The following is a 128,382-nucleotide window of genomic DNA, read 5'->3' on the forward strand; positions in this document are numbered from 1 at the left end:
GTACCGCAAAAAAAGAATTGTTTTTCTTTATTTTTTTATTGAAGTATAGTTGATTTACAATGTTGTTTCAGGTGTACAGTAAAGTGATTCAGTTTATATATATATATATATATATATAAAATCAGTTATATATATAATCTGAAAAAGAATATAATATGTAATATTTATATTTTAATAATATATATTATATATGTTCTTTTCCAGATTCTTTTCCATTATAGGTTATTATAAGATATTGAGTATAGTTCCCTGTGCCATACAGTAGGTCCTTGTTGTTTACCTATTTTATATATAGTAGTATGTATATGTTAATCCCAACCTCCTAATTTAGCACCCCCTACTATCCCCTTTGGTAACCATACGTTTGCTTTCTGTCTGATGAGTCTATTTCTGTTTTGTAAATAAGTTCATTTGTATCATTTTTTTAGATTCCACAAATAAGTGATGTCATACGATATTCCTATTTCTTTTTTTTATCTTTTTTTTTTTTATCTTTTTAATTTCGTTTTTTTTTTTTTTTTCTTTTTTGTTTGGCTGCATCAGGTCTTAGTTGCAGCATGTGGGATCTTTTCCTTGTGGCATGTGGGCTCTTTGTTGCAGTGTGTGGGCTTCTCTCTAGTTGTGGCATGCAGGTTTTCTCTCTCTAGTTGTGGCACATGGGCCTAGTTGCCCTGCAGCATGTGGGATCTTAGTTCCCTGACCAGGGATCAAACCAGTGTCCTCTGAATTGCAAGGAGGATTCTTTACCACTGGACCACCAGGGAAGTCCCCATGATATTCCTATTTCTTAATGTACACATTTATTATTATGAGCTTTCCTCTTAGAATTGCTTTTGCTGTATCCCATAAGTTTGGATATGTTGTATTTCCATTTTTATTTTTCTCAAGAAACTTTTTAATTTCTTTAAATTTTTTCTTTGATCCTTTGGTTGTTCAGGTGGGTATTGTTTAAATTCTAAGAATTCATGAGCTTTCCAATTTTCCTCCTGTTATTAATTTCTAGTTTCATATCATTGTGGTCAGAGAAGATATGTATATGGTATGCTCTCGAGCTTTCTAAGACTTCTTTTGTGGTCTAACATTTGGTCTATCCTAGATAGTGTTCCATATGTGCTTAAGAAGAATGTGTATTTCGCTGGTTGTCAGATTGAATGTTCTATATATGTTAGGTTCATTTGGTCTGTAGTGTTGTTCAAATCCACTGTTTCTTTATTGATTCTCTTTTTGGATGATATATCTATTGTTGAGAGTGGGGTATTAAAGTTTCCAGCTATTCTATTGCTGTTTATTTCTCCTTTTAGCTCTGTTAGTTTTTGCTTTATGTATTTAGGTGCTCAATATAGTTGATCACCTAAATATAATTATTTAAAAATTTTTGTCTGGTAAAACTGAAACCTGTGTTTTTGTAGGGTTGGTTTCTAGAGATTTATTTTGTTACTTTGAATAGGCCATGTTTCCTTTTTTCTTTGTATGACTTGAGATCTTTTGTTGAAAATTGGGCACAGGAGGAATGAGCCACCTCTCCAAGTCTTTGCAGACAGGCTCTGAGCAAAGGAAGAATTTCACTAGTTCAACTGGCCTGAAGATTTAATTCTTTTCAGACCTTTTCAGGGCTTGTGTCTTCCCTGAGCCTGTGTGTGTGTTTTCCCCTAACTCCCCAGTATACATGCCTGCTCTTAAATCTGTTAATTTCCCTGAGTTTTACCCCTGCTTTTTCTCAGGTCTTCAAAGCTTTATTGTATTCTTCAGCCTATAGTATCTTGCCCCCAGGGACCCATGGGTCTGCAGTCCCCTGTAGTTTTTATGTGTTATTTTGCCTGTCACTGCTCTCAGCAGCCTCCAACCTGATAATCAAAATTATGCCACTGTTCCTGTCTGAGATTCAAGTCAGGAGAAACAGAAACTAGTTCCTCAGGGTTTTTCAGATAAGCCAAAATGTTGCAAGCAACTTCTACTCTTTCCCTTCTGTCCTGAGGAGAGGACCAGGGATTTGGCAGCTTTCTCCTGACTGCCTTACTCTGCACTATTCCACATCAGGGATGGGGAGGGGTAAATGTGAGCAGAATATGCCACAAAATTTCCTATCATTTTGTGTGATTTTTTTGTGTGCCTTTTTTTAAATTGTTATTCACTTGGTTGCTGCATAACTTCGATTTCTAGAGCTCACCAAAATTATTCTAGTCAGTCCGTTGTTTGCTTGATGTTTCCATGGGGGAATGAGGGCCTGGAGCTTCCTGGTCCACCATCTTGCTTGTGTCACTATAACATTAATTTTAATAAGTGTACTTTTCATCACTTTTATATTCTAAAGGTCTTGTAATTTGTATTGATTTGTATTTTTCTCTTTGATGCAAGTGTAAAGAGAGTGTTTAAGTAATTTTTAAGTAGAAGAGCCTATTTATAATCTAGTTTTCGTATTAATTTTTAGTTTTTTCTTTTTAACTGGGGTATAGTTGTTTTACAATATTGTGTTAATTTCTAACAAACAACGAAGTGAAGTAGAGTTCCCTGTGCTATACAGCAGGTTCTCATTAGTTATCTATTTTATACCTATTATATTAGTGTATATATTGTTAATCCCAATGTCCCAATTCATTCCTCCCCCACTTCCCCCCTTGGTGTCCATACATTTGTTCTCTATGTCTGTGTCTCTATTTCTGCCTTACAAACACGTTCATCTGTACCATTTTTCTAGATTCCATATATATGCATGAATATATGATATTTTTCTCTTTCTGCCTTACTTCACTCTGTATGACAGTCTCTAGGTCCATCCACATCTCTACAAATGACCCAGTTTCATTCCTTTTTATGGCTGAGTAATATTCCATTGTATATATGTACTACATCTTCTGTATCCATTTGTCTGTCGATGGGCATTTAGGTTGCTTCCATGATCTGGCTATTGTAAATAGATGCAATGAACATTGGGGTGCATTTGTCTTTTTGAATTATGGTTTTCTCTGGGTATATGCACAGTAGTGGGATTGCTGGGTTTAATTTTTAGTTTTATCAAGACTGTGCTTTCTACATTTTTAGGTCATAAAATATTCTATGGCCTAACATACTCAATTTTTGCATATTTCATGTGAACTTGTAAAGGTTTATATACGGTTTTCTGGGTACAAAATCCATGTATAAAAATTATATCTATCTAATTAATAATATTGAAGGTCTTCTACATCCTTTTTTTTGCCCCTTAATGTAGTGAAGGAAGGAGCCTTTAAGTACAGAGAAGCAAAGATAACAACACTCAGAATCCTAATGATGTTAATCTCAAGGCCATTCCCATTTCATTACTGCTGTATTTTTTTTTGGCAATTTTATCCTCTTTAGTGCCCAGGCAATTTCAAGCTGGATTTTCTGTCACTTGGAGAAAGAGACTTAAGTATGATGATATCACTAATATTTTCTCTGGCATTAGTATTTGCCAGTTTATGTTTTTCTCTCATACCGATTCTTCAGTTATTTGTTATTTCCTTTTGAATTAAATTTAATTTTGTAAATCATCTGAAATTCCTTGTTAAGGGCAGCAAATATAAACCTGTACATAATATCAAGTAACTTCAAATAGAGTACTTTTCCACCTCTGCTGCAGCTGTCATAATGTTAGTCTGTGACGTAAAGATTACTTGGTTTCTGTATTCTCTGTTTCAAAAAGCAAAGATGACTTTGACACTTTAAATATTTATCTTTAAAATGGTTAGAATAAGCAATTTTCAATGCAGTATTTCTCAGTTATCTGGAAAATCCACTTACATGGAAATGTACAGTTGATCCTTGAACATGCAGGAATGAGAGGCACTGACCTTCCTCAGAATTGAACTTTACAGTTGGCACTCTGTATCTGATATTCTGCATCTATGGAATCAACCAGCTGTTCATTGTGTAGTACTGTAGTAAGTATTTATTGAAGAAAACCCACATATAAGTGGATCTGCACAGTTCTAATCCATGTTATTCAAGGTCAACTCTCTATGCCCTAATATGGGAAACAGATTCATTATCAATATAGTAAATAGTATATTAAAAACTGAATACAGGGCTTCCCTGGTGGCGCAGTGGTTGGGAGTCCGCCTGCTGATGCAGGGGACGCGGGTTCGTGCCCCAGTCCGGGAAGATCCCACATGCCGCGGAGCGGCTGGGCCCGTGAGCCATGGCCGCTGAGCCTGCGCGTCCGGAGCCTGTGCTCCGCAACGGGAGAGGCCACAACAGTGAGAGGCCCGCATACCGCAAAAAAAAAAAAAAAAAAAAAAAAAACTGAATACAATTGAAAAACAACCAAGAATGCCTTTATTAAGGCATTAGTGACATAAAGTAAATAGCAAATATTCAAACTATACAATTCAAAAAGTTTTGAAATATGTATAAACCTGTGAAATCACCACCTAAGTCAAGATAATGAACATATCCATCACCCCTAGAAGTTTCCTTGTATCACTTTATAATTCCTCCACACTGTTCCTTTCCTTACCTTACACCCTAATACAAATGAAATGTGGATGCGCTTTTGGTTATTATGCATTAATTTTAGCTTTTAAGAATCTCTATAAGTATAATTATTCATTAAATGCTCTCTTTTAGTTGGACTTTATTCAGCCTACGAATACACTCTGAAATTATTTTGAGATTTATCCGTGTTGCATCAATAACTCATTCCTTTTTATTGGGGACTAATATTCCATTGTATGGATATGCCATAATTTATCCATTCTCATACTGATGAACATTTGGACTGTTTCCAATGTGGCTACAAATAAAGCTTCTATGAACAGTTATTTACAAGTCTTTGTATGGACATATGCTTTATTTTTATTTATTTATTTATTTTTTGGTAAACACCTAGGAAAAGAATGGACTATTTAATGTATTTAGTCTGTTTAGTGTATTTAATTTTAGCCATTCTAATTGTTGTATAGTAATATTGTGGATTTAATTTGCATTTTTAAATGACTATTGATGTTGAATATTTATTCATGTACTTATTGGATATTCATATATCTTTCTTTAGTGAGGCATTTGTTCAAAGCTTTACCTTCCTAAAATTTGAGTGGTTTCTTATTATTTTCTTGCAAGAGCTGTTTGTATATTCTGAATACAAGTCCTGTATCAGATATGTGATTTGCAGATTTTTTCCTCCCTAGTTGTAGCTTGTTTATTCATTTTCTGATCAGTGTCTTTGAAGCGTGAGTTTTTAATTTGGATGAAGTTCTATTTATCAATTTATTCCTTTATGGATTGTGCTTTTGGTATTATATGTAGGGCATTTTTTTCTAACCCCAAACTACAAGGTTTCCTGCCAGAAGTCTTATAGTTTTATGAAATATTTTGAGTTAACTTTTGTATATGGTGTAAAATATGAAAAGTTCAGTTTTTTTACTTAAGGACATCCAAATTTTCCAGAACAATTTGTCAAAGACAATTCTTTCTTCACTGAATTGACTTTCCATTTTGGTAAAAAATCAGTTCTGTGTATATATGTGGTCTTTATTACTATATCTTTATAAAACTTGAAATTGGGTAGTGTTCATTGTCCAAATGTGTTTTTCATTTTGGTACGTTCCTTTGGCTATTCTAGGTCCTTGGTATTTCAGTGTAAATTTATATCTCAACCTAATAAAGGCCATTTATGACAAACTTTAATATTTTGGATATTAACCCCTTGTCAGTTGCATCATTTGCAAATATTTTCTCCCAGGCTATAGGTTGTCTTTTTGTTTTATTGATGGTTTCCTTTGCTGTGCAAAAGCTTTTAAATTTAATTAGATCCCCTTATTTTTGCTTTTGTTTCCTTTGCCTTATGACTCAGATTAAAAAAATATTGCTACAATTTATGTCAGAGTGTTTTGCCTATGTTCTCTTTTAGGGGTTTTATGGTTTCAGGTCTCACATTTAGGTCATTAATTCATTTTGAGTTTATTTTTGCATATGGTGTAAAAAATATTCTAATTTCATTCTTTTACATATAGCTATCCAGTTTCCCCAGCATCATTCATTGAAGAGAATGTATATTCTTGCCTCCTTTGTCATAGATTAATTGACCATATAAATGTGGGTTTATTTCTGGGCTCTCTGTTCTGTTTCATTGATCTATATGTCTCTCTTTGTGCCAGTACCATACTGTTTGCTTGTTTCATAAATTTATTTATCCATTTATTTATTTTGGGCTGCATTGGGTCTTCATTGCTGAGAGTGGGCTTTCTCTAGCTGCAGCGAGCAGGGGCTACTCTTTGTTGTGATGAACAGGCTTTTCATTGCAGTGGCTTCTCTTGTTGTGGAGCATGGGCTTCAGTAGTTGTGGCTCACAGGCTCTAGAGCAGAGGCTCAGTAGTTGTGGTGCATGGGCTTAGTTGCTCTGCAGCATGTGGGATCCTCCTGGACCAGGACTCAAACCCGTGTTCCCTGCATTGGCAGGTGGATTCTTAACCACTGCACCACCAGGGAAGTCTAGTACCATACTGTTTTGATGACTGTAGCTTTGTAGCTTAGTCTGAAGTCAGGGAGCATGATACATCCAACTTTGGTTTTTTTGTTTTTTTTTTCCCCCCTCAAGATTGCTTTGGCAATTCAGGGTTTTCTGTGGTTCCATGTAAATTTTAGGATTATCTGTTCTAGCTCTGAGGAAAATGTCATGGATATTTTGGTAGGGATTTCATTAAACCTGTAAATTGCTTTGGGTAGTATTACCATTTTAACAATACTATATCTGCCAATTCATGAACACAGTTTATATTTTCATTTCTTTGTATCATCTTCAATTTCCTTCATCATTGTTTTATACATTTCAGAGTATAGCTCTTTCACCTCCTTGGTAAAGTTTATTCCTAAGTATTTGATTCTTGATGGGATTTTAAGTGGGATTTTTTTTTTAACATTCTGTTTCTGATAGTTCATTATTAGTGTATAGAAAAGCAACAAATTTCTGTATATTCATCTTGTATCCTAAAACTTTACTGAATTCATTTATTAGTTACTGAATTCTAATAGTTTTCAGAAAGATACTATTGGGTTTTCTCTATATAGTATCATGTCATTGGCAAATAGTGACAGTTTAAATTTTTCTCTTCCAATTTGGATGCCTTTTCTGTTCCTTGTATGATTGTTATGCCTAGGACTTCCAATACTATGCTAAATATGAATGGTGAGAGTAGGCATCCTTGTCTTGTTCCTTATATTAGAGGAAAAGCTTTCAGGCTTTCACCATTGAGTATGATGTTAGCTGTGGTTTTGTTATAAGTGGCCTATGATATTCCTGATCTGATGAGAGTTTTCATTGTGAATGATGTTGAATTTTGTCAAATGCTTTTTCTGCATCTATTGAGATGACCATATGGTTTTTATCCTTCTTTTGTTAATGTGGTGTACCGTCTTGATTGATTTGTGGATATTGAACATCTTTGCATCCCTGGAATAAATCTCATTTGATCATGGTGTATGACACTTTTTATATATTGTTGAATTCAGTTTGCTAATATTCTACTGAGGACTTTTGCATCTATTTATCATATATTGGCCTGTAATTTTGTTTTTTTGGTTGCATCTTTGTCTGGGTTTGGTATCAGGGTAATGGTGGCCTCATAGAATGAGTTTGAGAGTGTTCTCTCCTCTTCAATTTTTTGGAATACTTTGCGAAGGATAGATATCAGCTTTTCTTTCTGTGTTTGGTAGAATTCCACTGTGAACCCATCTGGTCCTGGACTTTCCTTTGCTGGGAGTTTTTAACTTACAAATTCAAGTTCACTACTGCTGATTGCTCTGTTCAGATTGTCTGTTTCTTCCTGATTCAGTCTTAGAAGATTGTATGTCCCTAGAAACATCCATTTCTTCTACATTACCCATTTTGTTGGTATATAACTATTGGTAGTAGTCTCTTATGATTTTTTGTATCTCTGTGATTGCACTTGTAGTTTCTCCTCTTCCATTTCTTATTTTGTTTATTTCGGTCCCCTTTTTTTCTTGATGAGCCTGGCTAAAGTTTTATCAATTTTCTTTATCTTTAAAAAAAAACAGCTTTTTGTCTGATATTTTCTTTTTTCTTTCTTTTTTGGGGGAGGGGGTTCTATTTTATTTATTTCCTCTCTGATCTTTATTATTTCCTTCCTTCTTCTGACTTTGGGCTTTGTATGTTCTTCCTTTTCTAATTCCTTTAGAGGGTGGGTTATGTTGTTTATTTGATATTTTTCTCATTTCTTGAGGTAGGCCTGTATCACTATACTTTTCTCTTAGAACAGCTTTTGCTGCATCCCATAGATTTTGGAAAGTTGTGTTATTGTTTTCATTTTTCTTGAGGTATTTTCCAATCTCCTCATCAATTTCTTCACTGACCCATTTTTAGTAGCATATTGTTTGGTTTGCATGTGTTTGAGTTTTTCCAATTTTTCTTCCTTGTGTTTCCCCCTGCTTTCTTCTTTACCATTTTCCAACCACCCTTGTGGGCAGAAAAAGTGCTTGATATAATTTATATCCTCTTAAATGTAATGAGACATGTTTTGTGGTCTAGCATGTGATCTATCCTGGAGAACATTCCATGTGCACTTGAAAAGAATGTGTATTCTGCTGTTTTAGGTTGTAATGTTCAATGGACATCTGTTAAGTCCAACTGGTCTATTGTGTCATTTAGGACCTCTGTTGCCTTACTGATTATCTGTGTGGATGACCTGTCCTTTAACATCCCACTGACATCAAAGTCCCCTACTATTATTGTATTACTGTCAGTTTCTTCCTTTGTGTCTGTTAATATTTGCTTTGTATATTTAGGTGCTGCTATATAAGTTGCATATATATTAACAAGTTTTATATCCTCCTCTTGTACTGATCTCTTTATCATTATATAATGTCCTTCTTTGTCTTTTTTTATAGACTATTTTAAAGTCTATTTTGTCTGGTGTGAATTTGCCACACCAACTTTCTTGTCATTTTTATTTTCATGAAATATCTTTCTCTTGGCTCTCACTTTCATTCTGTGTGTGTCTTTAGCTCTGAAGTGAGTTTCTTATAAGCACCATATGGATGCATCTTGGGTTTTTTTCAAATCCAATCAGCCTCTTATGTCTTTTGATTGTAGCATTTAGTCTATTAACATTTAAAGTGATTATTGATAGGTATGTACTTATTGCAATTTTGTTACTTGTTTTCTGGTTGTTTTTGTAGTTCTTCTCTCATTTTCTTCTTTCAGTTTCTTCCCTTCTGGTTTGATTATTTTCTTTAGTTGTGTGTTTATGTTTCTTTCTGTCTAGTTTTTGTGTGCCTTTGCATGTTTTTGATTTGTGGTTACCATGGGGTTCATATATGTTGACCTATATCTACTTGTTTTAAACGGGTAATCATTTAAGTTCAAACACATTTTAAAAGATCTGCATTTTTTACTCCCCTCCCCTACATTTTCTGTTTTTGATGTATTATACTTCATGTTTATCCCTTAACTGTTTATTGTAGTTATAGTTGATTGTACAGTTTTTTACCTTTTAATATTTATACTAGCTTATTTAAGTGGTTGATCCACAACCTTTACTATTTATTTACCTTTACTAGTGGGATTTTTCTTTTCCTATAAATTTTTACTTCTTATTGTAACCCTTTTTTTCCCCCCACTTAGAGAAGATCCTTCAACATTCCTTTTAGGGTCAGTTTAGTATTGGTGAACTGTTTTTGCTTATCCAAGTTCTTCATGTCTCCTTCAAGTCTGAAGGAGAATCTTGCTGGGTAGAGTATCCTAGGTTGTAGGTTTTTCCCTTTCAGCACTTTAAATATATCATGTCACTCCATTCTGGCCTACAAAGTTTCAGAAAAATCAGCTAATAAACTTATGGGGGTTCCCTTGTATGTGATTCTGTTTTTCTCTTGCTCCCTTTAGATTTCTCTCTTTATCTTTTACTTTGCCATTTTAATTATGATATATTTTGGTGTGGGTCTTTCGGGGTTTATCTTTTTTGGGACACTGTCTGCTTCCTGCACCTGAATATCTGCTTCCTTCTTCAGGTTTGGGAGGTCTTCAGACATAATTTCATCAAATACGTTTTTGACCCCTTTCTTTCTTCTCTTTTTGGGACCCCTATAATACAAATGTTAGTATGCTCAATGTTTTTCCACAGGTCCCTTAAACTGTTCTAATTTTTTAAAAAATTTATATGCTCTTTGCTCTTCTGATTGAATGATTTCCAGTATTCTATTATCTTCCAGATTACTTATATGTTCTTCTGTATCATCTAGTGTGGTTTTCATTTCAGTTATTGTATTCTTCAGCTCTGATTGGTTCTCTTTAAAATTTTCTAGCTCCTTGTTAAAATTCTATGTTCATCTATTATTTTCCCTAGTTAGCATTCTTATTGCTAATGCTTTGAACTGTGTATCTGGTAAATTATTTATCTGTTTCATTAGTTGTTTATTTCAGAGGTTTTTTTTCTTTCTTTCTTTTTTTGAGTAGTGTATTTATCATAATAATGTAATTTTTTCCCTAAATGAAAACATGTTCATTATAAAAATGCAAAAACATACACGTATATAAAGGAGAATAGTGACATTTGCTCTTTTTGTATTCCTTTTCCATAATACCCCTTTCCTCATCCAGAGATAAACACTGTTAATGATTTTGTATACCACATCCTTCCCAAACCATTTCTATGCATTTACCAAAATATGTGTTTGTGTGCCTTTATATTTATATATATTAGACATATATACACATGTATATGGTTTATACATTATAGTATCATATTGCTCTGTAAGCTGATTTCCCTTTAAATATATCATAGATATATATTAATGGCCAATTGCCTTCTCATGATGTTTTACCAGTTTACATTACCTCCAAGAGGTGTGCTTTGTTTTTAAAATTTTTATTTTACATTGGAGTATAGTTGATTAACAATGTTGTGTTAGTTTCAGGTGTACAGCTAAGTGATTTAGTTATACATATACATATATGTATTCTTTTTAAGATTCTTTTCCAAAATAGGTTATTACAGAGTATTGAGTACAGTCCCCTGTTCTATACAGTAGGTCCTTCTTGATTATCTATTTTATATATAGTAGTATGTATATGTTAATCCAAAACTCCTAATTTATACCCCTGCCTCACATTTCTGCTTTGGCAATAATAAGTTTGTTTTTGAAGTGTGTGAGTCTGTTGATCTTTTGTAAATAACTTCATTTGTATCGTTTTTTTAGATTCCACATATAAGTGATATCATACAGTATTTGTCTTTCTCTTTCTGACTTACTTTACTTAGTATGATAATCTCTAGTTTCATCCATGTTGTTGCAAATAGCATTATTTCATTCTTTTCTATGGCTGAGTAATATTCTATTGTATATATGTACCACGTCTTCTTTATCCATTCCTCTGTCGATGGACATTTAGGTTGATTCCATGTCTTGGCTGTTGTAAATAGTGCTGCAATAAACATTAGGGTGCATGTATATTTTCAAAGTATGGTTTTCTCTGGATATATGCTCAGGAGTGGGATTGCTGGATCATATGGTAGCTCTATTTTTATTTTTTTAAGGAATCTCCATACTGTTCTCTCTAATGGCTGCACCAATTTACATTCCCACCAACAGTGTAGGAGGGTTCCCTTTTCTCCATACCCTCTCCAGAATTTATTGTTTGTAGACGTTTTGATGTTGTCCATTCTGACCAGTGTGCGGTCATACCTCAGTGTAGTTCTGATTTACATTTCTCTAATAGCTATGTTAAGCATCTTTTCATGTGCTTCTTGACCATCTGTGTGTTTTCTTTGGAGAAATGTCTATTTATATCTTCTGCCCCTTTTTTGATTGGCTTTTTTTCATATAGAGCTGCATGAACTGTTAGTATATTTCATAGATTAATCCCTTGTCACCTCATTTGTCGGTCGCATCATTTACAAATATTTTCTCTCATTCTGTGGGTTTTTTGTTTTGTTTTGGTTTCTTTTTGTTTTATTTATGGCTTCTTTTGCTGTACAAAACCTTTTAAGTTTAGTTAGGTCCCATTTGTTTATTTTTGGTTTTATTTTCATTACTCTAGGAGGTGGATCCAAAAAGATATTGCTGCGATTTATGTCAAAGAGTGTTCTGCCTGTGTTTTCCTCTAAGAGTTTTATAGTATCTGGTCTTACATTTAGGTCTTTAATCCTTTTTGAGTTTATTTTTGTGTATGGTATTAGAGAATGTTGTAATTTCAGTCTTTTACATGTAGCTGTCCAGTTTTCCCAGCACCACTTACTGAAGAGACTGTCTTTTCTCCATTGTATGTTCTTGCCTCTTTTGCTGTAGATTAATTGAGCATAGGCGTGTGGGTTTATTTCTGGGCTTTCTATCCTGTTCCACTGATCTATAAGTCTGTCTTTGTGCCAATATCATACTGTTTTGCTTACTGTAGCTTTGTAATATAGTCTGAAGTGAGGTAGCCTGATTCCTTCAGTTCCATTTTTCTTACTAAAGATTGTTTTGGCTATTTGGCATCTTTTGTGTTTCCATACAAATTTTAAGATTTTTGTTCTAGATCTGCAAAAAAGATAATTGCCATTGGTAATTTGATAGAGATTGCATTTAATCTGTAGATTGCCTTGAGTGATACAGTCATTTTGACAATATTGATTATTGCATTCCAAGAATATGGTATATCTTTCCATCTGTTTGTGCCATCTTTGATTTCTTTCATCAGCATCTTACAGTTTTCAGAGTACAGGTCTTTTGCCTCCTTAGGTAGGTATTTTATTCTTTTTGATGTGATAGTAAATGGGGCTGTTTCTTGAATTTCTCTTTCTGATGTTTCATTGTTAATGTATAGAAATGCAACAGATTTCTGTGTATTAATTTTATATCCTGCAACTTTACCAAATTCATTAATGAGCTCTAGTAGTTTTCTGGTAGCATCTTTAGGATTTTCTATGTATAGTATCATGTCATCTGCAAACAGTGACAGTTTTACTTCTTTTCCAATTTCGACTTGTTTTATTTCTTTTTCTTCTTGGACTGCTATGGCTAGGACTTCCAGAACTATGTTGAATAAAAGTGGTGAGAATGGACATACTTATCTTGTTCCTGATCTTAGAGGAGATGCTTTCAGCTTTTCACCATTGAGTATGATGTTAGCTCTGGGTTTATCATATATTGCCTTTATCATGTTGAGGTATGTTCCCTCTATGCCCATTTTCTGGAGAGTTTTTATCATAAATGGATGTTGAATTTTGTCAAAAGCTTTCTCTGCATCTATTGAGATGATAATATGGGGTTTTTTCTTTTTGTTTAATTGAAATGTAGTTGATTTACAATGTTGTGTTAATTTCTGCTGTACAGCAAAGTGACTTCATTATATATATTATATATATATATATACATACATACATACATATACATACACACACATTCTTTTTCATATTCTTTTCCATTATAGTTTACCACAGGAGATTGGATATAATTCCCTCTGTGAGACAGTGGGACCTTGTTTTTTATCCATTCTAAATATGCCAGTTTGCATCTGCTAATCCCCAAATCCCAATCCATCCTTATCCCACTCTCCTCCCCCTTGGCAACCACCAGTCCATTCTCTTAGTCTGTCATTCTGTTTCTGTTTAACAGATAGGTTCATTTTGGTCATATTTTAGATTCCACATATAATTGATACCATATGGTACTTGTCTTTCTCTTTCTGACTTACTTTACATAGTATGATAATCTCTAGGTTCATCCATGTTGCTGCAAATGGCATTATTTCATTCTTTATGGCTGAGTAATATTCTATTGTATATATGTACCACATCTTCTTTATCCATTCATCTGTCGATGGACATTTAGGTTGTTTCCATGTCTTGGCTATTATGAATAGTGCTTTTGTGAACATAGGGGTGCATGTATCTTTTCAAAGTGTGGTTTTCTCCAGATATATGCCTAGGAGTGGGATTGCTGGATCATATGACAGCTCTATTTTTAGTTTTCTGAGGAACCTTCATACTGTTTTCCATAGTGGCTGCACCAATTTACATTCCCACCAACAGTGTAGGAGGGTTCCCTTTTCTCCATACCCTCTCCAGAATTTATTGTTTGTCAAGGTTTTAATGATGGCCATCTGACTAGTGTGAGATGATACCTCATTGTAGTTCTGATTTGCTTTTCTCTAATAATTAGCTATGTTAAGCATCTTTTCATGTGCTTCTTGGCCATCTGTGTGTTTTCTTTGGAGAAATGTCTATTTAGATCTGCCTCTTTTTTGATTGGGTTGTTTTTTTTTACATAGAGCTGCATGAGCTGTTTGTATATTTTGGAGATTAATCCTTTGTCAGTCACATCATTTAAAAATATTTTCTTTTATTCTGTGGGTTGTCTTTTCATTTTGTTTATGGTTTCCTTCCCTGCACAAAAGCTTGTAAGTCTGATTATATCCCATTTGTTTATTTTTGTTTTTATTTCTTTTACCTTGGGAGACTGACCTAAGAAAACATTGGTACGATTTATGTCAGAGAATGTTTTGCCCATGTTCTCGTCTAGGATTTTTATGGTGTTATGTCTTATATTTAAGTTTTTAAGCCATTTTGAGTTTATTTCTGTGTATGGTAAGAAGGTGTGTTCTAACTTCATTGAGTTACATGTGGCTATCCAACTTTCCCAGCGCCACTTGCTGAAAATACTGTCTTTTTTCCCATTGTATATTCTTGCCTCTTTTGCCAAAGGTTAATTTACTGTAGATGTGTGGGTTTATTTCTGGGCTCTCTATTCTGTTCTGTTGCTCCATATGTCTGTTTTTGTGCCAGTACCATGCTGCTTTGATTACTGTAGCTTTGTAGTATTGTCTGAAGTTTGGGATGGTTATGCTCCTGGTTTGTTCTTTTTCTTCAGGATTGATTTGGTAATTCTGGGTCTTTTATGGTTCCACATGAATTATACGATAATTTGGTCTAGTTCTATGAAAAATGTCATGGGTAATTTGATAGGGATCACGTTAAATCTGTAGATTGCTTTGGGTAGTATGGCCATTTTAACAATATTAATTCTTCCAATCCAAGAGCATGGGGTATCTTTCCATTTCTTTGAATCATCTTCAATTTTCTTTATTAATGTTTTATAGTTCTCAACATATGTCTTTCACCTCCTTGGTGAGGTTTATTCCTATTTATTTTATTTTTGGGGTTGTGATTTTAAAAGTTATTATTTTTTTTAGCATTCCCTTTCTGATGTTTCATTGTTGGTGTAAAGAAATGTAACTAATTTCTGTATGTTAATATTGTATCCTGCTACCTTGCTGAATTTGTTTATCAGTTCTAGTACTTTTTGTGTGAAGTCTTTAGGGTTTTCTATACATAGTATCATATCATCTGCATATAATAACAGTTTTACCTCTTTCCTTCCAATTTGGATATGTTTTATTTCTTTTTCTTGTGTCATTGCTGTGGCCAGGAATTCTAATACTATGTTGAATAGAAGAGATGAGAGTGAGCATTCTTGTCTTGTTCCAGATTTTAGCAGGAAGGCTTTCAATGTTTCACCATTGAGTATTATATTGGCTGTGGGTTTGTCATAAATAGCTTTTACTATTTTGAGATATGTTCCCTCTATACCGACTTTGATAAGAGTTTTTATCATGATTGGATGTTGAATTTAGTCAAATGCTTTTTTTGCATCTATTGAGATGATCATGTGTTTTTTGTCTTTTCTTTTTTTGATGTGGTGTATCATGTTGATTGATTTGTGTATGTTGAACCATCCTTGTGAACTTAGGAAGAATTCCACTTGGTTGTGGTGTATGATCTTTTTTATGGGTTGTTGGATACGGTTTGCTAATATTTTGTTGAGAACTTCTGCATCTATGTTCATCAAAGATATTGGCCTGCAATTTTCTTTTTTGGTGGTGTCTTTGTCTGGTTTTCGTATCAGGGAGATGGTGGCTTCATAGAATGTCTTTGGGAGTGTTCCCTCCTCTTCAGTTTTTTGGACGAGTTTGAGAAGGATTGGTATGACTTCTTCCTTGTATGTTTGGCAGCATTTGCCTGTGAAGCCATCTGGTCCTGGACTTTTGTTTGTAGGGATTTTTTAAATTACAGATTCTATTTCACTTCTAGTGATCAGTCTGTTCAAATTATCTAATTCCTTTGTCATTCAATTTTGGTGCACTGTATGTTTCTAGAAACTTGTCCTTTTTTATAGATTGTTGAATTTGTTTTAATATAATTGTTCATAGTATTCCCTTAAGGTTTTTTATATTTCTGCAGTATGTGTTGTTATGTCTCCTTTTCCATTTCTCATTTTGTTTATTTGGGTTCTCTCTCTTTTTTCTTCTTGGGGAGCCAAGCCAGAGATTTGTCAATCTTGTTTATCCTTTCAAAGAGTCAGATCTTGGTTTTATTGAATTTTTCTATTTTTTTAAATTTCTATTTTATTTATTTCCTCTCTGATCTTTATTATTTCCTTCCTTCTGCTGACTTTAGGTTTTGTTTCTTCTTCTTTTGCTAATTCTTTTAAGTGGTAGGTTAGGTTGTTTATTTGAGATTTTTCTTATATTTTTGAAGACGGCCTGTATTATTATGAACTTCCCTCTAAGAACTGCTTTTCTGTATCCCACAGATTTTGTGTGTTCATTGTCATTTGTCTCTGAGTATTTTTAAATTTCCTCTTTGATTTCATCATTGACCCATTGGTTTTTTAGTAGCATGTTTTTTAGTCTCTGTGTAATTGTTTTTCCTCATTTCTTTTTCTGTCATTAATTTCTAGTTTCATGCTGTTGTGGTCGGAAAAGATGCTTGAGATAATTTCTATACTCTTAAATTTGCTGAGCATTGTTTTGTGCCCTAGTATGTGTTCAATCCTAGAGAATGTTCTACGTGTACCAAAAAGAATGTGTATTCTGGTTTTTTTGGATGTAATTTCCTAAAAATCTCAATTAAATCTAACTGTTCTAGTGTATCATTTAGTATCTCTGTTGCCTTATTGATTCTCTGTCTGGAAGATCTGTCTATTGATGTGAGTAGGGTGTTAAATTCTCCTAGTATTATTATATTCCTATCAATTTCTCCCTTTTTGTCTGTTAAAAATATGAAATGCTTTATGAATTTCCATTTCATCCTTGCACAGGGGCCATGCTAATGTTCTCTGTATCATTCTAATTTTAGCATATATGCTGCCAAAGTGAGCATGAACATATGGTTTTATTTTTCAATTTGTAAACATGGAGTATCACACTGATTTGCAGTTACTGAAAAATCCTTGCATCCCTTCGATAAATTCCACTTTACATGGTGCATAATCCTTTTAATGCACTGTTGGATTCGGTTTGCAAGTATTTTGTTGAGGACTTCTACGTCTATGTTCATCAGTGATATTGGTCTTTAATTCTCTTTTTTTTTTTTTTTTTTTTTTGCAGTATCTTTGTCTGGTACTGGTATCAGAATGATGGCCTCATAGAATGAGTTAAGGAGTGTTTCTTCCTCTGCAGTTTTTTGATACAGTTTCAGAAGGATCAGTGTTAACTCTTCTCTAAATGTTTGATAGAATTCGCCTGTGAAGCCATCTGGTCCTGTACTTTTGTTCATTGGGAGTTTCAATTTCAGTACTTGTGATTGGTCTGTTTATACTTTCTATTTCTTCCTGGTTCAGATTTGGGAGATTGTACCTTTCTAGAAATTTTTCCATTTCTTCTAGATTGTCCATTTTATTGGCATATAGTTTCTTGTAGTGGTGTCTTATAATCTTTTGTAATTCTATGGTGTTAGTTGTAACTTCTCCTTTTTCATTTCTAACTTTATTGATTTGAGCCCTCTCTCTTTTTATCTTGATGAGTCTGGCTCAAGGTTTATCTATTTTGCTTATTTTTTCAAAGAACCAGCCTTTAGTTTCATTGATGTTTTCTATTGTTTTCTTCATCTCTATTTCTTTTATTTCTGCTCTGATTTTTATTATTTCTTTCTTTCAGCTAACTCTAGGTTTTATTTGTTCTTTCTCTAGTTGCTTAGGTATAAGGTTGGGTTGCTTATTTTTGATTTTTCTTATTTCCTGAGGTAAGATTGTATTGCTATAAAGTTCCCTCTTAGAACTGCTTTTGCCACATTTCATATGTTTTGGATCATCCTGTTTTCGTTTTCATTTGTCTCTAGGTATTTTTTATTTCCTGTTTGATTTGTTCAGTGATCCAGTGGTTGTTTAGTAATATATTGTTTAGCCTCCACATATTTGTGTTCACAATTGTTTTCTTGTAGTTGATTTCTAATCTCATAGTGTTGTGGTCAGGCAAGGTGCTAGATATGATTTCAATTTTCTTAAATTTACTGAGGCTTGCTTTGTGGCCCAGCATGTGATCTATCCTGGAGAATGTTCTATGTGCACTTGAGAAGGTGTATTGTGCTGCTTTTGGATGGAATGCGCTATAAATATCAATTAAGTCCATCTGGTCTAATGTGTCATTTAAGGCCTGTGTTTCCTTATTGATTTTCTGTCTGGATGATCTGTCCCTTGATGTAAATGGGGTATTAAAGCCCCTCACTATTATTGTGTTACTGTCAATTTCTCCTTTTATGGCTGTTAGCATTTGCCTTATATATTGAGGTGCTCCTATGTTGGGTGCATATATATTTACAATTGCTATATCTTCTTCTTGGATGGATTGCTTGATCATTATGTAGTGTCCTTCTTTGTCTCTTGTAAGTCTTTTTTTTTAAGGTCTATTTTGTCTGATATTAGTATTGCTACTCCAGCTTTCTTTTGATTTTCATTTGCATGAAATACCTTTTTCCATTCCCTCACTTTCATTCTGTATGTGTCCCTAGATCTGAAGTGTGTCTCTTTTAGACAGCACATATATGGGTGTTGTTTTTGTATGCATTCAGCCAGTCTATGTTTTAATCTGTTTACATTTCAGGTAATTATTGATATGTATGTTCTTATTGCCATTTTATTCATTGTTTTGGACTTGTTTTCGTAGGTCTTTTTTCTTCCCTTCCTCTTTTGTTCTATTGTGATTTGATGACTATCTTAAGTGTTGTGTTTGTATTGCATTTTCTTTTTTGTGTGTACATCTATTGTATACTTTTGGTTTGTGGTTACCATGAGTTTTTGATGTAGCAGTCTATATATATACACAACTGTTTTAAGTTGCTGGTCTCTTAATTTCAAATGCACATCCAATATCCTGCATTTGTACTCTCCTCTTCTCACAATTGCTGGTTTTGATATCATATTTGTGTGTGGATGATCTACTACATTTACGTTTGCCTTTACTGGTGAGCCTTCCCATTTGTAATTTTCTTGTTTCTAGTTGTGACCTTTCCTTTCCTTCTAGAGAAGTTCCTTTAGCATTTGTTACAAAGCTGGTCTAGTGGTGCTGAATTCTCTTAGCTTTTGCTTGTCTGTAAAGCTTTTGATATCTTTGTCAAATCTGAATGAGAGCCTTGATGGGTAGAGTATTCTTGGCTGTAGGCTTTTCCCTTTTATCACTTGAAATATATCATGCCACTCCCTTCTGACCCACAGAGTTTCTGCTGAGAAATCAGCTGATTACTTTATGGGAATTTCCTTGTATGTTGTTTGTTGCTTTTCCCTTGTTGCTTTAATATTGTCTCTTTGTCTTTAATTTTTGTCAATTTGATTAATATGTTCCTCAGTGTGTTCCTCCTTGGGTTTATCCTGCCTGGGACTCTCTGTGCTTCCTGAACTTGGGTGACTGTTTCCTTTCCGATGTTAGGGAAGTTTTCAGCTATTATCTCTTCACGTATTTTCTCAGGCCTTTTCTCTCTCTCTTCGCCTTCTGGGACCCCTATAATGTGAATGTTGGTGAATTTGATGTTGTCCCAGTTGTCTCTTAAAGTGTCCTAATTTCTTTTCATTCTTTTTTCTTTATTCTGTTCCACGGTAATGCTTTCCACAATTCTTTCTTCCAGCTCACTTATCTGTTCTTCTGCCTCATTTATTTTCCTATTGATTCCTTCTGGTGTATTTTTCATTTCAGTTATTGTATTGTTCAACTCTGTTTGTTTTTTATATCATCTAGCTCTTTGTTAAGCATTTCTTATGTCTTCTTGGTCTGTGCCTCCATTCTTTTTCTGAGATCTTGGATCATCTTTACTATCATTTCTCTGAATTATTTTTTTAGGTAGATTGCCTATCTCTGTTTCACTTGTTCTTCTGGGGTTTTATCTTGTTCCTTCATCTGGAACATATTCCTCTGCCATCTCATTTCGTCTAACTTTCTGTGTTTGCAGTCCCACAGGCTGCAGGAATTTAGTTGCTGCTGCTTCTGGTGTCTGCCCCCATCTTGTTGTTGCTTCTTCTTTGTCTTTGGAAGTAGAATATCATTTTCAGTAGGTTCGAGTCTCTTTTGTTGATGGTTGTTCAGGAGTTAGTTGTGATTTGGGTGTTTTCATGAGAGCAGGTGAGCTCAGGTCCTTCTACTCTGCCTTCTTGTCCTCAGACTCTACAAAGCTTTTGTTTTCCTTTGTGCTCTGTCTAGTTTCACTTGTTTATAATGTGTTGTGGGCAGAGGCCTTTTACCTGGTGATTCAGGTAGAGATCCTGGTGAGAAATGGATGCACTGACATGTCAGCTCAGGATGTGTGCAGAGGTTTTTTTCTTATTCTTGCATTTGAAACAAATTCCTGTCTTTTCATTTTCCATAAGTTTCTCTATTTCTATGAAATTAGATGTAAGAGTTACCCATCCTGGTCTTGAAGGGATGTCCTTATGTGGGTGTGTCCATCTACAGTCTGTGTGTGTCTAGTGGCTTTTGATGGGAGAACATGGGTCATGTCTTCCCCCAGGGTATGCTGACAGCTATCACTGAGGTGGGCCACAGAGATGGCAGAGCTAGAGCCAGAGCCAGGTGTGAGCTGGGGCTTCTCCTATGTTCAGTGCCTGACACCACTGTATTGAGGGTGGCTTCAGGTCTCAAGGTGCTAAAGAAGAGGCCCTGAGGTTTGGATCCAAGCTGGTTCTGTTCTAAGTGTATGCTCCTCACTCCGCCCAGCATTAATACCTTAGCTCCAGATGGAAGCAGAGTTGGAGCAAGAGGGGCCAGATCAGGCACCCAGTGCAGGCCAGGGCCTGTACTGGAGTGGTCCCATATAGCATCCAGAGTTCCAGACCACTCCTGATCTGCTGCCTCCAAGAGTGCCAGGAAGGGCCACTCCAAACCCATTCAGATGTAGTGCCAGGTATAAGCCAGCTCCGTCCTCCACAACTGCACATTCCCCCTGGCAGCAGCAACCTTCATCCTAGTGGGATGCTGCCCCACAGAGCAAGAGGGGCCAGAGTGGGCACTGAGTGTGGGCCAGGGTGCATGGTGGGGTGTCATGGGAAACTGGCCAGGGTCCCAGGCAGTCTCAAACTGCTTACTCAGCCTTGTTTGGGGAACAAGGAAGCATGTGCTTGCACTTCACAAGTGCAGTCCAAGTTTCTCACAGCCCCCCTACTAGTCTTACTGGTCCTCAAACAAGCCAAGGGGACTCATCTTCCTGGTATTGGACTCAAGGTCTGGCACGTCCCATATGTGGTTTGAACCACTCACTTCCCAGGAAGTATCTCCAGGCCTGTGTAATACCCCCCTTCTGTGTCCCCTCCCAGGGGTGCAGGTCCTGAGATGATCACTTCTCTTTCCTTCCTACCTGACTTTGTGTGGCTCTTTCTTTATAGCCTTGGTTTCTTTATCGCCTTTATAGTCTTTCTGCCAGTCTACAGTTTGTTTTCAGTGAGAATTGCTCCACATGTATATATATATATATATATATTTTTTTTGATGTGTTCATGGAGGGGAGACAAGCTTAGCGTCCTCCTACTCCACCATCTTGATCTCTCTAGTCATTATTTCTTTACATAAGCTTTCTGCCCCCTTTCTCTCTTTTGGTACTCTCATAGTACATATATTGTTTCACTTAATGGTATCCCATAATTCACATAGGATTTCTTCACTGTTTTTCATTTTTTCTTTATTCTCCTCTGACTGGATAATAACAAATGACCTGTTCTCAAGTTCACAGATTCTTTCTTCTGTATCATTAAAGCCTGCTGTTGATGTTCTTCTTGCATTTTTTTTTCATTCCATTATAATCTTGAGCTCCAGAATATGTTTTTTTTTGGGTTTTGTTTTGTTTTGTTTTGTTTTTATGATTTCTCTCTCTCTCTCTCCGTTGAGCTTCTCATTTGGTTTATGTATTGTTTTCCTAATTTGTCTATTTGTATTCTCTTATAGCTCACTAGTCTTCCTTAAACCAATTATCTTGAATTCTCTGTCAATTCATAGTTTTTATTTCTTTGGAGTTGATTACTGGAAAATTATTGTGTTTCTTTGGTTGTGTCATGCTTCCTTGATTTTTCACCTTTATTGTAGGCTTGTGTTGATGTCTGCATTTGATGGAACAGTAACCTCTTCCAGAATTTATGGACAGGTTTTGGTGGGAAAAGATCATCAGCATGTGGTACAAGGGCAGTGGCTGAGTGGGGTGTGGTAGTTCTGGCTCCAGGTAAGTCCTGGTGCTGCTGCTCCCTGCAGCTCCATCAGCTGAGGTCACTGTTCACAAAGATTGCTGGGGTCTTCATTGGCCAGGGCCGTGACTGTCTGAAGCAGTGGTGGGGTCTGATGGGGTCTTTGGCGGTAAAGTCTTCTAGGGAACTCCTGATCTTTCTTCTCCTGCTGGGGTTGTCATGGCAAAGGGTATCCCTTTTGGATCCATGTCCAGCTCATGAGAGCCGTCGTGGTAGAGTTGGCATTGGTGTCTGATGCATAGGCACCATGGAACAGCTATGAAGTTGGGCTCTGGAGTGGATGTCCACAGAGCAACAGCGGCTCCAGGGATTGGGGCACTGGCTGCCCACAGTGGTGGTTGCTCTGGTATCTGAGATGTTGGTGCAAGCTGAGCAGCCAAGGAGCTGGGAGCTGGAGAGTGGGTGCATTTGTAGAGACAGTAACTCCAGAATCTGGGGCACTGCCTAGCCCTCAGTGGTGTTGACTCCAGTGCCCAAGATGTGGGTACACACAGAACAGGCACACAAAGAGCACATGCACAGTCAGGGTCTGAAGTTTTGGGACATGCAGAACAGCTGTGGCTCTGGGGTCTGGGGTAAGTATGGGGCTTGGTGGGAGGGGTGGCATCCTTGGTTCCAGGACACCAGACTCTTTCTTGGGGGGGTTGTAGTATCTCCTCTCTGAGGGGTCCATGATGGCAATGGTTGTTGCTTACCTCAGTGAAATCTGCTTGTATTCTCTGTGGAGCAGGCCATTGGGATTCATATGCACAAACACAATGGAGTAGTCCATACTGTCATGGGGGCTGTTGAGCTCCTCAGTGGCAAAGTCTGTTGGGATTCTCCACAGAGCATGCCATGGGGAATGTGGTGGCCTTTGCCATGTGGCTGACACCGATAGCCTTCACCTTTTTTATTTTTTGGTTCCTAGCTGTCTCTGGACACCTCAGCTATGCTGATCTCCTCGGAGATCTTTGTCGTGCAGTTATTCTCGTTTGGTTCCACTGTGTTGCTATAGGCTCTTAATTGGACTCTTGAGTCCTCCCAGGGCTGTTTTCATTCATGAATAGCTGCATACTTGTTATATTTTCTTGAGGAATGAAGGCTGGTATCTCCTACTCCATTATCTGGTTCTTTTCTGCCTTATTTCACTGGCTATGAACCTTTCATACAGTCTTGAACAGAGATAATGAGAGCAGATACTGTTTTGTTCTTGAGCTTTTGGGAAAGCACTCACTCTTTTACTATTAAGTATGTTAGCTATAGGCTCCTGTAGATGTCCTTTATCAGATTGAAGAAGTTCCCTTATATTCTTAGTTTGCTGGGAGTGTTTATCCGGAATGGATGTTGGATTTTGACAAATGCTTTTTCTCACTTGACTGCTATTGTCACTCGTACCCAGAATTGGCTATGACACATTCTATGGAAATGCTTTGGACGCTATGGATTTTAAGGCCATCTTAGATTCCAGCTGAGTTTGCCTACATACACATCCCGCTTTGCTAGCTAAGCTTTGGGAGCACAGGCTTATAAACATACTGGTTTGTTGTTGTTTTTCTCATTCTCCCCCTATACCTACCTCTGAAGTTTTAGTGTGACTAGCAACTACCCTGATGTAGCTTATGACATAAATTGTTCCTCTGGTTCAAACAAGTTTGATGCTACTTTTAATATCAAATTTAGTATCCAAATACTCTTACAAAATCTGAGAAAAACTCTTGATATAAAATAACATGCATGAGCAAAGCTTCTACTAATAAAGCTGTGATTGGAAACTTTGTTGCTTACTCTACTTTATAGTAACAGAATCTATCAGAAACAGAACAGTGAGTGTAGATAAAGGATGAGGAGAAGGAAAATGCAGAAATGCTATTTTGGTCATTCTTTGCTGTTGATTACATGAAGGGATTGGAGGTGTACTGTCACCTGTAGTTTTTCCTGATAACCATGAAGGGTATAATCTCTTCCCAAGATTACATACTAGGAAGAACAATAGTAATACTTTATATTATAACTACAGTTGACCCTTGAACAACATGGGTTTGAACTGTATGGGTCCACTTATACAAATATATACTATAGAACTATGTGATCTGTGGTTGAATCTTCAGATGCTGAACCGCAGGCAGGAGGGTCGTCCTAAAGTTACAAGTGGATTTTTGACTGCCAGGGTTGGCACTGCTAACACATGCATTGTTCAATAATCAACTGTATGTAGAACTGTATACTACATAAAGCACTTACATATAGTGTGTATGTGTATATATATATTATATATAATAAATGTATATAAATCTATAATTTGATCTCTGTGGAACAGGCAGATTATTCTCTTTCACTTGGTAGAACAGCATGCCACTAGCAATTGCTAACTATGTACACACACTGAAGGAAGCATTGAAATGAATACTGCACATGTGCTCCAAATTTTAAGCTTAGATTCATGCCAGAATATACTAGATTGACAATTACTTCTCATGTGTACGTATACTGCTAGATTCATAGACATATTCAGATAGATCTGGACAGTGACACTAAGGTTCAAGTGATAATATAAGGGGTAAAGAGTAATCGAACCAGTGAACCCACCTGACAATTTTATAGACCTTAGGAAGAAAAAGAAAAGGTATACCACAGGAAAATTGAGGTGTGAGCTCTTCTTTCCACTCTTTCTTTCCCCCGTTTTTCTTTCTCCTTCTTTCTTTCTTCCTTTTCGTTTTTGGGGGGTTTATAAAGAATCTTTTACAGACAAATTTTGGGTGTCATTTGTTCCCAGTAAACACTTACACATTCATAGGGAGATAAGAGAGAAAGAAGTGTGGATTGATAACAGGGAGAGAGGTGGTAGGCCAAATGTGGGCTGGCTATTACAGTTTTTATTGGTGAAAAAAAAGTCTGTGGGCTAAATCACTTCTGAAGACTATAAAACTTTCCTATTTGGTACCTTTATTCTCTTTGTGCAAATTTTACAAATTTCAGTTGGTTACCTAAATAAACTTCTGCCAGAAACCTTCAAGAGAATACCATTAATCTCATCTGCCAACAATGAAGCTAAATCAGGAATTGAAAGTTCCTTCCTTGAGGCAACAACCGGGCGCTACACCAGTCTGCTATACTATCTCATCCAATCTAAACAGGATGACTCAAGATATGTGCTGAATATTAATATCTCAAGTTCTTGATTTGACATCCCATTTTCAGGGCATCTTGGCACACAATCTGAACTGAATTCAAGTAATGCAATAACAGCCTTGCTTGAAATTCAGAATTTCTCTCAAGAAAACAGATGGAAATTTTAGTAACCAAATCTTTCTCAATTTTTCAGATTACAGAAAGAAGTCATAGAAATGAAATGAGTTCTTTAATGCTTTTCACCTTGCTCCATCTATTCATTAATATGAGAATTTGCTTAAAAAATGAGCAAATCTAGGCATAGACTCTCTCACTATTGGGTTGGCATTCACTAAAATTTACAATAATGTCAAAGTAGGATTTTGCAATAATATTTCATTTGCCCTGGCCAAGTTCTAATCTAAAATATTGAGGAAAATTCAGCACTCATCCAATGAATCTGCATGCTTTTGACTAGTTAACATGTTAATCAAGAAAAGGGTTGTGCTGTCCAACTATTAGATAAGCTATTTGGAAAAGAAAAAATATTTGTCTGTGAATTTGTGGATGAAATGTTTCCAAGAAGAAATTATAAATGGACCCTATTTTAGTTCTCTCCTATTATGAATGACAGGTTTAACATTCTTAGAAACCCTATGAATATAATGACTACATCTTTAAAAGCCTCTAGGGATTATCGTACATTAACGTATCAGAGTCAGTAAATTATTTATCTATAAATTAATCTTTCTAAACAGATTTCCACCCCCCCTTCAATTTGAAAGCTAAACTTCTGAGTCTCTATTTCAGCAACTTTATATCTGAAGAGCCTACATCTGTAAAAACATTTCTAAAGAAAACATGAAGACAACCCCCAGAGAAGCAAATAAAATGAGATTTAAGTATATAGCAGCCCTTCTACTGTTACATTCCTAACAATAGTGGGTTCTAATTTGATGCCAAATAGAGGTTATATAACAAAATCAGTGAGCACTCTAGTGCTTTTGGTTTCAGTGAAAAATTTAGGTGCTTAAACATTTCCGTCTGTACTTCCACATTTACACCAAGATGGAGGAGTTATGTCTTTGTCTGCCAAGTCACAGAAGCCGAGGGCCCATCGGATAGGAAGATACATAGATTGTGTTCTAAGGCAGGTGGCAGAAGAAGTGCATGCTGGAAAGTCTGGGTTCTGAGGCCTTTGTCCCAGTTGCCAAAACACAAATATCAAAGACGGATTTGAATTTTCAAGTCATACCATGTTAAAAATTATCCACCCAGACTTTATTCAGCACTCCCACACAAACCATTTCGTCAATTAATAAGACCACCAACCAACAATAAGACTACCTCACAGTAGCAACAAACTACCAGACTACCAAACTAACAGACTACCTCAATCGAAAAGATATTAAGCCTAATTTAGGGAACTAGTAATCCACTGTGAAAAATTCTCACTCAAATTTATGTCCATGTTCTGGACTACCTGCTAAATTAAATAACCAGTACTGTTTTATGTTGATTTTGTCATTATTCTTTTTTAAAAGGATAATAAGACCTTAATTTTATAATACATGAAGGCATTACAATTCCAAGTTTCAAGGATGCTCCAATTTTACCTTTAGAGGTTGGGATGAAAAAGTAGCCATTAATTTTCACTAATTTCAGAATTTACCAACAAAGGCACTACAAACGTATAATGAAGTATCTGATCCACTCCTACAATCAAGGAATGAAAGGATAGTATCTTTAAAAATGGCTTGCCAGGAGGCTCATGTGCAAAAACCCTTTTAGTATTTAAACACTGGGTAGGCAGATCTGAAGCAAACTTTTTTTTAAATTGTAGTAAAATGTATATAACACAAAATTTAACAATTTTAAGCATACAATTCAGTGGCGTTACATATATCCACAATGCAACCATTTCCACTATCATCATCCTCAACAGAAACTCTGTACCTATTCAGCAGTAACTCCCCAATTCCTGCACCCCCTCTCCCAGGTAACCTCTATTGTACCTTCTGTCGCAATGCAATTGAAGCATACTTTTAAAAAGCCAAACAGGGCTTCCCTGGTGGCGCAGTGGTTGAGAGTCCGCCTGCCGATGCAGGGTACACGGGTTCGTGCCCCGGTGTGGGAAGATCCCACATGCCGTGGAGAGGCTAGGCCCGTGAGCCATGGCCGCTGAGCCTGCGCGTCCGGAGCCTGTGCTCCGCAACCGGAGAGGCCGCAACAGTGAGAGGCCCGTATACCGCAAAAACAAAAATAAATAAATAAAAGCCAAACAATCCAACAAACAAATCCCTCAGTTTCAACAGAGCCGGGTCAGTGAGGCCAGGAAAGCGCATTCTCCCAGTGCCTCAGTCATTAATTTTTATGTCTATTTTGACTGGCAGACCATACACTATTTTTTCTTCATGAATGCAGCAACTATTGAGTACCTACCTGGGGAAGCCACTATTTTAGTCCTGGCAAATGGCAGAAAGTAAGACAGACCTAACCTCTGTCCTCATGGACCTTCTATTCTAGTTAACCATGCTTCTCCTTATCCCCACTCTAGAAATCACGTGGGAAAGTGTGCAATTTTGACAGGATACCAGTGGCACGACACATGCCCTGTATCGATAATCCATTTCCAGCGTAAGAGGACTGCTCAGAGGTGTTACGGCAGAACATTATCTACCGTTCTCTATTTTAGGTCACTGCTTTACTAGGTAATGGATAAGAACAGCTAAGCTATACTAACTGATTGAAAAATGTTATACCCTTATTTGGGCCTTCTGCATCTGTTTCATTTAATTTAACATCTGATAAAATGCTATATACCATAGAAGCTGGGCATACAAAAATACTTAAGGTTTCCAATTTTAGGATCAAATCTGGAATTTCATTTATATGAAATGTCCAGAATAGGCAAATCCACAGAGACAGAAAGTAGCTAAGTGGCTGTCAAGGGCTGGGGAGAGGGGTAAAGGGGGAATGATTGCTAATGAGTGTGGTGCTTCTTTAGGGGATGGTGAAAACGTTTCAGTATTAGATAGCAATGATGGCTGCACAACCGTGTGAATATACTAAAAATCACGGAAGTGCATACTTTAAAATGGTGAATCCTATGGTATGTGAATTATATCAATAAAAAAGTCAAGTCAGGTATTCAGTCAAGCCAGACACAATGGTAGTGAGAGGCCAAATTTTCAAGGTCCATCCATAGCTACCAGGGGACCCTTTTTATAGACTGTAAGAACCAGGTCAGTCAGTCCATTCTGAGGTGGCTGAGGACAAGCAACATGTACTGGGGCAATCTGAGGACTCAGATTCGGGCTGGGACGTATCTGGACAGAGCAGTAAGTGGATGAGAAAGTCATCTGATCAGACTTGCCTGTTGTAATCTTAAATTGTTCATGCAGTGCCTTAAATCATACTCAAAACTTCCACACCTGCTGGAAGCAACAGGATCCCAAGTCTATATAGAAATCACTGGGATATACCTGTAAAGGAACTCTTGCAATTTATACAGACACGGCACCACACATACCGGGAAGACGTAGTAATATACCTTCCGCGCAGTGTGTGCTAGCCTTACACGTGGAACTAGGCTTTCTCCGTGAAAAGGAATCACAAACATTTTAAAGGTAAACTTTGTTTCACATGAAAATACCTGATGAAAGGTCTGCTGTTACATATAGTACTGAGGAAACTTCTTATTCACTCACCTACTCACTTGGTCATTCACTCATCTCTCTACTATGGTCATAACTCAACTCCCAGGCACCGATGATAATTTAGTAAGAGCAATCAGTATAAATACAGTAAATGCCACTTACAAATGAAATGTCTGTTGCTACAGGACCACAAAAAGGTGTTAAAATTTCAGACTCTCCCAATCAATTTTAGAACATATAAAATTATCTATCTGCAATGTAAGCACTTAAAAACCAAAAATACAAAGTAACTTGATACAGGAAGTGCCAAGCACTTGCCCAATCCGTTTAACAAAAAAGTAACAGACTGCTCAGAAACTCAAAGATGCATACAAGTGTCATTTTTATTTGATGAAATACATAGCCAAAAGATTAGAGAAGGCAAACCGCACATCCATTTTAGAAACGTCCTTTTTGTTTCTTTAAATCTGAGGCCCCCTCTAGTGTTTGAAAAGTCACATGCAGCACACAGTGCAATTGAAGGCACAGTCACAATATTTCCCCAAGACCTTCCCAAATAAAAAGAATACTTCTGTTCCATTCATGTGGCACAAAAATCAATGAGAGAAAATATATAGCCATAATTAATACTTCACATTCTTGCTATAATTCACATATTCATTATTCTCTCAGTAATTTCTCTATTTACTCTTGGGTTGTTTTCAGATTAATACTTGTTAACAAGGGGGGAGGAAAAAAACATATAAAGCATGTAGGGACTTTAATTTCCCAAACAAGAAATACACCACCTTGAAAACAACAGAAAATTTAGTGTCACCAAATAGCCTATTCTGTTTTTGTGGAAGTTATCAGTAAATATTTCTTAAAGTATATACTTAAAATTTATTATATTTGGAAGTAAGAAATTTTAAACTACATATATTTCAAAGCTCACCTAATCTGTGAATTTGCTAATCAAACCTTTTCAGTACCCTGTAAAAGGAAGTGGAAAGTGTTGCTTTGAGGGCAAATGTTGGCTCTGAAGAATACGATGTAAAGGAATTCTTAAAAATTTATACTGACATGGCACTACATAAATCCAATGGCTTAATCTCATGTTCTTTTGTAAAAGACTGATTAAATTCAGGGGGAGTCAAAAATAGTAGGTTTTCACTCTACTTTCTTAGCTAAAGCGTTTATGCATCTGTTTCCATGTTTTATTACAGAGGGTTTACATTAACAACTAGTATTACTATTACTGCAAAATGAATTCTCTATTTTTAACAAAAGAAAACAATGCAATCTTGAGCAGGAGACTGACAGAGAAAACTTACTAAGCTATTACTTCATATTCTTAAAAGTTAAGAGTATACTAAAAAATTGAAAATTCAATAGCTGTTGAAACAAGTTTAATCTGTATTAACTTTACTTAAATAAATGACTAATTTGTCACTCAATAGATCACAAATGGCTTCTCTGCACTGATCCTGCTTTCTGTTTTCGAACGTGTCACCTGCAAATGTTACAAGTTAAAAAAGACAGCTCATCTAAAATGAATTAAATAAAACTAGTTGCATTTACAAGTGGTCTCAACTTTTAAGATACCTCTATTCAAATGAACAGGACAGCATTTTTAAAGTGCAACATGTACTCTTTTGGCTCAACATAAAAAATTATGTAACTGGAAATTACTACAGTCATTTCTCTGAGAACAAATTTAGTGAAAAGCTGTTTTGAAAGTTAGCCATGAAATTATAAATTATGAGAAACACTGAAAAGTCATTAAAAATGAGAATATAAAACGCAATTACAAATAAACCAGAGTGGGAGAGGTAGCATAAAGTAAATAAAATCGAATAAATACTATACAATAACATACAAAATTTTGCTTATAAAAAACTGAAAATTGCATTGTAAAACATCCATTTTCCCTTCTTTTGAGGGCTTTACTATTAAATTAAAATTTAGACCTGGAGTCTCTGTGAAGATTTTCCAAATGTTATTAATTACTGGCATTGTTTTTTGCCAAAATCTCCCCGATCTGTCGGTCAAGTTCACTTATTATTCGATCCTCATGATTATACACACCCGTCCTCATCAAAGTATCCCTTTCTTCTATGAGGCGAGTCAAATAATCATCCAAACCTTCTTCCAATGCACTGCCATGTGGGCCATCCATTTTTCCACTCGCAATCTCTCTGGAATCCTGGTACTGTTTTTGTTCTTGTTGCCTTAACCTGAGAAGTCAAGAACGCATGCCACTCTAGCAAGCAACAAACACTCTTGGTTTTCGGTTAACAACACCACTTAAAAACAAAATGATTTAGTGGTAAAATACATTTTTTAGTAATATTTTCAGGAAGAAAACAAAAACCACTTGGTTGGGCAGAGTTAGGGCACTTATAAAAGACAGTTTTAAAAACAATACTTGTTTTTCTAATTATATAATACATGAAAACTGTAGAAATTTGGGGAATGTGTAGAAAAGAAAATCATCACAATCTTATTAACCAGAGATAACCAATCTGAGTAATAATTTTCTGTATTCTCAATTTAAAAATGCATGTATTTTAAACACAGTATTGCTAACTTTTTAGAAAACTATATAGGCAATTCTGTACATTATATGTATCACTTATTACTATAATGAATATCTTCCTATATCATTATTATTGATCTTTAGGTTGTTATTAAACTTTTGTTATGTTTTTTGAACATAAAATTTTCTTCTAAATTCACCCCACAAATATTTACTCTTACTAATAAACAGTGCTAGGTTTGGGGGATACTGCAGTTGAATCAAGAAGAAAAGTTCCCGTTATTATGGAGCTTATATTACTAAGTATTCATAGAAAGTGATATTCTATAGATGTGAATGCCTGGTTCAAAGGGCATGTACATTTTAAGAGACTGTATGGATAGCTTCAAGTTATATGCATGATGATCTTATCTAAGAGATGAAGAAAGGGGAGCAGGTGCCAGCCTGGGATTTGGGTCTTTACAATGGAATATCATCAATCACTTTACCTTGAAAATGGGAAGTATACTTGGCATTACTATCACTTAGTAAGTATACTAAGTTTGGACACAGAGTAGGTTTTAATTTAATTTGGAATCTACAACTAAGACATAACTTTATACTCTACGTAACTGGCTACGAAAATATTTAATTTGCAACTACTTCTAACCTTTGTCTTTATAAATAAGATAAAAAAGCAATTGAGTCTAAGGCCCTGCTTCTAGATGGTCTTCATGGTAAGTAAGCCAATGAGAACCAAATCCACTTCTCAAATTACACATGGCGTTTGGGGGGAGAGGGAGGAAGAGCCTGGGAGGAGAGTGTCCTGCCCCGACAGACAAGGAGCACTGGGAGTGTACAGTCTTGTTTGTTCATATACCTCTCTGAAACCTGAACTGACTCCTAAGATCCCTCACAAAAGAACAAGAAACTGAGGTATACAGTCCAAAAAGGACACCAAATACCTCTCTCTGTTCTAAGAAAAAAACCCTAAATAGTGAGGGCCCTGTGCTTTGAGACTGGGGTGGAAATCAAGTGATTAATGGGACACTAGTAAAACTGAGCAACACATGGGGATGAGTAAGAGAAGATATCTGAATAGCTGTTTCCCCTACTCTAACTCTTACAACAGCTCTCTTGGAGGAAGAGGTCCTCTTGGGAGATTAATGACACACAGTGCCAGACTATGTACCAGGAAGTTCAACCATTTCCCTGTTCATTTGTTTATGCATGAAGGACAAATGAAATTTTTACGCAACTGAGAGATTATCCCTATCAAGTCTTTACTAAAATGCAATCAACATTCATGATCACAACAGGATTTTAGAACCCGTGGCTGAAGAAGTCCATAAAGTTATCAAAGGAAACTTTACTTCCCTGACAAACACTATGTATGGACTCCACTCACCCAGCTTCGTGTCACTAGGAACTTACTGCTTTTAGAATTGCTGTTAGAAAGTTCCTTCTTATATTGAACTCAGTATGCGCCTTTATACTCTCCAATAACTGGCTATGATTCTGTTCAAGAGGAAATCCTACTGAATTATTTTTAACATGGTAGCCCTCCAGATATCTGAAGAGAACTTTCTAATACTTTGCCCAAGACTTCTCTACAAATTAATATCCTTCACTCTCCTAACCACTTTTTGGTCACATTCCTTTGGCAGCTCTCTAGGTAGCTGATTTCCCTTAAAGTCTGTTGCACACTGGTAAGAACAACCCAGAGGTGGTTTTACCACAGTGTGTATTGAACACTCCTTCTATGAATGTCCCTAACTGCACTGGCTCTTTGGCAGCCAAGTCACATTGTTAGTAGTAGTCACTTAAACCCTCCTAGGCTTCCTCACATCAACTGTTTTATTATGTCTTGCCCATCACTTGAGAGATTTTTCTTATAATTTATAGAGAACTCTGCTTTTGTTTCTAATGTATTTAATCTTGTTGGTTTCAGTTCTCCCTAAATCTTAACTGATTAAGACATTAATAATAAGTTTTAATTTTATATGACTTATCGGCAAATAGCTATCTTTGTTTAAACCACCAAAACAGTGCTCAGCAAACAGTAGGTGCTTAATATGTATTTGCTAAACTAAAACAAATTGCTATATATAATAGCAAAATTTTGCAAGGCAAAGGACATGTTAAAATTAATTTGTAATATCTTCCAAACCTATGACATAGTAGATACCAAATAAATATTTGCTGAACAAAAAGAGAATAATAGTGTGAATTGAGCCCTGTAGCATGCATTATAGACCTTGACCTTTTCCAACTGATATTTATACATTAATATTCTAAATGCAGTGGTGTAATTCAGCTCCAAACCCACCTAATATAGTGACTGAATTTTCCCCATTTATATAGGGATATATCATGGGATATTCTGTCAAATGTATGTCCTATGTACACATTGTGCCCTCCCAAAATTCATATGTTTAAAGCCCCAGCCCAAAATGTTATGGTATTTGGAGATGGAACCTTTGGGAGATGATTAGGTTTAGATGAGATCATGAGCAGGGGTGTCATGATGAGATTTATGCACTTATTAGAAGAGACACAGTAGAGCTTGTGAGGACACAGAGGTAAGGCAGCTGTCTAACAAGTCAGGAAGAGAGTCCTCACCAGAAACTAACCATGCTGGCACTTTGATCTTGAACTTTTAGCCTCCAGGACTGTGAGAAAATAAATTTCTGTTGTTTAAGTCACCCAATCTATGGTATTTTGTTATGCCAGCCTGAGCTAAGACAGTATGCTTCGCTGCAACAAAAATACTAGTCTCTTGCTAAACTAAGTTAGAAAGTCTTCCTGTACACTCCCCTTAAAAAGACAGTAATTTGTTCTAATACTGCTTCCTAATGATTACTTTTCTAACATCAAATACTTGAAATTGTAACTAAGATGAACATGACACTATAGAGAAGCCCACTGTTGCAGAGTAGTTAAAAATATAACCTCTGGAATCAGATATGAACTCTGGCTCCCCGATTTACTAGCTGTGTGACCTTGGAAAGGGTACTTAAATCTCTTTAATCCTTGGTTTCTTCATCTCGAAATGGGGATAATATCTTCCTCAAAAAGTTGCTTTGAGGATTAAAAAAAGTGGAGATAGGCATATAAGGCATTTAAAATAGCTGCTGACACACATGGCAATAATTAAGAGCTATATTCTGTATTACTTACATTAAGAATATAACAATATTTGAAATTTATTTTACTTTATGTAATTAAAAATTCAGTATAATCAATTACCTTGAAATAGCAGCAATAATCCTAAAATAGTCACACAGGAATAAAATTTAAAGTACTAATGCTATGAGTGGAAACAAAAAAGCTAAATACGGCTACGTTCATGGCAAAAAAATGTTAATAATAATGGTCTTTGGCAAAGATTTTCTATTGTATAATTCAGCTACATTTTATATATGATGTACCTTATTCTTGAAAGACCTGATGTTGTACTTTCCCTAGACCAATGACTAAATAAAAAGTTGTCCTATTTGAACTTTAGTTTTTGTATGAAAAAAAGTAATTTCTTAGTTATTATACCTGTTCAGTTCATTTCTTATATCCAACAATTCTTGTCTCTCGGTGTTTACTGTATCTTTTTCCTCAGCAGCCAAGTAACGTAGTCTCATCTGTTCCAACTCTTCTTGCTGTTTTTTAAGACGAGCCATTTGACTTTCTTGCTCCCGCTTGAAAGAAACAAGGCAGATCTCTAATGTTAGGAATAAATATATTTTTGACTTTGACTTATGATTATAATCCTCCTTGACAGCACCCATGATAGAGCCACACACTGCAGATTCTATTATCTAGAAAGCCCAGGTTCTCTTTACAAACTTTTCTGTGATCTCCCTTCTTGTTATAAGCCATAACCACTCACGGCCCAATCAGTGATTGAGGTTAGCTAAATATCGTAAGATCTAATAGTAGTTAGAGGCAAGAAAGAGTCTGCTATCAACACAATGAGTTGCCACAGGACCAATGGTAAGAGAAGTATTTAAGAAATGGTTAATTATACAAAATCATCTAAGAAATTACAATTATATAAAGGACTGGTAAATTATACAAATTAATTATACAAAATACAAATTATACAAAGAGGTACTAAGGTTCAATAACTGTCCCTGTACTAGTAACTCCACTCCTACCTCAAGAAATAATATGCCTTTCCACTCTTTTCTCAAGGCTTACATAGAAATCTATGCACATGATAAAATTTCTTTTATATAAATGTGTGACATTCCACACAATGTATATTCCATGATTTAGTCAACCACTCTCTCAATAACAGACATTTTGGAATGCTGCAGTAAGACATCCTGTCATCTAACAAAGTTAGCTCATGAATCTTTCTATATATTTCCTTAGGGATCAGAAGTGCTTTTCTTTCTTTAGAACAGAACCCCTAAATGGGAAAGCTTAGATCAATAGGTAATATCATCTTTTTTAAAAAAGAAGCGTTTACTGAATAATAACAAAACTACCAAATCATAAAGGTGCACTTTGGTCAAATTTTACAAAGTGAACTACTCACATAACCACCATCCAGAACAAGAAACAGGAGATTATCATAACCCCAGAAGCCCCTCTGTGCTCCCGCCCAAGTCACTGACCACTCATCCTTCACCAAAGATAGGACTAATTTCTAACACCATGAGTAAGTTTTCACTGCTTTGAACTTTGTGTACGTGGAACTGTACAATGTAAGTTTATGTCTGGCTTCTTTCGCTAAACATTTTTTCAGATCCGTTCGTATTATGTGTAGTTGATGATTCACAGTACTACTTAGCATTCTATTGGATGAATATACAGTCTTTTCATTCCACTGCCGACGGATATTTGCATTAAGTTTCCAGTTTTGTATTTTAAAGCTGATGTGAACATTATCGTACATTCATGGACTTTTGTATGCATTTCTACTGTGTATATACGTGCGATTCAAAGTGCTGGGTCATTGGGTTTAAGAATTTCAATATTAGTAAATATCGTCTGTTTTTAAAGTAGTAGTACTAATTTACACTCCCATGTAAGCATTCCAGTGCTCTATACTCTTGCCAAAACTGGGTAATGTCAGTTTTTTCTTTTTCTTTTTTCTCATTTAAACCATTCTGATAACTTATGCAGTGGTATCTCATGATTTTATTTTGCATTTTTTCAAATACTAATGAGGTTGAACGTGTTTTAATATTTTTAATGGCATTCTTATTCTGTAAAATTCCTGTTCAACCATTTGGCCTTTTGCTCTACTTGGCCGTCCATCCTTCCTTATTGATATGTGTGTGGTTCTTTACATATACTGGATAAATCCTTTGTCAATTATTTAAATTGTAAATATTTTCCACTAGTCTTTGTCTTGCCTTTTATATTTAATTCTAATATGGTCTAAATTTATCTGTCTTTTTGTCTGCCTCAGTTTTTAAATTTTTATTTATTTACTTGGTTGTATGGGGTCTTAGTTGCGGCATGCATGTGGGATCTAGTTTCCTGACCAGGGATCAAACCCAGGCTCCCTGCATTGGTAGCGTGGGGTCTTATCCACTGTGCCACCAGGGAAGTCCCTATGTGCCTGTTTTGAAGACATTACTTTACATTACCCTCTTGAAGCTTCACTTATCAAAAACTCATATGCAATTGGTTTTGTGTATGGTGAGATCAAGTTTCTTCTTCTCCGCATATAGAGCTCCAATTGACTTAGCAACATTTATTGGAAAACAACTTTTTCCCCCAGTGCTTGGCACTGTCACCTGTTATACATCACCTCTGTCCTTTTATATATGAATTGTTTCTGGACTCTCTATCCTTCCAGTAAACTTCACTGTCTTAATTACTATAACTTCGGTAACAATAACTCTGGATATTTGATAGTATGTCTTCTGTCTTCAAAATTCTTAGTTATTCTTGACTTGTGTATTTTCATATAAATATCAATTTCTAGGGTTGAAAAAAAAGGCCTGCTGGAACTGCTTATGATTATGCTGAATCTACAAATCAATTTGGCCAAAACCATTATCTTTACAATATTAATTCTTCAAACAGTGAACATAGTTTACCTCTCCAATTATTCAGGTCTTCTTTAATTTTGTCTAACAATATTTTATACTTCTCTATATACTGAGTAGCATCTTTCTTGGAATGTGCACCTAGGAGTTTCAAGTTTTTAAATGCTACTGCAAATGGCAGAGTTTAAAAATTTCTGTTCTCTGTCTCTGGTATAGAGAATTAAAATTGATATTTACATACTCATTTTGCTTCCAGCAAGCTTGCTAAACTCACTTATTAATTCTAATAGTTCATCTGTAGATACTTTCTGGTTTACTATGTACATAACAACTGTCATCTGCAAATGACAACAGTTTTACTTTTTCCTTTCCAGATGATAGACCCTTTCGGCCTGTTACACTGGATAGAACCTCTAGTACAATATTAAGAAATGATAATAGAGGGCATTTTTCTCTCATTCCTGATCTCAGAGGAAAACCTTTAAGAAATATTTTTTGGTAGGTTTTATTAGATTAAGAAATTTCCCCTACATTCTTAGTTTGCTAAGAATTGTTACTATGAATGGGTACTAACTTTTTCTGCATTTTTGATAGGAGCATTTGATTTCTTCTCCTTTATTTTTTTTTCTTTTATAAATTTATTTATTTTTGGCCGCATTGGGTCTTTGTTGTTGGGTCTTCGTTGCTGCGTGCGGGCTTCCTCTAGTTGTGGTGAGTGGGCTTCTCATTGCAGTAGCTTCTCCGAGTTTCGTAGCTCGGGCTCTAGGCGCACGGGCTTTGGTAGTTGCGGCACGTGGGCTCAGTAGTTGTGGCTCACGGGCTCTAGAGTGCAGGCTCAGTAGTTGTGGCACATGGGCTGTTGCTCTGTGGCATGTGGGATCTTCCCGGACCAGGGCTTGAACCCATGTTCCCTGCATTGGCAGGCGAATTCTTAACCACTGCGCCACCAGGGAAGTCCTCCTTTATTTTTTAAGGGGGTAAATAGTAAACTTCCCCTTTGTTTAATAAATAAACTTAGTTGTGATGCTTACAAGTTTTATATCTATGTTCATGAGATTGGCCAATTAATTTTCTTATAATGTCCTTCTCAGATTTTAGGATCAAGATAATGCTGGTCTCATTTTTTTAAAAAGTGAGAAGTATTCTCTCTTCATAGTTTCTGAAACAGTTTGTGTAAGATTAGTGTTAGTTCTTTCTAAAATGTTTACTAAAATTGAAACGTGAAGCCACTTAGGTCTGGAGCCTTCTTTTGGGGAAGGTTTTTCATTACATATTAAATTTCTCTAATAGCTACATGACTAATTCTATTATCTGTTTCTTTTTGTATTGGTTTTGTGAGTTCTGTCTCTCATATTCACATAAAAGTTTCATACCATTCTCTTATCTCCTTAAATGTCTGTGGATCTGTAGCCCTGTCCCATTTTTTTTAAACGTTGATATTGGGAGTTACTGCCTATTGTTTTGGTCCTTGAACACTCTTTGCCAACTTTGTTGATTTTGCTGTACATTTTCCCCATATTTCATCAATTTTTACTCATTTTGATTATTTCCTTCCTCCTAATTTCCTATTTGCTTACTGACTGTTTGAAAGAGATATTTAGAGAATAGATTTCATGCTTTTCTTATTGATATTTTTCAAGTGAACCTGAGGCTATAAATCTCCTTAAGCACAATCGTCATTAAAGCTCATGTCTTTACATGTTTTAAATATTTGGTTCAAGACATTTTCTAATTTCATTTGTGGTCTCCAATTTAGCCATGGGTTATAAGAAGTGTACTATTTCAATCATGGGGGATACTTATTATCTTTTTATTACTAATTTCTAGCTTAATCTCACTGTGCTCAGAGAACATATTCTGAATTACAATCCTCTGAAATTTGTTTAGAATTGCTGTTCGATTCAGCATATGAGCAATTTAGCTAAATGTTCCAGTGCACTAGAAAATGATGTGTATCCTGGGACTTGTTTATTTATTTATTTATTTTTTAAAGGGCTTTAAATGCTTGGCTATCTATTTATTTATGGCTGTGTTGGGTCTTCATTTCTGTGTGAGGGCTTTCTCTAGTTGTGGCAAGTGGGGGCCACTCTTCATCGTGGTGCACGGGCCTCTCACTATCGTGGCCTCTGTTGTTGCAGAGCGCAAGCTCAGTAGTTGTGGCTCACGGGCCTAGTTGCTCTGCAGCATGTGGGATCCTCCCAGACCAGGGCTCGAACCCACGTCCCCTGCATTAGCAGGCAGATTCTCAACCAATGCACCACCAGGGAAGCCCCCTGGGACTTTTTTGATGAAATATTCTACATATAACAATGGTTAGGTCATCTAAATCTTCTAAATCTTATTATCCATTGTTGGTTTGCTCTATCAGTTCCCAGGAGAGTTACGGTAAAATCTACCATTATTATGCGTTTGTCCATTTCTCCTTTTAGTTCTATTAATTTTTGCTTTATATAAATTTGTGGCTGTTACCAGGAACACTCAATGTAGAACTGTTGTCAACTTCTAGGTGACTGACCCTTTTATGATTATGAAAACTCTCTTAATCTACAGTAATGCCTCTTGCCCTAGAGTCTAAGCTCTGTGGGTTAATATTAATGTAACATACAATTTCCCCTCTTTTTAAATTCAACCATTTTGTACTTATAGTTAAAGCGTCCTTATATTTAAGTCACATACTGTTGTTTTTTAATTCAGGTTTTAGTTGAATATGTCTTTAATAATGGTATTCAGTCCATTTATATTTAAAGAAATGGGTGATATATATGGGTTTAAATCTTTACATATTACTATTTTCTACTTCTTCCATCTATTTTATGTTCTGCTTCTCTCCTTTTGTCTTTTTTTAGATTTACCTAATATTTTATGTCATTCTATTTTTCCCTTCTATCAGCTTATTTTTACTCTTTTACATAGAAATTAGGACCTTTACAACTTCACAGAAAATGCAACATACTTTAAACATTTTAACTCTATTTATCCCTTCATATCTTTTGTATTATTTGCCATGAATTTTAATTCTCTATATTTTAAACCCAACAAATACTGTGATTATTGTTTTCTCCCAATTTTTGTTAGTCTGAAAGTCTTACGTCGCTTTCAATAATGAAGTACATTTTCACTGGCTACTCAATTTAGGTGGGCCATTACTTCTTTTCAGTACTTTAAGGATGTTATTCCACTATGAATTCCTTTACTACCGTTGAAAGTTCATCTGTCAATCTCATTGTTGCTCCTGTGAAGGAAACGTTTCCCTCTTCATCCATGGCTTTAAATATTTTCTTTGCTTTGGGGCTATTTTTTTAAATTAATTTTTATTGGACTACAGTTGATTTACAATGTTGTGTTAGTTTCTGCTCTACAGCAAAGTGAATCAGTTATACATATAAATATATCCACTCTTTTTTAGATTCTTCTTCCATATAGGTCATTACAGAGTATTGAGTAGACTTCCCTGTTCTATACAGTAGGTTCTTATTTGTTAACTATTTTATATATAGTAGTGTGTATATGTCAATCCCAAACTTCTAACTTACCCCTCCTTCCCCCTTTCCCCCTGGTAACCATATGTTTGTTTTCTATAACTGTGACTCTATTTCTGTTTTGTAAATAAGTTCATTTGTACCATTTTTTTAGATTCCACATATAAGTGATATCATATGATCTTTTTCCTTCTCTGACTTACTTCACTCAGTATGACAATCTCTAGGTCCACTCATGTTGCTGCAAATGGCATTATTTCATTCTGTCTTTATGGCTGAGTAATACTCCATTGTACATACGTACCACATCTTCTTCTTTATCCTTTCCTCTGTCAATGGACATTTAGGTTGCTTCCATGCCTTGGCTATTGTAAATAGTGCTGCAATGAACACTCGGTGCACGTATCTTTTCGAATTATGGTTTTCTCCAGATATATGCCCAAGAGTGGAATTGCTGGATCACATGGTAGCTGTTTTTTAAGTAACCTCCATACTGTTTTCCATAGTGGTTATACCAATTTACATTGCAACCAACAGTGTAGGAGGGTTCCCTTTTCTCTACACCCTCTCCAGCATTTATTGTTTGTAGACCTTTTTATGATGGCCATTCTGACCAGTGTGAGGTGATACCTCATTGTAGTTTTGACTTGCATTTCTCTAATAACTAGTGATGTTGAGCCTCTTTTCATGTACTTTTTGGCCATGTGTATGTCTTCCTTGGAGAACTGTCTATTCAGATATTCTGCCCATTTTTTGATTGGGTTGTTTGGTTTTTTCATATTGAGCTGCATGAGCTGTTTGTATATCTTGGAGATTAATCCCTTGTCAGTAGCTTCATTTGCAAATATTTTCTCCCATTCTGTGGGTTGTCTTTTCCTTTATGGTTTCCTTTGCTGTGCAAAAGCTTTTAAGCTTGATTAGGTCCCATTTGTTTATTTTTGTTTTCATTTTCATTACTCTAGGTGGTGGATCTGAAAAGATATTGCTGTGAGTTATGTCAGAGTTTCTGCCTATGTTTTCCTCTAAGAGTTTTATAGTGTCTGGTCTTACATTTAGGTGTTTAATCCATTTTGAGTTTATTTTTGTGTATGGTGTTAGAGAATGTTCTAATTTCATTCTTTTACATGCAGCTACCCAGTTTTCCCAGCACCACTTATTGAAGTGGCTGTCTTTTCTCCACTGCATATTCTTGCCTCCTTTGTCATAGATTAGGTGACCATGGGTGCATGGGTTTATCTCTGGACTTTCTATCCTGTTCCATTGATCTATATTTCTGTCTTTGTGCCAGTACCATACCGTTTTGATGACTGTAGCTTTGTAGTATAGCCTGAAGTCAGGGAATCTGATTCCCCCAGCTCCGTTTTTCTCTCTCAAGATTGCTTGGGCTATTTGGGGTCTTTTGTGTTTCCACAGAAATTGTAAATTTTTTTGTTCTAATTCGGTGAAAAATGCTATTGGTAATTTGATAGGGGTTGCACTGAATCTGTAGATTGCCTTGGGTAGTCATTTGGACAGTACTGATTCTTCTAAACCAAGAACGTGGTATATCTTTCCATCTCTTTGTGTCATCTTTGATTTCTTTCATCCGTATCTTATAGTTTTCTGAGTACAGGTCTTTTGCCTCCTTAGGTAGGTTTATTCCTGGCTATTTTATTCTTTTTGATGTGATGGTAAATGGGATTGTTTCCTTAATTTCCCTTCTGATCTTTCATTGTTAGTGTATAGGAATGCAAGAGATTTCTGTGTATTAATTTTGTATCCTGCAACTTTACCAAATGCATTAACGAGCTCTAGTAGTTTGACTATTTTAAATTATTTACAAAAGAGACCCAGCAGAGTTCTCTAGCTCTTCTATTATGTGAAGACAGTGGAAAGATGGCCATTTATGAATGGGGAAGTGGGCCCTCTCGACACAGGACTTGACCATGTGTACACTTTGATCTCAGACTTCCAGCCTTCAGAAATGTGAGAAACAAATTTCTGTTGTTTATAAGCCATCTAGTCTGTGCTATTTGGTTACAGCAGCCCAAACAGACTAACACAGGGGTCTGTGGCTACACAAAAAGTAGTCAGTCTCATATACCCTATCCTGTATGTCACTTATGTTCTTTGTTGTATTTTCCATCCTTTCTTCTGTTCCAGTTTGGACACTTTTTATTGGTTTATCTTCAGTTCACATATCCTTGGTTCTGCTGTTAATTCAGCTATTGAATCTTACAATTCATTTGTGATACTTTTCAGTTCCAGAATGTCTATATGATTGAAAAGGTTCTACTTCTCTAATACATTTCTCCATCATATCACCTATTTTCTAGTAGTTATCTCTAACTTTGTGTCTGGTGATTCCAAAATCTGTTGATTTATTTCTGTTGAGCAAAAGACAATAAGACATTCCACATGCAAGTCTAATAAACAAATGAAAAGATGCTCAAAGTCAGTAATCAGGGAAATGAAAATTTAAGCCACAGAATGGTATGATTTCAGACCCACCAAACTGGAAAAAATTAATACATCTGATAACAGCCAAGTGTTAGACATGGTGTGAAGAATAACAATTATACACCATTCTTGGGAACTGCAGATTTGTACAACCACTTTGGAAAGTAATTTCACAACATTTAGTGAAGCAGAAGAAATGAGTGAACCCTATGACCAGAAGTTCTACTTTTAAACACTAGAGAAAAATTTTAATGTATAAAATATTTCACTGTTGTCTTATTATGAGAAAACTTAGAATATTCATATGTTTAAGTTTTATAAAGCAATAAAATAAACTTTAGCTACTGCATCAAAATAGCTAAATTTTGAATCACACAAGGTAGTCACAGAAGAATGATTCAAACAGAATATTTCCATGTATATAAAGTTTAAAAACATACAAAAGTAAACTGTTGTTTACTGATATTTTTAATACCTTATAAGCTTATAAAGAAAAGCAAAGGAATAATAAATACCAAATTCAGCTAAGTAGTTACCTGTGGAGAGGATGCAGGTTAGAAAAGGCACAAGGAGCACTGATAATGCTGTTTCTTACACTAGAAGGTGGGGGTTGAAGTGCAGAAGAATCTTCTTTCTTCCCCCTCTTTGGAATGTATGATATATTTCATTTAAAGAGTAATTATTAAAAAATAAAGAAAGGAAAAGAAATCCAGACAAGGATACACCAAGTTGTTATCTCTGGCTGAGGAGGTGATAAGGTTACCAGTGACTATTATTTTTCTATGTCATGATGCTGCAAAATTTGGATTTCTTTTACACGAAGCAAATATAATTGCAAACAGGAAAAAAATGGTCAATTATTTAATTTTAAGTTATTTTGTAAAACTGTATGAAACTTGAAACATTTTAATCCTTAAACATAAGAAAAGCCTTTAAATGCCTTGAATTTTTAGTCAAGTATATATCATTAATAATAATCACATATGCACACACAAAAATTAGAGGTTAGAGGAAGAAATCCTCTCTGCTGCCAGGTGCTCTGGGTTAAAGGCTCCTCAATCAAGTGAGTATAATCTTTATTTTGCCTTGGCTGCCTATAAATCCAGAGAGGAGATGTAAACATGCATACACTAGACTAAACAGCGGCTAAAACGTGGCCACTACTTACTCTCCCACTCACACATACCATGTAAGTCTGTGGGAAAAAACTTACAGCTAAACTAAGGAGCTCAAGTCAAGTTTTCTGAAAATAACCCAGAGCTGACAAGTCAGTAGGAGGGCCTGGATGGTTTCAAGACACAGTTTTTAACCAAGACTTGGACCTCCAACTGTTTTCTTAAACAAAGATTTACATCCCATCCTTGGCTAAATTACTTGTAAATTAATCAAATTAATTACTCTGAGTGGATAAGCAGGAGGCTGGACAAGATAGTGCTGATGTCAGCCAATGAAGTCTGTGTTGTTTTAACTAAATATATCAGCTTAGTTTTAAACAGATCTACTGTGCACAAATATGGTAAGGGACTCACATCCTACCCAAAATCTTAGTTCTGTTTCCTGTCCTGTGAACAAACATACCTAGTTTTAATGTATCAGACATGATAAAAATGTTAAATTTCTCAGAACAACAAATTCATACCTTTTAATAATGATTCATTTATTTTTAAAAAGTAGTGGCTGTTATTCTTCCTCCATAACTATATTCTAATGTGTCAAGAAATGTTTTAAAATAAATATGCTACTTAGAACACAGTAAAGTAACAATCTTAACTTGGAGATGGGAAAAAAAGAATCTAAATTACCCCTTAAATGTCTAACAACCAGAACTCTTTAAAGTCAGTGTTATACATCATACCAAAGATAGCATATCCAGACTGTATGGATATCGTTTCCTTGTCTTCTAAGTTAGGACCCATTTTACGTTACACTTATTTATATTTTACAGCTGTCGCCTACCCAGTTACCCAAGAACAAAAAAGTTTACAACATGGAAACAGGGTTTTATGCTTTTGAATCAGAACAAAAGATTTTTTTCCAAATAATTGGAAGATTATGATTTTTTAAATTCACAAATTGACTATACTGGGTCACCTTTGAGTAATGGAAATCTCTGTTTAAACATTCTTTTGGCAACAGGCACAGAGCATTAGGTCTTATTTCCAAGCTTTACCAGCTGGGTTTTGTCATTAACATTTATTAACAATCTAAGATATGGCTTTCGCCGTCTAATCCGTACTACACAAATGTTTTGTATGGCCCTCCAGAGGATTTTGCTGTGACAAATTACTGGCAGAGATTATAGCCCCGTGGCTATTCACCAGAGGCAATGTAAAATTAACATGGTACTAATCCAATTTAAACAAGAAGTTGCACAAACAATCCTCTGAACAAAAGCAGATAGAGGATTCCAATTTTATATTCAAATACAATGTGTTTTTAATAAAAAGCTTTAGAAAAAAAATTGAAGTAACTTTCACACATATAAATTGTGCCTATTTGATGAAGGTATTAATTTTAATCTTCCAAAAACAGTGGCAGAACACAATTCACTATGGTAATCGCAAGGTCTATTAAATTTCTTCTTAAAGTGTTGCATCTCAAATGTGGTCTGTAGAACATCAGTGATTCCTAGTGACCTTGAAATATGTTTACAATGTTGTTTCTAAAGCAGAAAGTCTGTGGGATAAGGAATAGAAGTGGTCTGCAATGAAGGTTACTGTACTGAAAGAATGAGACTATTTTCTTTCATGAAGTAGAAGTCTGGAGTTGAACCAGGAATTTAACACCATGTTTTCTTTTCTTCTTAATTCACTTACAGTAACTTAAGAGAAAAGAGGCATCTGAACTTTTGTGATATCCTCTGTTATTAGGCACAAATAGTTAAAATTACTTTGCCAATGCTTTTTAGGCAAGAAGATAGAAAACACTTAGGAAAAAAGGGTAAACAGAAAACAATGAATTAAAGGAAAAATCCAGAAGATAGCAAAAGTGTATGAGAATGCATATGTTAGGAAGGAGGGGTGCTTGGGTGGGAGCCTTTTAAACTGAACGTTTTTTTAAGAGTCTCAGTCCATGAACTGGGGGGTTTTTGTTCAGATTATTTTCTTACATTTGAAAAACCACCTCAAACAGTGAAAACAATGTCGTCTGTCAACATACACATATTAACATAACTTAAAAATCAATTTACTCAAAGTAATGAATTTTTGCATGGATATTTCTTAAGAAACATAACAATTATAATGAAATTATGCTCTCATAATTAATCACTCATTTCTCCAGAAGAAATGCCCTATCAACAGCTCACAGGCTTCCATCTTTTCATTACTAACTTTGGCAATGCCTTGTAATTAATTACGATTGCATTAGCTCTTATCCTTCATAAGTTGCATAAATTTCTTCAGTGGTAGGCACTGTCTGCCACTTCCTCCCAATCTACTCTCCATTTTAAAACTTGAAATGAGGGGCTTCCCTGGTGGCGCAGTGGTTGAGAGTCCACCTGCCGATGCAGGGGACACGGGTTCGTGCCCCGGTCCGGGAAGATCCCACATGCCATGGAGCGGCTGGGCCCGTGAGCCATTGCCGCTGAGCCTGCGTGTCCGGAGCCTGTGCTCCGCAACGGGAGAGGCCACAACAGTGAGAGGCCCGCATACCGCAAAAAACAAAACACTTGAAATGATTTCATATCTAATACTGATATTTATTATTATTTTTTAATGTTTATTTTACATTGGAGTATAGTTGATTTACAATGTTGTGTTAGTTTCAGGTGTACAACTGAGTGATTCAGTTATACATATACATATGTCCATTCTTTTTCAAATTCTTTTCCCATTTAGGTTGTTACATAATATTCAGTAGAGTTCCCTGTGCTATACAATCCTGTGCTTATATTCTTGTTGATCATCTATTCTATATATAGTAGTGTGTATAAGTCAATCACAAACTCCTAATTTATCCCTCCCCCCAACATTTCCCTTTTGGTAATCGTAAGTTTGTTTTCTATGTCTGTGCATCTGTTTCTGTTTTGTAAATAAGTTCATTTGTATCATTTTTTTTTTTAAGATTCCACATATAAGTGATATCATGGTATTTGTCTTTCTCTGACTTACTTCACATAGTATGATAATCTTTAGGTCCATCCATGTTGCTACAAATGGCATTATTTCATTCTTTTTTATGGCTGAGTAATATTCCATGGTATATATGTACCACATCTTCTTTATCCTTTCCTCTGTCAATGGACATTTAGGTTGCTTCCATGTCCTGGCTATTGTAAATAGTGCTGCAATGAACACTCGGTGCATGTATCTTTTCGAATTATGGTTTTCTCCAGATATATGCCCAGGAGTGGGATTGCTGAATCATATGGTAGCTCCATTTTTAATTTTTTAAGGAATCTCCATACTGTTTTCCATAATGGCTGTGCCAATTTACGTTCCCAACAGTGTAGGGTTCCCTCTTCTCCACACCCTCTCCAGCATTTACTATTTGTAGACTTTTTGATGATGGCCATTCTGACCAGTATGAGGTGATATCTCACTGTAGATTTGATTTGCATTTCTCTAATAACTAGTGATGCTGAGCCTCTTTTCATGCACTTTTTGGCTATCTGTATGTCTTCACTGGAGAACTATTTAGATCTTCTGCCCATTTTTTGATTGGGTTGTTTGTTTTTTTCATATTGAGCTGCATGAGCTGTTTGTAAATTCTGGAGATTAATCCCTTGTCGGTTGCTTTGTTTGCAAATATTTTCTCTCATTCTGTGGGTTGTCTTTTCATTTTGTTTATGGCTTCCTTTGCTGTGTAAAAGCTTTTAAGTTTGATTAGGTCCCATTTGTTTATTTTTGTTTTCATTTTTATTACTCTAGGAGGTGGATCCAAAAAGATAGTGCTGTGATTTATGTCAAAGAGTGTTCTGCCTATGTTTTCCTCTAAGAGTCTTATAGTGTCCGATCTTACATTTAGGTCTCTAATCCATTTTGAGTTTATTTTTGTGTATGATGTTAGGGAGTGTTCTAATTTCATTCTTTTCCATGTAGCTGGTCCAGTTTTCCCAGCACCACTTATTGAAGAGACTGTCTTTTCTCCACTGTATATTCTTGCCTCCTTTGTCATAGATTAGGTGACCATGGGTGCGTGGGTTTATCTCTGGGCTTTCTATCCTGTTCCTTTGATCTATATTTCTGTCATTGTGCCAATACCATACTGTGTTTTTTTTTTTTAATTAATTTATTTTTGGCTGCACTGGGTCTTTGTTTCAGTGTGTGGGCTTTTTATTGCAGTGGCTCCTCTTGTTGTAGAGCATGGGCTCTAGGCTCACGGGCTCTAGAGCGCAGGCTCAGTAGTTTTGGTGCACAGGCTCAGTTGCTCCATGGCATGTGGGATCTTCCCGGACCAGGGCTCAAACCTGTGTCCCCTGCATTGGCAGGTGGACTCTTAACCACTGCACCACCAGGGAAGCCCATACCATACTGTTTTGATGATTGTAACTTTGTAATATAGTCTGAAGTCAGGGAGCATGATTTCTCCAGCTCCGTTTTTTTCTTCTCAAGATTGCTTTGGCTATTTGGGGTCTTTTGTGTTTCCACAGAAATTTTAAAGTTTTGTTCTAGTTCTGTGAAAAATGCCATTACTAATTTGATAGGGATTGCACTGAATCCGTAGATTGCCTCGGGAAGTAAAGTCATTTTCACAATATTGATTCTTTCAATTCAAGAACATGGTATATCTTTCCAACTGTTTGTGTCATCTTCAATTTCTTTCATCAATGTCTTATACTTTTCAGAGTACAGGTCTTTAGGTAGGTTTATTCCTAGTTACTTAATGTGATGGTAAACAGGATTGTTTCCTTAATTTCTCTTTCTGATCTTTTGGTGTTGGTGTATAGAAATGCAAGAGATTTCTGTGCACTAATTTTGTATCCTGCAGTGTTACTGAATTCATTGATGAGCCCTAGCAGTTTTCTGGTAGCATCTTTAGGATTTTCTATGTATAGTATCATGTCATCTGCAAACAGTGACAGTTTTACTTCTTTTCCAGTTTGGATTCCTTTTTCTAATACTGATATTTGAAACACCATTTTTGAACCATTTCTCCCTCAGCTTTGAATGACAAAATACAATGATAACCCACTGTCCTCGTGTTTTTCTAATACTTATTTTCTATTATTTATGCTAACTTCACTTGCATTTCTTACCACTCTGCCATGTTCTTGTTAAATATCAGCCCTCCCAGCTGAACTTTAAGTTTACTGTGGGGAGAGAATTGCTGTATCTAGAGCATCTACCAGTGTGCAAGGTGCATAATAGGCTCTCAATAAGTACTTGATGAATGAAAAATGAACAAATAAAACAACTATAGATGTTTCTTCAGACTCAATGCACTCTCATCTCTTTACACCTAACTTTAGGAAGTTCACCTACTGACAGTATTGCATATGTGCACAATTAGCCCTAACATAGGTTTTCCCCCTTTTGTCAGTTTCTACAGAACATCTATATTAAATCTACCATCCAAATACAAACTACTGTTACTAGTCAAACTATACTGAACCTCACTTCCTCACTGCTACTATTATATAACAACATTCTCCTATCTTGTAGACTTAAAAATTTTCTATTTTTGGTTGGTGTCTGTCATTTTTCAGCTACTCAGTCGTAAATCCTTCTAATATTTGTTCTATTCATCAATATTCCAAAGCTACCATCTGATTAGGTCCCCAATGACTGAAACCAAGAATACTACACAATAGCTTTATGGCTCATATCCTTTTAACAACAGTTACCATTTATTGAGCATACACTATGTACGGAACACTGTGTTAAATGCTTTACAGACCACTCATTTAATTCTCAGAACAACCTGTGAGGAAAGATTTTTCATTTTCCAAATGAGGAGACTAATCAGAGAAATTATATTCCCCAAGTCCCAGAGGTAGTTAAGAAGTACAGCCAAGATTCAATACCGCTCTCTTGACTCCAAGGCCATGTTCTAAACTGCTATGTATGCTGCCTGTGGTAGAATTTGTATCCTGTTATTTTTAATAGCCACTCTCACCACATTATTTCCTTGCTCCCAATTCCACAGGGACTCCTCCCTGTGGTACTAAATGTAACTTAACTATCTTGCCATCATGACTTTATATTAGCTTATTCTCTTTCAAAGTCACTTTAATTCTCATTACCTGAGCTAGTCTATCTGTCAGTGATGTCATTTTCCTTGCTTATGATATGCCAAATCATGACTTCTTCTGCTTCAATACTCACTCTGTCAGAAATCCCTAATGTCTTCCACAGCTCACTTTGTTCTATTTGAAATTCTTTCACTATGTGGCTTCTATGGAATTAAACCATAACATTATAAAGCAGGAAGAGCCTGAGACCGCACTCTAGTCAAATGAGTCTAATCCTTGCTCTATCACTTAGTACCTGTGTGATCGTGCGCAACTTACTTAATGTCTCTAAGCCTGCTTCTTTCATCGATAAAATGGAAATATTACCTGCTATATAGGGATCTTGGTTAGGATCAAATGAAAACGTATGAAGGGCTTAGCATAATACCAAGCACTTATCAGCTTTCCTTCCTCCTTAAACGTAAGAATTCTAAGTTCTATCTGCCACATCTTCAATTATCACCTCTGCAAAAGGATTCCTTCATGTTATTAAGCTCAATCATCCTCCCAACATCAGTCCATATTTCTAAATGCTTGCTGAATTTCTTTCTGTAAAAATTAAAATGTTCAAATCTGCAAGTCCTGTCTCCTCCCCATGCCTCAATCAGCTTCTTGTCTTAATAACCATCATTACAATCCTGGAAAACTCTCTTTCCAAACACTAAGGCTTGAACCCTTGACATCATCTTTGACTTTCCACTCTGCATTCTGATTAGGTATAGTGTATTGTATAGAATCTACCAAAACCATGTCTTTTAAAATAATCTCCTTGTCATGTTCCCACTGCTACCTAGTCCTTATTTCCTGAAATGACCTCTAAAATGGGACCTCCTCTGTTCTCCATGGAGAGTCTATGCTTTCTGACTTTGTGCCTCCTTGCTATAATCATTCTATTCATTGTATATACATTTTCCCCACAGCTTTCCTAAATCACAACCAATTCTCCAGAGATCCATCTCAAATATCTCATCTTCTATGACACCTTTCCTAAGTTCTATTAAATAGATGTACTTCCCCTCCTGAGTACTCTGTACAGGTCTTTTCAGGGCTCTTACTATTTGGCAGTAAATGTTGTATTTACAGTTTTCTTCCCTATTACTAAACTGCAAGCTCCCTGAGGCAAAGACCTATGTTTTACTTATAACTATAAATCTAACACAGGAGGCCCTCAGTACTATATATGACTATTCATTCATTCATCTATGCTTAGTCTTGTGAGCATCTATAAAACATATTCAGTGTGTGTAATATTATTTTATACTTATGCTTACAATCTCAATTCATCTAAAAGCTATGTTAAGGCAAACTGCACTATTTATTCTCAGGCAGTCTAGTACATACTCTTCTATGAAGGTGGTAAGCATTTAGTACAATACCACAAAGATGTTAATGACATTTGATGGTTTGGGAGACACATTAAAAGAAAAATACAAATCTGAGAGACCCTACGTACCAAAATTGCATTCGGCATATAATGGACACATTTCAGAAAAGCAAAACTTACAATAAACTAACCACTAATCATCCTTAAAAGTTTAGGTCACATAGATGAGATTCAAAATAAAAATCTTGCTCATATTTTATTTGATCTTAATAATTTGAAGAAATTATAGCCAAAATTAAGGTTAATTCCTCAGGAAGCTAATGGCATTTGTTACCTGGTACCAGGAAGGAAAAAAAAAAGTAATGTAAAGAATTTAGGAAACTACTCTCACTTTTAAATCCTTGTAAAATTATGCAAAAATCCCGTGATTCCTTTTTTTAATGAATAAATTACTGTGTCTTCCTAGGAATGACTTTTAAAATATGTTCTTAAAATTCTCCCCCCAAAGGCACTCCCAATAGAAGAAAATTAATACTAAGGAAAAAAGGATGGTAGTTTTATAAGTGAAAGTAAAAGGAGAAAAAGAATGATTGTTTTTAAAGTGAAAGTAGAAATTATTCCCAACTTGCTGTGGGGAAGAGGACAGTTGGCTTTAAAAAAAAAAAAAGGAAAAGAAAAAGGAACTAGAAGTTTTAGTTTTTATAAAGGAGGATCTTATATGTAACACATTAAAAAAAGGGGGGGTGGGGCCTAATCTCAAATACAGAACTGGACATTTAAATACAGACATATGAACCTAACAGATATTGCCAAATGTGCAAACTTGTAAAAAAAAAAAAAATCAAGGGAGAAAGACATAAAAAGAATAATCCATCATTAGCTATAAACTACATACCTGTTTAAGTCTGGCAAGTTCTTTCAAAGCTCGTCCCCACTGCTGCTTATAATGCAGCTTAGACTTAGTTGTGGATTCCAACTTTCTTTCAAGTTCAACCTAACAGTGATTAAAATCATATCAAGTGAAACACTATACCACTGTGTACAATCACTGAAAGATAATATATACAAAGACTCTGGCTTAAGAAAAGAGTTTATATAGTGTAACATACGACATCATCTAAAACTGTTATATAATTTACTGTAAATATTATGGCACATGAACATTTTCTTGTTTAAAATATAGTTGTATTTTTACTGCCTAACAGCCTATACTAAAAGGAACTGAATCAGTCTTAACCTCCAGGCAGTTACTATAAATGTATTTAAAACATATATATTACATAAAGATCACAGAGTGAAAAATACATTTTTTTTTTAATATAACAAAAAGCAGTTGTTAGCATTCCATTTCACTGACACTCTCAACCTTGAAACCAAATTATTCCTTTTGGAGACCTATCATTATGTGGAATTTTGTCTTACATTGAAGAGAGCTTGTAGAGATACTTTTATAACTCTATTTTGGCAAAAATCATAGAATGCTGAGAACAGTGAACTGTTTTATCAGAAGGCAGTTTACTGAGAGTACAAAGTCAAAAATATTTTAAGAATGTTAAACCCAAGAGTAAGAAAAATAATGCTCCTAAAAACACTCATCTAACTTTTATTTTCTATTTTTCCTCAAATATATAAAGAAAAACACGAAATAGATTTGATTTTTAAAATACAGTTATTTATACTTGCAGCAGGCAATCTGTTGTGTATGAACTGAAGCCAACTTGGCTACGTTTTGGAATGTACTCTCTCAAAGTTTCAAACCAAGTACCAAACAAATTCATGTAGCCAACAGACAGTTTTACTATTTAAGTGATAAGGTAATTATATGGATGAATTACAGTAAAATACTGTTAATCTAAACTGGTCTAATTTTTTTATATCAAGTCTAGTTTTTCCCATACACACAACTCCTAATGTTTTGCAGAAAAATAAAATCGAAGACACTATCCAAAAATTCAAGCTTCAGAAAGCTCAGAAGGAAAATAAAATGAAAGGAAAAGCAGATTGCCAAAATCCCTTCACAAAAGACCAGAATGTTCTCTGCAGTAATATATGACTTCATGGAGTCAAGGTCTTTTCTGCTTTACAAATCCCTAGTGCTTGGATTTAAATGTGTTGACATTTCACAACTATACTCATACATCTTAAGTTGACTAATACTCTGAGATTATCAAAGATGATCTCTTCCACTTATGCCCTAAAGACTTATACTTATTAGCTGGTAATTTTAACAAGAGGACATATGTCAGAGGAAAAGCAAAAATCTGTTTTATGACTGTGTGATAAAAGAATAGTATTCAATTATAAAAGTGACCATGTCCCTGGGTCTTGGAGAAGGTACAGTATCCTAGACGAGCCTCAGAATGAGGGTTAGGACAACCTAGAGAGATCACTTATACCCACTTAACTGACTCCATCAGAAAAAGCTGGGGAGGTTTTGTCAGTTTTGCCATGATTATCAAAATAACTCACATTTGCATTGATATTCACACAGTAGTTCACACTAATTTAAAATGCATATATAATCAAAACATATAATGTCTTTATTCTTAACAAACCAAAAAAAACTGCAGCTAACAAATCTGAGACGTTACACATCATTTTTCTAATTCATCCCAAACTACCAAATCAGTGATGCCTAACTTTTTTTAAGGGTACAGATGCCTCTGTGATTCTAAAGAAATATATGGACCCAACTCCCAAAAAAAGGTACACAACCAAAATTTTGACACAATTTCAGGGCATTCAAAGACCTCGAGTTAAGAGCCCTTTTTTGTGGGTAGACATGAGACTTTGGGAAGGCTTTTTTGACTTAAATCATAAGCCAAGTTACAGACTCAAATTAAAACTTGGCTCAGGACCTAGAGTCAATTCAGAGGCTAGTGAAGACCAAGCACAGACTTTCACTGATTCTCAATGTCCCTGTTTCTATCCCTGATATACCCACAACTCTAATTCTCTACTGGAGGCATGGCATTGTCTTTGCCTCTAATTTCCTATTCCCCAGTTCCAATGTGTCACAAAAAACTATAGATTTCTCCCTTGAAATATTTTCCAGTTTTATTCTTTTATGTTCTTTCTACTATTTCCTAAGCTCAGGCTTATCTCATCTCTTGTCTGCTCAGCCTCAAACGTATTCTATCTACAAATCCTGGAAATAACTATTATATCAATTTACTCTCTACTAAAAGATCTACAACAGCTACTACTTGCCTACAGGACTGAGCCTAAACTCCTCTGCCTAGGTGTTAAAGCACTCCAAGATATAATTTCCATCCTCCTTGTTCTACTACTTTCTTGGTATTCCTCAACAGGAAACCCTCTACTCCAACCACCGGGTTTGTCTCCCCTACATTCACCTTGTCCAAGTTACTTCCTGAGCCTGTCGATTCTTTTTCTTCATCGCTTATTTAAAACTTCAGATTCAGCTCAAATTCTACCTCTCCATGGAGCTGTCTTAAAACTACTACATTCTGAACACCAAATGACTTCTGAATTGCAAAGAGTTCCTATCACATTCCCTGGTATTCGATTATATATGGTCATTTAAGGTTCTCTGAGTCATCTCCCCAATTATATTACAAACTCTTCTACAAGTGAGGTCCCAGGGACTTCCCTGGCGGTCTAGTGGTTAAGACTTTGCCTTCCAATGCAGGGGGTGTGGGTTCGATCCCTGGTCGGGGAGCTAAGATCCCACATGCCTCGCAGCCCAAAAACCAAAACATAAAACAAAAGCAATACTGTAACAAATTCAATAAAGACTTTAAAAATGGTCATCAAAAAAAAAAAAGTGAGGTCCCAAAAAGGATAACATACTTTTATTCTTTTCTTTTCTCTCATTTTTCCCTTTGTCCTAAGACACATTAGATACTCACCGAATGTTCTTAAATACACAAATTTAGTTTCTGTCTTAATCTTCTGTATGCATTACTAAATTATAATGCTTCCTCTATTTTATTTGTTAAAAGTTCCAATTGTTTTTAAGCTATCTAAAAGTCATTTCCTAACTAAAAGCACATCAAACTATTCACTTCTTAAGGGAATCAAGAATTACATTTGGTAAAACTGTATCGTAATGTTAACTTATTTTTAGACTATTTCAGTGAAAATGGAAATATTTGTGTTATACTGAAGAGACCAGTAAACAGAAAAGAAAAAAGCTCTCAATCAGACATAACCAGAAGTTGTAGACTAAATCAGGTACTTTTTCACTTAAGCCTTCCTTTTTATGCTTTTATCTCTTTGTTACTTAAGAAATAAGATTCTGCCCTCTTCTGGCTCCAAAAAAACTTACAAAGAATGTTCAAAACAGCTGAGAAGCCTTGTTTTGCTAGGCATTTAAAAACAGTGGATGAATTCATTAGGTCTGATATAAAGGTGCTTCCATTACACTTTTTTTTTTCCCTCAACAAGTTCATGGTGCTGTTTATATTTGTAATATGTTTGGTGATTTTTATCCTTTTGGTAGAAGTGTAACTGGAAGAAGAAATTTTAAAAAATCATTTACAATTATTTCTATGGTGATATTATCTAGTATATATTCAGAAAAGATGAATATCATAAGCCCTCTGTTCCAATTTTGAGATATTTGGCCCTGAATTTCCCCAAGATAAAATGGAAATACTCTTGACACCTACTTAAGAGAACTTGTGAGAATTGATGAGATATTGTCTGAATGCTTCAAATATCTCTGGCAGGCCACATAATTCATAATATATAAACAGAAATACTTTAACATTTGGTTTAATCAAAAGGGGTGGGAAATGTCCAGTCTGATTCAAATTCAAGGTTACTGGTAGAGAAATGAGAAGGCCAAAAATGGAGAATGAAGAGATTGTCCAGAAAAGAACGAAGCAGAATCAACAAGACTTTGCAATTAAATAGATATTGGGGTAAGAAGAGGAACCAAAAATAGCATGGCATCTGACAAGCTGCAGAAACATTTAATGAATTCAGAAATGCTAGAGGAAAGCAGTTAATACCCTTTTCAACTCAGTTTTTTTTAACCACTCTTATTCTTGTCTCCAAATTTTCTATATGCACCCTTCTGCCTCTTGAATAGTCATATCAAGGGCTAAATTTTATATCTATGCTCCAACCATCCCCATCTCTCTTAAAGCTTCAATTTCTCCTTGCTGTTAATTTCTTCTCCTTAATCTAAAAATATTCTCTGATTTTCCTACCTCTAAATAAGCTTTTCTCAACAGCTTTAGGCCCTTGGGCTACATTTTTTCTTGTCTTCTGAGGTTTTTTGAAATTTATTTTTTTATTTTTTAAATTTTTGGCTGTGTTGGGTCGTCGTTACTGTGCGTGGGCTTTCTCTAGCTGTGGTGAGCGGGGGTTACTCTTCGTTGCGGTGCGTGGTCTTCTCACTGCGGTGGCTTCTCTTGCGGAGCACGGGCTCTAGGTGCACAGGCTTCAGTAGTTGCAGCACACAGGCTCAGTAGTTGTGGCTCACGGGCTTAGCTGCTCCTCGGCATGTGGGATCTTCCCGGACCAGGGCTCGAACCCATGTCCCCTGCATTGGCAGGTGGATTCTTAACCACTGCACCACCAGGGAAGCCCTTTTCTTGTTTTCTTTTCAAAGCCAAACTTTCTATAACCTTCTGCAATTTGGCTTCTTAAAAATCAGTGACCTCTTAACTGCCAAACACATGGGGGGGTCTTTCCTCAACCACTCTTGACTTGCCCATCATGAGAGATTACTTTCACTTCCTCACTCTTTAAACTCCCCCTTTCCTTTTGGGCACAGCACTAGACTGTTTTTATTACTTCTCTAAATCTCATTAGCCTCCTTCCTCAACTCTTGATTGTTCTCAAAGCTGAACGTCCCCCTAAGTTTTATCATCAATTAGCCTTCCTAAACACTCCTTAAGCAATTGCATATACCTGTAAGCTGTTACTTTATTCAAATGACTCTCAAATCTGTTTGTCTAGCCCTATTCTCTCCCTACTGTATTTTCTCATTTTTTAACCATTTAGTTAACTCCTTCACTTAGATTACTGCATTAGCATCTCAAATGTAGTATGTCTAAAATCTGAATTCTCTACAACTTCCATCCCTCCAAAAAAGTTCATCGAAAATCTTCATTTCTCTTAATATTAACATCCATTAAGCCAATCTTATAAATTGTCTTACAAAGAGTAATCTTTGACTTTTCTTACCAGATGAAATATGAATTCTTTAAGCAAACATCTAAGCTCTTCCCTCATATGGCTGAAAATTACCTTTATTTCCAGCATTCTCTTATCAGGCCTACATTTATTTTAAAATTACAGCTGACATTTGCACAATGCAGGGGTATGAATGCTAATCCTCCATGCTGTCAAAAAAATGCCTATAACTTTACAGTTGGCCCTCTGAATATGTGGTACCGCATCTGAGGAATCAAGCAACCACGGGTCATGTGGTACTGTAGAATGTATTTTCTGAAAAAAATCTGTGTATAAGTGGACCCTCACAGTTCAAACTCATGTTGTTCAAGGGTAAACCATACTACTATAATGATTAGGTTCTAGTCAAGCAGCTATCCAAATATGCAATAGATATTTTAATCTTTTTTATACTTTTGTTCAGTACTTCTTTTTGGAATAACCTCACCCACATATTTACCTATTTAAAGTTTCACCTATTCTTAGGCTCCATATACAATGTCATTCCTTCTTTATACTTAGTGTGTTGATTTCAGAAGTTGACTTTGTTTTCCCTTTGGACTCATGGCATTTAGCAAGAGAAAGTTAGACGATATCTGCTCGTTTGCCTTTTGCTTTAGTTATTTGGGTATGTTCCTCGTCTCCTTCTGTAACTTGTTATTTACTTGACGGTATCCTGAACATTTCTGAATCATTCATAATGGCATTTAGCATGGTATCATAAATAGCATACAACTTTGCTGGATAATGAAAAACCAACTCTATCAATCAGCATCCTGCCAGGAATCTAGAAATCAGAAGCAATTTAATACAGGAAACCGGTTCAACAGATAAAGGAAGAGCAGAAAGGCCAAAGAGGATATGGTGAGGCAACCCAGTAATCAGCAGCAGCAAGAAGCCCCCACCTCTCCTAGGTAGGAGGGACTACAAAAAGGTACCAGGAAATAGTAGTTCTTAATACAAGCAACCCACAAACTGGGGATGTCCAGTGGGCTAGAACCACAGTGGAGACTGACTAAAGGAAGCTGGAGAAGGGATGCCTGGTGGGAGATGGAACCATAAAAAGATGTAACTACTGCCAGAGAAAATAAGGGAGGTAGAGAGGCAGAAAGAGAGAGAAGAAAGAACTACTATGGCATCTTCCCAACTCCTATCTAATCTACCAATCTTCTGTTAGTGTCCCCTAGTGGCTGAATCTACAGAAGAGAAAGGGCAAGGAAGCCTTCACTACAATGCTGAGTGGGAACAGACAGGCAATGGCTGCCACGACAATTAAATCCTTAAGCTTCTAAAGCTTATTTTCCTGTTTATTATTAACTCCGTTATTTTCTTAAGTATGCTATATCTTTTTAATAATGCCTAAAATTTATCAAACTCTAAAATGCAAGAGCTCATATTGTCAAACTTAGATTGTCTGTTGGATATTACACATTTTTTAATGCCTAGAACTTGAACATTCTGTCTGTGGGGACTCCCAATATAAATGAGAGTCAGGACCTGGCTTCCAACTGCAGAAAGCAAAATAGGATGGCTATCGCTTCTTCCAAACTAAGAGTAGAGTACAGACCTGTGATTTAAATGCGTGCTCCTACCTGAAACAGTGAATCTAAAGGGCACTAATATGGAGAGAGGGTATTCACAATGGCTACTGCAAAACTGAGAGTTCAACAGCCTAACACTAGAATCAGGGGAGACAGAATCCAGGGACATGGCAGTCATGGCACCAACAGTAGCATCCTGAGTAGACTGTTTTATGACAGGATGGGCCCATGACTTGCTTCCCCCAGGTTTTTTAGCTTTCTTGACAGGTTTGTGAATTCCTCTAGTCCAAGAGTTACTCAGTTCTGTTGTCTGTAACCAAGGACTGCAGTATAAGCTATAACTGATAAAAGCTATGAAATTCAAGTATTGACAATGTCATGTGCCTCAAATTCTCTGATATGTTATTTGGTATCAGAATACTACAGTTAAATGTTATTACATTGTATATTCAAGTATCATTTTTTATTTTATAAATTTACCAGTAAGGCTAGTTAAATTGCCATAAATTGACATGGGTACCTTTTCCAAAGTGAGAAGATTTATTTCAGACTGTAGCCGAATTTCTGGTTTGCTGCTTTGCTGATCCTTGAACTGATGGAACTCTTTGTCCAAAATCTTATACTTATTTTCAGCATCATTGAGCTGTATTAAAAAAAATTATAGCCACTTTAAAACAGCAGTACGCAAAGTTTAGTATTACAGAATTCAATTCAATAGTGTCATTTTTTACTTTAAGGCATGTTTATATTAGAAAATTTAGAAAATAAAGTATAACGAAAATTAAGATCTCCAGTAATCTTAAAAATTCAGTAAATCAACAATATACAATTGATTACAATACAATTGTACAATTGTATTGATTAACAATACAATGCAATCGATTAACAATATACAAAACCTTTTTAGGAGTACGAAATTTCTTATAAAACCAGTATCTTGAGAACATTTTTGTTAAATTTTGGATGGCAAATGGAAAAGTCGGTTTATAAAAATACTGAAAATAATTTTTAAAAATGCAACATGTAATATTGAGCATTATACCTAATTATCGATGAAAGCATTATACCTGATTATCGATGAAAGTAATTTTAATGCAGTATTATTTATTGTTCCTATAATTTGATACTGTATGAATTTCATAATTCCAATGCTATTACAACTTACAGATTATTTGGTCCAGTCCCTTCATATTTATAGGTAGGAAAATTGAGGATCAAAGAGCTAAATTACTGAGGCAGTGCCAAAGAGCTAGTGAGCTAGTCACTAGGAGACGAATGAAGAGAATTCAGATCTTTTCATCCCCTGGAATGATGCTCTAATGAATAGTTCCTTAAATTAAAAAAAAAAAAGAGAGAGAGACTGCCTTGACTAAACACTGTAATTTCCCTTAGAATGGTTTCAAAACTACCAAGAAAAAGAAAAAAAGATATAAAGGTATTTTTTTTAAATGTGGGATTTTTCTAACCAAATGCAAAGAAGCACTGTTTAAAGATGCTTTCTGAAAACATACACCAATATGACTAGCCATCTTTAGATAACCCAATTATCTCTTTAAGACTAAGACTTAACTAAATGCGAAATACTGAGAAAACTGGTGGCAAAAATGGAACTTAAATTACCAATAATAAATTCTTGTTTTATGCTAATAATTATCAATAATTCTAATTAGGATTTATCTAGCATCTTTAGGTAATGAATATCCCACACATGGAAATTTTCCATATAACTGAATTTACCTCTTTGAACATGTAAATTTTGTTTAAAGTTGAATAGAAACCTCTCTAAAGAATCTGTCACATTTTTGTTTTAAACAAAAACTAATAAACTTAATATTTGGCATTTTTTTGACCATTCAGGACATTATCAATCTACTATTAAGAATTACTAATCAAGCTACTAGGCATACTGGGTTCTTTTTCCTTTGCTAAGTGGCCTATAAGCTACATTGATTTTTTTCAGTTCTGATAACTGCCTTTACATATTTGAATATATATACTTTATCTTCATCACCTTGCACTGACAGTGTATCTATCTGTCCCTTCTACCTGTCCAGTTAGAATTGTGTGTATAGTACATGTAACCTGGTTCAGAGTAAGGGCCTAAAAAGTTTTCTTATATATAAAAGGGGAAATGTTTACAGTCATGGACTTTGCAATTTGGGCATCCCAGAAACTTCTGCTGCCCACCACAGTTTTTTCCCCAGGTCTTAGCTTATGTTTTAGAAGTGCCCCGGGGAATTTTTCCACAATACCAGTTCTTCCCGCCAAGGTTCTTCCCACAATGTTGCCAGGGTTCTTCCCACAACGTTGTAAGCTAATTATACCAGTCTGGGACAGGGTGGACACATGGATTTTTTCATGAGCTCCCCCGGTAATTCTAATACATGTTAGAAGCCTTTGTTCTAGATGGCTGAATCTCCCTGATAAGTGGTAGAAGAGAAGCATTACCGGCGAATCCCATCACAATTGCCCACTTTTACAACTTTATCTTTCATAAATTTACATGTGACCACCACAATAACAATCAAATTTATATTTATAACCACCTAAATAATATGATCTTAACTGACCCTGAACTGCTATGGAAACTATTCTTCATGCCAGGATTTACTAAAGACTTCAGAGGCATTCATCATACATATCTAATCTACACTGAAATGTTTCAAGACAGATAGATAAGCTTCATTTTTAAAAGCCTGAGCCTTCCTTTTTCCAGCAGATATTTATTAAGCCCCTATTATGTGCTGAAGACTGGCTGGGCTCCAGGCATACAGACAGAAACCAAAACAGTTTTATGGAACTAATAATCTGACACTGATCAAATTATCACACTAATGAAAATAAAAACAAACTGCTATAACATATCATAAAGAAATAGAATAAGAGAATAATACCCCAAGAAAACATATAACAAAAACTTGACCTAGACTTGGACAGCAGGGGTCAGGGAAGATTTCTCTGGGAAAGTGATGCCTCAGCTGGAAACTGAGGGGTTAGTACAGTTCACTAGGCCAAGAAAAAGCAGCACACACAAAGATCCTAAGGGTGAAGCATGCATGGTATGCCTGAGGACCTGAAGAAGACGAGTGTGGCTGGAGAGCACACAGAAAAGGTGAAAGAGTGGGAGATGAGGTGAGAGAGGTAGGCTGGGTCCAAACTATGCAAAGCCTGGTAGGGCTAGGTAGTAATTCTGATCTTTATGAGCATTAAGACAACCCTGAATTTAGAGGAGGGTGTCATGATTCCAAATTTCAAAAATATCACTCAGGCTGCGACAGGAAGAACAGGTTACAGGGGTCCATTACTGACACAAAGAATACTTACAGCAAGGTCAAGTATGGACAGGAGGATCATGGTGGGTTTTAAATGCCTTTAAGACACCCAAGTAGAGATGTCTAAAAGGCAATGAGATAAATGGGTTGAGAGTGCAAAGGAAAGGTTTGGGATATAAATGCACAAGTCTCAGAGATACAGATTGTCTCTGAAACCACAGGCACGAATAAGATTGTTTAGCACAGTGTAAGTCTGGAGCTTGGAGGAAGTCCAATATTTAATGGCTAGATAAAGGAAAATAAACCTGCAACAGACCTGAGGCATGGCCAGAAAAGTAGAGAAAAACAAGAAGAGTGATGTTATAGAATTGAGAGAAGAGAATATATAAGAACAACAGTGTTGATGTTGTCAATAAGTTTGTCAGTAAGTTTGAGTAAGATGAGAAATGAAAAACACCCACTGGTGGCTTCTCTGACAACTGGCTGGCTGGGACAATGGGGATGGAAAGCTGAGGTGGACGGGTTGAGAGGTGAGAAAATGGAAAGGAGCACAGACAATTCTCTCATGAAATTTGGTTCTTAACTGAACTTGGTCCAGTGATATATGAAGAATATCTACATTTGCTCAAAGGAGCAAAAAATTTTAAGATGAGAGTTAACTAAAATATAGCACAATCTCATACAAATAATTATAAGGGAAGTAAGATTATTCCCATATAGTCCTCAGCTTTCAGGAAAAGAAGATCCAACTTACATTTGACTCTCAGTGTAGTAAATGTGATTAATAATCCAAATTACTGGGAATTTTTATAACTCCTTGTTATAAAATGATAACATGTGAATGTTATCATTCACATGTTATCATTTTATAATGATGTGAATGATTTCTATTATTATAGAAATTATATATATTATATTATTATATATTATAAATATATATATATTATATATATAATATTATATATATTATAAAATATAATATTATAAATATATATAATATTATATATATTATAAAATATATATTATATATATATTATATATATATATATATATAGAAATATGATTTCTATTATTTCTAGAATGCAAATAAACTCTAAGTTTAAAGAGATGACAGGTATTTTCATCCAACCTGTTGCTGAAGTCGGTGTTTATCCTCTTCTAGTTGCTTCATCTTCAACCTTTCTAGTTCTACTTGGTGAACACAATCTTCTTTGGCCCTACGGATAGAGTCCTGGAGTTCTTGCAGGTTCCGTTCACGTTCTGATTTCAGTTCCCTTCTTTCTCTCTGAAGCTTAAAACAGGTACATCTTTAAGAGGCTGACCTATTACTACCTGCATTATACTAGTCAATATTCTATTACCCTTATATATGGTCAAATGTTCAGAATATTTTATGAAGTGATTTTTATATCATTTTCAGGTATTAGAGAGTTAATGTTTAAGTGTACTAAATTATAAATTTTCAATCATTTACTCCTAAAATACAAAGTATTATCCCAAAATCCATATATGATGCATAAATTCAATTGAAAAGGCCCTAAATGCTTAAAACCCCTATTTGAATAAACCCATTTTATTATGTAAGCAAATATGCCCAAGTTTCTTCACGTCTTTAGAAACTTCTTATTTTTTACCTAATCACATAGAAGATAACAAAGCCTTAGTATTAGGAACAAATACACATTATGTTTAGGTTTAACAATCTAAATCAATTTAGAAATTGCCGAAAATGTGCAGAGATAAGGCTAGGGTGATATGCTGAGAAAATTTTAAGAAACATTTGGGTAAGGAAGGGGCATATAATATTTCACAAGGAAGAAATTCTAATAATTTGAGGTGAACTTTATAGTAATTTAAAAAAGTAGTTAGGGTACAATTTAATAAGACCTAACAAAAATGCTAACTAGGCATGGTACTAACGTAAGTTTATCCTTTCTTGGGATCTAATCTTCAATAGGCAAGAAGGAGGTATATTCCCTTCTTAGTGAAATACGAAATCATGATTCTAGGTCCCTGAGCCTACACTACATTTTCTCTTTTCTCTAGGTAGTGCAACTATCCATTCCTTCCACATAATTGCAAAGGTAACCGAAAATCTCCACTATTGCAAAAGTCAGCCAAAGCTGACTGAATAATAGTTAAGAATTTCAAATAACAGTTTTCTACCTAATTCCTCACCTTCTAACATATAAAACATGCTTCACCTAGTTGAACAGCAGTTTTCTCCATAATGTCTGAAAGACTATTTCCATGAAATATACTTTATACAGTACAAAGGAAAAACAAATGAATGGTATGAATTTAATATATGGATTCTGTGAAATAAAGGCATGATAGATGAATAGAGTACCTCTGATTCTGCAAGGGCCAGCTGCTGCTCTCGCTTCTCCAAGTCAACTAGGGTTTTTTGAAGTTTTCCTTCGAGAACAGTATATTCAGCAACCTAAAATATAATAAAAGTTATCTTTTCCCCAAATTCAAAACACAAATTCAAAAATGCATATATTATGATTTTACTGAAACAGAGGATGTGAGACTAGGAAAATCATGAATTACATATACCAATTCAAAGTATATTTCCACTATACTCTAAGGAAGGAAGCCAATCTAGCTTCTGCTTGGGTATCTCTAGTAATATTCAGTCTCCTGAGGAAGCCCTTCTCCCACTGGGTGGTAAGTTAGACTGCCAGTAAAATCTTGTGTTTTAGTAAAAACTTAGCTCCTTAAAAATCTGCCTTGCTCAATATTCCAGTATTTTTCTGAAGCCCTCTTAGTCACTTATGCTCTTTCTCTGGAACTAAGACTGGTGATAGGCCAGCTATCACCAATCAGTTTCAAGTCAGTTCTCCTATTATTGAGATCTAGTCCTTTATTACAGTTTAAACAACTGAGTTCTTAATTGCTTCTGAAGCTACAGTTCCTGCTTGGGACCTTAGCCTAGTACCCCAATTTGTACAAGCCTAAAGTCCTGCTCTGCTCTGTCTTTAAGGATGTGAGTCCCATTAAGGATAGAGGTCTACCTGCTTGGCCTGTATAGGATCCTCTCTCATGGTTTTCTATCTTTTAGTTCAGACTGATCATATTTACTAGGACTTTCTGAACCAAATTTTCTGTCCTCCTCACCAACAAGTCTCCAGGTCCCAGGCCCCAACCTGATTTTCTCTTTACAAGCCTGGGTTTGATGCTCGTTAGAAGCCCTGTTTTTAAGCCTTTAATCCTGTTTCTATCCCTTGGGAAGAAAAAAAGTATCTTCACATATTTGACTCCAGTGATAGCCATCATACATCCTCCTAGTCTTTTTTTCTCCAAGATAAGCACAAGCGTCAACTATTATTCACATGTTATTATTTCCACATCCTCTAATACTTGTATTTAATCTGGAGTCTACATTCTAAACTAAGTCCTTTCAAAAATATGGTACCCAGGGGGCTTCCCTGGTAGCGTAGTGGTTGAGAGTCCGCCTGCCGATGCAGGGGACACGGGTTCGTGCCCCGGTCCGGGAAGATCCCACATGCCGCAGAGCAGCTGGGCCCGTGAGCCATGGCCGCTGAGCCCGCGCGTCTGGAGCCTGTGCTCCGCAAGGGGAGAGGCCACAACAGTGAGAGGTCTGCCTACCGCAAAAAAAAAAAAAAAAAGGTACCCAGATGTGATCTCACTAGTTCAGAGACTAAAGAATGTGCACTGCTAAAGACAGGTCAACAAATGTCTCCTAATTTTAACTCCATCTAAAATTGCATTTGCTATCTGAGGATCCTAGTCACACTGTTCATTATGTCAAAGAAAATCCCCAAGGTCTTTGTTTTTAAACTTGGAATAACTACACCCATTGTCCAAGTGAATGTTTTACTCTGACTACAGAATGACATTTTTCTTTATTAAACTTTATTTTGATGATTTAGCTCAACATACCAACCAAGCAAGATCATTTATTAATTCTGTTAACTCTACCACTGATTTTTGGTTCATCTTTAAATTCTTAACCAAATCACTAATATAAGTGTGTCAAATTCTGAGTGCCACATGTAAAAAAGCCTTATAGAAAGACAGGTAAACAGGATGGGGAGGAAGTATTCAAACCATATGTTCGTCCTCTGGCAACCCAAACATCTTATCCATGTACCATCACAGATGCGAAGTACTCCCAAATTTATTTTGCAAACTCAACCCCCCCTCCAGAGTTGCAGCCCTGTAAATCCAAATACCTGCTGAACATGCCAAGAGTCCCCATAAATCTCAAACTCAAAACTATAAAACCTGAAATCATTCATTATCCTTTTAATTTTTTTTTTTTTTTTGCCGTACACGGGCGGGCCTCTCACTGTTGTGGCCTCTCCCGTTGCGGAGCACAGGCTCCGGACACGCAGGCTGAGCGGCCATGGCTCACGGGCCCAGCCGCTCTGCGGCATGTGGGATCTTCCCAGACTGGGGCACGAATCCGTGTCCCCTGCATCGGCAGGCGGACTCTCAACCACTGCGCCACCAGGGAAGCCCTATCCTTTTAATTTAAACAAATATTTATTGTATACGTAGCAGATGCTGGGCAAAACAAAGTCATGTGGAATCTATACTCTCAGAGAAGACAAACTATAAACAAAGAAGTGAATATTTAATATAATAGTAGGTAAATGCTACGAAGAAAGTAAAGCAGAATGAGGGGACAGTTAGTGCCTGGGGGCAGGGGAAGAGAGCAGTATTTTGGATACAGTGGTCAGAGAAGGCCTCGCTCACATTACTCTGAGCAGAAACCAGAAAGTATCTCTGAAAGAAAAGCAGTCTACAGATCCTGAGGAGAGAGGTGGCTTAGCATGTTTGAGGAAATACACAGAGGCCAAAACGGTTAGAATAGACTGTGTGAACAGAAGGCTGACAGAAGATGAGGTCACAGAGAAAGCGACGGGACAGATTACAAAAGGCCTTGTAGGTCCTGGTAAGAACTTCGAGTTTTATTCTAAATGTGATGAGGAGTATGATGTGTTTTAAGGAGGAGGAGTACATAATCTGACTTCCTCTACTCTTGGCTGATATCTCAAGCTACAGGGGTCAGTAATGGAGGACAGGATACCAAGTTAAGAAGTAAATGCAGAGACTCCGCAGTGCCAATGCAGGGGGCACAGGTTTGATCCCGAGCGGGGAAGATCCCACATGCCGCATGGTGCGGCTGAAAATAATAATAATAATAAAAATAAAAATAAATAAAGAAGTAAACGTAGTTATCTAGGAAAGCGATTGTGATTGCTTAAACTAGTAAAATAGTATGAGAACGTTACAACAGTGTTTGTCCATTTCCTCACTTCCATACTTTGAGTTATTTTCATCATATATTTTGCTTTTACATATAAGCATCAACATTGAAAAACACATCAGTCGCATTAAAAAATGGCTCAAAGATTAACTTGTCTTAAAAGCTAAATGTGCTGTATCATCTGAAGGCTTACTGTGATAAGATGCATACCGTAAGCCCTACAGCAATCACTAAAAAAAGAAATAGATATTGCTAATAAGGCAACTGTAGAAATAAAATGGAATCATAAAAAAAAAAAAGAAAAATTCAATGAATGCAAAAGAAAGCAGGTGCAAAAGAAAGCAGGAAAGAGAGAAAACAAAGAATGTATGGCACAAATTGAAAACCAAGAGCAAGATAGATTTAAACCCAAGCACGTCAATAATTAAATATAAATGGCCGAAAAAAACTTTAAAGAATTTTCTAGTCCATACCCTGTCCTGTCTCTTGATCTAGTGTAGCAACTACCCTGCCATGGTCTTCTACCATTTATAGACATTTCATTAACCACTAATATGAGAGTATTTTTACAGACTTGAATTTGGAATATTTTAGACAAGTCTAATTTTCAGGGTTGTTTTACTCAATACCTTGAATATAAATAGATAAATATTAAATTTTGGCTTTCTGGAATAAGATCAGATGGTCTCACGTTATCATTCTAAAAGATGTGACTTATAACATTTCATGATTCAATCTTTTAAAACAGCTTAAGAGTTTTTGGTCCTTTTTATTAACTAATAGATTATAATGTAATATTTATATATACTTAAATGTTCTATTTTCTTTTTAAATACAGAGATAGGCTTCTTCTCTAAAGTATTCACTTTCTATATTTATTCACTTTTTGAACAGGTAATAACACATTTGCAGGGTTCAAAATCTAAGAAGTACAAAACAACTTACAGTGAAAACCCTTCTTCCTATCCCTGACCCATTCATTCACTTTATCCAAGCCAATATATAACCACTATAATTAGTTATTCCTTCCAGAGATTTTCTTTAATGTATATAGAAGATACTATCATTAATATTCTTTCTTTCCTCCTTCAATTTTTATAAAAGTCATTACCTTTTTCTTTACTAGTGATTCCCTCTCTCGGTCCCTTTTCTTCCATTCCTCTGCAAGAGCTTGCATATGAGCCAGTTCTTTCTGCTTTAGCTGTCAAAGGAAGAAAAATAAAGTAAAAAAGAGAAACCCTAAATATTTCAAATAAATAAACCAGCTGTTTTCAGTTAAATAATTAATATTGATCATGATATATTTCTTTCAGACATTCCATTTTATTTAAAACAAAACAGAGGATGCCTGAGGTGAGTAATACCCATATGAGTATAATTCAGGACAGTATAAAGTTAATAGCTGTTTTCTACCTCTCTTGTTTAACAACTAATGATTCCAGCTTCCAGGAGGGTATGATAAATGAGATCTTGAAATTAAAAGAAACCTTCAAGTCCTTAACCTCTGAATTCTAACCTTCAGTGCTAATTTTGCCCACAAATCATGGAGAAAGTTTAGGAGAATCCTTTCTGAGTGGCTTCTGTGAAGCTGTCACATTTTGAGTAATTTTTAATTCTTCATTTTTTTAAAGAGTAAGGCATTCTTGAATTCAAAGAGACTAGACAGAGTACCAATGGAAAAGGGAGAAAAGCCTACTATGGAGAAGGGAAAATATACTAAATAGACAAAAAATCTTTTACGTAACATTTAAAAAGTAACCTGATTTTCAAAAATGTCTTCCTGCATCTCTTTCCACATTTCTAGCTCAAGTGCTGCTTTGTACTCTAAGGTTTCACGAGGCTCTGTCTGGATTTCTGAAGGACAAGGTGCTGGAGGAACAGAAGATGGCTTTTGTTGTACAGCAGATACACCCTAAGATATGAATGAAAGAAGCATACTAAAACAAACACACTCACGCATATATACACGTTAGGTCTGTTTTAAAGAATAATTTCATAAGATTCAATGACATATACCTGAGATGAATCAGACACAAAAATCTCACGCATTTTCACTAGTCCGTAATCTTCTAAAGTCACTGTGTAAGAAAGATCTACTATCCTGTTATTTGACCTACAAATGAAATCAGAAATATTTTAAAACTCATGGAAACACTTTTATATTATTTCCTTTTACTTCCCCAATGCTAGAGCACTGAGTAGACAGCATGTCTTGCACCTGACACTTGCTGCTCAAAGTGCAACAGCTTCTGCAGACTTCAAGACCTTCTATATATGTGATATTATATGATCACAAACACAGTATGAAGTACATACTTACATTCACTACAAAATGACCTACAACAGTTACAGATTTGAAAAAACTGAACAGTATAAAAAAGAAATTTTATATCTCACTGCCCACAGATAATCACTGCTAAAATTTCATTTCCTTCCTCTTTTTTAGATCTGTAGATACACATGTACTCATGCACATAAAATCATACAGTTTTGTCCTTTTTTCCCCATTTATCCTCCTGCATTTTCCTCCTGTGTAATGACAAACATTAATTAAAAAATATAATTTTTAATGCCTGTAAAACACACTAATGAATTTATGTAGTAAAATTTTAAAAACTTAACAATTCCCCTACTCAATTATATATAGATTATTCTAGACTCTTTTTCTACTTTGCCTGGAATGAACAGCCTTGTTCATAAATCTTTTACTGGATATGAGCACTGCTTCAGGATTAAATCCTAGAAGTGGGATAATTATGTTACTTGTATTATAACGAATACCTTTCTGTATCACAGAACCTGAATGCAGCATTTACCATTAAATAAAAGGACAATGTTAGAGGAAAATAAAATTCTACCAACAAAAAAATGTGGCTTTGTTTAAATCAAACAAAGCTTTAATGAATGGATCCCACATGATTAGAACTCTTAATAACTTTTACATTTTCTTCTTCTAATGTCAGATTTCAGAAGAAATGAATAAAATAAAATGAAGCGCTATCATCTCTGAAGTTTTCACTTAGGTAAATCTCTTAAAACGTCTGTCTACAGAGCAGGGCGATAAAAGTTATTCAAAGCAATCAGCATTAAAATAACTTCCAACAAGTAATGATTATTTTCATTATATTCTACTTACAATAAGAGAAAAGAATGCTGATTTTTAAAAGAATTTTCAGTTAACCAGAATAACTGATTCTCTAAAAACCTGTTCCCAGATCTCCAAGTGAATAAAGGTCTACTAAACCCTTCACTCTCTGAAAGTGGCATGGATGAGGAAAAGTAAGGGAAGAAATTCCAATAATACTTCTACATCTCAGCTTTTTACTGGGCCTGATTTTCTTCTACAGTCTTACTATGCTTTAAAAATGAAGGCATGTGATACGTAAGGTTAAAGTCAATTTAAATTTCTATTGTTAAATATAAAAAGATAACATATTTGTTGAATGATTTTGTGTAAAATATGTGAACTCAAGTTTTTCACTCTGGCAGTGAATTTCAGGGCAAAAAAAGAATATTCATTTTTTAAAAGTGTCGAACGTTTGCAACGTTCTCCAAGTATATTTGAGGCAAAAGTTTAAATATTTTTCAAGTAGAAAAATTCAAAATAATGTAAAAATACATTATAAATTTGACCCTGAGTTACTAAGCTAAAAAAAACCAAACTGATCCTGAACTTAAAATTATCAGTCTAAAGAGAGGAGAGAGAAATACTTACTCAACACTCTAAGTATAACAGTATTATGGTAGCACAGATTCACTCTGTGAGGATATAGTAGGTATCAGAAAGCTAAAGAGCAAACTGGGATATAACCCCCATAGGTCAAAGAAAAAAGATCAGAAAAAAAAAAAAAGACATGAAAGGATAAGGTTGTAGCTGGCTAAACAGAATAAAAAGCAAAGCTAAGACCAGCTCTAGGAAATGCATTACCCTTGTGCTGCTATAATAGGCACGCTTTCACTGAAAGTTTGTCGCCAACACTGTTCACCATTAGAACCTAAAAAGCGAGTTTTTTCTGAAGACAAGATGTTAGAAAGTTGGATTCTGGCAATTCCCAGAAGTAAATCTTTACTCATTTTATCCTTGTGCCATAATTCAACCAGCAATGGAATCCTAAAAGGAAAAGAGAAACATATGTTCATACCTATCAACTCTGAACTAAGGCTTTTCTATCAACTCTGAACTAAGGCTTTTCTGGACTAAAATTTTTGAATTCCTTCAATGTAGCCAAAGATGTTTTTGCTACCTGGAATGTAAAGGCTCAATTCCACAGGTAACAAACAGAAAATACTATTAGATTTTTTTACACCTCTTCCTGTGCAATAAAGAAAACCCTTCCGAACACTACTATTCCCACAAATGGTTACATAACGTTTAGTTACTCTTCATTCTTTCTTTTAAAATTCTTTTCAAATTGTGATACTCTGAGAAAGTAAAAAGACACTTCACAGATCTCATTTTTCGTCACAAATCCATTTCAGATGGCTGGATCAACATTTCCATTTTATATAGATGAAAAAACAGAAAAAGCAAATAATGCATTACAGTCATTAAGTAAATCAATAATAAAAACTAAACAGTTTATTTATCATCACATATTATATTAGGAAAAAGCAAGATTACTTTTCAAGGTTCCTTCATTATTCATATATTGTTTTAAGAAAGTTCTAATATCCCAACTCAGGCAAACAAGATATGAAAATCTAAAAAGAGCCCTCGTAACCACATAAAACTTTATAGTGGAACCACAAGTGTCACAGATTTTAAATTTGTTTCTAGATTCGCAAATGCATAAGCAGCTATGGATGTAAAAATATAGGAATTCCTCTTGTTAATATGATACAAATTTTCAAGAGTTGATTTGAGAAAATAATATCATAATATAATATCATACACACCATGTATACATTACCTTAGGAAGGTATCCTGCAGCTGATGAGGCATAGTTGCAAAATCAAATGCACAGTAAGATTGGGGAAGAAAAACTTCCATGTTTTTCCGAACTTCTATAGGAGGATTAGTCATAATAGGAGCTGCACTTCCGAAGAAAGGATATGAGTACCTAGAATTTAAGAAAAACAAAATCCTATAGTTTACAAATTTAGTCTGTTAAAAAGTATAATATGAATATTAAATAAAAATTTTTTCATAGATAAATGGTACAAATACATTATGGTTTTAATCCTATCACCAACTTTAAAATTATACAAATATTTTCAGTGTTGATATAAAAATCACAGAAATTATAGAGAATTATAGAGAAAATTATAGAGAAAATGCATTATTTGCACAGCACTGGTTTCCAAAGTTCCTTTACAAGATCCTCTGGGGAAGGAGGAGTATACACTGGTATTTTGAAGGCAATACACCAAATAAGAAAGAGACAGTCACTTTGATACACTTCAAATAAGACAAAGATTCAGAAGTGAAAATGACTCCACTAAACAAAGACAGAGCTGCCATCTGTTAAGAGCTCCCTGAGGTATACAAATGTAGCAAATTAACATATTGTACACATTACATTCATACAATGTAATATGTCAAAAATATTTTTATAAAAAAATAAATACTAAAATGTGGGGGGGGGGAAAAAAAGAGTTCCTGAGGGCGTGGGTCTTACCTTTTTCATCTTTGTGCTCCCAGAACAGTTTCTGTCATATAGTAAACTGTCAAGAAATGCTTGCTAAATTTAATTTCTAAACCGATTTTTCTTTATATAATAATGTCCTGATTTTGTATGAGCTAAAAAAACCCTTAGTCAACTCCAAAAGGATGCATTCATAGTATTTTGTCTCTGAATTGAGAAGCAAGCATGAAAGCAACTCAAATATACTACAGATGAATCAAAGAGTGGCATAACACTATTACTTTCTTTCATCATAAAAGTCACATCAGATTAAATAGAAGCATGTCTGACTACTGCTGAACTTATTTTGTACGTAAAGCCAAATAGAGATATTGTAATGCTCACTTAAATTTCATTTTATAATTTGTTATTCATTAATAAAACTAGACTTTAAACTCTACTAGTAGAAATTGCTTTTCCTACAAGAAGAATCCTGCTCATAAACTCAATTCCTACACAATTACATAAACTGAATTTAGGTCATCTCAGAGAGCTCATCCCCTAGAAATTTAACCCCCTACTACAGATGTAGTGATTTAAAAGGAAAAAAAAAAAGCAAACACATTAAATTTTTTCTAATATCAGTTATTTCACAAATTCCATTAGACAATTGTACACTACAATTTCATATCAACACAGAGCATGATAACATAAAATCTATCAAACATAAAATGCCCAACATTTAAAAAAAAAGCCTTAAAATGAATCAAAGACAGAAGCAGTAGTCCTCAAGTGATTTCTATAGAGTATTAAGTGGATCATACCTATTTCCTCGGGGTAGTATATTCTTTCCCTTTTCTTTGTCAAGTGAACTAGTAGCCTCCCTCATGTACTGACATATTTCTGACTCTGTCGTCTTCACTAGATTGAGCTCTTTGTTTATATGCCCCATGCCCTAATACCGGACAAACTGCTGGCATAATGTAGGCACTTAATGATTAAACAAATGGCCCTATGGCAAGCAGGAAACACAAAACTAATATGTGCTTTCTAACTGGGCTTGTTCAAGGCTCCTCCCTCACAGCATCCAATCTCAGATCATCCCTGTGCTTCTGGCCAACATCATCTCTAAGTGTCCTAAGATCAGTTTCTCCAGTAGTAGCAGGAGAGAAAAAGGAACAGTTCTATGTTATATAAACCCTGTGAGAAAAGCTATGTCTATGGCAGAAAACTTTTTCCTGGCTTTCAATTTTTAAAAAAACATTTTAGTCATGATTCTCAGCCTCTAACATGAGGTAAAATGCAGAACTTAGGCTGTGAGGACAGACTTCCATTCTATGACTTCACCGTGTGAACTCAGTGCTGGGTCCCTTTGATTCTGTCCATTATTCACACCAAAGCTCAGAGGACTTTGGAAACAACTTGATAAGGAATCAAACAACTGAAAAATTAGATACAAGTAGGAGTTGATTTATGCATTTGAAAGACAGACATGCCTCAAATAACAGCAGGAAGCAATGAGAAGTTGCTGACATTCCTGGGAATGGCAATCGAAGATGATGGAAAGATTTTCTGATTTTCTCATTTTAATCAAATAAAGACCAAAAATTTTATTACAAATGCTAATGCTTATTCCAAAGTAATTTATGAGGACCTAAAGACTCCAAACTAAAACACATAATTATATTACATTTAATATATATATTAGCCACAAAGTCTATGGAAATGTAATATTATTAAAAACAAGCCATTATGGGGACTTCCCTGGTCCTAGGACTTCCCTGCATGGGACATGGGTTTGATCCATGGTCCGGGAAGATGCCACATGCCGCGGAGCAACTAAGCCCGTGTGCCACAACTACTGAGCCTGTGCTAGAGCCCACGAGCCACAACTACTGGACCCCACATGCCACAACTACTGAAGCCCGCACACCTACAGCCTGTGCTCCACAAGAGAAGCCACCACAATGAGAAGTCCATGCACCGCAAAGAGTAGCCCCTGCTCACCACAACTAGACAAAGCCCAAGCTCAGCAATGAAGACCCAACGCAGCCCAAAATAAATAAATTTAAAAAAACAAAAAAAACAAGCCATTATGTAAAAGCCATTTAACTGACTGAAATATATATATTTCAATTCTCTAAACTGAACAGTGTGGACACTTCCAGTTCATTAGGTATGGTTTTTAGATTCATAGGTATAAAAGGTAGATATTAAGACTATAACCTCCCATTATAACACAGTTTTATAGAAAAATCAGACACTATACTCCCATTATTTTGACCTATGGCACCTTTTCTGGAAACAATACACTTTAAGTTCAAGAGTCACTATATTTTAAAAAGGAACATTAACAAATTATTATCAATACCTACAATTACTGGCAAGACTGTTACCTCTCATACTACCAATGCCACCTTCGATTAAGTTCAAAGTCATTAGGACATAATAGCCTTACACCCTTTTAGTCCACTGATTTAACAAATGTCATAACTTCTTTGGTGACATTTCTCCTCTGCAAACCCCAAACAGAGGAAAGGCATTTCTCCTCAGAAAATATTCTGAAACAAAATCAAATCATACCTTAATATACAGTTGACTGGAAAACCAACTTCCAAATCACGGATACTCCTTAAGTCTATTGAAAAGCAAAAATGATGTGATGTTGCAGGAACAGCAATTTTCTGTCCTGAAGCTGTTCCTGAAGCAATGGATGTAGTCACTGGCTGGGCCAGTAAAGCAGGTTCAGAAGAACTGACAGCTAAAATGAACATAAAAATTAAAAAAAAAATTCTGTTTGCTAACAATTTCTCTTAAGTTTATTCAGATAATTTAAAGATATCATCTCATTTACCTTCAAGCAAAGACTTGACTATCTGATTTTATAAACATATGAATTGAGGCATAAGCTTCTTAAAGTGACTTGTCCAATATTATGTAGGCTTTAATTCCCATTATAGAACTGTGTAAAAAAAAAGAGCTTACTCTCACTCTCAACATATATTGCAAAACATAAAAGCATACAGTACCAATGCGGTAATGTATGATAGCAGCCTGGCAGGCACTAATATTTCTAAGAGACAGGTGAATATAGCTTAGTATTTGAAGGGTTGTATTTGAGACTTATTGCAGATATAATTACATCACTTTTTAAAAAGTAGTTTGGTTAGGGTTTAAAAAGTAGTTTGTTAGACTATGTCTAACAAAAAACTAAAACTTGACAGAGAGACAAATATCATGATATTGCTTGTATGTGGAATCAAAAAATGGTACAAATGAACTTATTTACAAAACAGAAATAGAGTCACAGATGTAGAAAACAAACTTATGGTCACCAAGGGGGAAAGGGGAGGGGAAGGGATAAACTGGGAGATTGGGATTGACATAGACACACTACTATATATAAAATAGATAACTAATAAGGACCTACTGTATAACACAGGGAACTCTACTCAATACTCTGTAATGGCCTGTATGGGAAAAGAATCTAAAAAAGAGTGGATATATGTATATGAATAACTGATTCACTTTGCTGTACACCTGAAACTAACACACGTTTGTAAATCAACTATACTCCAACAAAAATTAAAAACAAACAAAAACACTAAAACTTGAAAAGACAGAGGTATCTAGTCCAATCCTATTATACACCAGAGATGTTTAATGAATGGCCCAAGTCCTATAGCTACTCAGTGACAGACCTATAACTTGCACCCGAACTTCTAACTCCTAATGCACCACTGCTCTTACAATTTATACTACTAAATTTAACTGTAGATTCTTACGTAACAGATGGAAAAATTTTATAAGACCAGATAAATATGCATTCTCAGACTGTCTCAACTTTAGGATCAAAAATGATTATTTTAAGTTTACTATAAGAGGCAGTTAGTATCTCTTTTCTCTAAAATTCCAGTGAAATTGAGATACTGAAGAGTTTGCTAACAATCTATTAGAAAGAACTATATTCTTTAATTTCTTTTGAATAAGCTACTATTTCTAGTATGAAAATAAATGAAAAATTCTCTTACCTTTTAGCAAATTCTATTATGAAGTTAAGTAAATTGCAATTACTTTAATCTGATTCTTTTTTTTACATTGGCTTTTTAAAAAACTCAATTTTTACTTAGCACCCATGAAAACTCGCACAGTCATTTATTAGATGGCTGAAAAATCTATACCTAAAAGATCTGTGAAAAGAATACCTTACCCTTTGGATTCGGTTTTGTGTCCTTATCATACTGTAAGCTTTCCACTTCACTTTCTGTTGCGTCGTCTCTTGTTGGAGGTGACTGACTGTGAGGTGGAACAGGGGACATGCGTGGAGACTTGGCCCCAGTGTGTGTCTTCTCCTTTGTGGGGGTGAAAACTGTCTTCTTTGAATGGTGTGGCTCATGTTCATTCTGGGTCTTTAATTCAATTAAAGACTAAAAACAATTTTTAAATAAAGTATAATTTGCAAAGAACTCTCCTTCATAATTAAGCAAAAATCGTGATGTTGTTTTTAAAAAATATTAGCTTCCTTTCCCAGTTTGGACATTCCTAGTCTATTTCTCTTCATAATTTGCAAATTTTCTTATAGCATCTAGGACCATAAAAAGGAAGATGAACAGGAAGGAAATATGATATCCAGAGCTCCGTATCAAAATGCATCCTAATGCATAAGAAGGGATATTCAGTAAAAGAAGTCAGGCATAGGTGTCCTTGGGAATGGTTATTCCTACCAAAGCAATACAAAGGAGGTCTATATTACTAGAAAACAAACAAAAAACCAAAAACCCAGAAGTCTAGTATGATTTTCTTCCTTTGCTCCACTATCCTCTAAAAATACACGCATATATGTCTTTTTAAACTCTCACTTCAGTTCAGCCTACATAAAAATCAGTTCTTTAAAAGAACCATGACACTAAAGTTGATTCTGGGGCTATATATAATCAAAAAACATATATGTTCAAATAAATGTCTCTATTGCCTAGAGACAGTATGAGGACTATAAAATACTGAGCCAAAAACCTTATCTTAGCTAAGGCTGAGTCAACCAAAAAGGATTCATTAACGCAGATTACCAGAAACTGGGTCTAAAAATATTCTCTTCTACCGTAGTCCCTCTTCTGCCACAGTCACTGACTACGAGCTGGGGGTGTGGGGAATGGTTTTCACTACATGAAAAGACTGGACTAAAGGGCTCTGGACAGTGTCACCTATGAAATGCGGCAGAAGCCACAGCACTTTTCAGAAGGGTCTTTTTGGAGAGGAGGTTATCATATAATGGAGGCCACTACCTAAGAATAATAAATACTTTCTTATGCGGGGTAATGCTTCTGAAGCTCAACTTTTGTGACTAATCATGAACTACATCGAAGAAGCTGGAGGAGGGGAAGGAGGGTCACTACTTGCCTGGGCATCTAAGCCTTCTCTCTGCAGAGCCACAGACACTCCCACAGTGGGGGCTAGATCCACAGGAACAGGTGCAAGCTTTTGTTTGGCTCGGTTTGGAGGGTCCAGAATAAAAGCACCTTCAACTGTGACTGGGCGATGGTTGATTTCTGTACTACCCTTTTTCAGTAGTCCGGTTAAGGGTATTTCTGTACTTCCCAGTGACTGGTCTCCACAGCAGAGGTGGATCTAATATGACAGGGAAAATCAAAATCAGGCTTTATATTTTCTCCTTTATTCTAAACACACAAACCTAACAAAAAGTTATAAAATGATCCATAGAAGGAAAACAGAATGCAGATTATCTTATTGACCTGCAGTGACTAAGGTACTCACACATGATTGTTAAAACTGTTGCTAAAGCACAAAATTTACCCAGAACTCAATAATAAAGTTATTAATTCTTTTCATTTTTCCTTTCAGTACTGTACCCTCCTATGTTATCACGTTCTCTTTTCTGTCTCTTTGGTGAGCTATGGTTACTTTAATATTTTACTATGCTATCTTACATATGCAAATTATATCATGAATATATGAATTTAAACGGAAAACAAATACATCAAGCATCTTTTCTATTTCCATTATAACACTAAACACAGTTCTTAAAAAATAAGTGAGTGGGTCCAGCCCTATTTGGAAAATAAAGAACCTCAAATAATTCTGTTTTATTCACCCATAAAACACCATGAATGTTTCTTTCTCTCTTTTTTTGCTTTTCAAACTTTATATATAAAACAGAGTGCTTAACAGTGAAAGGTAAAAGAGAATACCTCTGGGGTGGTGGAATGTACCGTTAATCACTGCTAGCTGATCAAAACTTAAACATTACCACCTTTTGCAACGACCAAAAAAAAAAAGGCTGCTCCAGATATGTGTCACATAACTATTCTTTTCCCTTACTACATTGAAGCCACAGCAAACCTAGTATTCATATGAACAATGGATACTAGGTATTCACTGAGGCCCGCTTACCACAAAACAAAACAAAACAAAACTTTTAATTCTACTATCAGCAATGACCTATAACAGTCCTAATGTTATTAGGTGTGATATTTTTAATGGGCTGGAGAGAAAGGATTTTTATGACTTAAATGTCCATGAGAATCAAACTAATAAATAGTTTTGGTAAGGAATTTTATAAGATAAAATTCAAAGTGCTTTTTTCCTGCATTTCATTTTATATCATCTTCAACTTTCTAAATAAATACCTTGGATTTAGCAGAACCACCTCTAAAATTTAGTTCCACTAAAATTTCTTAATGCCCCTTTTCACTATCCACTCAAAACGCAAAGTCTAATGAATGATCACTTTACTATAAAAAAAAATGACTACCCCACCCTACTTCACCACCCATTTCAGTCTGATTAAAATTAATCATAACAAACAGAAAAGTAATTTTGGACTAGATAAGGTTCACTTTTAAATAAAGTCCAATTTAAAACTGGTTTACAAAACTACCAAGTTCAAGAACAGGTTTTAGAAAGTTGTTTTATCTCTTTGATTTTAATAGCAATAAGGTGTATAAATTCTGAAATCTAGAGTGTGATCTGTGTGGTGACAGCTAATCTCCACTAACAATAATAAAACCTGCCTGGTGCCCGCAGCTTTAAGCTCCAGGTACAACTTTTTATTATAAATGACCGATAACTGAGCTACCTCTTTCCACAGTAACAAAGTAAGGCGGTATATCTCCTAAAATTCTGAAATAACTGTCATGCTGTGACTGTACAAGTCAGGATAACTCCTTAAAAATTAAAAGATGTGGCAGAAAGATGATATCCACTTCAGAAATAAGACAGAGTTTGGGTACCTGTTTAATGCTTAAAAAATCATCTCATAGGAAACAATTCTCTGCCATACCTACCTGTAGTTTAGACTGAAGAGCCAGGTAAACACGAAGAATTTCTATACTGCTACGTATTCGAACAGATGCTCTCTCTGGCTCAAAGTCTGGGTTGATCAAATCATTGAAGGGTTCATTTGTAACATCATTCCCCAGTAAAGAATAGTAAAAGAAAAACTCAGGCCGTCTTTCTGGAAGTTTCATGGTACATGGAATTAACTAAATATTTAAGAAAAAAAAGGATTATTATATTATAAACCACTAAACACCCTTAAAGATGTCTGACAACCTCCAAAAATATTTGCTAAAATGATTTTTTATTTCAAGCCTTAAATTAATAACTCAAAATTTCTAAATCTCTGCCAAATTACTACCAAATCACTAGTTTAATTTTTAAAGGTTTATCTTACACAAGCACAGAGACTAAAATATTTTTATACATTAATGTTGTTTTAAAGCTTATGTTTCATTCAACTAGTCGATGAAAACTCCATAAAAGTTCTTTTAGAAGAAAGTGGTCAAATATTTTACACTGAGCTTTCCTTATTTCCACATATCCTTACTCCACCATCCTCTCTGTAAATAAGAGAAGGTTTTTAAAAAATCTTAATCCAAGCTATTTACTATAACTTCTTTTGATGGAAAAAAAAAAAAAAAGCTTTGTAGCTACTCTTACAAAACTTGGAGACCTATAAATTAAGTTACAAAAGGCTGTCTTCCACCCACTGTAAGGAGCTGCTGCAGGGGGAAAATGGAGCCCTTCACAAATGAAATGTTTACTGGGGGTGGAACAAGATGGCGGAGGAGGACATGAGCTCACCTCTTCTCAAGAATAACACCCAAAATCACAACTAACTGCTGAACAACCATCGACAACAAAAAAGGTGGAACCTACCAAAAAAGATGTCCTACATCCAAAGACAAACAAGAAGCCACAAGGAGATGGTAGGAGGGGCACAATCACGATAAAATCAAATCCCATACCTGCTGGGTGGGCAACCCACAAACTGCAAAATAATTATATCTCAGAGGTTCTCCCACTGGAATGAAAGTTTTGAGCCCCATATCACAATCCCCAGCCTGGGGGTCTGGAATCGGGAGGCAGAGCCTGCAAGGCATCTGGCGTTGAAGGCCAGAGGGATTTGATCGCAGGAAATCCACAGGACCAGGGGAAACAGAAACTCCTCTCTTGGAGAGTGCACGCAAGGTCTTGTGTGCACCAGGAACCAGGGGAAAGAGCAGTGACCTCATAAGAACCTGGGCGAGACCTAATTGCTGGTATTGGAGGGTCTCCTGTAGAGGCAGGGGTTGGCTGTAGCTCACTACTGAGATAAAGACACTGGTGGTTGTATTTCTGGGGAGTACCCATTGGCATGAGCCCTCCTAGAAGCCACCATTTTCTCACCAAGACCTGGCCCCATCCAACAGCCTCTAGGCTCCAGTACTGGGATGCTTCAGGCCAAGCAACCAACACAGTCCCACCCATCAGCAGACAGGCTGCTTAAAGCCTTCCTGAGCCCACAACTTCCCAATAAACACACCCCTTGACATGGCCCTGCCCACCAGAGGGACAAGACCCAAGTCCACCCACCGGTGGGTAGGAACAAGTCCTTCCCACCAGGAAGTCTGCACAAGCCACTAAGACCAGCCTCATCCACCAGGGGGCAGAGAGCAGAAGTCATAAGAATTACAGCCCTGCAGTCTGCAGAATGGAAACCACAATCACAGAAAGACAGACAAAATGACATGACAGAGGAATATGTCCCAGACAAAGAAACAATATAAAACCCCAAAAGAACAAGTAAGTGAAGTGGAGACAGGCAATCTACACGAAAAAGAATTCAGAGTAATGACAGGAAAGATGATCCAAGGTCTTGGAAAAAGAATGGAGCCACAGATTGAGAAGATACAAAAAATGTTTAACAAAGAGCTAGAAGATCTGAAGAACAAACTAACAGAGATGAACAATAAAATAACTGAAAAGAAAAATACACTAGTAGAAATCAATAGCAGAATAAACAAGGAAGAAGAACAGATAAGTGACCTGGAAGAGAATGGTGAAAATCACAACCACAGAGCAGAATAAAGAAAAAAGAATGAAAAGAAGCAAGGACACTCTCAGAGGCCTCTAGGACAACATGAAGAGCACCAACATTCGCAATGCAGTAAGTCCCTTACATACGAACTTTCAAGTTGCGAAATTTCAAAGATGCAAACATGCATCTGGTTCCAGCAAGGAACCAGAACCTGTGCCATCAATGTCAGGCATGAGTGAAACTGCGGCTTACCCTCCATCTATTGCTGATAATCCTTCAGATTTACCATCTCCCACCTCCTCTCCCTCCTCTAGTCAGTAACTCTTCTTGCCTGTTCACTTGATGCCAGCCCCTGTATGCCAGCTGTTGTACTGTACTACCATACATTTCAAGGTACTATACTGTAAGATTAAAAATGTTTTCTTCATTTTTTCTTTTTATGTATTATTTGTGTGAAAAGTATTATAAACCTATTACAGTACAGTACTATACAGCTGATTGTGTTAGTTGGGTACCTAGGCTAACTTCATTGGACTTATGAACAAATAGTACTTACAAATGCACTCTCAGAACAGAACTCATTCGTATGTAGGTATAGGGGTCCCAGAAAAAGAGAGAAAGGACCTGAGAAAATATCTGAAGAGATAACTGAAAACTTCCCTAACATGGGAAAAGAAATAGTCACCCAAGTCCAGGATGTGCAGAGTCCCAGGCAAGACAAACCCAAGGAGGAATATGCAGAGAACATGTTAATCAAACTGACAATAATTAAAGACAAAGAGATAATATTAAAAGGAACAAGGGAAAAGCAACAAATAACATACAAGGGAATCCCCATAAGGTTATCAGCTGATTTTTCAGCAGAAACTCTGCAGGCCAGAAGGGAGTGGCACAATATATTTCAAGTGATGAAAGGGCAAAACCTACAACCAATAATACTCTACCCAGCAAGGCTCTTGTTCAGATTTGATAGAGAAATCAAAAGCTTTACAGACATGCAGAAGCTAAGAGAATTCAGCACCACCAAACCAGCTGTACAACAAATCCTAAAGGAACTTCTCTAGGTAGAAAAGAAAAGGACACAACTACAAACAAGAAAATTACAAATGGGAAGGCTCACCAGTAAAGGCAAACATAAAGTAAAGGTAGTAAATCATCCACACACAAATATGCTCAGAGGGGAACAGTAGGGAGTTTCCTTAAAAAACTAAAAACAGAGCAACCATACGATCCAGCAATCCCACTCCTGGGCATATATCCAGAGAAAACCATGGTTTGAAAGGATACATGCACCCCAATGTTCACTGCAGTGCTGTTTACAATAGCCAAGGCACGGAAACAACCTAAATGTCCATCGACAGATGAATGGATAAAGAAGATGTGGTACACATATACAATGGAATACTACTCAGCCATTAAAAAAATGAAACAATGCCATTTGCAGCAACATGGATGGACCTAAAGATTATTGTACTAAGTGAAGTAAGTCAGACAGAGAAATACAAATATCATATGATATCACTTATATGTGGGAAAAAATGATACAAATGAACTTATTTACAAAACAGAAACAGATCTGCAGACATGGAAAATAAACTTATGGTTAGCAAAGGGGAAAGGTGGGGGGAAGGGATAAATTGGGAGTTTGGGATTGACATATACGCAGCACTATATTTAAAACAGATAACCAACAAGGACCTGCTGTATAGCACAGGGGACTCTGCTCAGTATTCTGTAGTAACTTAAGTAGAATATATATATATATGTATGTATGTATAACTGAATCACTTTGCTGTACACCTGATACCCAACATTGTAAAGCAACTACAGTCTAATACAAAATTAAAAAAAAAAAGAAAGGATATCTTCCATACTAGGAGTGTTACTTCTCAAAGCTGGTAGTTTCCTGGCTATGTGACATGAAGACATGGGATGCTTGTCCCATAAAATGCAAAATACCTTTTAACAGACCTTTAATGTTTGCTAGCACATTGTTAAAAGTAACAGACTATAAGTAACTGACATGTTCTGCAACAGGAGATGGCTTAAAAATATTATAGTTATCAAACAATATGGCTCCTAAATAATGATATAGTGACATGAAAGTTACCTAAAATATTTTTAGGTCAAAAAAAAACTTACAGGACAGTTTGTAAGTCTGTAAGTTTGTGAAAATAAAAGTACTAACCACTTAGATTAAAACAACCCAGTATTGAGCACACAGTAAATAGTCAATAAAGTTATTTATTTTATATTAAATATATTTTATATACAAAGCAAGTTATTACTTTAATCCTATACTTTAAAATGTATTTGTTTGATTAGATTTTAATCATGTAGATTTCTATTTATTGAGAGCCAGCACCTATACACTTTTAGTTGTTGAGAGTGCAAATTCTGGAGTAAGCCCCGACCCTCAACTTTGGTTCCACCAATGGCTTGCTATGAGACTTTAGACAAGTACTTAATCACTCTGTACCTCCATTTCTCTTAGGGTTCTTGGAAGGATTAAAAGAGATAATACATGTTCACGTCTACAAGTCGGCCTAGCACATAGTCAGCTATTATGTGAATGGGAAAATATCTGAGGAAAAGAATATACTGCTCTTATGGGTGATTATTTCTGAGGAGTTTAATTAAAAGAGACTTTCATTTTCTTTTACTTTCTTCCATAGTCAGAAAGCAATAAAAATTTTAAGAAATAAAGATAGCCCTTTTATATTTCATAGCACATTTAATTCTAAGTAATTCCCACTAAGAGAAGAGATGCTTTTAAAAATCCTTTATCATCCTTGGATTTAGAAACAGGTTTTTTGCCCTAATTTCAATATTTAAAAAGGAAGCAAGATTATCACAATCCAGTATTCTTACTCTAATTTCATTCCTGCATTCTACTACTTTATAGTATCAATGTTCTAAGTCACTTGTTTCCATCTGAAAGGTATGTTTGTTTATTGCTAGATGCTTTCTCACACTACCTTTGACTAGCTTGAGAAGAAAAAAACTAAACTATTTTTTAAAATCCTTGGCTTGTCCATAAAGAGTGAAAAAAGCAAACAAGTAATACTGAGCAGTATCAAGGGATGAATAAATTATTGGGCTTAATTTTTTGTGTTTTAAAATATTATTGTAAAATACACATAACAGAAAATTTATCATTTTAACCATTAAAAACTGTACAGTTCAGGAACATTAAGTACATTCACAATGTTGTGCAACCATCACCGCTACCTAGTTCCAGAACTTTTCCATCACCCCAAACAGAAACACCAGAACCACTGAGCAGCCACTCCTATTCTACTCCCCCATAACTTCTCCCTCCCCTGGTGACCACAAATCTGCGTTTTGTCTTTATGGGTCTGCCCATCTGGATATTTTATATAAATGGACTCATACAGTATGTGACCTTTTGTGTCTGGCTTATTTCACTCAACATGTTTACAACATTCATCCTTGTTGTAGCATGTATCAGTACTTCATTTCTTTTATAGTTAAATAATACTCCAGAGTGTGTGTGTGTGTGTGTGTGTGTGTGTGTGTGTGTGTGTATTTATTTTGTTATTTTGTTTGTATTTATTTTGTTAATCTATTCATCCATAAATGGACATCTGGGTTATTTCTGTGATATTCTGGGATACTGTAAATAGTGCTGCTATGAACATTTATGTACAAGTTTTTATTTGAATACCTTGTTTTCAATTCTTTTGATATATACCCAGTAGTGAAATTGCTGGGTTCTATGGTAATTCTGTTTAATCTTTTGAGGAACCTACTTGGCTTAATTTTTATCAGAGATAGCAAATAGCTTGCCAGACATCAATCTGTTTTTTTATTTTTAACTAAACTGAGTGACTTGTCCTAAAAAGTTACTTTGTATTACCAAGAACTGTATTAGTTTTAGTCGTGGATTCAGTAGGTCAATTACCCACAAGCTTTCACTATATAAATATAGGTTCACACATACAAACTACATGTTAAGCACATTAGTTTTATCTCATTCCTCATGCACACCCACAAGGCTGGTACTACTGCCACCATACAACTGAGAAAATTCAAGTCTGAGAAAGGTTAAGTAAGTTGCCTAAGTTAAAGAAGCCAGTAAGTAGTGAGAATTAGATTCCAACTCAAATTGATCTTACTCCAAAACCCCTTCAGAGACAAGAGAGCAAAATATGGGAACAAGAGAATGTGGAGAGTGACCATATGGCCAGAAATTCCTAGAATATTTACTAGCTAAAAAACTTTCTCAAAACTTGGTTTCCTCATCTCAAAAATGAAAATAATAATCCCCTAAAGTTGTGCTAGGATTAACTACAACATTAGCAAAGTAGTGAACACATACCTATTTCACAAAACATAACACAAGTAAAATTATGCCTTCCTAGGGAGTTGAAAAAATATTTTTAAAAATAAAGTAGCAATTTAAAATACTTTGCAGGTATTTAATAATAACACAGTAAAAACACAGTAGACTCACTATCTAATGTGTGTTCTGATGTGGTTAATGAACAAACAGTGGACATCTAGCTTCCCCCCCAACCAGGGTGGCATATTAAGCCGGGGCAATCCACAAGCAGAGCTTTTTGAAGAGAGGAAAAAAAGGAAATTGATGGAGAGAGACAAAATCACATATATATAGTGTCAATGAGAAAATGACAGTACCAAATTGGGAGAGAAAAAGCTCAAAGAATACGTATATATAAAAAGTACTTTTTGTAGTGGGCATGAATTCAGTGTGACAGAGCTAAACATATTTCCTGAGAAAAATCTTTACCTGATAGATCTTATTAAGATTTAGTGTGGTCACTAACTCATATTTCACTTATGAATGCGGATTATCTGGGAAATGTATACCACTAAGAAACTGAATAGTCTGATAAAAAATTTAAAGTCATAAGCCATATTCTCTATTTTTTAAAGTATTAATTTATTTCAGGTGCTATAGATCAACATAATGTCAAAAAATCTGGACTCGATCCTGAAAAGGACAATGAAATAACAGCTACTTTTGTGTTGTACCAATGCTGGGAGGAAGCAATCGGCAACAGGCCCTGAGCATCCCTGCACATTCTTGCTGAGTGTAACAAGAATGCAAGGCCCTGACCACTCTTACCCAGGCCATCTCCCAGCATTGTTTATGCAGCTCATAACTTTCATAAAGTAACGTGTCTTGCCAGACAAAGACCTAGACTACTTACAGTAAAAGTCGTACATTCCCTAAGTTCTGTGTTCCTCAGCTGTGACACACTCCCAATGAGTGTGGAGCAACCACCTGAGCCCCTCTATGTCACCTCCCTGGGACTTGGGATAGGGGGAACTGCAAGAAATATGCTGATAATCATGTTGCTTGCTGTGCTAAGAGTAGTACACTCCTTTCTCTCTGACCCAAGAATCTTCTGTCTTCTGGCAGCATGTAGGCTAATTTGTTAGTGTGTAAATAAGGTAAAATCTAATCCCAGACCTGACAGCTATTAAGGTCTGACTGAGACAGTGTTCCCAACATTGTATATTTCTCCAAAAAGTAAAGTATTTAACACTTAGAAAAAAATCATTTCATAACAGTCTTTACAATGTCACACAATACAATGTGAAACAATGCTTATTTATGGTCTTTCTTCTAAATTCTAAGAGATTTAATTTATTCTCTTACTACCAAGATCATCCCAATTTATTCTTTTCCTAAAACAAAAATGCTTTCTGATATGAAAGAAAACATTTTTCTAAATTATTTTTGTAAGTCTACTTGCAAGTCTTTTTAATACCTAAAAGACAGATTTTAAAAATAAAATGTTTTCAAGTTCTTCATGAATCACTCATCTCACCTGCTCCAACTGGGTGGCGAATGCTATGGTCACGGACATCATGAAGAAGTCAGTACAATACTCTGCTGGTCCAATCTGATGATAGCCTCCCTCCTCATTCAGCACCGCCACAATGTCCTTTGCGTCAAGCCCAGACAGGCCGGCAGGTACTTTATGGAAAAAAACACAATTAAACTACATTGTAGTTTGCCATAAACCATTATAAGATTTTGAAAGCTGGTTATACTTTTTAATTTACTTGGCAGTTTTCACAGATACAGTTAATATCTCAGTAAGGTTTCCTTTGATTTCAATTTAATAAACCATGTAGAAAAGGTATCACAGGTTGCCCCAAGGAAGTAAATCTAAACTGCGAACTGAAAAATAAGTAAAACTTGGCTAAAAAGAGCAAGGTGACTAGATAGAGAATGAGGGAGTGGAAAATGGTGTTCTAGGCAGAAGAAACAATATATACAAAGACACTGAAGCAAGAGAAAGCATGTGGTTAGAGAACTGAAATAGATATGGCATGCTGGATCATAGAGTGAGGACTCAGGTACAGAAAGTGGGGAGAAGCCGTATCATAAAGAGCTTCCTTGAACACCATGCTGAAACATTTGGATAGTTTTCTAAGAATAAGAGAAAACAATGAAACAATTTTGAGGAGAGAAGAGCTATAATCAAATAGGCTTTGTTATGAAGAGACTGGAGAGGGACAAGGATTTTTCAAAACTGATTAATGAAAAAAACAAAACTACACAAAACTAAAATAATAGACAATATTCAGTGTCAGGGAGATTGCCAGCAGGTTGGCACTCTCCACGTTGGTAGGTACAGACTAGTACAACCTTTTGGAGGGTAATATATCAGGGCTTATCAAAATTTTATATATGCATACCCTGTAAACCAGCAATCCTCGACTCCTTCAGGAGTTAAGCCAAAAGAAATGTGCTTACAGTAGCACTAGCTAAAAATAGTTTAATGGTTAAGAGTATAGACACTACATTCACATAGACCAAAGTTCCAACCCTAGTTCTGTCATTCAGTAGTTGTATGGGAAAATTATATGATCTCCTTTAGTCTCCATTTTTCCTTCTGCAAAGACTTTACAGTGTTGTTGAGAAGATCAAATTAGATAACAAAAGCACTTAGCACAGTACCTGACAATTAAGTACTTTAATAAAGGTAGCCATTAAATAGTAAGGTCAGCAGAGCTTAAGAGGTCCAAATACTATGACAGGTCTTGCATTATCAGAAAGGGAGAACACTAGGATAAATCTTGTGGTGTAGGATTAAAAGGATTGAACGTGTCAATGTGAATATATGTTGTTCAGTATATATATGGGCAAATCAATATATAAAGTATATATGTATATATACGTGTGTCTGTGTAAATGTATCCATATGTCTGCGTGTGTATGTATACATACATGGGAACAACACCCCAATAGCACACCTAGCAGCTGGATCTTGACTTGTAAACATCATTCTTTTCTAAAAAGAAGCAGGGCTCCTTAAAGTAATGGCTGAATCCAGGGCTGAGATAGGAAAATTATTTGATGAACCTGGACCATCTTCTTGTATCAGGGAAAAAAAAAAAAGCTCAAAGAGACTTCCCTGGTGGTCCAGTGGTAAAGAATCCGCCTTCCAATGCAGGGGATGCGGGTTGGATCTCTGATCAGGGAACTAAGATACAACATGCTGCGGGGCAACTAAACCTGCACACCACAGCTACTGAGTCAGCGCACTCTAGAGCTCGTGCACCACAACTAGAGAGCCCACGTGCCGCAACTACTGAGCCTGCGCACTCTAGAGCCCGCACCACGACTGGAGAGAAGCCCGCGAGCCACAACAAAAAATCTTGCATGCCACAACGAAGATCCCATGTGCTGCAACTAAGACACAACACAGCCAAGTAAATAAATAAACATTTTTTAAAAAAAGCTCAAAGGATTATTGAGATCATAAAAAGGAAACAGAAGCAGCTTGAAGGGGTTCTCAATGCCCAAATCTGGGACAAATAATGATGGTTAAAGATTATAACCCGCTAAATAAAGAGAAAACTATCAAGTCCATACTTAGGCAATACAAATAAGTGAATAAATTGAAGGTATAATGAAGAATAAATATTTTTCTAATTTTCTAAATCTTCCCCACAAAATATTTATTAAGTACAAAAGAAAACAAAAGTTTATATTTGAGAACACAGACACACACAACCATAATCAAGTAATCAAGTGAACATAATCAGTAATGAGACTACATCAAAATAGTGCGCCACCTGATAAGATGCAATGAGAACAGAGCATCTTAATAGGCCTGCCAAAGATGCATAACCAAAATCTAGTACCAGACAAGCCCAAACAGTACAGGGGACACAGCCTCACCAAGACTGAAACCTAATCACAAGACTATAGAATGCTTCCCCTCCCCCTTACCGCTATATTACTAAAAGTCTATTTTCCTTTACCCACTATATCATGTCCATCTTTCAATAAAAAATTACAAGGCACACTAAAAGGCAAAAAAAAAAAAAAATCCATAATCTACACTTCAATCTTAGGAAAACAGAAAAAGAGGAGCAAATTAAATCCAAAGTAAGCAGAAGAAGAGAAACAATAAAAACTAGAGCAAAAATCAATGAAATTGAAAACAGGAAATCAATGGAGAAAAAATTTAACAAAATCAAAACCTGGTTCTTTGAAAAGATCAATAAAATCAATAAGCATCTAGTCAGCCTAAGAAAATAAAGAAGACACAAATTACTATTAACAGAAATGAAAAAGGGGACATCACTACAGATTCCCATGGAAATTAAAAGTTTAATAAAGGAATGCTATGAACAACTCTATGCCCACAAGTTTGATAACCTAGATGAAATGGACAATTCCTTTCAAAAACACAATCTGCTAAAACACACACAAGAAGAAACAATCTGAATAGGCCTATATCACTTAATGATATTGCATCAATAACTTTAGAGAACAGAAAACACCAGATCCAGATGGATTCACTGGTGAATTCTACCTAACATTCAAGGAAAAAATTATACCAATGCTCTACAATTTTTTTTTTCCACAAGACAGAAGCAGAGGGAATACTTCCTAACTCATTATATGAGACTAGCATTATCCTAATATGAAATCCAAGCAAAGACATTACAAGAGAAGAAAACAACAGACCAATATCTCATAAACATAGATGTAAAAATCCTCAACAAAGTATTAGCCAATAAAATCAACACAATGTGTAAAAAGAACTATACACCACAACCAAATGGATTTACTCAAGGTACACAAGACTGGTTCAACATTCAAAAAGCCATTAATGTAATCCATCATGTCAACAGGCTAAAGAAGAAAAACCACATGATTGTGTGAATACATGCAGAAAAAGCATTTGACAAAATCCAACACTCATTCATGATAAAACACTCTGCAAACTAGAAATAGAGAGTAACCTCCTCACCTGATAAAGAACATCTACAAAAAATCTACAGCTAACATCATACTTAATGGTGAGAAGCTTTCCCACTAAGATCAGGAGTACGGCAAGGATGTCCCCTTTCACTACTGCTTTTCAATAGCACACTGTAAGTCCTCGCTAATGCAGGAACACAAGAAAAGAAACAAAGTCATGCATATTGGAAAGAAAGACACAAAACTGTCTTTGTTTGCAAGTAACTGTAGAATGACCATCTATGGAGACCAAAAACAAAACAAAAAAAACCTACTACTGGAACTAATAATAAGCAATTATAACAAGGCTGCAGGAGACAAGGTTAATATGCAAAAGTCAACTGCTTCACTACAGACCAATAATAAACAAGTGGCATTTGAAATTTAAAATACCATTTGCAGAAAATTAACCACCACGGAGACAAGATGGCAGAGTAGGGGATGTAAGCTCACCTCTTCCCAAAAAAACACCAAAATCACAGCTAACTGACGCACAACCATCAACAAAAAAAATGCTGGAACCTACCAAAAAAGATATCCTACATCCAAAGATAGAGAAGCCACAAAGACAGGGTAGGAGGGGCGCAAACTCAGTAAAATCAAATCCCATTCCCCCTGAGTGGGCGACCCACGAACTGGAAAATAATTATGTCACAGAGGTTCTCCCACAGGAGTGAAAGTTCTGAGCCCCATGTCAGGCTCCCCGGCCTGGAGGTCTGGCATGGGAAGGAGGAGCCCCCAGAGCAAACTGGCTTTGAAGGCCTGTGGGGTTTGATCGCAGGAAATCCACAGGACCGGAGGAAACAGAAACTCCACTCTTGGAGGGTGCACACAAGGTCTCAGGCACACCAGGACCCAGGTGAAAAAGCAGTGATCTCATAGGAGCCCGGGCCAGACCTACCTGCTGGTACTGGAGGATCTCCGGGAAAGGCGGGGGGCAGCTGTGGCTCACTGCAGGGACAGAGACATTGGTGGCAGTACTTCTGGGGAGTACTCATTGGCGTGAGCTGTCCTGGAGACTGCAATTTTCTCCCCAAGATCTGGCCCCACCCAACAGCCTGTAGGCTCCAGTGCTGGGACACCTGAGGCCAAACAACCAACAGGGCAGGAACACAGCCCCACCCATCAGGAGACAGGCTGAGTCTTTCTGAGCCCACAGCTTCCCGCTAAACAAATCCCTTGACACAGCCCTACCCACCAGAGGGTCAAGACCCAGGCCACCCACAAGTGGGCAGGAAACTCCCACCAGGAAGCCTGCACAAGCCTCTTAGTTGGGCCTCATCCACCAGTGGGCAGAAAACAGAAGCAAGAACTACAACCCTGCAGTCTGTGGAACAGAAACCTCAATCACAGAAAGTTAGACAAAATGAGATGCCAGAGGAGTATGTCCCAGACGAAGGAACAAGATAAAACCCCAGAAGAACTACTAAGTGAAGTGGAGATACGCAATATACATGAAGAAGAATTCAGAGTAATGATAGTAAAGATGATCCAAGATCTCAAAAAAGAATGAAGGCAGAGACTGAAAAGATACAAGAAATGTTTAATAAAGAGCTAGAAGATCTAAAGAACAAGCAAACAGAGATGAACGATACAAGAACTGAAACAAAAAGCCCACTAGCAGGAATCAATAGCAAACTAAATGAGGCAGAAAAATGGATAAGTGAGTTAGAAGACAGATGGTGGATATATTGCTGCAGAACAGAATAAACGAAAAAAAAATGGAAAGATATGAAGACATTCTAAGAGACCCATGGAACAACATTAAAGGCAACAACATTCTCATTACATGGGGTCTCAGAAGGAGAAGAGAGAGAGAAAGGGACCAAGGAAACATCTGAAGAGATCATAGGTGAAAACTTCCCTAACATGGGAAAGGAAACACTCAAATCCACGAAGTGCAGAGAGTCCCAGGCAGGATAAACCCATGGAGGAACACGGGCCAATATCACTGATGAACATAGATGCAAAAATTCTCAACAAAAAACTGGCAAACCAAATCCAACAATATATTAAAAGGATCATACACCACGATCAAGTGGGATTTACCCCAGGGATGCAAGGATTCTTCAATATCTGCAAATCAATCAGTGTGATACACCACATTAACAAACTAAGGAATAAAAACCATATGATCATCTCAAGAGATGCAGCAAAAGCTGTTCACAAAATTCAATACCCATTTATGATTAAAAGCTCTCCAGAAAGTGGGCACAGAAGGAACTTACCTCAACATAATAAGGGCCATATATGACAAACCCACAGCTAACCATTCACAATCAGTAACAGCTGAAAGCATTCCGTCTCACCACTTTTATTGAACATAGTTTTGGAAGTCCTAGCCACGGCAATCAGAGAAGAAAAAGAAATAAAAGGAATCCAAATTGGAAGAGAAGAAGTAAAACTGTCACTGTTTGCAGATGACATGATACTATACATAGAACATCCTAAAGATGCTACCAGAAAACTACTAGAGCTCAACGATGAATTAGGTAAAGTTGCAGGATACAAGATTAATAGAGAGAAATCTCTTGCATTTCTATACACTAACAATGAAAGATCGGAAAGAGAAATTAAGGAAACAATCCCATTTACCATCACATCAAAAAGAATAAAATACCTAGGAATAAACCTACCTAAGAAGACAAAGATCTGTACTCTGAAAACTATAAGATGCTGATGAAACAAATCAAAGATGTCACAAACAGATGGAAAGATATACCATATTCTTGAACTGGAAGAATCAATATTGTCAAAATGACTATACTACCCAAGGCAATCTACAGATTTAATGCAATACCTATCAAATTACCAATGGCATTTTTTGCAGATCTACAACAAAAAATTTTTAAATTTGTATGGAGACACAAAAGATCCCGAAGAGCCAAAGCAATCCTAAGAAAGAAAAACAGAGCTGGAGGAATCAGGCTCCCCAACTTCAGACTATACTACAAAGATACAGTAATCAAAACAGTATGGTACTGGCACAAAAACAGAAAGATAGATCAATGGAACAGGATAGAAAGCCCAGAAATAAACCTACGCACCTATGGTCAATTAATCTTCAACAAAAGAGGCAAGAATATATAATGGAGAAAAGACAGCCTCTTCAATAAGTGGTGCTGGGAAAACTGGACAGCTACATGTAAAAGAATGAAATCAGAACATTCTCTAACACCATACACAAAAATAAACTCAAAATGGAGTAAAGACCTAAATGTAAGACCAGATACTATAAATCTGTTAGAGGAAATCATAGGAAAAACACTCTTTGACATAAATCGCAGGAATATCTTTTTCAATCCATCTCCTAGAGTAATGGAAATAAAAACAAAAACAAACCAATGGAGTAAAAATAGAGCAACCATATGATCCAGCAATCCCACTCCTGGGCATATATCTGGAGAAAACCGTAACTTGAAAAGACACATGTACCCCAATGTTCACTGCAGCACTATTTACAATAGCCAAGACATGGAAGCAACCTAAATGTCCATCCACAGATGAATGGATAAAAAAGATGTGGTACATGTATACAATGGAATATTACTCATTAAAAAGAATGAAATAATGCCATTTGCAGCAATATGGATGGAGACTATCATACTAAGTGAAGTCAGACAGAGAAAGACTAATATGATACCACTTATATGTAGAAATTTTAAAAATATGATACAAATAAACTTATTTACAAAACAGAGACTTACAAACTTAGAGACTCATGGTTACCAAAGGGGAAAGGTGGGGAGGAGGGATAAATTGGGAGTTTGGGACCGACATATACACACTACTATATTTAAAATAGATAACCAACAAGGACCTACTGTATAGCGCAGGGAACTCTACTCAATATTCTGTAATAACCTAAATGGGAAAAGAATTCGAAAAAGAACAGATATACGTATATGTATAACTGAATCACTTTGCTCTACACCTGAAAGTAACACAACATTGTAAATGAAATATACTCCAATATAAAATAAAATTTCTTAAAAATGTACCATCAAAAAATAAAATAAAATACCATTTATATTAGCGCCCAAAACAATTAAATACTTAGGAATAAATCTAACAAAGCATGCAGAAGATCTATATGAGGTAAACTATAAAACTGTGATAAATAAAATCAAAGAAGAACTAAATAAATGGAGAAATATTCTATGCTAATAGGACAATTCAATACTGTCAGGATGTCAGTCCTTCCCAACTTGATCTATACAATCAATGCAATCCCAATCAAAATCCCAGAAAATTATTTTGTGGACATGGACAAAACGATTCCGAAGTTTACATGGAGAAGCAAAAGACCCAGAACAGGCAACTCAACATTGAAGAACAACAGAGTCGGAAGACTGATAATACTCAACCTCAAGACTTAGTATAAAGCTACAGTAATCAAGACAGTGTGGTACTGGTGAAAGAGACACAAAGATCAGTGAAATAGAATAGAGAGACTAGAAATAGACCAACATAAATACAGTCAACTGATCTTTGACAAAGTAGCAAAGGAAATACAATGGAGCAAAGATACTCTTTCAAAAAGTGGTGCTGGAACAACTGGACATCCACATGTAAAAAAAAATGAATACAGAAACAGACCTTAAAACCTTCACAAAAATGAACTCAAAATGGATCATAGGGCTTCCCTGGTGGCGCAGTGGTTGAGAGTCTGCCTGCCGATGCAGGGGACACGGGTTCGTGCCCCAGTCCGGGAAGATCCCACATGCCGCGGAGCGGCTGGGCCCGTGAGCCACGGCCGCTGAGCCTGCGCGTCCGGAGCCTGTGCTCCGCAACGGGAGAGGCCACAACAGTGAGAGGCCCACGTACCGCAAAAAAAAAAAAAAAAAAACAAAAAAAACCCACCAGATCATAGACCAAAGTGTAAAGCACAAAACTTTATTAAATCCTAAAAAGACAATACAGGAAAAACCTGGATGACCTGGGGTATGATAATGACCTTTTAGATGTGACACTGTAGGTTCAATGCATGAAAGAACTGATGAGGTGGATTTCATTAAAATTTAAAAACTTCTGCTCTACTAAAAACAATGTCAAAAGAACGAGAAGACAAGTCACAGACTGGAAAAAGTATTTGCAAAAGAAACATTTGATAAAGGACTGTTATCCAAAATATAAAAAGAACTCTTAAAATGCAACAAAACAAAACACACAACCAATTAAAAAATGGGCAAAAGACCTGAACAGACAACTCACTTAAGAAGATATACTGATGGCAAGTAAGCACATGAAAAGATGTTAACATCATTTATTACTAGAGAATCGCAAATTAAAACAATGAGACACCACTACACATCTATTAGAATGAACAAAATCAAAAACAGTGACAACACCAAATGCTGACAAGGACATGGAGGAACAAGAACTCTTATTCACTGCTGGTGGGAATGCAAAATGGTAGTCACTTTGGAAGACAGTTTGTTGGTTTTTTACAAAATTAAATATATTCTTACCATATACTCTTACAGTTTGGCAGTTTCTTATAAAACTAGGCATGCTTTTACCAGATCCAGTAATCACGCTCCTTGGTATTTACCCAAATGAATTGAAAACTCAGGTCTGCTCAAAAGCCTGCAGAGATGTCTGTAACAGCTTTATTCCTAACTGCCCCAACTTGGAAGCAACCAAGATATCCTTCAGTAGCTGAGTGTTTAAATAAACAGTGGTACATCCAAACAATGGAATATTATTCAGCTCTAAAAAGAAATGACCTATCATGCCACAAAAAGACACAGAAGAAACTTAAATGCATATTACTAAGTGAAAAAATCCTATCTGAAAAGGCTCCATGCTACATGATTCCAACAATACAACATTCTGAAAAAAGCAGAACTACGGAGATAGTAAAAAGATCAGTAGTTGCCAAGGGTCAGAGGGGCGGGAGGGATGAACAAGCAGAACATAGAGGATCTTCAGGGCAGTGAAACTATTCTGTAGGAGACGCCAATCATGGATATGTGTCCTTACACATTTGTCAAAACCTATACAATGTACAACACCAAGGACAAACCCTAATATTAATTATGGATACTGGGTGATAATGATGTGTCAATGTGGGTTCATCGATTTCAACAAATGTACCGCTCTGGTGGGAGATGCTGATAGTGGTGGGGAGGACTGTGTGTGTATGTGGATATCTGGGAACACTTAGTACTTCCCACTCAATTTTGCTGTGAACCTAAAAATGCTCTAAAAAAAAAAGGTTTATTAATTTAAAAATAAAGGGGAAAAAAAATGAAGGTTTTCTTAAACTAAAGCTGAGTTAACAGAGACCAGCATAAGCATTTTTGGCTATCCTGCACTCATCCTAGGAAGAAAATTTTCCTAAATAGCTATTTTTATAAACAATATAAAATTCTGTTTTGTTCTGTTATACATATCAAATAAAGAAAAGACAATCTTTCCCTATTTCTAATTTTTGTAAACAAGAGATAAGAGCAACAAGCGTTCATGTGTAACAATGTCCCAACGTTTGTCTGCTGCTCTAGAGTAAGATCAGTTTACACTCCTGCATTTATCTTCCTATAATACCTCCTCCCCTCCCTTCCTCAAGTTCTAGTGCACAGATGTAACTTCTCAGAGAATAACCTTACAGATGATGTACAAACCTCTTCCATCTCGAGGAGGGGCTCCCTTTGCTTTAAAACTATCCACGGGTGCCTTTGTATCTGTTTCCAAAGCAATGCTTATCTGTATCTCAGACTTGAACTTGGTGTATTTATTACTCAGCAACTGGTACCATTTTGGTGCCTAGAGAGTAACAACAAAACAAAATAAAAGCAAAACTCCTTAATTGTTAATAGGAAATATACAGTAGTGGGAAATGTTTTATAAGGTTCTAAATATATTTCCTGTAGTTTCTCAGTACCTTCTCCTCTTTTAAAGTATTTTCTTTCCCCACATTTTCCTCAAAAGAAATTAATCCTGCTTAGGAAACTAACTGAATTTCCTCGTGAAAAAATTAAGTATAAGTTTAGATTGCCTTCCTTGTTTCTACTCCTATGCTTCAACAGGTAATAATGTATTAAAGAGGAGGAAACCCAGTACGTGTATTTCTTTCTATCTTCACTCATATCCCTAATCTCACTTCATCCCTTATAACAACAACAACAAAGACTATCAACCTTCCATTCCTAACCCCTAATTTTTCACTTTTTCTGTTATATGTTTTCTGCCTGCCACATTTCTGCTTTGTTCTGTTTATATCAAATCAGAAAACGAAAAGCTTAGTGTTAATAAAAATACTAACAAAATACTTAAGTAAGGTCTAATGGTAGAGTTCTGGGTTATGAACCATGTATTTGACTGAAACTGAAATAGAAAGGGTTTCTCACAGAATGAGGTATCCTAAATTACCTGAATAGCCACCTCCTCCCCCAAACCGCAAGGTCACCTCAAGAATTCTAATACCGATATCAAAATCTCATGGCCCAAGACCACGTGTATCATTAGTGAAGGGGCACCATTTCAATACGTGTAAACAGCATTCTTACTCTGACCACTGTAATATAAAGGCATAGGAACTGGTGCTTATAGTGATCAAAACCAAAAACTGCAGCTTTATATTCAAATTATGTTTGTAAGTAAAACAGAGTGAACTAGCGCACAGGTATTTAAAAAAAATCCACAACCAAGTTTTTTTAAAGGCAAAAACTCAGTTTGTTGCTGTATTTCTTATGACAGATATTTTCTAATCTTAAGTATAAGCCTGGAAAAGAAGATTTTTAGCTGTTCACAGGATTTATGATATATTTTTGTTATTAACTCAGAAAAATAAATCTAGGCTCTTCTGTTTGTGTTTATTTATAAAGAATCAATTTATCTTGAAATTCAAATATTCTACTATCCAACTTCAAATATTTCTTCTGCTGGCAAACAGAAGACATTAAACAAGACAATATTTGGTTTTCCCAAAACTAACATAATTTAAAAAAATTTCTTGGGGGCTTCCCTGGTGGCACAGTGGTGGAGAGTCTGCCTGCCGATGCAGGGGACACAGGTTCATGCCCCGGTCCAGGAAGATCCCACAGGCCGCGGAGCGGCTGGGCCCGTGAGCCATGGCCGCTGAGCCTGAGCGTCTGGAGCCTGTGCTCCACAACGGGAGAGGCCACAACAGTGAGAGGCCCGCGTACCGCAAAAAAAAAAAAATTCTCCTTAACTTTGTTCACCAATACGATGACAAACTGCCCTAAAGGACTAGACAAGGGGAAAAGGAACACCAAAAGCATTTAGAGGCATGATCTCAGCTCAGATATCCTCCTCCTGAAAGGATTTATCTTCTCTTTAACCAAAGCAACTGCAAAAGTAATCAGGGTCTAAGCTTAAAGAAGGAAAACCTTTTTCAGAACTTGGGGGCAGAGAGGTGATGAGTACCTAAGGATGGAGGAGAAACAAGTCCTCTTTTAAAGCAGTTCAGTTTCTTTTGAATAATTCCAAATTTGGGCCAGGTTGACTGGCTCATTTGCAAATACAAACATACCCTTGGAGATATTGTAAGTTCAGTTCCAGACCACCACAATAAAGTGACTATTGCAATAAAGTAAGTCACACAAATTTTTTGGTTTCCTGGTGCATACAAAAGTTATGTTTACACTATCCTGTAGTCTATTAAGTGTGCAGTAGCATCATGCCTAAAAAAACAATGTACATACCTTATTTAAAAAGTACTTTATTGCTAAAAATGCTAACCATCATCTGAGCCTTCAGTGAGTCATAATCTTTTTACAATAGTAACATCAGAGATCACTGATCACAGATCACTGTAACAAATATAATAATGAAAATGTTTGAAACATTACAAGAATTACCAAAATGTGAGCAAATGCTGCTGGAAAACAGCCCCAACAGATTTGCTTGACATAGGGTTGCCACAAACCTTCAACTGGTGTAGAAAAAAAAAAAAAAAAAAAAAGTATCTGTGAAGCACAATAAAGTGAACTGCTATAAAACAAGGTATGCCTCTATCATTGCTATCAGTACCAAAAATGTTAGTAACAGGTAAATTTTTCTTCACAGAATCCTAATTTAAGATTCAAGTCAATTGAGGACTTTAAATTAAAAGAAATTTTTTTTTTACTTTATTTTCTTAAGAAAGTTGGACCAGAAAAAAGTCATTAGGAAAAACTGAAAGTTAGAATTTCTAAAGTCAATAACACACAAAAAAGGTTCTAAGATATTTTAAAAGACATAAGAAGCATTTTCAATAACAAAAAGCACAGGAATCAAGACCCTGAGTTGTTCTTCCTTCCTGTGGTGGGAGTACTATTTACATAACAAGTGTCTTTCAAGAAATTCCCTTCCTCTAACCACTACATAAGGAATGCAAGGAGCGGGAAGCAGGGAAACCAGTTAGAAGGCTACTATTAAGACAGCCAAGGTAAGAAGCACAGATAGTGGCTTAAGTTGAGATGGCAGTGTGAAAATGCAGAATAGCAGATGGATCAGGAGGGAAAACCAACTGCAAAGGGTGGCGAAGGAGGCCAGGAAAGGGACGTGTCAAGGAAGACTTCTATACTTCTAGCTCGCCTAACTGGTAGGAGGGTGGTGACCATCCACTGAAGCAAGGAACTCTAAAAGAGGTACACCTTTGAAGGTGAAGTGCAGGAGCTGAACGTGTTAAAGGTAATAGCAACTTGAACACAGATTTGAACTCAGAGAGAAGTTTCTTTGAGAGAGATGGTTCTCGGCCAAAAGAATGACCAAAAGGTCAGGATTTTCTAAATCAAATTCATCATAAGAACTAAGAACTACCATAGTGGCTCAAGCCCATTATCTATTAGGTCCAATATTCCATGTTCTTTCCATCAATCTGTTATCTATTGAATATAACCAACTGTTTACATAATCAGTAACAAAACATCAAAAGGTCAATACCTGCTTTGTTTCTTGAGCAGTTCTTAGGTCTAGAACAATGTAACCTATAGTTTCCCTGGCTGAAGATAAAGGATCCAAGGCAAAACAATGGAGTTTGATAGGAGTACGCTGTAGCCTGCAACATAACAATTTATGTGATAAATAAAATCGCTTTTGCTTAATACTGAACTTTCTATTAGCTTTGAAAAAGCAGCCTACTACTATCAAGACAATTATAATTTTGTTGGATAACCTATATCTATTCTATATTTTCTGAAAAACTCTTCAACTGGAGTAATTATTAATTATGTCTACTTATCTATACACCAACTAAAGTAATATACAAAACATGTCAAAAATTTTAGTCTCTCATCGAAGAAGCTAACATCTAGATCAATGTTTCTCAAGCTTCTGTAACATACAAAACTCTTTTAAAGTCAAAAATTACCATGAATTTTCAAGATTCATTTTAAATTGTCTTTCTTAGACTGTCACACACACATAAAGCTTCAAATACACACGCGTATATGCTTATAGCTCTTTTTGTTGCTAAAAAAACAAAACAAACTTAAGAATCAAATGTCATAATATCACAAATTATTAAAATTAAGTTAACAACAATTCAATTTACTACATGATAAGGTCATATAAGCATGACCTTCACTGGTATAACATGGCTTCTTTTGAGTCTGGAACCCCTATACTGGCTCACTCATATAGTAAGCTGATTGGATTTTGCCACCACTGTCATCTAATGGAATGACTATGAAACCTGCACTTGGCACAAGATCATCATTTCTATATTTAATTTATCTGTGTTATTTTCTCAGTCTACAAAATACAGAGTGGTACCACTCTGCACTAACACAATTAGATACACAACCACCAAGGCAGGCACTAATATATCAAGTCTCTGTCTGAGCAGATATTACAGAAGTCACTGAGATGAAATACAAAATTCTAATATCCTCTAGGAATTTGATACCCTTTCAAATAAATCCATGGACTAATCTAACAACAGAAGAAATTAAATTTCTCCTTGCTTTCATTTTTTAAATTTGGTACTTTTATTTCATTTAGTACTAAGAAAGAACAAATATTAAAGAGATTCTATGTTCCCCAGAGGAACCATATTTTCAATTCTTTTTAAAATAAAAGTATTAGTGTTCTTGCCTGCTCTGGTCGTAATAGTTCATGAAATAATAAGAAGCTATAACTTTAAATATGTTTTATATACCAATAAAGTATTTAAAGGTCTAAAATCAAGTGTAAAATTAGAAAGAATACCTCATATAATTACTACACACACACATATATATATATATATATATATATATATCTCCTTGGCAAGCCAGGTAAAATATACAATAAATTTATTAATAAAAATTACAGTGGGGCTTCCCTGGTGGCGCACTGGTTGAGAGTCCGCCTGCCAATGCAGGGGACGCCGGCTCGTGCCCCGGTCCGGGAGGATCCCACATGCCGCAGAGCAGCTGGGCCCGTGAGCCATGGCCGCTAAGCCTGCGCGTCCGGAGCCTGTGCTCCGCAACGGGAGAGGCCACAACAGTGAGAGGTCTGCGCACCGCAAAAAAAAAAAAAAAATTACAGTGAATCCCAACCCACATTTAATAGTGGGTAGGCATCATGATGGCACTTCTAGAATATTTATTCTCTCAGACATTAGCAAAAAAAAGAAAGAAAAAAGCAAGCTAAGCTAAGTGTAGTAGTTAAAAGCTTAGCTCTGGAGTTGAACTGGCTGCTGGGCTCTACCACGGTCCAACTGACTGACTTAAGGCAAGTTACTTAACCTCTTAGGCCTCAGTTTTCTCATCTGTAATACAGGGGAAATAATACCTACTTCATAGGGTTAGTCTGATGTTTAAATGAATTACTGTTGCAAAGTACTTACAAATTTCCTGACACATTAAAAAACCACTCAACAAATATTACTATTATCTACTTAGAGATATATATGTATTTATTTATAACAGACTGAAAAAGAGCCAAACAGGTTGAAAATAACAGTCACCTGTGCTGATGAAGTGCTTTCCTGTCAATTTCCCAGGCTAACTCAGTAGCAAATTCTGGCTGGTCAGTATGGTCCACAGGATCAGTAGCCAACTGTTCTCCATCAAACTTTGCTTCTACTACAAGCATATGTTTTGGACGTTTGGGGAAATGGCGACCTAGAGAAAAAGACTGTACAGGTTAACCACAAGTGTACAAAAATCAAATACGATCATTTAACATGTGTTTTAAAAACTGACATATGTTAACAGTGGTTGACTTGTATAGTCCATAAACTACCTCACTAGCACATACTCACAGATACACTCAAATTCATGATTCATAAAAAACATTTATCAAATTGAAAGCTATAATTAATTAGTGCTTCTCTAACACTAATGTGCAATGAATTACCCAGGAACCCTGTTAAAATGTAGATTCTGGTTCAGTAGGTCTGGGGTGGGCCAGAGAGTCCGTATTTCTAACAAGATCCCAGGAGATGTCCATGGTGTTGTCCTTGGTTCACACTGTGAGCAGCAATGATCTTAATAACATTTGAATTAAAGAGTTAAAAATGTGATTACACCAATTTTAGATATTACGATACCAGTACTTAATATAGAACAGTTAAATCATCTGGAGAGTTGAGAAATAAATTAGCAAAAACAAATTCACCTGCATCTTAATTTTCCTGCTAACACAGTTAAGAATACCTTACAAATTAGCCAAAGGAAAGTAAACACATTTATTCATTCATGTTATTTTCAAGGACAATGTTGTATATTATCAAGAAATATTAAAATATTCTATCTACACATTACTGTCCATTTGTACTGCCTGACCTCATTCCTTTACAGTTTGTTGAAGGCATATTCAAAGTCGGGTATACGCCAGAAAATGGGATGCAAAGAGTAAAACAGAGTACTTGTTCTTGAGGAATTGAGGGTCTAGTGGAAAGAGACAAACTTAAAACACTGAAAACAGAAAGTTAAAAAACTAAGAAAGACGCACTAAGAGTCTTACAGCCAACATGTTTCCAGGTCTGGTGAGGGGGATTTCGGTGAGCGGGATTTCAGTTAGGGGAGTTTTAACCACTGTTAAGTAAATACATCCCTGCTGCTACTCACCCTGCTACAAGCCACTTAGTAAGGAATTAAGCTGGCCAGAAAGAGCCTGATTGCAAACCTGTGAGTTTCAACCTGATGTTCTCATTTGAAACTCCCTATTAAGAGTCTTACCACACATGGCGTGGCTCTCCCAATTAGCACTAATTGGAGGCCTCTCGCTGGACCTCATTTTCAGCTGCTCTGAAAGATCACTAAGTTTCCCAAATGAATTTCATATATGTCAAAAAACCCTGTATTTTCAGACTATCCTAACTACAACCTCCAATAAGCTTGAAAATAGAGGATAAGCAATAGAACAAACAGGTCCCTGCCTCGTCCCAAAGACAATGAATACCTTGAGAACAGAAACGCTGTCATTTTCGTCCTTGGAATCCAGTAAATAGCCCAAAGTTTGCTCATAGTAGCAACCCAATCATTTTATTTTGAATAAAGGGCATTTCTAGAAATGTGGTCAAGAAATTGCAAGCAGCTCAATATAGTTGAAGGACTGGGAACACATGAACATATGGCAGGAGGGGAGATGAGGCTGAAAAGATAGGCAACAGGTCTACCATAGAGGGCCATGTACGCCACTCTTAAGTACAGACCTTACCCCTCAGCACACCGAAGGATTTTAAGAAAATTAGATTGGCACTTCAGAAAGGTTATCCCCAGACAGTAAGGTGGACACTAAGTGTTTTCTGAAAAGAAAACATTCATGAAACAGACTACTGAGACGATTACTACAGTAGATTAGGTGGATAATGACGGCCCCAAAGCAAGACACCCAGAATGGAAACTCATTCATTTAAAAGTTTATATGAAGCACGTACTATTATTTTAAAAATAAAATCAACACTCAGTGACCATGTATAAGTTGGGGATGGAGAGGGAATGCAGGAAGACGATGACTCCCAGGGTCTCGGCTTGATGCAACAGCGTGGTTACAATGAATGAAAATACAAACACAAGAGGAGGAACAGTTTGGAGGACCGTGGGCCAGTTTTAGATATGTTTGTAACAACCCCTAACTGACCTTCCGGACTCCAGGTTCTCTTCCCTGCAAGCTGCTACTAAAGTACATTTGCAAAAAATCTCTTTCCTACTTCACTGGCTCCCTATTTTTTAGAACATTAAACCTAAATTCCTTGGCTTTCAAGATCCTCCAAGGCCTATTCACTCTATCTGTACAAGCTTATTTCTTACCACGATATTCCTGAATATTCACCTTCCTTGGGTCTGGTCACCTTGCTGACCTCTTCACTGTTCCACCCACCATGCTCAATCCCACAGTGGCCTGGGTTGTCCAATCTCCCGGAATGACTTTCTTCTATCCTCGCTTATCTAAAGCTTACCTACCACTCAAGGCACTTCAGCCATTATCCTCTCCCACCTCCAAAACCTGCATTTACAGCCTGTATCATTTATTTTTATTTTATTTATATTACATCCCAACATATGTCCTGCACATTAATTTGATCTCCCCAAGGAGACAGAACCCTACAACCTTGAAGGGAGAGAGCACTTGACATTTCTGTTACCTCATAGCATGCGCACAGTTCCAAGTCCAAAAGCTTATGTTCACCAAATTACAATGGGATTTCAGTCCTATGTCTTTAAACGTCAGTAACCTAACAGTTAAATCTGCCCCAACACTAAAGCTTCTGGTCAGTCTTCTCTCCCAAAACTCAAAATTTGGGTTTGTAATGTTTTCTTTCCTCTCACCACCCAAATGGTGCCAGGCCTCCACAAGATACCTCCCACGGCAGGGCAGGGGTCCCCAGCCATTCCTCTCACCACTCAAGATGACGTCTTCGCGTCATGTTATTCAAAACCTATCCTCAATTTACCTATCAACTCCTATACCCTCCACTTTCCTGCAACCTGCTCTCCAACCACACTGAATTCAAGCAATCAAAGAACATGCCTTGTTTTTCTACACCTTAAACACGCCACTGGCTCTTCCCTTTGCCTGGAATGCCCTTCCTTCCTTTTTTTGCGTCTGACAAATTTCTAATCATCCTGTAAGACCCAAATAAATGTCATTTCCTCTGGGAAACCTTTCCCAGCTTTTCCCCAGACAGAGGTGGTCATTCTCTCTTCCACATCATGATGAATTATTTGAATTATTTATTGTTCTCCATGCTACTCCCTTAGCTTTTAGAACCAGAACTATTTTACTCTTCCATTCCCAGCACAGTGCCTGACACTCAGTGAGTCTCCAAATAAACAACTGTCACTCATTCAACAAACCAAACTTCGAGGCATGTGTAATAGACCCTCTCGACAACTGTAGTCCTCTACGTCCCCCGTCAAGAGCTGTAAAGGGAACAGCCACCGCAACACTTCTGAAAATGCAGGAAACGTGTACTCGAGTCAAAGTAAAGTTCTCACCAATGGTACTACCAGGAGATTGCTGAACAGAACGTGCTTTCCAGGCACACTTTCGGCTCATAATATACGTCATCGACGTGCTGCCTCTGATGGAAATCGTTTTTCCAACATTCTCTGGGTCTACGGCTAGTCACGCTAAATATCACCTATCCCTAAGAGCTCTCACACTCCCTTGGGGGATTTTTAAATCAACTGGCCAATAGACCTCACTGTGTACAACTTTGAAGAAGTCTCTGGGGACGGCACAAGCAAAGATGACAGAGTTTTTCAGGTTAATAAAGCCTCGGTCCCATACTACTCTGTTAAAATTCAGGAAGCAGCAGTCGCAAACGCCAAGTCCCGGGCCACTCACCTTCTAGGATGGACACGACGATGAGCAGTTGGTCGGACTTGGAGACCATGGTCGCGGTCGGCGGCCCGCAGGCGGGGTCTGCTGCGAGGAAAAGGAGCCCGGCTGAGTGGCTGGCAGCCCGCGACCCCCGGCTGGACTCCCGCCGAGGCTCCCGCCACCCGCCTGCGGCCCGGGACACCCGGACCCCGCTCTGCGGTCCGCCTGCAGCGCGCCCGGCTCCCCGGCCCCGGGCCGCCAGTCCACCCGCAACCCGGCCCCGACTCAAAAGCCGTTCGGCCACCCGGCCCGGCCTGTTTCCAGGGAGACGCGAGTCCGCCGCCTGAGGACCTTTTGCCGCCTGCGTAGCAGTTTTTTAAACGCCCGGGTAGCCGCCGCGGCCGCCGCCGCGCCCCGCTTCCACCTAGCAACCAGGCCCGCAGGCCCACAGCCCGGGCGAGGCTGGAGGACAAAGGGTCATAGAGACCAGGGCAGTCGAGGATAGAACGCCCCTCAGCCCGCTTCGCCTCCTACCGTTTTACGCAAAGTTCCAGAGGCCTGAGGAGAAGACTAGCCATTACCTCACAGCGCCCCCTGCTAGCCGGACGAAGGAAAGCAGGCAATTTGGTGGAGACCAACTGCGCAGGCGCACTACTGCAGTTAAACGCTTCCGGAAGTTCCCCAGAAACGAAAGTGGATTTGTTCTCTGCTTTACGCCCTAGACACAGCCTGGGAAATATATCAATAGAGATTACAAAAAAAAAAAAAAAAAAACTAGCTCTGTTCAGGCCCTCATTGTCAACACTGCTTAATATTTAAGTCACATAAAAATAATGATTTAAGTCTGAACTCTAAAATCAACTAAAATTGTCCTCGCGCGGCTGCTCAAGTTTCCATGCTTTGTAAACAAGTAGCGTCAATACGGTAATTGCTGTAAACTGTTGGCGGTGACGTAAGCGCTCTGAGAATTTCCTGTCCAGTAAAATTTACCCTAAAACAAAAACATTGTCACGTGGGCCGGGGAATTAAAGGTATACGTTCTTCTACCCCCTGACGACAAAGTAATGAGCAAAGTCAAGACCAGAATAAAGAAGGCATCTAAAAGCTGTAAACCGACATTTTCCTCTTTCTACCCCTTCTTCCCCACACACTTCAGCCTTTATTTTAGAAAACATTAGAAATCTTTCGGAGGGCACCTAGTTTGAAACGATCTTGGGCGGGATAGGTGGGAGGGAGGAGGAAGAGAGAATAATTTCCACTCCTTCACCCCCACTCAACCCCGACCTCCGCTTTGTGCCCCAAAGAAAAGGAGGATGTGGAGACCACACTACTTCTAAGACCCTTTCAGGCCCCTTCAGAGCCCTCCCTGATAGAAAGCATTATGCAAAATAATATCAAAGTAGTGATCTACTTTGGGTTCATCATTGAACAATACATTCCCTTGCAGAAAATGTCAAACAGACTCAAAAGTAGGTAGAATAGTATAATGAACCAGCAGGTACTCAGAACGCAGCTTCAGAAATTGTCAACTAAAGACCAATCATCTTCATCTGTTGCAGAGGAGCAGGGATTTGAAGGAAATCCCTAAGGTCATATCAATTCATCTCTTTCAATATGTACCTCTAAAAGATAAAGATTTTTTAAAATATCTTAAAATATTAGATACTTAACCACAATTGCATTATTACACCTTAAAAGTTAACAATAATTCCTTAATACAATTAAATATACACTGTTCAAATTTCCCTGATTGTCTCATAATTTTTTTTCAGTTGGTTTGCTCAAATCAGGACCCAGACAAGTTCCAAAACACAATGTATTTGGTTGATCTATCTCTTGCCACTTTTAATCTGTAGGTACTCGCCTCCACTTTTTTTTTTCCTTGAAACTCTTCATTGAGGAAACTGGCCGCGTAATTTTATAGAGTTTACCCCTGTCAAAATTTTGTTGATGCAATACCAATGTTGTTATTTAACATATCCTCTGTTGAGCAGTCTAATAAATATGTCCACATTGACAATACTCAAAGAATATTAGCAAACAGATGAACAACAACAAGCAAAATATAAGGTTATCAGTGGTGTAAAACACTACTTAGCCTTAAACTCTAGAAAACGGGAGGTCAAAGCATGAGACTAAGGGTCTCCAGTGGAAAGAGATCAGAGTTTGGGACCTACTTCTGCCAATTTACATGCTGGGTTACCTTAAGCAAGTCACTATCTGTTCTAGCCTCAGTTTCAGCTATACAGTGGTAGCATAGATGATGCCTTAGTTCAGAACTTAAATGTAGTAAATGCCATTTAATTGTTACCTTTTTATATGAACAATCTCAGACCTTAAATAGTAGCTGTAAAAGAACTAGGAACTGCCATCAATATACCTCATTGTTTTGCTTTAGGATATCCACCAGGGCTGAAAACCTGGATTGTAAACCATCGCTGAATGCCAGAGAATAATCTCAGGTGAGAAAAAAATCTGACAAATCGTCGACATAAACTAAGAAACTTTTTCACATGGTAAAATTTTCACATGGCTCTCTTCCTCTGGATTTTCCCCCCAAAACAACACTATTACTTCTAAAATCACCTCATCACAGCTAATGAAAAGTCATCAACTTAGTTGGCATGGTTTTTTTGTTTTTACAACTGTAAAACTAATGACATGAAATTTCTCATTTATCCCACCTAGAAATGGAATTATAATTCTATCAGCATCTAGAGCCTCCTTATCTGTTATTCTACAATCTAATTTCCTCTCATATGTGATATTTAGCAGTAATAACTTCAGTTCTTGCATAAATCATTGTATTTTAGCTTAAATTCATGAGAGGAAATTTTGTTATAAGTTTATAAAGTATCAATACTGTTTCAAAATACATAAGTGCTAATAAGATATAAAATTTGTGTCTATTACATAATGTGAGATTCATTACACTGTAAACATGCAAATTCAAACTAACAAGTTTGATTAAATCCTTGATTCTGAAATCATGTTTGTCAACCTAAAAGCTTATCATATTAGGTAGCTTTCTATTTCTAGGGATTTCCCAGAACCAAACAAAGCATTTTGACTCATTTCAAGCCTTTCTTTTTCTGTAGCTATTTTATATTCCCGCAAACCTCTTTCCTAGTAGTATGTCTCTATATTTCTTATCAACACGTCTGTGGCCACCACAGGAGGGATCATGAGCTGTGTTCCCCTTCCTCAGCCCCTTGCCGCTTTTTGTCCCCTCCCCACATACTCACACTTTCACACTTAGTAAAATTTAAGGCAAGCTCCAAGGACTAATAAAACTAACATATCTATTGAATAACTGCTATTTGTAAAAGCATGGTGCCACCCTGACCTTCAAGGCATGCTTAGAAAATAGCCTCCTTCTAGAAGAGGGAGCAGGAATAGACTTAATAACTAGTCCTCACTTAGTGTCAAGGTGACTTCCAATCTAGGGTCTGATCTCATTAAACTTGGTCATTAATTTCTGTGCCTTTAATCCCTTAAAGAAGGACCACTAATATCTATGGTAGTGGAGACAATGGAGCCCCATAGTAAAGAGTCAGACATACCTGCATTCCAAGTTTCTCAACCTATCAGCCTTGCGGCTTAGCCAAAATTACTTTGCTCTGAACCTCAGTTTTCCCATCAGTGAAACAGAGTTAGTAGTCCTCACCTCACATGGTTTTTGTGAGGATTAAATGTCATTGTCTCTTTTAAGGGCCTAGGATGTGATGAAATCTCTGAATATGGTAGCTATTTTTATTGTGAATGTGGAGGGATAATTTATTCTGCTATTATTTTGTGATTTGTTCCTTTTCTGGTTCTTCAGAAATAACCAGATCCTCTATATCCCCCCCACCTATGCCTATATTTATGTTCTGGGGTAATATCCCCCCATACAGCCCCTCTCCTTGCCTTTTGTGAAGGACCACGGCAGAACCTTCCAAAGTCAGATACTCCTCATGTCAGGCAGGTGCTGTTAACTAGTGCAGTGGGCTGGGCCTGGCCTGAGCAGAAGCAGAGACAGCCCTTTTCTGCCCCAGCTGGGTATTGTCATGCAGTAATAGGCAGATTTTCCAAATTTCCATAAGAAGCTAGCATTATAGATATTTACATGAAACGATTCAATTTTTAAATGCTGGTAACTGATTTCAGTTTAAAGAAAAAAAAAAAAAACCCACTGCAGGAACCAAACCAAAACTTCTGCCAGCCACAGGTTAATTACCAACACCACACCTCATCCCCCACTCCCAACCTAAATTCATGAAGGTGGTTTTAATAGCTGTCCCTGACCGGCTGCGGAGAGTGGTAAGGAAAGGAGAAGAGGTTGCCTTCGGCTGGGAAGGAGAGGAGTGAAGGGGAACGTGGTGGGGACCCACAGTCCACTTCTTGGCAAACCCCTTAGGAGGGGATGGAAATGGGGAGGGAAATGAGGAGTTAGGCCCCAATTTATCATCCTTGGCACGGGTTCTTATGCTCCAATTTCACATAGAATCAGCAAATTCACTAGACTTCAAGGGCTTGGATGAGAGACAGCTGAGCAGTGACCAGCAAGGACAAAAATTTTCAAGGCCTCCTCAATATTTACTCGGTGTAAGAACCTTAGCACCTTTGCACAACATTTTGTGCGTGGATGAGGGGAGCTCCAATGATGACTGAAATGGAATTTCTGCTGTCGAAAGGAGCTTCGGATGGACGTTAAGAGTCTAAAGAAAAGCAACATTTCTGGCACTCTCTCCTATGTGGAGTAAGCTTCATGGGGTTACTTTAGGCTGAGGTGAGCTTTGAGCCACCCTGTTATGGTATGTTGTCACCGTGGCTCTCTCTGAGGCAAGGTGTAGAGAGTGGGAGAATGCACCCTTCTCAAGACAGAAGAGCTGGAGACACTCCTGGAACTCTGGAAAGGGCTGCAGGCCAATAGAAAATGCTGCTCAGTTTTGCTTTACAAAGACTATGCCGTCAGTAGAGTGGCCACATACTAGGGGCAGCAGACTTTCAGGGGTCCATTTTAGGGGTAGAGGATAGAACAGATGGTAGACGCTGGGATGAAAGACCCGCCACAGTAACACTGACATTGAGAAACATTATGTGACATTGTGGGACTTTGCTTCACCTATTATGTAATGTCTGATGTGTTTTTCTTGTTTGTTTTTCTCTAAAATGCTCCCTTTTGAAAAACTGAAACCAATACTGGTGGAAGAGCTGGTGCCAGTCTACTCAGCTGTCTGGTGGAGAAATTCCCCAGGCTTCTGGGTGAGTGTTGGGCCCATAGAAGTCTGACCCCACTAAATGGTAACAGAGTCTTCTGTGCTAAAAGATATCCCTGGCACAAGAGTTCTATTTAATGCTGATGTTACAAGTACACCTGAAGCGTATAACGCTATTCCCTACCTCACTGTGTTAGACTGAACCAACCACAACAAATTACATAAAAATAATTACAGCCCCACCTCTTAAATTAAGAGAAAGTCTCTAAACATATGGCCTAGATTCAGAGAAGACAGAAGCCTCCCTTAACTTCTCACCCACATCCCTAAGCCGTAGCACAAGCAGCTCCGCTAATCAGCAGCTATAGCAAGCTGCAACACACCATTTCATGAGTGCTACAACAAAATTGTTATCCCATGCAATTTTGCATAAATCACAATGCTATGCTTCCCGAATTTTTACATGTGTTCCTGCTGCCAACATAATACTTTTTATTTGCATAAATGTGTACTTTTCCAAGCAGGTTCTAGTAAGCATAACAAGAACTCACACATGTGTCCCAGGAGAAATTCAGCATTGAGCCGGGAGCCACTCAGAGGGCATTAGGGATAGATGGGTCTTGAACCAAGAAAGAGCAACAGAGAAGGGAGGACCACACCTGTATCTGCTGAGTTAGGGATACTTGCATCTTTGATCCCAATTCTTTGGAGAAAGAAAAGAGAGGAAGAAAGAGAGGAAAGGGAATAGAACAGTTGATCCCATTCCTTTCCCAATCTAAATTACTTAAATGGAAACTTCATTGAAACAGGGAGGGCGGGAGGAGATGAGATTTCAAACAGATGTGAGGTAAAATTTTCAACAGGAAATAAATTGGACTGAACTGATATTTTAATAGCTGAAAGTGATCAGAAAGCTGTGGGGTCTGACTAAGCTGTCATAACGGGATGGGAGAAGGAAACTCAATGCTGCATAGTTGAAAGCAGTAACTGGAGAAAAATGGAACCATTTCATATTTGTACCCTGACCTAAGTTCTGATTGTTGAACAAACCAGTCATTTGATGATGATGATGGTGATGATGATAATAATAATATTCTATTGACTCTTCTGATCTTTCCAGCAACATTATGGAGAATAAAGCAGGGTTTTTACCACTTTTCAACAGATACGAAAATCTGAAGTTGGATAAACTTGAACAATTTGATAACAATCAGAGGTCAGGTCCTCTGAGTGCTTCTGTTAAGGTACCCTAGTGATTCTCAAACTGGGGTACACATATGACCTGAGAACATGGAACTGTGCCAGAGCTCTGGAGTAGAAATTTCTATAACACATTGTGGGGCAACAATGTTAATCAGTGGTGAGAAATGAAAACATGTTTTTTATATTAAAATAAGCATGAAACTATATGGATACAATAAACATTTTGCATGATTTTTAAAGATAGAACATAACGCTTCAAAGAAGTTTGCTTTGGACTACACGGTCAGCCTTCGACTAACCCAGACTCCGTCCATGTTAACCCTCCTCTCCAGTTAGTGGGTAATTTAGTGGACCCTTTGAAAAGCCCCTCACTTACACTCTTGAGCTAGATTCATCTTTAAAGCTGCTTGCAATAGTGAAAGGAGGAAATACAATGTCCAAGGGGAAGTAATATCCTACTTCCACATGACACTCTGTGGGGTTAGAGAAGATTAAAGTCATCCTAATTATATGTTGAAATCATTGTTATTTCAATACAGTGAATGAAGTCCTTAGGAAGGTTGACTTTGATATTCTAGTTACGCCAGATTTAAATGGTTGGACATTTTCAGCTGAGGGGTACTCTTAGGATAGTTGAGTGGGATAACGGAATATTAGTGCACTTTGTTAATTTTCACAACTGTGAATTGGTTTTTTATTATAAAAATAATTAATGTCCCAGATGAGAGCTGACTAAAAAGTAAAAAGCAGTGATTTAAAAAAAAATTTTGACTAAAAACTGCAACATTAACGTTGAGTGGCTTATCCTAACGTTAACCAGAAATATACCATCTTCCAAATATCAGTAAGTTAGAAAACATGTCTATTTTGTTCATTGTCCTATTGTTATTGCCTGGAAGAGTGCTGAGTAAATGTGTAGTAGAGGCTCAATAGACTCTTATTGAGTAAACAAGCCAAATTTACAACAATCATAGAGTTATATCTGCATCAGTTATAGAGAGTAATAGAGATGTAATTCGTACATGTGCAGAGGACAGAGGTGAATACATAATTCGGTGCAGCTCAAGAAGTGTAGCTGTGAAATTTTCTTGATCAGATTGCACCAACCATTCTCTGATACATTAAAAACACTGTGTAATCCATTTAGTTTCAGCAACTTTTTAACAATATGAAAAGAAATGATTTATTGGACTACAGGAGAGAAGAAAGACCTACAGTGGTGCTTTGGGAAAGGCTCAAAGGCTAAGATGACAATAAAGAGATGACGTCAAGGACGTCAAGGATGAGAGCGAGTGAGCTACCCTTGAAAAAGTGATTATTCTACATGTGTTAAGAGGAGAAAGGAAAATTTGAAGAAAAGGAAAAAAAGATATAATATTAAATTCTATGTTTCATTAGTGTCCTCAAGAAGCCTGACAAGGAAAGAGGATTACTCCATTAGGGAGTGAAAAGGATACTTAAAATAAGAAAAACGAACTATTTTAAAATCTAGACTTCTGCACAATTTAAACCAATAGTTATAGACACAACGAGACGTATTTTCGAAATACATTTTAAAAAGTGTTTATCAACCAGTTCTAATAATTCTTAGTTAAACAACATTTGCATTGTATCAAGATTTGGAATATTATAGTTTTGGCCACCATCCAGCAGTGTTTATTAACAAACTGGCTTCTGTCATCTCTATCAAGGAATATGTACATGCCAAAATGATGTCTATTCAGCAGGGAGAAGTTAAAAAGATATTTTACTACTTGTTTGCTATTAGTTTCTTGTCGGGAATGTTAACACTGATTTGATACAGCACATCCCAAATCCTTGTTTAAATTAACAACATCCCAAATCCTTGTTTAAATTAACAAGTCATTATATTAGTAGAACACATGCCAATGAAGTACAATCTATTAATTAAGTTCCATGAGACAGGATCTTGTTTGTTCTACTTTCTATCCCCAGGGTCTAGAATAGTGCTTGGCACACAGTAGGCATTTAATAAATATTTGTTGAATGAATGGACAAAACTACAAGGATTTTAGCCAGTAGATGGACTCTAAACCTAACGTGACATGACCTATTTGACTAATATCCTCTATTATAAAGTAAATTTATCAAAACGTTAAACATTTTCTTGGAATATTCATTTCTTCCAAATAAAATGCTATAATATTATTTTGTTATATTTAGCTAGTAGCTTACTTTTGTCAAACTTCTATACTTCAATTTTTTTAATGTAGCAATCAGAAGTTTTCAAGGACTTTCTCTTGTTTCTTACCTTGACCAAAATAGAACCATAAGATTCCCAGGAGTTTCTTCAAATTTCAAATACCCAAACTCACATTGCCGTTTATCTTGGAAAATTTACCTCTGAACTTAATCAGAGGAATTGAATAAATTTATCATATATCTATGTTCAGTCAAGTTCACTGGTGATTTTTTTTTAATTAAAGTAAGCTTCTAAGTTTTAGGAAAACGGAGCAGAGATTCCAGGGCTTGAATTTGTTTCCATTTAAAAAGTATTAAATGGTATAACAAATGCATTGCAACGGACCCAATTATCAGCCCATCCAAATGGTTAACTTACCACTTCTCAGAGTAGAGCTTAGGGAGTGCTCATCTTACACAGGTGGCCAGGTTTCTTTTCTTCTTGTCCTTTCCCCTGAAGGGTTTCTGCCTAGATCAATTAGCTTTCTCCCTACCCAGCCTGGTTCTCATGAGTATGGGTGCCTAATGTTATCATTTTGATAAGAAAAGGTGGAACTTCATAGAAGTTCCTTGTATTCATTACCTTCACATTCATTTAAATCAAACAATTTAATCTGATACCTGGTAATGAGGCAATTATTCCATACATTTTTTTTCTCTCCCTCCCCTCAAATCATCCATGATTATATTCAAAGATAATAACATCCAGATACGTTATTTACTTTGGTCAAAATTTCACTCATTGGGACATTTTGTTTACAAGTCCTCCCCCCAAAACAAAATCTCATTGGATTAAAATGTTACAGGTTTTTGGAAACAGAACCAACAAATCTGCTTATATTAGTTGTTTGTACCTTATCAGATACTGCTTTCCATTCTAAAATCTCATACATGAACCACCAAACACAAAAGAAGAAGAGAGTTAATTTAATACATTTCCCTTAATTTGAGAACTGTCTCTTTTGATGAAGCTCTATCTTTTTTCTACTTTCTTATATCAGCAAAATAGAAATCAATTTAAATCTAGATGATCAGTATTTAGCTAGCTTGAATATTTTATTTCCTCTGTGGCCACATGGTATTATAATATGTAGGAATTATGAATCCAACAGATTAAGTATAAGTAAATAATGGAGGATGGATGCCAAAGAGCCTATGGATCTGTAGTCTGCAGAATAAATACTGCTGAGTTTAATGGAGAGAACGTAGAAACCCCAAAATAAGCATTTTTGAAGGGCAGAAGATTTTCTATCAAAATACAGCACAAGTTTTCCACAATTATTTTGGCACCTAAGTAATCTTCAAAAGCATATATTTTCAATGCAGTTACATTTCTGCTAGAAAACAATCATGTGGATTACCTTCCATCTGTTTTTTATCACCTCCCCCTCTCCTCATACCCTTAAAGATACTGATTTCCTAGACATCCGAGCTATGGAACAAAACATGAAATTTCACCAAAGAAGGAAAAAGTTAAGTTCATTTCTAAAGGTCACTTGCTTCTATTTTTGTATTTTTGATGTTATTTTTAAATATTTCAATAAAGTTAAAGGAATGAATGAATTATCTGAAAAGAGACCACTTTTTAAAAACATAAGGATTATTTTTGTAATACTATAAATAGTTATTGAACTCCCTCTTCAATGTAATTCTTCAACTTGATGATGTGGTACATAAATTATTCAGGAAGAGATGTATCTTAATCACTTCTTATCAGCATTGATATTTTAAGATTAGGTCTCAAGGACATTGTAGGTAAAACATAGTTTAAGCACAAATCCTATTACTGAGATTTGCTTTAAGATCTTTGGCATTTTGTGATTGCTAAAAGCCCTCGTCTCTTATAACCAGCCATATTATTACGTTGTATTTAATGGAAACTTTTAGAATTAATATTTCAGATGCTATTTAAAGTGATTAACTTAAATCGATAATTACAGAGATTCAAGCAGCTTCTCTTTCCCTATTATTCCAGCCTATGACGTGAAACAGTTCACACTAAAATTATAAAACAATATGTTGAGGAATTCTTCAATATTCCATATGTTGTATAAGTATCAGTATGCTTTTAGCTTCAAGAAGTGGAAAACGTGACCCCAACTGGTTTATAGCATAAGGAAATGTTTGTACTTGGTACTTTAGAAGTAGGGAGAGCTTCAGGATTCGTGCAATCCCTACAAGTCCATCGCCTGTGCTCTTCATTTTGAGTTATTTCATCCTCAGGTCAGTATCCCTCACTGGGGAGAGACTGTAACAGCACAGAATGATTTCCAGAGAAACAGCATCTTTTTGGGGGGCCTTTCTCCTAACAGTAAGGACATTCCTTTTTAAGCAGCTGGAATCTCATGGGCTCACACTGTCCCTTGGGCTCATTTCTGAACAATCCTATGGCCGGAGGAATGCCACAGTTGACTTGTCTATACCCTATTCCTAAACCAGACATTGTTGCAAGAGTTTGAGATTAGCTTTAAACCAGCCAGGTCTAGTCCGGAGGCTGGAGATGAAGTCACCTTTCTCTGAAGCACATGGTTTGCAGAGACAGGACAGCAAGATAGGATACAGTTAGGAAGGGAGAATGGAGAATGGAGGAGCACTAACAATGTTTGGCAGAATAAAGCTTTTTTTTAATAGGTAATTGCCTGTGATGTTGAACTAAATATTCAGTTAAAGGCAGCAAAACAATATAAAGCAGTAATCATCCAAGTAGGGGGATATTACAAGCATCTAAAACCATTTTTATTGAAGTTAAATTCCCCTCCCTATTATGATTTGCACCTATATGGGGCTCTCTTCCTTGTCCCACTGAAAATTAGTTACTGTTGGGAGCCTTGTTGAATCTGATGGATGAAGACTTTAAAATTATTGAGAACTATGGCTGTAGAAAAAACTTTTTAATGTGAGGGGCCAAAATAAATGGTTGTAAAGGAATAAAATAATGTAGCTGGTTATTCATATTTCATCCTGATGTCAGCCTCTTTTCACTTGCTGTTTTGGTTTCAGAAATCCTGTGATAAAGGCTATTACTGGGTTTTTAAAAATATTTCTTCAAAAAAAAAAGGCAAAAGACCAGATTTCACCTAACCTAGTGATAAGGAGAGTAGCCTAACTTGTTTTGTTTTGTTGACCCTGTATCTCACCTAAGACTGTGTCTCTTTGGTAAAGGATGGTTCAGGAGTAACTGTAGCATTGTCAGCCCTTTCTCAAAAAAAAAGGCAAAAATAATTTCTCAAAAAGCCCTGACCAGCAGTGGTCACCTTTTTACATTGTATAGACTTCATCTTGGAAACATTTGAATAGGAGAATTTCTTTTTACGTGAGCTAATTTAAAATCTAATGATTTCTTTTTCTAATTTTAAACAAAATAAAAATTCAATGCAGGGCTTCCCTGGTGGCGCAGTGGTTGAGAGTCCGCCTGCCGATTCAGGGGACATGGGTTCACGCCCCGGTCTGGAAAGATCCCATATGCCGTGGAGCGGGTAGGCCCGTGAGCCATGCCCGCTGAGCCTGCGTGTCCGGAGCCTGTGCTCCGCAATGGGAGAGGCCACAACAGTGAGAGGTCCGCGTACCGCAAAAAAAAAAAAAAAAAAAAAATTCAATGCAGAAAATTGAGAACATATAAACTTCAAAGACTGTTGGTAGGGATGGAAATTGGTGCAGCCACTGTGGAAAACATTATGGAGGTTTCTCAAAAAACTAAAAATAGAACTACCATAATACCCAGCAATCCCACTCCTGGGTATATATCTGAAAAAAATGAAAACACTAATTTGAAAAGATACTTGTACCCCAATGTTTATAGCAGCATTATTTACAATTGCCAACTGTTCATCAACAGATGAATGGATAAAGAATATGAGATATATACCTACATCTCTATATAAATATAGATATAGATATACACACACACACTATGGAATACTACTCAGCCATAAAATAGAATGAAATTTTGCTAGTTGCTACAACAAGGATGGACTTGGAGGGTATTAAGCTAAATGAAATAAGTCAGACAGGGAAAGACAAATACTGTATGATGTTACTTAGATGTAGAATACAAAAAATAAAACCAGTGAATATAAAAAAAAAGAAACAGACTCACAGATTCAGAGAACAAACTAGTGGTTACCAGTGGAGAGAGGGAAGAAGGGAGGGGCAAGAGAGGGGTAGGGTATTAAGAGGTACAAACTACTATGTACAAAATATATAAGCTACAGGGATAGATTGTATAACATGGGGAACATAGCTGATATTTTATAATAACTATAAATGGAGTATAACCTTTAAAAATTGTGAATCACTGTGTTATACACCTAAAACTTGCATAATATTGTACATCAACTATTCCTCAATTTTAAAAATTGCAAAAAAAAAGTATAGTCCAAAAAAAAAGTAAGAACATATAGAAGCATATAAAGAACAAAATTTTAAATCCTCATAATCTCTCTAGCTAAAGAACCATTGATAACATTACGGCATAGTCTTCCAATTATAGATGAATAAATTGTAATATGTATATATAATGCTTTTAAAAAGTAGTACTTTACCAGAAATGCTGTTTTTGTAACCTGCTTTCTTTGTTTATTATACCATGAACACTTCCCCCATGTATTAATAATTCTTCTAAAACCATCATATAGTTACACGATAGATCATTTAAGCAGTCTCTAGTGGGCAGATAGCTTAGTCTTGCAAATAAAACATTTTACAAATGTTTACAAAGCTAGAATGTCCAACACAAACATAAGCCTAGCCTCCTATATGAACTACCTGAGTCTTAAAGTTAGTATTAAACCAGAAATCCAGATGGAAAGCTAGGAATGAAACTCCAAACTGTAAAACAAAAGTGTGACAGAGGAAACAAGCATGGGAAAGAATTATGAATTAGATATGTACTGGAATTTCCTGGAAGTTTTCAGATCCAAGTCAAAAATACTTTGTCTACATGTGTCTGCACTAAACTTCTGTTATTAGCTGCTCGTTAATTGAGGTGAGGGCTTTACATCAAGTTTGGAACTAAAGTAAAAGGGAAAGGATCCAGAGAGTGAACCTCGGTCCTGTGGGTAGAGACTGATTAGATGCTAGATATGGAGGAGTTTCTAGGAGACAAAAAGAGGTAGGTAGCTCTGTCCTACCCTGTCTTCTCTTGGGTTCTGGTGGAGAAGTCATGTCACTTTGGAAAGTGGACCAGGCCCCTGGCAGCAAGAGTTGACTGGCAGTGGAGGCTCAGGGTAGAGTTGGAAGTACCATTTTTCTAAGGAATGTCCCTTAGTGAACAACTCGAGAGTCAGTAAGACCAATATCTCTGTTTATTTTACATGTTAGAGTCACATTTCTAAGACTTTAGTTTTCTTGTAGACCACCTTCATGGTTTTTCCATGTCTGCCTACCACCTGTGCTATCATTAATATTTTTCTTTGAACTGACTCACTTTTTTTAACTTAAATACTTTATGTTAGATAAAACATATATCATGATTTTAAATGGAAAACAGAATCACTTGCCACAAATGCAATGGTGGGTGACCTCATGAATTCACTGAAAACAAATACGCAACAAAAACAGTATTTAGTTAGGGCTAGATACTGGTGCTTGCCAAAGGCTCTTGAGCCTGAGGCCTGATTTCTGTTTGTGTAGGGAAAGGAAGGTGGGGAGTGGGTAGGGAGGAATTAGCAAGTGTTAAAAACATGACCAACAAACCCAGGAACCCATGGACTCCTTCAGAAGAACTGCAAGGGAATGAAATCACTTTCACAAAGTGATTCAATGTTATTTATACCACCTAGCTTCCTGTCCAGTAGTGTACACGCCTCTCTAGCAAGCACTGTGCTAGGGGAAGCTGCCCTCTGTAAAGGGGTAGGGAGAGGATCCCAGTGTTGCTCTTAGGCCATACTTAGGAGCTATTAGGAGTTGAGGAGTTACCATAAACCCCTATACTCTGTAAGTGAATGGTAGACTGGACTGGGTTCACTCTCATTTCTTGTAAACTCTCCTGTCATGGGCTCTATTGTGCCCCACTCCCCCTCCAGGTTCACATGTTGAAGTCCTAATTCCCAGTACCTCAGAATGTGACTATATTTGGAGATAGGGCCTTTAAAGAGGTAATTAAGTTAACATGAGGTCATTAGGGGTGGGCCCTAATCCAACATAACTGGTGTCTTTATAAGAAGAGAAAATTGGGACACATACACACGCACACACAGAAAACCACGTGAAGACCCAGAGGCATGACAGCCAGCAACAAGCCAGGAAAGAGGCCTCAGGAGAAACAAACTGTACTGACACCTTGATCTCAGATTTCTAGCCACCAGAACTGTAAGGAAACAAACTTCTGTCATACCCAGACTGTGCTACTTTGCTAGGACTGCCCTAGCAAATTAATACACCTTCCTAGTGGTACAAAATTCAAGAGATGAATTGTGTACAACTGCTTTGACTTGTTTCCTGAAATATCATAAAGGTACTAAGGTCTAGAGCTCCTGTGGAGACCATTTGGATTAGCTTCCTTGGGTAGTAATGGGTATTTTTAAGGCTACTAATGAAACTTGTGTATAAGAAGACTTCCAGTAATACATATATATAAGGGACCCATTCAAGTCAAGTGATTAAAAGCAATCCTGTGTATTGGTATGTCATGAGGTGTGTACTGCAAGTGAGGAAAGAGTCTCAGGTAAAAACGGAGACATGAGTCTGTCTGACAGTGTTCTTAGAAGTGCCACAAGATGCAACTGGAACTTATTCCAAAATGAGGCCTCCATAAAATCATAAAATAAGCCATAAATGGGATAGTAATTGGGTTGTCTCCATCAAGCGATAGCCATCTGTCCTGGTGTACAATTTAAAAAGACTGACCCAGTCTACCAGGTGGATCTGAGACCCACTCTGGCCACTTTGAGGGGTGGCGTGACTCCTGAGGCTGACAGCAAACTTCCCATATAAAATGTGGATCATCCATCCAGGCATATATTCCTCTAATTTCCCTTATGGTTGAAGAGATAGTGCCACTGATAGACTTGTGAGTAATACACACTAAAGGCTCTTCTGTATTCTGTTACTTCAACCTCCTTGAGAATGGAGACAGTGCAGGACAGCAGAATATCAAAGAGTTGCTACTGCATAAACTAGATGTCCCAGTTATGTTAGGGAGAACCATCTAACTCAGCAATGCCTCATTCCCAGGAGATATATACCTGTGCTACAGCACTTCACACAAATGTAATTATTTTAGTCATTCGTCTTTTAAATTTTTTGTTGTTTGTCTCTCCTGCTAAGCCCCATTGAGATCAAGAATTTTCTAGTTGACTACTTTATCCTCAGTATATGGTAGAGTGCCTGACACATAGTATATGCCCAAGAAGTATTTTCTGAAGTAATAAATAAGAGCTAAGGGCAGAGGCTATGAAGCTAGAGCAACTAGATTTGAATCTCAGGTGTCCCATTCACCAGCTCTGTGACCTTGGCCAAGTTAGTTAACCTTCCTAAGCCTCGGTTTCTTCACCTGTAAGGTAGTTATAGTAATACCTACTTTGTAGTGTTATTTTAAGGATTCAATGAGCTAGCATAGCACCTGGTACATAAGTACCTAGTAAAAACTAATATCATTATAATTATTCTAAGATAACAGAAACATGGAATCTGTTTGTTTAATTGACAGAGAAAGGACTGTTTGGGCAAAAGCAGATCATACAAATCACTGATTATTACTACCTCTTTTTTTTTCTGTGTGCCTTGTAGATTCCTATTAAAAAAAAAAATCCTGACCACCAAAACTTATGTTTGGAAATGCTCATTTTATACTGTACTAGTTATAAGAATCATAGTCTATTATTTTTATCTTAGAATGTTGGTGTTCAAATCTAGTCGACATATTTTATGCAAAATTAACTCATAATTTATTATGTAGGCTAATGAAGACATTTATGGAAAATAATTACAGCATAAAAATGTATTAGACTATTTTAAAAATTATTATGTATTTAACAGAGCATTCCACATCTTTACCCATTATTAATTGTCCATATAGGATCCTGACATTAATGCAAATAACTATGAAAACTTCACATTATGACTGATTTATATAAGCATCTAAATGAAACACTTCTGTTTGAAAAACGCATGCAGTAAAATGTCATTTAATCACCTGTTATCTAGAAGCGAGTGTAGGTGTGTGGGTGTGTATTTCAGGAACATAAACTCTTGGGTCCTCTGAATATAAAGGGTTGTAGTTAAAGAGAGAGGCTAAGGAAACTTGAAATTCCAGTTTGGCTTTAGAGATATATCTAATGGCAGCCTTTTACAGAAGAACAAATAGCTGATAGTCAGTTTTCGATTTGATTGCTATTTTTGCAGGAAAAATAAAGGTTTTCAATCATGTATTTTAACCTAGGAATCAAACTTATAAAATGCTGTGTTTCTATCCTTAATTATTTATCATGTCTGGGATTAAAATTGATTTTACACCATGGTAGGGAATGCATGCAGACACACACATACACAAAGAATGTATAATGGCCTATTTTCAGTAGAGAGTCACTATAGTCTACGAAACTATTAAATATGTCTTTTTAAATTATTTTGAGATACAACCTGTCTTGCAGAATTCTTTAATAGAGTTTATAATATCTTCTTCAAGATACTATTTTATTATGAATAATTTCTGTCACATAACTGTAGAAATGTTTAGCTCATTTTCCCAAAGCCTTGTAAAGCAATCTATAAGCAAATACTCATTGTATATGCTGTGAGAGAATACAAGAAAATAATGAGATAAAGTCGCTGCCCAAAAGGAGTTTGCAATCTAACTGGGAAATAAGATATTCTCATAAAACCAAGAGTAAACATATGAATAAGACAGGCTTTTACACAAACACAAAAGTCACTTCTTTTTTCTGATTTTATACAAACGTTTGACACCTCCTCCACACATCCTTTCTCTAAAAGACAATTAGAGAAAGAAGAAATTCACAGTTTCATTTTTAATTTTGTATTACTTGTGGCTTGACCAGGATGAATGATCCTATGCTTTTCAAGAGCAGAATAATCCTATGCATATGCATTGAGTAAACAGCTCATGTTTTCTACTGGAAAGGGATGAAAAACAGAGCCAGGTTAAATAAGATGCTTCCTGTCTCCATGAGGTGTGTTCTTTTACAGTTTATAAAGGCTAAGAAATTTTGTTGTAGATCTGTTTCTTGATAACCCAGAATATAAGCCTAAATCTCTACTCAATTCTTCTATACAGACAGGAAATCTGCATATATTGTAGTACATTCTTGATAGGTTGAAAAACTAACCAAAAAATCCATCCAGTGGCAACAAACCCACATATGATGTACTTCTGCTCTCTGTTTTTTGACTCTTCTCTAGAGACCTCAGAGGGTGGCACCTACTTATTTTCTAGGCTCAGAGAGAATAAGAAAAGCTTTCATCTGCCTGTACATCGCATTCTTTAGGGCCCCTGGAATAATGTGGAACCTGGAGACTTAGTTGAGTAGATGTCTGAATTTACCATGTTCCTCAGGAAACAATGTAGAAGCATTAATTTAGGGTGGATTGCTCTCCTGGGGGTGACGTGGACTAACTAATTAAGCATAACTGGGGACACAGGTGGCTCTGTGATTTTCACAAAGGGAGCATGCTCTGGTGCTAATTTACTTCTTCAGTTCCAGTTCTTTTCTGTAAGTGATACAGAGAGTAGACATTACATGCTATCATTTTAGAGTGCAAAAAAGAATTCACAGGGACCATACACTGAAAGTGGTGTATATACATACATTAATTAGTTTTGTGTTCTTTGGTGTGCCTTGATTTTCACTGCTAGTGAATAACTGAATTTGTCAGAAAGTGACTATCAGAAATTACTTTTTTACAACTGTCATTTGAACTCTCTTTTGAGAGTAGAAAAGAAAGCCTTTTGAATCATTTTGTCCTAGCAATATGCATTTTTTTTTCTTAGCAGAATTTTAGTAATTTGCCTGTACAGTTAGAGATAAAATATAAAATTTGAGGCTTCCAAACTGAAATGTAAGAAAAGCAGCTCCTTTAAAAATTCAATAAACTCATTTTGCTTAGTTTAATATAGAGTGAGATATTCATTCAATTAGAAAAACATTATCTAATAGAAATATGGGCAAAGGACAAAATTAAAACAAATGGTCAACAGGAAAATGAAAATATGCTTCACTTCAAATTTAAATAAATGTAAGTAGGCATATCACTGAAATATAATTTTTCACCTATAAGTACTTTATTAACCTATCAAATGCCCATGGTTGGTGAGTTGTTGAGAAAATGCCAACTCTTTCATGTTGGTAAGAGTTAGGCTGGTACAAATCTTTTGGAGGGCAGTTTGGCAAAATATAGCAACCTCAATACACTATACAAGTTTAACGTGATAATTACACTGCTAGTAATTTATCTGAAGAAGATAATAAAATAAATCCTAAAAAATATTTCATAGGTATATAACATTTGCATATAAAACTAAGAAATTAGAATAAGCTAACTGTTAATCAATAAGAGATTTATAAAATAAATTATAATATAAACATGCAATGGAATACTATGCAACCATAAAATGATGATGATTAATTATGTCTGTATTTACCATGGAAAGAAGTATAGAACATAACACAGATTTTAAAAAACAGATTACTGAACAACTTATATAATATTATCCTTACTTTATAAGCCTATATGTTGAAAGACACCTGGAAGTATGTTACCCAAAATATTAATAGTGATTATTTCTAGGTGTTGAAATCTGGGGTGGTTTTTATCACATTCTTAATATTTTTCCACATTCTTAAAATTATTACACTGAACATGCTTTACTTTTATAGTTTGAAGAAAAAGCAGTTGATCTCTCCTCAGTTTTGAAGTAAAATCTTTTATTGATGACAATGGTATTTTAAAATAAAACTAGAAGACACCTCAGTTCCTTTACACTTTGTAGAGGAACATGCATATTATAATTATGCAGTATTTTTAGTAAATCGGCATGAGTTTTTTGTGTTGGAAGCTTTGTCTAAGAGTAATCAGTAAAACAGATGTGCTGGGTGGGGTAGACCATCTGTTTCTCTCTCTTTTTTTTTTTTCAATAGATCTTTATTGGAGTATAATTGCTTCACAATACTGTGTTAGTTTCTGTTGCACATCAAACAGAACCAGCCATATGCATACACATGTCCCCATATCCCCTCCCTCTTGAGCCTCCCTCCCAGCCTTCATATCCCACCACTCTAGGTCATCATAAAGCACCGAGCATCTCCCTGTGCTACGCTGCTGCTTCCCACCAGCCAACTATTTTACATTCGGTAGTGTATATATGTCGATGCTACTCTCACTTCGCCCCAGCTTCCCCCTCCTACCCCGTGTCCTCAAGTCCGTTCTCTATGTCTACATCTTTATTCCTGCTCCGCAACTAAGTTCATCAGTACGTTTTTTTTTTTAGATTCCATAGATATGTGTTAGAATACGGTATTTGTTTTTCTCTTTCTGACTTCCTTCACTCTGTGTGACAGACTCTAGATCCATCCACCTCACTACAAATAACTCAATTTCATTTCTTTTTATGGCCGAGAAATATTCCATTGTATATATGTGCCACATCTTCTTTATCCATTCATCT

The 128,382-nt window shown here is 36.3% G+C and overlaps 1 protein-coding gene and 1 non-coding gene across 8 annotated transcripts; both read right to left on the minus strand.

Moving 5' to 3' along the window:
* Positions 1-17,001: 17,001 nt before the first annotated feature.
* Positions 17,002-17,108, minus strand: LOC115860302 (U6 spliceosomal RNA). The gene has a single exon (XR_004042408.1). It is a non-coding gene; the product is annotated as a U6 spliceosomal RNA (small nuclear RNA).
* A 12,446-nt stretch (positions 17,109-29,554) lies between these two features.
* Positions 29,555-108,802, minus strand: CEP120 (centrosomal protein 120). 7 transcript variants are annotated; one of them, XM_060296149.2, is made up of 21 exons: positions 108,735-108,802; positions 108,178-108,255; positions 104,348-104,504; positions 102,340-102,454; positions 99,075-99,216; positions 89,012-89,160; positions 81,175-81,372; positions 79,271-79,498; positions 78,084-78,300; positions 76,457-76,634; positions 73,220-73,369; positions 72,238-72,420; positions 70,326-70,422; positions 70,069-70,221; positions 69,421-69,510; positions 65,418-65,510; positions 64,197-64,358; positions 60,316-60,438; positions 53,000-53,098; positions 35,233-35,378; positions 29,555-31,405 (listed from the first exon to the last, which is right to left on the minus strand). In XM_060296149.2, the coding sequence occupies exons 2-21, from the start codon at positions 108,224-108,226 to the stop codon at positions 31,171-31,173; spliced, it is 2,964 nt and encodes a 987-aa protein (XP_060152132.1). In that variant the 5' UTR covers positions 108,227-108,255; positions 108,735-108,802; the 3' UTR covers positions 29,555-31,170. The 7 variants fall into 7 exon arrangements, with proteins under 7 accessions (XP_060152132.1, XP_030725642.1, XP_030725641.1 ...); XM_030869782.3 differs by having other exon boundaries at positions 108,178-108,258; positions 108,735-108,752; XM_030869781.2 differs by lacking the exon at positions 108,735-108,802 and adding an exon at positions 108,505-108,621.
* Positions 108,803-128,382: the final 19,580 nt, after the last annotated feature.

The sequence above is a fragment of the Globicephala melas genome, chromosome 3, assembly GCF_963455315.2.
Source record: "Globicephala melas chromosome 3, mGloMel1.2, whole genome shotgun sequence".
Classification (NCBI taxonomy): Eukaryota; Metazoa; Chordata; class Mammalia; order Artiodactyla; family Delphinidae; genus Globicephala; species Globicephala melas.

Excerpts from the sequence above, each read along its gene's own strand:
- CEP120 (XM_060296149.2), bottom strand. The coding sequence starts at position 108,226 with ATGGTCTCCAAGTCCGACCAACTGCTCATCGTCGTGTCCATCCTAGAA. Across the intron at positions 70,423-72,237 it reads CCTATTATAGCAGCACAAGG|GTCAAATAACAGGATAGTAG; the intron begins GTAATGCATTTC and ends TTTCATTTGTAG. Across the intron at positions 70,222-70,325 it reads TTGTGTCTGATTCATCTCAG|GGTGTATCTGCTGTACAACA; the intron begins GTATATGTCATT and ends TTCATATCTTAG.